The sequence below is a fragment of the Stenella coeruleoalba genome (assembly GCF_951394435.1).
Source record: "Stenella coeruleoalba genome assembly, chromosome: 18".
Classification (NCBI taxonomy): Eukaryota; Metazoa; Chordata; class Mammalia; order Artiodactyla; family Delphinidae; genus Stenella; species Stenella coeruleoalba.
Window position 1 is genome coordinate 56,282,205 of NC_137164.1, and position 144,179 is coordinate 56,426,383.

Consider the following 144,179-nt stretch of genomic DNA (forward strand, 5'->3'; position numbering starts at 1 on the left):
CCAACAAAATGGACAACCTGGAATAAATGGACAAATTTTTAGAAAAGCACAAACTTCCAAGACTGAACCAGGAAGAAATTAAAAAAAAACAACAGACCAATCACAAGCACTGAAAATGAAAATGTGATTAAAATTTTTCCAACAAACAAAAACCAAGGACCAAATGGCTTCACAGGTGAATTCTATCAAATATTTAGAGAAGCACTAGCACCTCTCCTTCTCAAACTCTTCCAAACTGCAGCAGAGGGAGAAACACTCCCAAACTCATTCTATTAGGCCACCATCACCTTGATATCAAAACCAAAGATGTCATAACAAAACAAAACCAGAGTCCAATATCACTGATGAACAGAGATGTAAAAAACCTCAAGAAAACACTAGGAAACAGGATCCAACAGCACATTAAAAGTATCATACACCATGATCAACTGGGGTTTATCCCAGGAATGCAAGGACTCTTCAATACACACAAATGAATCAATGTGATACACCATATTAACAAACTGAAGGATAAAAACCATATGATAATCTCAATAGATGCAGAAAAAGCTTTCAACAATATTCAACACCCATTTATGATAAAAACTCTCCAGAAAGTAGGCCTAGAGGGAACCTACCTCAACATAATAAAGGCCATATATGACAAACACACAGCCAACATCGTCCTCAATGGTGAAAAACTCAAAAAGTTTCCTCTAAGATCAGGAACAAGACAAGGTCGCCCACTCTTACCACTATTATTCAACATAGTTTTGGAAGTTTTAGCCACAGCAATCAGCAAAGAAAAAGAAATAAAAGGAATCCAAATCGGAAAGGAAGAAGTAAAGCTGTCACTGTTTGCAGATGGCATGATATTATACATAGAGAATCCTAAAGATGCTACTGGAAAACTCCTAGAGCTAATCAATGAATTTGGTAAAGTAGCAGGACACAAAATTAATGCACAGAAATCTCTTGCATTCTTGTATACTAATGATGAAAAATCTGAAAGAGAAATTAAGGAAACATTCCCATTTACAATTGCAACAAAAAGAAAAAAATACCTAGGAATAAACCTACCTAAGGAGACAAAAGACCTGTATGTAGAAAATTATAAGACACTGATGAAAGAAATTAAAGATGATACAAATAGATGGAGACATATACCATGTTCTTGCATTGGAAGAATCAACATTGTGAAAATGACTCTACTACCCAAAGCAATCTACAGATTCAGTGCAATCCCTATCAAACTACCAATGGCATTTTTCACAGAACTAGAACAAAAAATTGCACAATGTATGGAAACACAAAGACCCTGAATAGCCAAAGCAATCTTTAGAAAGAAAACAAAGCTGGAGCAATCAGACTCCCTGACCTCAGACTATACTACAAACCTGCAGTAATCAAGACAATATGGTACTGGCACAAAAACAGAATTATAGATCGATAGAACAGGATAGAAAATCCAGAGATAATCACACACACATATGGTCACCTTATCTTTGATAAAGGAGGCAAGAATATACAATAGAGAAAGGAGAGCCTCTTCAATAAGTGGTGCTGGGAAAACTGGACAGCTACATGTAAAAGAATGAAATTAGAACACACCCTAACACCATACACAAAAATAAACTCCTAATGGGTTAAAAACCAGACTTTTGACCACACATGTAAGGCTAGACACTATAAAACTCTTAGAGGAAAACATAGGCAGAGGCTTCTCTGGTGACACAGTGGTTGAGAGTCCACCTGCCGATGCAGGGGACGTAGGTTCGTGCCCCGGTCTGGGAAGATCCCACATGCCACAGAGTGGCTGGACCTGTGAGCCATGGCTGCTGAGCCTGCGCGTCCAGAGCCTGTGCTCCGCAATGGGAGAGGCCACAACAGTGAGTGGCCTGCATACCAAAAACATAGGCAGAACACTCTATGGTATAAATCACAGCAAGATCCTTTTGACCCACCTCCTAGAGAAATGGAAATAAAAACAAAAATAAACAAATGGGACCTAACGAAACAAAAGCTTATGCACAGCAAAGGATACCATAAACAAGATGAAAAGACAACCCTCAGAATGGGAGAAAATATTTGCAAATGAAGCAACTGACAAAGGATTAATCTCCAACATATACAAGCATCTCATGCAGCTCAATATCAAAAAGCAAACAACCCAATCCAAAAATGGGCAAAAGATCTAAATAGACATTTCTCCAGAGAAGATATACAGATTGCCAATAAACACATGAAAGAATGGTCAACATCACAAATCATTAGAGAAATGCAAATCAAAAGTACAATGAGGTATCACCTCACCCTGGTCAGAATGGCCATCTTTAAAAAAGTCTACGAACAATAAATGCTGGAGAGGATGTGGAGAAAAGGGAACCCTCTTGCACTGTCGGTGGGAATGTAAATTGATACAGCCACTATGGAGAACGGTATGGAGGTTCCTTACAAAAGTAAAAATAGAACTACCATAGGACCCAGCAATCCCACTTCTGAGCATATACCATGAGGAAACCATAATTCAAGAAGAGTCATGTACCACAATGTTTATTACAGCTCTATTTACAATAGCCAGGACATGGAAGCAACCTAAGTGTCCATCGACAGATGAATGGATAAAGATGTGGTACATATATACAATGGAATATTACTCAGCCATAAAAAGAAATGAAATTGAGTTATTTGTAGTGAGGTGGATGGACCTAGAGTCTGTCATACAGAGTGAAGTAAGCCAGAAAGAGAAAAAGAAATACCATATACTAACACATGTATATGGAATCTAAAAAAAAAGAAAAAGGCTCTGAAGAACCTAGGGTCAGTACAGGAATAAAGACTCAGACATAGAGAATGGACTTGAGGGCACAGGGAGTGGGAAGGGTAAGCTGGGACAAAGTGAGAGAGTGGCATGGACATATATACACTACCAAATGTAAAATAGATAGCTAGTGGGAAGCAGCCTCATAGCACAGGGAGATCAGCTCAGTGCTTTGTGACCACCTAGAGGGGTAGGATAGGGAGGGTGGGAGGGAGATGCAGGAGGGAGGAGATATGGGGATATATGTATATGTATAGTTGATTTACTATGTTATACAGCAGAAACGAACACACCACTGTAAAGCAATTATACTCCATTAAAGATGTTAAAAGTTTTAAAAACAGATGATAAAACCACAATTCAAGTAATATTTTAGAATAAATAATTTGATGCCACAATACAAGGAAGATTGTTGATACAGAAGCTAGTTAGAAAGCTGTAACACTCACGAAGGGCAAAGGTGCAAGCTAGCAAGGGCTTGTGCTAATGTGTTTCTGTGTCAATGGAAATTAAGGTATGAATATCAAAAAGAAAGCCTCATCGGGTTTGTGAAATTAAAAGATACTGGTTCAAAGCTATTAGAAATCCTAAAGCAGTCTCAGATATTTAAATCTTGCTGATGAAGAACAGCTGTGGTCATATTAACAACAGTAGAGGGCTTCCCTGGTGGCGCAGTAGTTGAGAGTCTGCCTGCCGATGCCTGGACAAGGGTTCGTGTCCTGGTCCGGGAGGATCCCACATGCCGCGGAGCGGCTGGGCCCGTGAGCCATGGCCGCTGAGCCTGTGCGTCCGGAGCCTGTGCTCTGCAACGGGAGAGGCCACAGCAGTGAGAGGCCCGCGTACACCCCCCCAAAAAAACAAAAGAAATGAAATTGAGTTATTTGTAGTGAGGTTGATGGACCTAGAGTCTGTCATACAGAGTGAAGTAAGTCAGAAAGAGAAAAATAAATACCACATGCTAACACATATATATGGAATATATATATATATAAAAGGTCATGAAGAACCTAGAGGCAGGACGGGAATAAAGACGCAGACGTAGAGAATGGATTTGAGGACAGGAGGCGGGGGGAGGGTAAGCTGGGACAAAGTGAGATAGTGGCATTGACATATATACACTACCAAATGTAAAATAGATAGCTAGTGGGAAGTAGCCGCATAGCACAGGGAGATCAGCTCGGTGCTTTGTAACCACCTAGAGGGGTGGGACAGGAGAGTGGGTAGGAGACGCAAGAAGGAGGGGATATGGGGATATATGTATATGTATGGCTGGTTCACTTTGTTATACAGCAGAAACTAACACAACATTGTAAAGCAATTATACTCCAATAAAGATGTTAAACAAAAAACATTGGGGGAAATTCTGAGACCATCAAGTCAAACATAAAAACTTATTTCATGTACTGACATTTTAAATTTATTATTCCTACAATTCATTACTTCATATTTCTGAGGTTTGTGTTTCATGACCTTGGATTCCAAAGAGCTTCATCACCTCATTTTACCTTAAAAATGTAACATTATACAATAGGCTTCAAATATCTTCAAAGTTAATTTTTTTAAATTAATTTCAGTGAGAAATATAGCACATGTATAGGACATAGGTATTTTTGTATTGACATATGTTTAATGCAGAGTTTGTTTTACCTGCCCTGGGAGAGTGTTTAGTTCAGTTTTGTTTCATTTTAGTCTTTACCAAATTACCCTGGAGTATGTATAGTAGGAAAATGTAAAACTAAGCGTGCATACATTAAAGTACCCAAATTATGCTGATGTATAATCAATTTAAACTGATAAATAGGTACTTTCTGTAAATGGATTATACCTTTAAGTCTTTCCACCTATTAACAGGCAATTTGCATTTCTCCTAATGAAACCCCTCTTGGATTCTCTCTTCTCTTCCAGACGACTGAAATGTGTACAAGATAATTAGAAAGAAAGTGTCTAAAATTAAATACCTGCCAGGACATTTAGGTAACCCAAATGAGTTACATACGCAAGTGGAGATTGCTTGAATCAGAGAAAACCTGCCTCTGCTAAAAGGGGGATGCAATATTCAGCTCCAGATGAGTTTTGCCTTTTGAAAATGCAGTACAGAGGGTGCCAACTATTTCAGATTTTCAAAGGAAACCTGAAATCTGGAGTGACCTATATGCTTCATTATACTGCTCAATACTGTCAAAGGAACTCACTGCTTGAAATAAAATATATGGCGTGTGTGGCACTCCTTTCTCTCCATAATGGCCTTTTTGATGAGCTTAAGTGCTTTATATTCTATCCAAATAAATTGGGTTAAATATTTGCATGTTCTAAGATAGTACAGAACTCTCTTACCTATTCCACTTAGTCCCTTTGGAACCTCTCTAACTGCAAATTTCACAAACAGTATTTTCATATTGTATAACATCTTCTTAGTGTATCCGTCCTTTGCCGAAACTGAGGCCAGCTTAAAGACACATGCATTTATTCAATGTGTATATATTATCCTTATGTTCCCCAAATATGTCCGATCATGAGAGTCACGTGTAGCTTATTAAAAATCTTTATTCAAAGGGCCCCCGGATTGATTCAGTTGGTCTAAAACAGGCTTGGCAAACTACAGCTTTCCAGCTAAATCCAGAACACAACCTGTTTTTGTAGATAAAGTTCTATTGAAACACAACCACTTTTATCTTCCCTATTGTCTGTGATTGCTTTTCTGTTACAATGGCAACGCGAAGAATTTGCAAAATAAGTCATGTGGTCCACAGTGTAGATGATGTTTATTATCTGGCACTTTACAGAAAATGTTTGCTGACCCCTGGTCTAGAGCAAAATCTAGGAACCTGTGTATCTTATGAAGGCTCTTTATAAGTGACTCTTATAATGGGACTAGTTTGGCTCTTCCTATTTATTTTGTATGCCAAGTCATTTATCACAGTGCTTTGCAAACAGTAAGTTGCTGTTGAATAACATGAGATAGATCAAATTTCAAAACGTTTATCCAATCAATGACTCCTTTTTAAGAAACTGGTCCCCACCCCATGAACTTCTAAGAGAATTCTATTAAAATGTTCTAGAATCCGTACATTTACTCATATCATTCACATGAAATAAAAACTTTATTATTTAATTATCTAGTTTTATTTATTTTCTATTTATACCGAGTTTTTATTATATGAGGAACAATGGTAGGGCATGGACAACTGCCCTATATATATAAATGCAAAAAGGCACAATGGCAAATTTTTATACATAGCTCCAAGTTTCAGTCATAGGCTTTAAAGTAACTTTTTGTTGTTGTTGTCACACAAGAAAACAAGTGATTGTAGGGAAAAGGTGGATAAGTAAGCATATTCAAATTCTGAAAGAAGATATTTTAAAACCATCATACTCTTAAATGTAATTATAAAGAAAAATATAGAATATAAAATTGAGACAACCTCTTAGTATTCATTTTAAACTCCCATTCAGTAAAAGGCATAGTATCTATTATCTTTATTTTTTAATTATTTTGTAATTGATTTGTCAATATCTTTACTAAAGTATGATTTCAGAAACATTTGTATCAGTTTCATTCAACTTTCCTTCCACACAGCAACAGAATAATAATAATTGCTAGCATGTATAAAGTCCATACTATGTGCCTGGCACTTTTATAGATGTTTCTCTTGAAACAGTACATTTATTATTAAGAATATGTCTACTAGATAGATTTTGTTATTATTCTTATTTTACACATATGGTAATTGAAGCTTAGAAAAATTATATTACTTGCCCAGAGTCTTAGCAATTAAGTTTGAATTAAGGAAATTTGACTTCAGAATGTGAGTTCTATAAGTTTTCCCTGAATGATAAACCTCCTGTTGAATCATTCTGCATCTTTAATCAGACTACAACCTAGATCTGCTCTTAATAGTATCTATAAATTCTATTTTCTGGACTGTCTTTATTGTTGCCCCTACGTGCAGAGTTAAAATGACTGATTCTTGAGTAGGCTTCACTAGAACACTAGTGTCTAAGTCCCCCAGATCTTTATGAGCTTAGCAGAGGAAGCTAATTTCCATAGAGTCCATAATTAAATGATTAAGAGAAATTATTTTATACATGCAATTACAAGAAGTTAATGGCTATTATAGGTATCTGCATATCTGTAGAAGATTTTTATGGTATTTACGTTCAACATCTCTGCACTAACCTTAGTTTGGGAACCCTTCATCCAGACACATAACACAGGAAAAGCCATCATTATGACATGATTTGGGTCCTCAGGCTACAATTAATTAGCTTAGATGTGAATGTCAGACAAAAGCTAAACCATTTAAACCTCTATTACATTTATGCTTTAGAATCTCAATAACTGAATAAGAATCTTTCTCTTAGTTAAAGACTTCATATATAAAATGTGGTTGCTGATGGTGGCCAAATTTTCTTATTTGAAGAGAGAGTATAAAATGCATCGTTGGTGAGGGAGATAGAAAGTGAAAGAGAGAGAGAGAGAAAGAGGGAGAGGGAGAGAGAAGGAGGGAGAGAGGGGGGAGGGAGAGAGAGGGAGAAAGAGAGAGAGAGAGAGGGAGGGAGAAGGACAGAGGGAGAGAGAGAGAAAGGGAGAGAGTGAGAAAGGGAGAGAGACAGAGGGAGAGAGAGAGGGAGTGGGATAGAGAGAGGGAGAGAGAGAGACTGAGAGAGTGGGAGAGAGAGAGAGAGAGAGAGGAAGAGAAGGAGAGGGGAGGGAAGGGGAGGGGAGAGGATCTAGCTATCTCTAAGGGCACGCGTTTGTGGTTTGTTTGTGTTGAGGCCCTTTACAATGTGCAACTTAATTATTCCTTGAGTTATCCAACTTCCTTACAAAGAATCCCAATGAATATAATAGTAGACTAACAATTAGAATTCAAGTTTCTATCTTTTACTCCCTGAAAGGAACCATCTCCTTGAAAGAAACAACAAAGAATTCTGTTGGTGCAGATTTGAAGAAAGAGTTCCTCTGAGCATTAGTCTTTAGTCCTCTGTCCAAGAAAGACAGAGTCCTTCCTGCTCCATAACTTCCCCTCCTAATCATGGGGGAAGAGTGGATGGGAGGAATAGAGTGGGAGTTTGGGACTGACACGTACACACTGCTATATTTAAAATAGATAGCCAACAAGGACCTACTGTATAGTACAGGGAACTCTGATACTCTGTAATAACCTTAATTGGAAAAGAATGTGAAAAATAATAGGTACATGTATATGTACAACTGAATCACTTTGCTATATACCTGAAACTATCACAACATTGTTAATCACCTATATTCCAATATAAACTAAAAATTAAAAAAAAATACATTGTACATCTGCTTTAATCATTAAAGAGAAGGATGCACTGACCGGGAGTAAAGAACGTCCATGTTAAAAATAAAGATTAGGGGCTTCCCTGGTGGCGCAGTGGTTGAGAGTCTGCCTGCCGATGCAGGGGACACGGGTTCGTGCCCCCATCTAGGAGGATCCCACATGCCGCGGAGCGGCTGGGCCCGTGAGCCATGGCCGCTGAGCCTGCGCGTCCAGAGCCTGTACTCCGCAACGGGAGAGGCCACAGCAGTGAGGGGTCCACATACCGAAAAAATAAAATAAAATAAAGATGAAATGCCTCCCTTCCTCGGATGCCAATGCTAGTATTCCTTCGACAGTAAGACTCCCTTTCCAGGTGCCAAGGCCATACTGACTCGCTGTGTTCATGCTGATTTGCATTTTTGGGTTTTTTTGGAAGCTTGAAGGAATGTATCCCTAACTGGTTTGATGTTCTTTGTTCTGACAGGACATAATACTGTGCTGAAAACCATGCTCTTCCAGAGCAGTTCTTCAGAGTTATCTGAGAGGCTATCCCCTGAGCTATAGTCCTCAGTTTGACTCAAATAACACTTTTCTATTCATATATATATATACACATATATGTATATGAACATTCTCCTTCCTCATGAGGAAAGTTATTTCACTTCACCAAATTCTTCAATGTCCTTTTTAATTTTTCCTATGAAGAAGTCGTATTTTAATTATGACATTATTAAAATAAACTCCCTAATCCCTCCTTTCATCCACTGAAAAGAAAAATATAGATAAGAAGACCCCAAACCAGTCAGTCTCTAGTGATATACCAGTTGTAACTTTTGGAACCAACTCAAACTATGTGATGTTTAAACAAGATCTTTTACGACAATCCTTGATTAACCATAGAAAGTCTTAGAATTAAGTGGCTAAATATCTCCATAGGAATCTGTCCTTCACCATCTCCTAGGTTAGATAAAGTTTGTCTCTGCCCACTCAATTTGTTGTTGTTTTTTTATACAGTTTTTTTTTAACATCTTTATTGGAGTATAATTTCTTTACAATGGTGTGTTAGTTTCTGCTGTATAACAAAGTGAACCAGTTATACATATACATATAACCCCATATCTCCTCCCTCTTGCGTCTCCCTCCCACCCTCCATATCCCACCCCTCTAGGTGGACACAAAGCACCGAGCTGATCTCCCTGTGCTATGCGGCTGCTTCTCACTAGCTATCTATTTTACGTTTGGTAGTGTATATATGTCCATGCCACTCTCTCACTTTGTCCCAGCTTACAATTCCCCCTCCCCATGTCCTCAAGTCCATTCTCTAGTACGTCTGCATCTTTATTCCCGTCTTGCCCCTAAGTTCTTCATGACAATTTTTTTTTTTTTAGATTCCATATATATGTGTTAGCATATGGTATTTGTTCTTCTCTGTCTGTCTTTTTTCACTCTGTATGACAGACTCTAGGTCCATCCACCTTACTACAAATAACTCAATTTCATTTCTCTTTATGGTTGAGTAATATTCCATTGTATATATGTGCCACATCTTCTTTATCCATTTATCCGTTGATGGACACTTAGGTTGTTTCCATGTCCTGGTTATTGTAAATAGACCTGCAATGAACATTTTGGAACATGACTCTATTTGAATTATGGTTTTCTCAGGGTATATGCTCAGTAGTGGGATTGCTGGGTCATATGGTAGTTCTATTTTTAGTTTTTTAAGGAACCTCCATATTGTTCTCCATAGTGGCTGTATCAATTTACATTCCCACCAACAGTGCAAGAGGGTTCCCTTTTCTCCACATCCTCTCCAGCACTTATTGTTCATAGATTTTTGATGACGGCCATTCTAACTGGTGTTGAGATGATATCTCACTGTACTTTTGATTTGCATTTCTCTAGTGATTAAGGACGTTGAGAATTCTTTCATGTGTCTGTAGGCAATCTGTATATCTTCATTGGAGAAATGTCTATTTAGGTCTTCTGCCCATTTTTGGATTGGGTTTTGTTTGTTTTTTTTTTTGATATTGAGCTGCATGAGCTGCTTCTAAATTTTGGAGATTAATCCTTAGTCAGTTGCTTCATTTGCAAATATTTTCTCCCATTCTGAGGGCTGTCTTTTCATCTTGTTTTTGGTTTCCTTTGCTGTGCAAAAGCTTTTACGTTTCATTGGGTCCCATTTGTTTATTTTTGTTTTTATTTCCATTTCTATAGGTGGGAGGTCAAAAAGGAACTGGCTGTGATTTATGTCATAGAGTGTTCTTCCTATCTTTTCCTCTAAGAGTTTTATGGTGTCTGGCCTTACATTTAAGTTTTTAATCCATTTTGAGTTTATTTTTGTGTATGGTGTTACGGAGTGTTCTAATTTCATTCTTTTACATGCAGCTGTCCAGTTTTCCCAGCACCACTTATTGAAAAGGCTGTCTTTTCTCCATTGTATATTCTTGCCTCCTTTATCAAAGATAAGGTGACCATATGTGTGTGGGTTTATCTCTGGGATTTCTATCCTGTTCCATTGATCTATATTTCTGTTTTTGTGCCAGTACCATACTGCCTTGATTACTGTAGCTTTGTAGTATAGTATGAAGTCAGGGAGCCTGATTCCTCCAGCTCCATTTTTCTCTCTCAAGATTGCTTTGGCTATTCGGGGTCTTTTGTGTTTTCATACAAATTGTGAAATTTTTTGTTCTAGTTCTCTGAAAAATGCCATTGGTAGTTTGATAGGGATTGCATTGAATCGGTAGATTGCTTTGGGTAGTAGAGTCATTTTCAAAATGTTGATTCCTCCAATCCAAGAACATGGTATATCTCTCCATCTATTTATATCATCTTTAATTTCTTTCATCAGTGTCTTATAATTTTCTGCATACAGGTCTTTTGTCTCCTTAGGTAAGTTTATTCCTAGATATTTTATTCTTTTTGTTGCAGTGATAAATGGGAGTGTTTTCTTAATTTCACTTTCTGATTTTTCATCATCGGTGTACAGGAATGCAAGAGATTTCTGTGCATTAATTTTGTATCCTGCTACTTTACCAAATTCATTGGTTAATTCTAGTAGTTTCCTGGTAGCATCTTTAGGATTCTCTATGTATAGTATCATGCCATCTGCAAACAGTGACTGCTTTACTTCTTCTTTTCTGATTTGGATTCCTTTTATTTCCTTTTCTTCTCTGATTGCTGTGGCTAAAACTTCCAAAACTATGTTGACTAAGAGTGGTGAGAGTGGGCACCCTTGTCTTGTCCCTGATCTTAGTGGAAATGGTTTCAGTTTTTCACCATTGAGGATGATGTTGGCTGTGGGTTTGTCATATATGGCCTTTATTATGTTGAGGAAAGTTCCCTCTATGCCTACTTTCTGGAGGGTTTTTATCATAAATGGGTGTTGATTTTTTTCAAAAGCTTTCTCTGCATCTATTGACATGATCATATGGTTCTTCCCCTTCAATTTGTTAATATGGTGTATCACGTTGATTGATTTGCATATATTGAAGAATCCTTGCATTCCTGGGATAAACCCTACTTGATCATGGTGTATGATCCTTTTAATGTGCTGTTGGATTCTGTTTGCTAGTATTTTGTTGAGGATTTATGCATCTATGTTCATCAGTGATATTGGCTTGTAGTTTTCTTTCTTTGTGACATCTTTTTTCTGGTTTTGGCATCAGAGTGATGGTGGCCTCGTAGAATGAGTTTGGGCGTGTTCCTCCCTCTGATATACTTTGGAAGAGTTTGAGAAGGATAGGCGTTAGCTCTTCTCTAAATGTTTGATAGAATTCACCTGTGAAGCCATCTGGTCCTGGGCTTTTGTTTGTTGGAAAATTTTTAATCACAGTTTCAATTTCAGTGCTTGTGATTGGTCTGTTCATATTTTCTATTTCTTCCTGGTTCAGTCTCGGAAGGTTGTGCATTTCTAAGAATTTCTCCATTTCTTCCAGGTTGTCCATTTTATTGACATATAGTTGCTTGTAGTAATCTCTCATGGTCCTTTGTAATTCTGCAGTGTCAGTTGTTACTTCTCGTTTTTCATTTCTATTTCTATTGATTTGAGTCTTCTCCCTTTCTTTCTTGATCAGTCTGGCTAATGGTTTATCAATTTTTTTTATCTTCTCAAAGAACCAGCTTTTAGTTTTATTGATCTTTGCTATCGTTTCCTTCATTTCTTTTTCATTTATTTCTGATCTGTCTTTATGATTTCTTTCCTTCTGCTAACTTTGTGGGTTTATTGTTTTTCTTTCTCTAATTGCTTTAGGTGTAAGGTTAGGTCGTTTATTTGAGATGTTTCTTGTTTCTTAAGGTAGGCTTGTATTGCTATAAGCTTCCCTCTTAGAACTGCTTTTGCTGCAGTCCATAGGTTTTGGGTCATCGTGTTTTCATTGTGTTTGTTTCTATGTATTTTTAGATTTTCTCTTTGATTTCTTCAGTGATCTCTTTGTTGTTAAGTAGTGTGTTGTTTGGCCTCTATGTGTTTGTATTTCTTATAGATTTTTTTCCTTTAATTGATATCTAGTTTCATAGCCTTGTGGTAGGAAAAGATACTTGATATGATTTGAATTTTCTTAAATTTACCAAGACTTGATTTGTGACCCAAGATATGATCTATCCTGGAGAATGTTCCATGAACACTTGAGAAGAATGTGTATTCTGTTGTTTTTGGACAGAATGTGCTATAAATATCCATTAAGTCCATCTTGTTTAATGTATCATTTAAAGCTTGTGTTTCCTTATTTATTTTCATTTTGGATGATTTGTCTGTTGGTGAAAGTGGGGTGTTAAAGTCCCCTAGTATGATTCTGTTACTGTTGATTTCCCCTTTTATGACTGTTAGCATTTGCCTTATGTATTGAGGTGCTCCCATGTTGGGTGCATAAATATTTACAATTGTTATATCTTCTTGGATTGATCTCTTGATCATTATGTAGTGTCCTTCTTTGTCTCTTGTAATAGTTTTTGTTTTAAAGTCTATTTTGTCTGATATGAGAATTGCTACTCCAAGTTTGTTTTGATTTCCATTTGCATGGAATATCTTTTTCCATCCCCTCACTTTCAGTCTGTATGTGTCCCTAGGTCTGAAGTGGGTCTCCTGTAGACAGCATATATATGGATCTTGTTTTTGTATCCATTCAGCCAATCTATGTTTTTTGGTTGGAGCATTTAATCCATTTACATTTAAGTTAATTATAGATATGTGTGTTCCTATTACCATTTTCTTAATTGTTTTCTGTTTGTTATTGTAGGTCTTTTCCTTTTCTTGTGTTTCCTGCCTAGAGAAGTTCCTTTAGCATTTGTTTTAAAGCTGGTTTGGTGGTGCTGAATTCTCTCAGCTTTTGCTTGTCTGTAAAGGTTTTAATTTCTCCATCAAATCTGAATGGGATCCTTGCTGGTTAGAGTAATCTTGGTTATAGATTTTTCTCTTTCATCACTTTAAATATGTCCTGCCACTCCCTTTTGGCTTGTAGAGCTTCTGCTGAAAGATCAGCTGTTAACCTTATGGGGATTCCCTTATGTGTTACTTATTGTTTTTCCCTTGCTGTGTTTAATATTTGTTCGTTGTTTATAATTTTTGATAGTTTGATTAATGTGTGTCTTGTCGTGTTTCTCCTTGGATTTATTCTGTATGGGACTCTCTGTGCTTCCTGGACTTGAGTAACTATTTCCTTTCCCATATTAGGGAAGTTTTCAACTATAATCTCTTCAAATATTTTCTCAGACCCTTTCTTTTTCTCTTCTTCTTCTGGAACCCCTATTAATTGAATGTTGGTGCGTTTAATGTTGTCCCAGAGGTCTCTGAGACTGTTGTCAATTCTTTTCATTCTTTTTTCTTTATTCTGCTCTGCAGTAGTTATTTCTACTCTTTTATCTTCCAGGTCACTTATCTGTTCTTCTGCCTCAGTTATTCTGCTATTGATCCCTTCTAGAGAATTTTTAATTTCATTTATTGTGTTGTTCATCACTGTTTGTTTGCTCTTTAGTTCCTGTAGGTCCTCATTAAACTTTTTTTTGTATTTTTTCCATTCTATTTCCAAGATTTTGGATTATCTTTACTATCATTATTCTGAATCCTTTTTCAGGTAGACTGCCTATTTCCTCTTCATTTGTTAGGTCTGGTGGGTTTTTGCCTTGCTCCTTCATCTGCTGTGTGTTTCTCTGTCTTCTCATTCTGCTTAACTTACTGTGTTTGGGGTCTCCTTTTCACAGGTTGCAGATTCGTATTTCCCGTTGTTTTTGGTGTCTGTCCCCAGTGGCTAAGGTTGGTTCAGTGGGTTGTTAAGGCTTCTTGGTGGAGGGGACTAGTGCCTGTGTTCTGGTAGATGAGGCTGGATCTTGTCTTTCTGGTGGGCAGGTCCACATCTGGTGGTGTGTTTTGGGGTGTCTGTAGCCTTATTTGGATTTTAGGCAGCCTCTCTGCTAATGGATGGGGTTGTGTTCCTGTTTTGCTAGTTGTTTGGCATAGGGTGTCCAGCAATGTAGCTTGCTGGTCGTTGAGTGTAGCTGGGTCTTGGTGTTGAGATGGAGATCTCTGGGAAATTTTTGCCTTTTGATATTATATGGAGCTGGGAGGTGTCTTGTGGACCAGTGTCCTGAACTTGGCTCTCCCACCTCAGTGGCACAGCCCTGACGCCTGGTTGGAGCACCAATAGCCTGTCCTCCACATGGCTCAGAATAAAAGGGAGGAAAAATAAGAAAGAAAGAAGATAAAACAAAGTAAAATAAATTTATTAAAAAATAATTATTAAGAAGAAAAAAATTTTAAGTAAAAAAAAAAATACGGACAGACAGAATCCTAGGAAAAATGGTAAAAGCAAAGCTATACAGACAAAATTACACACAGAAGCATACACACTCACTAAAAGAGAAAAAGGAAAAGAATATATATATATATATATATATATATATATATATATATATATATATATATATATCATTGCTCCCAAATTCCACCTCCTCAATTTGGGATGATTCATTGTCTATTCAGGTCTTCCACAGATGCAGCGTACATCAAGTTGTTGGTGGAGATTTAATCCGCTGCTCCTGAGGCTGCTGGGAGAAATTTCCCTTTCTCTTCTTTGTTTGCACAGCTCCTGGGTTTCAGTTTTGGATTTGGCCCTGCCTGTGTGTGTAAGTTGCTTGAGGGCGTCTGTTCTTCGCTCAGACAGGATGGGGTTAAAGGAGCAGCTGCTGCGGGGGCTCTGGCTCACTCAGGCCGGAGGGGAGGGAGGGGAACGGAATGCAGCAAAAGTGGGCGGAGGCAGAGGCCTTCGTGACGTTGCACCAGCGTGAGGCGCGGCGTGTGTTTTCCCGGGGAAGTTGTCCGTGGAACATGGGACCCTGGCAGTGGCGGGCTGCACAGGCTCCCCGGAAAGGGGGTGTGGATAGTGACCTGTGCTTGCACACAGGCTTCTTGGTGGCGGCAGCAGCAGCCTTAGCGTCTCATGCCTGTCTCTGTGGTCCGCGCTGATAGCCGCGGCTCACGCCCGTCTCTGGAGCTCCTTTAAGCAGCGCTCTTAATCCCCTCTCCTCACGCACCAGGAAACAAAGAGGCAAGAAAAAGTCTCTTGCCTCTTCGGCAGCTCCAGACTTTTTCCCGGACTCCCTCCCGGCTAGCCGTGCCGCACTAGCCCCCTACAGGCTGTATTTATGCCGCCAACCCCTTTCCTCTTCCTGCGCTCCGACCGAAGCCTGAGCCTCAGCTCCCAAGCCCCGCCCACCCCGGCCGGTGAGCAGATAAGCCTCTCGGGCTGGTAAGTACTGGTCGGCACCGACCCTCTGTGAGGGAATCTCTCCGCTTTGCCCTCCGCACCCCTGTTGCTGTGCTCTCCTACGCGGCTCCGAAGCTTCTCCCCCGCTCCTCCACCCGCAGTCTCCGCCCGCGAAGGGTCTTCCTAGCGTGTGGAAACGTTTCCTCCGTCACAGCTCCCTCCCACTGGTGCAGGTCTCGTCCCTATCCTTTTGCCTCTGTTTATTCTTTTTTCTTTTGCCCTACCCAGGTACGTGGGGAGTTTCTTGACTTTTGGGAGGTCTGAGGTCTTCTGCCAGCGTTCAGTGGGTGTTCTGTAGGAGCTTTTCCACATGTAGATGTATTTGTGGGGAGGAAGGTGATCTCCCCGTCTTCCTCTTCCGCCATCTTGAAGCTCCTCCTCCTGTCCACTCAATTTTTAAGGCACTTCTTTTTTCAAAAACTGATAATCAACTCCTATTGTTATCCCAGGGCAGCATATTTTAGGTGGCAATCTCTCCCGCAGTGGAAGGGATTCCAAGAATAAATGTCTAACACTTACTTAGCATTTACTATATGCCAAGAACTGTACTGTGCTATCACTGTCTTTAATTCTCACACAACCTTAGTGACCCATCATCTCCTTGCTTGTTTGGCCTCAACTCCTCAAAATTTTCACCTTGTTTATTTCTAGTGCAAAACATTGGAATTCTTGTGAATTCTAGAATGTACAGTCTGCTTGTGGCCTTGGCACTTCTGTTCTCTCTACTGGAAGTTCTTACATCAGATTTCAGTCCGTATATCACTGTATAAAATGATGCCCCCTCTAACTGTACATACTTCCCCCACAATTACCTTTCCTTATGTTTCAGCCTAATATTAATTACGTATAGTAATGTATTATAAATGCAATTTCATTTGTTTATTATCAGGCTCGTTATTTCACTCACTTGAATGGAAGCACCAAGAAAGAAGGGATAGGTTTACGAATCTCTTCTAAGTCCCTAACCAAGAAAAGAAACTTGAGACATACTAAGCATTCTTAAATAATATTGAATGAATAAACTAACACTTCTTTGAGATGACCGTATTTGCGGTAACCATTGTACAGATGAGGAAATTGTGCTGTTGAGGAGAGGTTAATTTTTTAATTTTATGTAGCAAGTGAGTGGCAGAACTGGTCTGACACTTACAAAGTTCCTATTTGTAATTACTCCTTACTCTTGGCTGTGGGTTTACCCATTACCCTAAGGCAATAAACAGAGTTTGAATGGGCCGGGAAGATGTTTTTTACACTTGTAGAGAAGTGTGTGAGAGAAGGACAGTGCTTACTCCCATGTCATCATCCTGTTTTCCCTAGTATCATAATTTGTTAAATTGTCCCTAATGTATCTTCTAGTTCTTAGAATATTAATTTACTTTAAAATATTCCAGCATGTATTGATATGACTTATAATTACGTGTATGCTTTTCAGGTTAAACTATAACCCAGTTGCTGATGACAGTCTAATCGAGGATGCATAATCAGTGGTGGATTGCTGGCAATATATTTAAATGTTCACATTCCAGAGGCAGCCACTATAAGAGGCTCTGTAACTGGTGTCTGTCAGCATCTATTTACTAAGTCAAAACATGTTTTTATAGGGGAAAATAGCAGCCTTTATCTAGTATGATGGATATTATAGATATTGGGAACATTAAAAGTATCTAAAGATGTGGGTGGGCTAATATATAAAATAATATATATTTTTATTATTTATTTGTTTTGTTGCACCGGGTCTTAGTTGTGGCATGTGAACTCCCGGCCCCCTGCATTTGGAGCATGGAGTCTTAAGCCCTGCACCACCAGGGAAGTTCCTGGCTAATATATTTTAAAGATTCCCCTCCCAGGTCACCCCTAGGGATGACCCCCCAGGCTAAATTCCTGACAGTTCCTTGACCATTATGGACTTGAAGCTTTTGGTCCTGATGCTGGCTATAATGATTACATAATCCAACCTCTGGCCTATTGTCTACTGTGACCTTGGTTAAACTTTCCAGGAAAGATAGAGGTGGAAAGAGACATGGAAGTGACTCAAGCCTATAGACTAGGTAGTGTAATATTTTGCATGCTAATAAATGTTCATTGAATATCTCTGTCATGACAGAATTTGTTCTGAGACTAGCTTTTATTATAAATTCAAAGCTATGGGCCTAGTAGCAAAGTCTCATCAAACACAAAATATTTTCAGTGGCTACAATTATCTACCCCAAAAATTCAGAGTTCCACATGACATAAATGGTTTACATTAGTTCAAAATGACAAAACATCCTCAATGCAACATATATTTCAAGTGATGCTCCAAATCCTAAACAATTTGCACTTATTTCTGAGGTCTTAGAAATTAAAGCGATACTAAAGTGATCAGGAAACTTAGCCCAAATTATGTCATTATAGCTACTCATTGCTTTTCTGCTTATCTTTAATGTTTGATAATTTTTCATATTTTAAAAATCATTTCAGAACAGGTCATCCATAAATAGGACTACTAATAATGTGAAAATCTTATACTTAATCAGTATCTTCATTAGGGTAATATGCTATTACTTAATTTTCTGGATTCTTGAAAATTACTCTGTTGATACCCTCAAGTTTTTGCAGTACATACTAGCAAAGAAAAGGTTAATTGTAACTGAAAATTCAACTTTCTTTTAATAACATAGTATTCAAAACTATAAAATTTAACAAATTTAGAATAATTAACTATACTTATATTTAGAGTAATTTATTTATGTATTTATTTAATTGAAGTTGATGTACACTATTATATTAATTACAGGTGTACAATATAGTGAGTCACAATTTTTAAAGGTTATATTTAATTTTAACTACTCAGTTACTCAAAACTAAACTTTTTACATTTGTGTAAATTAAACTATTTACAATTTATCTTCCAAAGATAACTGGAAATGACAAGACATTTGAAACTACACAAGCAATGAGATTAGTACATTTTTGCTGCATTATCATCTACACGCTTGTTTTTAACTCTTTAACCAAAGAAAGTTAAGAAATAACAATAAAGACAATGTTAGATGGATTCTTAACATTTGCCTATTTTATGAATGCTACTTTCTCTGATAAAAATTGGGCTATTGTTTCCTAAATAACAAAATGTATGAGATTTGATACCAGATTAATTTAATTTGGGGCTTTATTCTTTTCTTCAAATGATAAATTCATATTTTCTTGCCTAATGAAATTTATTGCCAAGTTCTTGTATGACTGTATCTGCACATACATATGACTGCTCAGAGTTTCTAGTTTTTTTTTTTACAAATTCCAAAATGTCAGGATTTATTGATCACATGGTTGGAATAAAATTGTTTTGTAAAATGTAAGCAAATATTTATATATTAAAGAAAAAATTATGAAGCTCTTTCATTTTCTCAGTGCCCAAATATACTGTCAGACAAAACAGTAAGAATACAAGAAACTAGTACAACTGCATTTCTTCTCTCAAGTACTAAAAATAAACTGCATATTATGGTGCCATACTATCATGCTTATCGTATAGTTAAGCCCAAGATAAAACAGAAACACATAAGAAGGCTCTTGTAGTCTACACTCCGACTGGAAAAAATTTTTAAAGGGAAAAACAAACTAAACAAATCTTACGCACCCTTTTAAATCTAGACATAGACAAACCCAAGTTTACTTGCAAAACATCATGTATAAATTTTGAATTTAGAGGAAAAGTTATCTTCTTGACTCATCTGCATAATTTTTTAAAGCAAAATAGATGACGGGGGTGGCAGTACATTAAAAGTTTATTTCTGTCTTTTTCAACTTAACTGTTCATCAAAGGATATTACTAGAACATCCAGAAATATTACCCAAGGAAACAAATATCTCAAACGTGTTTGCTTAGGCTCCTCAGGGTATGACAGTTAATAAAAGTTGCGATTGCCAGAGCTTAGTGTTTTATTATATAAAAGCCTCTTTACCCATTCCTTTGGGTCAGTTTTATAATGATGAACTGAGCTTTTTCTTAGAAGCTAGATTGTCAAGTGGAGTTGGGTTAATTTAGATTATGTGAAAAGAAGCAGGTACTAGTAAATGGGATATAAAATGCTTAATGGATTCCAGAAATGAAGTCAGGCTATAGAAGGAAAAGAAGTGAGATCGAGAAGAACAAGAATTAAAGTAGACTGCAGGTGATTTATCCAGCCTTTTGGGTCAAGGTGGCCTGCATTCAGGTAAATTACGTCAGTGCATAGCACAAGATGTACCTTTGATATGTGCTTCTTCTTAATACTTCTTCATCTTAAAGATGATTTTAAAGTATAATTTAAAGATGATGCAAAGCAAACTAGAAACATGACACCTTAAATTATTGTTATATCTAAGGTGGAGATGAGGATCCTGAGGAATAAATTTAATCATCAAAGCAACATCAATTATATATTTCAAGGTATGCTGGGGCAGTTTTGATTGGGCTGTTAGGTTTTCTTCCTTCTTTTAGTTTTCTCAAAGATAAATGAGTTCAAAGGCAACACTACAGATTAGCATACTTTTGATAGAATTAGACTATGGTTAATTTGAGTCTAACTTAAAAGGTATGCCTGTTTAGATGTTAGAGTCAAGTGGTGGAGTAAAGCAACATTTAGATCGTCAGTGACAGCAGTTTAAATTATGCAAATGACTACAACCTGGCAGCTGACAGAAAAAAAAGGAGATAATGTAATATCTGGACACAAACTTGCAGCTGAGAATAAACCTACTCAGTTCAGGTTAATGGACTCTGGGACCTGCATCCACATGTTTCTTTGCCAGCTCTTAGAAGTTCTTCAGCATCCCTGTAGTGTGGATGTAAATCTGAAGATCCCTAAAGTAAACAATATCTCTTCTGCTTAGAAAACAATTGTGAAAGTGGTAAGGAATAGTACGTCAAAATATTTACAGGCTTGAAACTACCTAAGGGAGCATGTGGTCCTATCCTTTTAGAGAGAAATTCAGCAAGGTTAAATGATTTAACCCAGGTCACACACCTAGTTTGTGGCTCCATATGAATAAGAAGAGTGTCTTCATTCTTTTGCCTTTATCATGATGCTAATAGATATGGTGACCATATGTCATATTTATTAGAAACTTGAAGATGTAGCCATGATGATGACATAGGAATAATTAACTATACTTATACTGTCAGACAAAACAGTAAGGGAGGGAGGAAAGAGAAGCATTATTTAATTTTTTTTCTGCAACACAGAAATAGAAAAACTGAAATAATGCTTATTCTGTGTATATATTAATTTGTTTACAGATTCTAAGCAGCCTTTCCAGCATCTTCTGTTCCCTAAATCTTTTTTTCCCCCTTCACAGACACATTCTAAGCACATACTGTAGGAACTAGGACCATTTATAAACATAAAAGATGATTAAATTTACCTGTAAAAATAATTGAAAGTTCAATTGCAAATGTATATTTCTTTTTGCAAAAATATTCTTTTAAACAAATCTGTGGAATTGATGAAATTACTCTGTAAAGGTATATAAAGAGGATCCAGGAGGGGTATCAATTTTAAAATAAATGAGAATAAATAAGAAAAAATTAAAAGAAAATTAAGTTGTACATGTGAGCAGAAAGATAAACAATTACAGAGGAGTGCAAGGGAGTGGAAACTAAAGGAGGATGGTATTTCAAGGAAGAGAGCATAGTCAACATTTTCAGATGAGATACAAAAATGTAGTGAGAATCATAAAGTGTAATGCATTTAATAGCAAAAGAATTGTGCTGTGTTTTTTATTATAATGGTTATTGGAGAAATTAAGGTGATTGGAACCAGATTTGATGTGTTGAGGAATATTTGTGTGGAGGAATTATGATAACAGAGTAAAATTAGTTTCAAAAGATTCACTCATGAAGTGGATGGGAGACAAGTGGCCTAGGTCAAGGAAAGCATGGGTCTGAAGAAATGCATGGTTCCAGAGAGATTTTTCCTGAGTTTGTTCTAAGATAGGTAAACTTGAACACATTTAAATGCTGCCTGAAAGAAAGTGATAGATAGAAAGAAATTAGAGATGTTATAGGGTAGGAATAATTGATAAATCATTGATCCTTTTTGAGATAGTGAATATTGTTGTCAAAAGGATAGCAATCATATGTCAGAAATTGGTCTTGACAAACAGGAACTCACTCCCATTGTGGAGTGTATACAAATAAGGAAATTATTTGTGTAGACTACGAAAGATACAGTGGTTTAAAGGGGAAATGTCAGGCCATTAATGTTAAATAGGCTATATTTTCTCTGTGAAGTAGAAAAGGAGGTTAAGGTTGGGAGTGGTGGGATGATCCCTAGGAAGTCTAAAATTAAAGCAGAAGGGCTTTAAATATTCACTGTACAGGAAGCAGAATGAGTTGACTATGATATATCGAAGGAAAGACAGAAGGCTGGAGAATAAGAATAATGTCACTGAGGGGAAGAACTACACTGTTTTCTGTAGTAGTTCTTAGCAATTAGGGGGATGAGCTAAAAAAGGCAAATGTTTGAACTGATTCCAGATGGGTTTTTCCATGTGCATACAACAGAAAAATTATGGTACGAGGAGTTGAAAATGTTAAAAAGAATTTGGGTAAAAATTGTGGACCATGAACTGAACAGGGAGATAAATGACTGAGAGGGGCCTGGGATGCTTTAAAGTTCTCATCATGAAAAAACAACAACAACTCCCAAACATAATACCAGTAGTAATTCCTCAAAGAAATTTGTTTGCTGTGTACAAGAAGGATCATGTTGCCTGCATCAGCTTAATTTTAGCCACAATCTCTCTCATTTCTAGCCTTTTGATATGTAGTTCTGTTGTTCTGAAGACTCTTATTTCTGTATAAGCATAGCTAAATTTTACTCATCCTTACAAACCCCAACTTTAACATCATTTCTCAGGAACAATTTCCATCACCAAATGGATTAGCTGGAATCCTCTTATTTTGTTCAAACTCTGTATTAAGTTCATTAATAATATTTAAATTCCTAATCAACCCTTTGACATTTTTCCTTATTGATAAATCAGTAAATAGATTTCTTTGCTGAGATACTCTTACTACAATCTTCCAGGTTAGAGTAAGGTGTATATGTTGCAGTAGTTTATTTTATTTTTTAATTAATTGTTATTGGAGTATAGTTGATTTACAATGTTGTGTTAGTTTCTGCTGCAGTAAGATTAATCAGTTATACATATATCCACTCTTTTTTAGATTCTATTCCCATATAGGTCATTTTAACTTGAAAAATTCTTCAATTGATAACAGACAGCGTTACCCAATTAAAGGAAATAATTTACTAACAGTCAACGTTTTCTAATATTCACTTGAGTAACTTTAGTATAATTTATTAACCCTCAGTATATTCATAATATTTTTCAACATTTGTTTTTTTAAAATATAAATCATAAGTTCTGTCAAGACAAGGATCTCATCTAGCTTATATACCAGTTTTGAAAATTGAACCTTTTTACAATGATCTGGAATTCCACTATACCCAGGCTTTTGTTGATAGACTTAAGATTTCAGCTTACTACAAACTTTTTATTCCTTGAGTCAGAGATAAAATTTTAAATGTTAACTTCCCTAAATAACCAAGTTAAAGCACAGATAATAACATTCCTTCAAAAATTTCTTGTTGAAAAACTTGACAAAAGAAAGTGGCAGGCAAAAGGGATATGGAGACCAGCAGATGGCTGAGGACATTATGTTAAGATTTACTATAGAATGAGCATGAGAAATGAGAACTTGTTTTATTAGTATGGTTCAGTAAAGAAAATTATGAAGCACTCTAGCAACTCAAAAAAGCAAAACAAATATGTACTGAATCATTATCTTATTGTTCATGAAGTTGGGGACAGCTGCTAATCCTAACTCATGTAGGAGAAATGAGTAACATAAAATATATATATTAAAATAGAATTAATGTTTACTTATAAATTTCTGTGGTAGTAAACATTTTGCCAGATAGTCAATTAAACCATGTAAGAAATTATTTTATGTTACCAGAGGACATTGCTTCTATTTTTATACTATGACATTCAAAGCAGATACTGTTATTGGAGAATTATTTTTAAAGGCAGTTTAAGAGTTTATTGTAGTTTGACCCATTGCTGCTGTGCCTTCAAAATGAAAAGCACTGAGACTTTTTTTAGGTCATTTCTGATATTAGAAAATGGAAATCATGAATTGTCCCATTTCTAGTCCAATTTTTATAAGAAAATAAGTTACAACTATAAATAAGAATTTGAGCTTTTAGAAATGTAATGGAAGAGATTTTTTTCATTTATTGGACTCTGGAGTCAAAATACATTTTTACTTGACTTTTAGATCCACAGAAAGATTTTTGCCAACCCACTATGTATTTATGAAAAATAAAATTTAAGCTCGTTTATCCAAGCCTTGGAATTACTTTGTTGGCAATTGTTGTTAATATGCAAGCTCTCTTATTAACCTTTTATAAACACAGTTTTTAATAAAAACAGATTTGGTCCCAAATTTGGCCCTGGATATTTGTTTCTTATTAATAAACCAGTAACTATCAGTCTTTCCTAGGCTACTTTTACTACCAACTTCAATATCAGAGTAGAATTTGTATTTTGTTATATTTCATTTTAACCTAAGAAAGTTCTTCAATTAACAGTAGAAAGCTAAATTCAGTTTAAGAAAATCAATTATTAACATCACATATTCTAAAAGCATTTTAAGGAGAGAGTTTAGTGCTGAAATAAGACATTATGTAAAACATGAACTCTTACGGCTAGAAAGAATTGTGAAAAAGAAGAAATTTCAATACTGACAGTGGATGAACTTTTAGATACAGATCTGATATGAAGGTTTTAGGGGTAGGAATGGGTCTAAGATCAATCTTCCTAAGTAGCTTCTCTGAGCTTTTGGTAGTACTTAATATTTTTTTTAAAAGTATTGCTCTGATAGACACACAACTTTTTCCTGGGAAGACAGGACTTATTGGAAAATAATGTTTCTATTTAACTTTCCAGTAGATACTAGTAAGCTTTTAGCTCTTATTTATACTTACTTATTATATCCCATAATGAGAACTAAGCTTAGTGATTCTTACTTGCAAAAAAAAGGCTACTTGTTTTACATGTACAGTATCAAAAATTCAGACCAACTGTCTGTTTGCTCCCCATGCTCTGGCTTTAGCTGCTCTGAATTCTCTTTCCCCTCTGAGTTGTCAAGGCCTTAAAAGCTCCTGTAGGTTCATTCCTAACTTCTGACTTCTGCCTTGCCTGAGATCCACTTCACTTCCACTTTTCATTCTGAATTAGCGCAGCTTCAAAACATATGCTGTGGGTTTTAACTCCATCTGTGTATTATTTCCCACTCACTGCTCGTGTCAGGCTTGACCAGGCCCATCACTCATGTTATTTACTCTGTCAATGACAGCAGGATTTGTGGGCCTCCCTCTTCCTCCTCATGTCAATCTCCTAGAAGCATCTCTAAGAATCATCCTAAAGACATTTCCTCTAATAGATCCTCCTTAGATGATGATGATGATAATGATAACAATATGACATATGAAACAGACATATTACCAAACTTTCATTTTATAATGATATGCTTTGCTGGTAATACTGACATATAAATCAAATTAGATAAATTCATATAAAGCTCATAGAAGCTAGAAGTTAGAAAAAAAATATGTGTAATGACTACACCAAACAAACAAACAAAAACAAAAACATCACTTCTCTTTTCCTTTGGAAATGTTAATGATTTAATCCAATAAATCAAATATGTTTGAAACAGACAATATTAAATGAATTGTAATTCATTTTAATGTGTGAAAGGGGAAATCTTTGAACTTTCATTTGGGAGGTAGCTTTCTACAATTAAGCACCCTCCCAAAGAACAATGCTGTGTGTTTTCAACGACTTAGTCCTTGGTTGTCCAGGAGTGATTCCTGGTGGTAGTAAAATGTGACCAACTTCCCAGACAATTGCCTGATCCTTTTGCTGCAGAGAACCAAAGAATGTAATTATTAACAAAGTCTCTCTTTCTCTCTCTCTCTTTCTTTCTCTCACTTATCACCTCATCCATAGTTTAACTATCCATCTCTGTTCATGGATAACTAATCATATATACATTCACATATATTTATATATCACTGAACATATATATATATATATAAAATATATGTAATTTTAGGATAAAATGAGAGCTTTGTTCTATGAGAAAATATTCAAAATCAAATTAAGTCATTTTCTGTCTTGAGAAAATCAATAATTAAATTTATACCATTACATTAAAGAAGAAATTTGGTTTCTTAGATCCAGTGCCACATTACAATAAAATATATTGGAGTCTCTAAGAGTTTTGTTTTTAAGATAGCTTACAACGCTATTTTCTGTGGAACTGGAAATAGTTTCCTCTTGGTTTAATTTTTCTCAAAAGAGGTGAATTGCAACCCAGAGCCGAAAAATCTACATGCATTTGATATCTACAGTGGGCTCGGCACCTTGTTACATACTCTTAATACCCTTGAAGAGCTTAGAGTTTCTTTGAAAAAGAAGATTGACATACATAAAATAAGGGAAGAAGAATAAATGGGAAGAAACTAAATTTGAATCTTTTGTTGTGATTTATAACATCAACTCAGTTGATAATTGGCCATGGGATTCTGTGCAAGATAATTCACGTGCCTGAGACTCAATTTCCCCAATTACAACACTGAGGATATCAGTTATTCTGAAGTATATGTTAATGCTGAAATTCTGATTCTGAAGAAAGGACAGTAAAATACAGTGTATTATCAACAGCTGGGTCAAATGGGCACAGCTTATGAGAGCTGTTAAAATTTGGAGAACAGAAAGTTTGACATGAATTGTAGAGATGGATTCAGTTGCAGAAATGAAAATGGAAAAGGAATAATTTAGTTAGCAGTTCTAATATTTCTTAAAACCCAGATATTGAATATAATGGGCACATATTTTATTATAGAATCTATTCTCAGCCAGAGTAAACTAAAAATTTTTCTTCTACTTTTTGAGTCTAATAAGAAATAAGGTAAAACAGATTGGCACAGACCTAAGCTTCTGGTGTAACTTCTACTAGTGAAAGTAGTAGAATTAAACAACTCTAAATAAGAAGATAACCTAACAAGAGATATTTACACTGTACACATAGATTCATAAGCTTTAAGACTGTGTACTAACTTCTTGCTCTTTAAATATACATGTATAGATTTATAGACAGAGAAGACTATTGACACAGCAAAATAAGAATACAAAAACATTTTAATGATTATTTCTCCTGATTAGGGAAAATTCACATAGTTCATTACATTTTTGTAGTGTAATAATAATTTTAGACAAAGTATTTTTTTAATTGATACGACTTCCCTTTTGATCACCAGTTCTTTAATCAGTTCTTCCTGTTGTGGTTTTCTTGCATTCGTTATTCAGTCAAATACCTCTGAATATTTTCTAAGTTAACTGCTAGCCCTCTTGCATGGAAAGCCCAGAATTAACCACAATATTACTTCTTAAAATGTCGTATTCTCACATGAAGTAAAATTATATTCGGCTCATAGAATAGTCTTTCCCATCTGGATTTATAGTGACATTGACATTTGGTTAATCCAAAATAGTACATATTATTACAGGAACTGTTAGGCTATATTTCCATTAACCTGTTTTTCTTTGATTGAAGTTTTAATTAGAATTTAGAAACATTATTTTACATCTATTATTATAGAATATTGTTTTCATTTCAGACATCTATTCAAGCCTATTGAAATTATTTTCAAATAAAACTTAAAAAATCTCTCATGCTTGCTCTTCTATATTTGTGTCTTTAAAATATATGGGTCGTTATTCAGTCATTTAAAACAATAAGACTAGTAAAAGAGAAAGGCTAAGGAGAAAGTTCATATTGACACAGACCATCAAAATTATTTATATTTATTTGCTAGCTGACTCTTAATCCATTTTGAAATCCTATCACTGAATCCACAATATAAAATGGCATAGTTATTTTATTAAATGTTTTGTAGAAACCAAACTCAATTATATCTGTAGCATGGCCCTCATCTTGGAACTTAGTAACTCAAGGAAAAACAAAAATAATTCAAGGGGGAAAAAAAAGAGAAAGAAATTGGCAAAATTTGGCATGACTTGAATTATTTTGGCTTTGAACCACTATTCCAATTGCCTATACAACAGATTTTTTGAATGTTGTTGAAAATTATTATTATCATTATTATTAATCCATATTATTTATAGAGTTTAAAATCAACTTTTTGAACTTTTGAAAATACCCACTACTAGTGTTTTGACAATCTTCTAGTCCCTTAATTCCCATCAATATAAAAAAGGCTCCAAGTTCATCTGGGGATATACTTCATTGGGGCCTCTATATTAAACTTCTTTTAAATGCCTGGAAAATCTTGAATTCAATTACTAATTCTGCCCCTACTGGCATCCACCCTTGTTAGCTCACTCCTCCAACCTCACTAAAATGGCATTTCATATTTGAAGTTTTTTGACTCTGAACCTCATTTGAAAGTGATCACCTTATCCTTGGCATACTTTAGCTAAAATTATTGGTATAGATTCCAATTTCTCTATGAAATTTTGTTTTTATTTATTCCATCCACATTTCTTATATTAAATATCAAAACAACAGTTTATTTAAAGTTCTTTTCAGTCAATTACAGTTGTTTCATCACTATCAGTCTGTTTCTGTTATCCATTTTTCTCTTGATTATTGGCCTTGTCATCTTTTGTTCTGCATGCCTAATACATTTTTTATGGAATTCCCCAAAAAATATGTCAGTCAGTAATTTTGCTGAGTCAAGCCTGGGTTGCAAACCTGGTAAGGTTAGGTCAATCTACCTTTCGTTTCTGTAACTTTGGAACTTTGAACACAAAAGAGAAATCCTGAAATATTTATTGCGCTGGAGCGTCCTGAATTTCCAATCTCTCTTCCTTCTTAAGACTGTCAAATAGTCCTCAGTTTCTTTCTTCAGGTTCTTAGCCCCTCCAGTTCTCATTGCCTCAACAGCTCTCTGATACCTTCAAGCATGTAATTCCTGTATATAATCCAGATTTTTTAATGGTTTTTGATGTGGCATAGCTAAACTACCCTATCCAAATCAGAAACAGAAGTTCCTGGACTAAATGATTTTTTATATATTTCTTCCTGACATATTTACATTCTCTCTCTCTCTCTCTTTCTCTTTCTCTGTCTCATCCCTATCTCTGTGTAGATCTATAGATCTAGTTATATACATATGCCATACAGCACTCCATGGAACACTTAATTTTGAGATACATCTAATTAAAGTCTGAAAGATAATCATTGATTTTTATATTAATAATGATTTCTATGCCTTTGAAACTTAGGTATGAACTAATCAATCAAGGCCATGGGAAGATAATTCTTTGGTGGGATATCTGAAATTACCTTCCATAAATTAGCTCATTTCACTCAAGGTAAAATTGTGTGATCTCTTTTCATCTCTTACCATGTTCTTTCACTTATTCAGAATTTTTACAGCATTATATTGTTTTTGTATTTTACTCATAATATTGAATTACTTCTTCCAAACTCGTATAAGGAGCAGTTCTTATAAACTCTTCCTGGTAACTGTCAAATGAAATATCTGTTTCTGATTGGCTTAAAGATCTGGGCAACTAACTGCTAGTGTATTCATCAATGCTAGTACTTGGAAAGTAGCTGATACCAATTCTACTCACAACATCAACAAAACCTAACTGGATTCTTGTCAAGAACATTTTTACCAAGAATCTCCTAGATGAGCGAAAAATAAAAATTTTAATATTTTACAGTTGACCTTTGAACAACCTTTTTTTTTTTTTTTTAACAAGAACAATGCTCCTACCTTTATTATATAACTCAAGAAAGTGCCTCAAATTATGGGTGTATATCAGACCAGGTAGAAAGGAAGGACCCACCATGGCAGGCTATTGAAGAAATAATTTGAAGTAGGTTGGGCTTTGCACTGCCCTTCCCATCAATTTTTTTGTTTGTTTGTTTGGAGTACAGTTGATTTACAAGGTTGTGTTAGTATCTGCTGTATAGCAAAGTGAGTCAGTTATACATACACATATACTCACCCTTTTTAAGATTCTATTCCCATATAGGTCATTATAGAGTATTGAATAGAGTTTCCTATGCCATTCAGTAGGTTCTTATTAGTTATCTACTCTATATATAATAGTGTGTATATGTCAATCCCAATCTCCCAATTTATCCCTCCCCTCCCTTCCCCACTAGTAACCACAAGTTTGTTTTCTACATCTGTGACTCAAGTTCTGTTTTGTAAATAGGTTCTTTTGCACCATTTCTTTAGATTCCACATATAAGCGATATTTGCAAATGAAGCGATTGATGGGACTTCCCTGGTGGTCAAGTGGGGCTCCACGTTCCCAATGCAGGGGGCTCGGGGTTTGATCCCTGGTCGGGAAACTAGACCCCACATGCCGCAATTAAGAGTTCCTATGCTGCAACAAAAAGATCCCGAATGCCACAACGAAGAGCCCACATGCAGCAAAAGAAGATCCTGTGTGCCCCAACTAAGACCTGACGCAGCCAAATAAATAAATAAATAAAGCGATCGGCAAAGGATTAATCACCAAAATATACAAACAGCTCATGCATCTCAATATCACAAAAAACAAACAACCCAATCAAAAAATGGGCAGAAGACCTAGACATTTCTCCAAAGAAGACATACAGATGGCCAAGAGGCACATGAAAAGATGCTCAACATCACTAATCATTAGAGAAATGCAAATCAAAACTACAATGAGGTATCACCTTACACCAGCCAGTATGGCCATCATCAAAAAATCTACAAACAATAAAATGCTGGAGAGGGTATGAAGAAAAGGGAAACCTCCTAGAGTGTTGGTTGAAATGTAATTTGGAGCCACTATGGAGAACAATATGGAGCTTCCTTAAAAAACTAAAAATAGAGTTACCAAATGATCCAGCAATCCCACTCCTGGGCATATATCTGGAGAAAGCCATAACTAGAAAGGCTATGTGCACCCCAGTGTTCATTGCAGCACTATTTATAATAGCCAGGACATGGAAGCAAGCTAAATATCCACTGATGGAAGAATGGATAAAGAAGATGTTGTACATGTATACAATGGAATATTACTCAGCCATAAAAAATGAAATAATGCCATTTGCAGCAATATGGATGGACCTAGAGATTGTCATACTGAGTGAAGTAAGTCAGAGAGAGAAAGACAAATATCATATCCTATGATATCACTTATATGTGGAATCTAAAGAAATTGTACAAATGAACAACCTTTAAATATGGGTTTAACTGTGCAGGTCCACTTTTACACAGAATTTTTTCAATAAATTTATTGGAAAATATTTTGGAGACTTGCAACAATTTGAAAACAACTCACAGATGAACTGCGTAGCATAGAAATATCAAAAAAACTTAAGAAAAAGTTATGTCATGAATGCATAAAATATGTGAGGATATACCTGTAACTTACAAAATATGTTTTAATTGACTGTTATCTGGAAGGCCTTCAGTCAAGGCTATTAGTAGTTAAGTTTTGGGGGAGTCAAAATTATATGGGGCCCCATGTTGTTTAAGTGATAACTGTACCTACCTCTTTCTAACTTTGTTGTTTCATAGGCACAAAAGGACTAGTGTGCTGGAACTTTTTGTTTCAAAACACACAACTCATGATTTTCCCTTACTATATAAACTTAAACTTAAACTCCAACCATCATATATACAATACAACTAGCAGACATTTTTTTTAAGGAAAGGACATTTCCATTAAGTAGGGCACATTAATTTTATTTCCCATATTCTAGAATTTACACTTATAAATTACTGAGGATTATATATTAGCTTAGTCAATCGAGTGTCAGCTAGAATTCACTGATACTATTTCAAAGAAGAACACATGACAGATTAAGCAATACGGGGTATTTGCCATAATTACACATTTGAACAGAGTCTCAAATTTCTTGAATTTTTTATTTCAATGCTAATTTTAGTTTTATTGTCACTGACTATATCCAGGCCTAATATAATGGCTTTTTAAATAAAACATTACATTTTACAACTTCTTAAATGGAGAAAATTGATGGTTTCAGTGGTCAAATGCTATGTGCTCCATTTTATGATAGTATTATTTAGTAAATTACAGCATTAGTTCACTTTATTAAGCAGAATCCCGCTACCCTTAAAACAGCCTGGCCTCACTTCAGATGACATAATTTGACTCAAGAGAATCACCTCTTGCCATGTTGCCTAGTTTCTCTGCCATTAGGAAAGTGTATGATGAATGAAAATATCAATTTGTCAAATGCAGTCTTAAAAAGAAGATGAATAAGTTTAGTGACCAATCATTATAACTGGTTTTCAGTTTAACTACAATGAAATATTTTAGCAAATCATAGTAGAAAATTTAAACTAAAAGTCTCTTTAGCATTTCTTCAGACACTGTTACTTACTAAAATGTGTTTTAGGGGCTTCCCTGGTGGTGCAGTGGTTGAGAGTCCGCCTGCTGATGCAGGGGACACGGGTTCGTGCCCTGGTCCGGGAAGATCCCACATGCCGCGGAGCGGCTAGGCCCGTGAGCCATGGTCGCTGAGCCTGCACGTCCAGAGCCTGTGCTCCGCAACGGGAGAGGCCACAACAGTGAGAGGCCCGTGTACCGCAAAAAAAAAAAAAAAAAAAAAAAAAAATGTGTTTTAGTGAAATGGCTCTGCCTAGGATATCAGTCACATGAATAGTAAAGCAGCCAATTAAATATTTGTTTTAATATTTAGAATTATTTATTGTTTATTAAAATGTTCCTTATTCTAAAAAATTCAGGCAGTTACCTTGAATGATTCACTAGGTGACTAATTGAACAAACAACTGTGAGGTGCATATATCCCAATTCTTCAGAATTTTACTCAGTTGTAGCCCTGGAAATGAATGGCCTTTTATGGTATTTAGAATCTCTGCTTTACATGTTGCTAAAAAAGGAAATTTTTAAAAATTTAGTGCAGGAAAGGCATATTGTTTCAAATACATTATAGACAAGAAAGTGGGTTGTTATTGCCACATTAGAAACTATTGATATAATCGTAATGATTTTTTATTCTTATGATTAGTATATAATGATATAACAGTTTAAAAGACATTCTTAGGAAAAAAGTGCATATCATTGCACAATGAAATTTCAAGCCTTGACAATTCAAATGCATACAAGTGAATCTGTTTCCTTACCACTTAATAATCACAATACTAGTTGAATGAGTTGATAGGCTGTCATTCCAGAGGTAGCAGGAAAGAGAAGTGGTTAAAAGTATGTTTCTTAAATACAATGTGTAGACTTGATGTGTGTGTGTGAATTCTAATAGTCCTTATGCTTCCAAATATTTGTTTTCAAGCAAGAAGAGCACAAAATTTGTGAGAATAAGATAGATAATTTTTTCTATGACTGTAATAATTAGTGATGAGGTAGTAAAATTTTTCAGCCCGATATCTTTTTTCTCTCTCTGGTATTGTAAAAGAAAGCTCAAATAAAACTTGGGCAAGTCAGTCTGAATTTATACATCCAAGAATTTAGAGCCCTATCCTTCAGTTTTTTGACAGTGCTCTACTTAGGTAGACTTACCAAGGAGTTTGAAGTAACAAGTCACTTTATCTTTAGGGTTTGGATTAATTCCATATGAAACTGGTCTGTAAAAATGTCAAAAATCAGTTGCTGTGATTAATGAAAAAAAGCGTTTGAACTGGGCATAATATTTTTAAATGAAATTTATTTCAGAATATTTATTTATTTTTTTAGCATCTTTATTGGAGTATAATTGCTTTACAATGGTGTGTTAGTTTCTGCTTTACAACAAAATGAATCAGTTATATATATACATATATTCCCATATCTCTTCCCTCTTGCGTCTCCCTCCCTCCCACCCTCCCTATCCCACCCCTCCAGGCAGTCACAAAGCACTGAGCTGATCTCCCTGTGCTATGCAGCTGCTTCCCACTAGCTATCTACCTTACGTTTGGTAGTGTATATATGTCCATGCCTCTCTCTCGCTTTGTCACAGCTTACCCTTCCCGCTCCGCATATCCTCAAGTCCATTCTCTAGTAGGTCTGTGTCTTTATTCCTGTCTTACCCCTAGGTTCTTCATGACATTTTTTTTTCTTAAATTCCATATATATGTGTTAGCATACGGTATTTGTCTCTCTCTTTCTGACTTACTTCACTCTGTATGACAGACTCTAGGTCAATTATTCTTTCTTCTTTTTGCAGTTTTTCGTATTATCTCTACCTATTAACATGTGTACATTCTCAGAATTATATATACATATTTATAAGAATTTAAATATATGTAGCTGTCACAGTGGCAGCAGGAAATAGATAACATATACAAAAGGGGGGTAATTAAAGATTTTTCAATAAGGAGAATATTTACAAAAGTGTAGACAAGATAAATAGAAATCAACTGAGAACAGTAAGTTACCTTGATGTAGCAAAAGGAAAAAGCCATTATCACCTCTAGGCCTGAAGATGTAAGATGTCAGTGGTTACCAGACACTGTGATTAACCTGTCTCTCATTATCTGCAATGTATTTATTATTTCCAAGAATTACTTTTGTTTTATTCCTCCTGATAGTGGAATATTTACTTTTTCTTTTCACCAAAATATTAAACAAAAACATTAAGAATTCAGATAACAATATAACATATAAAATTGTGTTGTCTGCAAACTTTCATCTGAGAGGACAATGTTATTTTATAGACTAGTTTTCTTCATTTATTGCAGAGTTAGTTCCATATTCAGCTGAATATATATGACCAAGAAATGAGCAACTATACTTGAGAATACAGAAATAAAAGTTTTAGGATCCACAGAAAAATGAGTAAACACCAGAAAATTTAGCACTATCTCTGCATCGCAGAACTTCCAATCTCAATATAATTAAAAAAATTTTGAAACAATATAAATATCAATTTTCATTTCATGGCAATTATGCTAACTTTTTTCTTAATTATCAGGATTTATGAACAGAAAATTTATTAAAATAAATATTCAATTTTAAAAAACATACCAAAAAGTGGAATCCAAAATAATGTGGAGAAACTATTCAAACTGAGTAAAGCCACACATATAAATATAGTTGAAATGGCAGTACCGTGAATTAGAAATTGTTTTAAAGATGATTGATAAAATCATGAATGGCATTTTCCTTGTCTTGGGATTTCAGAATTGCCTTAAACACTGAAGTCTGTATCTTCCATCAATTTTTTTCTCCTAATGAAAAGAGAAGTTTTGACCCTATTTTACCATTGTGTATTTGGTATACAAGTTTGAAGGAGAGGACAAGAAAAGTAATTTTAGTCTATATCTCTGTATACCAAAGGAAGCCCCAAGACCTGCTAAGGAAGATAGATTTTGAGATGGATGAAGTGACAGGATGGGACTCTTTGTCTCCCTGAGGGAGCATTAAATGTGTTCTATATTTGGGTAGGAAGATAAAACTACATTAGGTAAGGAGAAGGCAGTCTGTGACAAAGGGAACAAGGATAAAAGAAATTCATATGTTATGCAACAATTTATGAGAGTATCTTTTTTCTCAAATCCCTACCAAGAATTCAAGCTCTGAGTCACCTGACAACACAGGTATCTGATCAAGGAAGGGCAGGGTTTCTAAAATACCAAGAGCTCTGAGACTGAGACTTTCGTTGAGTAACTGATATCATGGGGACCCTAAGTAAAGAAAGCTAAATCACGGCTATTATAGGAATAAGCAACATGGTATTTTTCCAAAAGAGACAGTAAAACACCACCAGCAACAGAAAATGATAGTAGGCCCCTGTATCATAATCAGTGTAAACATAAATCAAATGCAGAGGGAGTCTTCTGCTTAGGACAAACAAACCAAAAGGAAGAGTATAGAGCAAGACATCTGACAAACTTTATTGATTCACATGAAGAATAGTTTACTAATTCCTCAGTAAAAGGGAGAAGTATTTGAGTACAATCCTTTCACTGTGTTGTAATTAGTCATATGTGGAAGCTAACTATCAAACAATGGAAGATAAATGATATGGTATTACATGATTATGTCATGAGAGACAAATGCTTGATATTATGAATTCAAAGGACAGAGACATCTTTATAAGTTCTTAAGCTTCAAAGAGAACTCAAGTTTAAAAAAAAGAATCGTGGATACATGGATACATGAAAAAAAGTATGTATTATAAGTATAAAATACTTTTAGGAAACAATGATTAGGTTTTTCTTAATAGCTATCAAGATTTAATATAATGACTCAGCAAAGATATTTCTTTTGACTTGTGTCTAGCACACAAAGAGTTTAGTATGGGACTTTTTGGTTCTCAGAATCAAAAAGACTGGATACAGACTGTTGTGAGTCTTAATAGAATTGACACTGGATACTTGGGACTAATCAAGGGATCCTATTTCCAAAAGGATAGAATAGGGCTGGGTTGGTGTTTCAGTGTCAGCAATTTAGTAGTCTGACAGACTAACCTACAGAAAGAGTGGCTGAAGAAAATGAATGCTTTAATGAAGTTCTTTACATGAAGACCTTTTATTTTAGCTTTCCGGGATAAACACTTTCTTGTTTTATAGGGCCTCTGTGGACTCCATCTAGAAGAGTAAAAACTAGTCATTCAGGCTTAAGCATTTAATGTCAAATTCTACAAGAGCAGCATATGCTGGTGGGAATACCCACTCAGCTAGGAACTATTGAGCTAAAATTAGGTTTGGCCTAAATAAAATATATGAGTCACTATTAAGGAACTGTGGGAAATTTCAATTCAGCCTTATTAAATTCATAATATTTTCCCTATCAAGCTGCTACCCCCACTCAAAGATGGAAATAATCTACTGATTTTCTGTTTTTTCAGAGTCAGTGGATATACTGTGAGATTTAACATGAAACAAAATCTCGACTTGATTCAGACTTCCTCTGCTTCGCTACGGTATGATATTCATTTATTCATTACTCATTATAATAATGAATTCCTACTAGAAAAAATAATTAATTGTTTACTGAGTGTCAACACTGTGAAGTGGGTAAGGATGCAGTGATTTCATGATCTGTTATAGCAGTATGTATTAAGTACCCACTCTAAACTCAGAACTGTTCAAGACCACGGTGATAATGCCATTTATTGAAAAAACAACCTTTCCTTATGTAATTTACATTCTCTGTTCATCAAGAAATTAGTGGCATATTAAGGAAAAGTGACTGATAAAAATTAATACAAAGTAAAAATCCATAAAAGAAGTATTGCATATGTCCAAAAAATAAGACATGAGACTACAAAACAGTTTTCTCTTTAACACACAAGAAAAGGCAACAAAAATGTTTTTTCTATCCTGAAAAAAAAGTAGATAAATGCATACTTTTAATACACGATTAAGCCATTTATTACATGAACACACTTCAAATAGCACTATATAAAATAATATTTTACTATAAAGTTATGGCTTTTTTCTACCATATTTTATGAAGCAATTTTCTTAAACCTTTCATGTGAATCCTAGACATCACTGTCTAGTCATCGTGGCAGCTGCTTTATGAGGCAACCAGCACAGCTTTCTAAAGCACATCATCTTCACTTCTGTCTATTTTCTGAAATATGGCACTTAAAAAACCTTGTATGATGCTGTCACTGGAAATTTTATCCCGAGTCATCACATTAGAAGGACCGTTTTCTCTCTCATGCTTTTTTTCAAATATTCTTGCATTGTATGTTTTACTTGTATAATACCTTTATTTATGACTTTTCAAAAGTGATATTTAAATGGGTTATTTTTGTTCATATCCAACACCAGTAATGGTAAGGTCCTAAATTTATGAATAACTACTGATCTATCATAAAGTGACTTTTTATTCTTTTTTTTAATGAATGCTATTATGTGACCTATTAAAGCATCCAGAGTCAGAAATGATGAAAGTTGTTTCAAAGAAATGTTTCTTCCTCAAATTTTTTTCCCAAAAATAGCAATTGAATAAATAGTAAACTGGAAAAGTATGCTGTGGTATAATAAATTCAAATATAAGATGATTCCTTTTCTCCAGGGCATATTTTAGAGAAAAGTTTTAGCATACTTTTACAGTCTGTATGGTACATGGTGATCAGTCATCTCAGAAATAACTCTCAGTCTGACATGCTTTATAGAGGAGGTGATGCTTGACTTGGGTAGTGAAAAATTAATATGGAAATCCAAGCTGAGGAAAAATGGGCTTAGAGACATGATTGTGCACAATCAGACCACAAACTACAAATCGCTTTGTAAGGAGGGCGCATCAGGTTTCAGGGCAGGGGCTGCAGGGGAGAAGTGGAATGAAACAGGAGGAGGCAACTCAAAGAGGGCTTAATGTGTCATGCAATGTAGCTTTCTCTTCATCCTTGCACAATAGGGAATCCCTGAAGGATTTTATCCCAAGAAGTAACATGACCTGACTGATGTGTGGGAAGGAGAAAGGAGATATTTAAAACTGGAGGCAGAGAATTAACTAGGAGTAGTCCAAGCAAAAGATTATAAGGGGCTGAAATCAGTGTTTGACAGTAGATATAGGGAAGGGAGATGAGAGACTATGGCTATTTGAAGGTATTCCATGGATATTGAGTGATATGATGTGTATCTGAGTAGGGGATATTGAAGTAAAAACTCGAAGGAGTATCTTAACCTCTACTAACTTCGGGGTTTTTTTTTGTTGTTATTGTTGTTTCCTTTGTCATCCATAAAATGGTAATACTAAGGTTGACTTCACAATGTTTAGGGAAAATCAAATAAAACTGAGTCTGTGTATGTTGAAAATTGAACAAAAGTCTTGACACAAGGTAGTTATTCAATGAATGTTCATTTCCAAAAACATTTTACCTTTATTAAGGCCCTTTTTCTATTCTACTTTGTATCACTCTCATTTGACAAAATATTTCTCTCTATTCTGTTGTATAGATGTTTAGAGGGTTCACACTGACTAATGGGTAAATATGCTAATATTGAACTGCTGGATGCATTATGGATTAATGTGTAATGAGATGTGTTGGAGCAAGAGCAATTTATGTAAAGGAAATTACAACTGATGAAGTACAATAATCATTTCCCAGTTTACTCTGATCAAACTTCAGGTTGGGGATGGGGTGTTATTAAGAAAAGTGTGTAACTGGACATAGCTTATTATGTGCTACATCTGCATGGGAGATGAAAATTGTGTTAAATATTTTTCCAAAATAGAAAAAAAGTGTAAAAATATCTATATACCATATTAAAGTACTGTCTCTGATGTAGTTTCTCATACATATACATACCCATAAATGTAGATATATGGTTTAAAATATAGGTGCATGCAGTCATAATTCTAGGCCAGTGCACAATACTAAAAGTTTTCTTAGTTATCGAAAATATCATTTCTACTTTCTCCTTCTAAAGTCTTTATTGTAAGTCTGACTGTTACACTTTGTCATACTCTATTAGTAAACATGTTTGAACTACTAAAGTATTACCACTTTAGAAACCTGAAAGATAACAGAATTTATATTCATTATCTTACTGAAAGTGTTTCTCCTTTTATTTCTAAAACTACTACATTCATTTTTTTTCAGTAAACATTTATTGAGCACCTATTTTATTCCAGTTGCTTTTTTTTGCAAAATAATGTATGCAATAAGTACTTTATAAACATTTTCTCATCTGACTCCAAAACAGCATTATGGGATTCATGGTGTCTTTGCTAACACATGAGGAAGTTAAGAGACAGTGATAAAAAAAAAAAATGAATAAAAGTCACAAAACTGCTACGAGGAGAAGCCCCACTAAGGCTACCTGTTGCACAGAGCCCTGCATGTGTCTAATCCATCTACCTGAATCCAAAGTCTGCATTCTTTTTTTTAACTTTTTAATTTTTTTAAAATTTATTTTTTAACATCTTTATTGGAGTATAATTGCTTTACAATGTTGTGTTAGTTGCTGCTGTATAACAAAGTGAATCAGCTATATATACACATATATCCCCATATCCCCTCCCTCTTGCATTTCCCTCCAACCCTCCATATCCCACCCCTCTAGGTGGTCACAAAGCACTGAGCTGATCTCCTTATGCGATGCAGCTGCTTCCTCCTAGTTATCTGTTTTACATTTGGTAGTGTATATATGTCCATGCCACTCTCTTACTTTGTCCCAGCTTACCCTTCCCCCTCCCCATGTCCTCAAGTCCATTCTCTATGTCTGTGTCTTTATTCCTGTTCTGCCCCTAGGTTCTTCAGAACATTTTCTTTTTTAGAATCCATATATATGTGTTAGCATATGATACTTGTTTTTCTCTTTCTGACTTACTTCACTCTGTATGACAGACTCTAGGTCCATCCACCTCACTACAAATAACTCAATTTCGTTTCTTTTTATGGCTGAGTAATATTCCGTTGTATATATGTGCCACATCTTCTTTATCCATTCATCTATCGATGGACACTTAGGTTGCTTCCATGTCTTGGCTATTGTAAATAGAGCTGCAGTGAACATTGTGGTACATGACTCTTTTTAAATTATGGTTTTCTCAGGGTATATGCCCAGTAGTGGGATTGCTGGCTCGTATGGTAGTTCTATTTTTAGTTTTTTAAGGCACCTCCATACTGTTCTCCATAGTGGCTGTATCAATTTACATTCCCACCAACAGTGCAAGAGGGTTCCCTTTTCTCCACACGCTCTCCAGCATTTATTGTTTGTAGATTTTTTGATGATGGCCATTCTGACTGGTGTGAGGCGATACCTCATTGTGGTTTTGATTTGCATTTCTGTAATGATTAGTGATGTTGAGCATCCTTTCATGTGTCTGTTGGCAGTCTGTATATCTTCTTTGGAGAAACGTCTGTTTAGGTCTTCTGCCCATTTTTGGATTGGGTTGTTTGTTTTATTGATATTGAGCTGCATGAGCTGCTTGTATATTTGGAGATTAATCCTTTGTCAGTTGCTTCATTTACAAATATTTTCTCCCATTCTGAGTGTTGTCTTTTTGTCTTGGTTATGGTTTCCTTTGCTGTGCAAAAACTTTTAAATTGCATTAGGTCCCATTTGTTTATTTTTGTTTTTATTTCCATTTCTCTAGTAGGTGGGTCAAAAAGGATCTTGCTGTGATTTATATCATAGAGTGTTCTGCTTATGTTTTCCTTTAAGAGTTTTATAGTGTCTGGCTTTACATTTAGGTCTTTAATCCATTTGGAGTTTATTTTTGTGTATGGTGTTAGAGAGTGTTCTAATTTCATTCTTTTACATGTAGCTGTCCAGTTTTCCCATCTGCATTCTTAAAGAGCAGTAAATAATATATTAATCCACACCCTCAAAAATGTAGTAGTAATTGTTGTCTATTTAACAGTGATTAATATAGAATTAGCTTTTGTAATCTCTTTTATTGTAAGGAAAGTTGAAAATGAAGTACCATAGTTGTGTCAGAAAGGGGAAAATTTTTCTCCCACTTTCCTTTCTTTGATTCTTTTGGCTACTTGAATAATTAAAATGTCATGAAACAGATTAATAGGAGAAAATCCGGGGCTTCCCTGGTGGCACAGTGGTTGAGAGTCCGCCTGCCGATGCAGGGGACACGAGTTCGTGCCCCGGTCCGGGAAGATCCCACATGCTGCGGAGTGGCTGGGCCCGTGAGCCATGGCCACTGATCCTGTGCGTTCAGAGCCTGTGCTCCGCAACGGGAGAGGCCACAACAGTGAGAGGCCCGTGTACTGAAAAAAAAAAAAAAAACAAAGGAGAAAATCCAATTTTAATTCATATGTATGAGAACCCCACATCCACGAGAGAGCCAAGGACTCCACACACATGAGAGGTTCAGACACGGAAAGGTAAAATGAGGTATATATGCATCCCTGAGCTAAGGAATGGCATAGGGGCCTGATGCTTCCAAGGACAGGAATGTCCTTCATAGGACTATAGGCAGCCGATGTATAGCAGCTGTTTGGTAGTTAGATATTTGTCCTGCCGTATAGATGGTGCTACTTAGATTAAATTTTTCTCTAGTAATAACTCTTTTTTCAGGAAAAATCTTCAATTTACATGCTTCCAGGTAGTTAAGGGTGGGGCAGTTTTTTCTCTTGAGCCCATAGGGTCTCAATTGCCTTCAGCTCAAAATAATCCATATGTCAAAGGGGCATGCACATCTTGGGGAGATGTATTCTGAATCCCTACAGTTATTTGCAAGTTAACTAATAAATTCCCCTTTCCCATTTTTTAAATTAAACCACACTATTTCATTTGAAACCATGTGGAATTATAAATCTAAATAATTCATCATGATTTAACAATCTATAAACTTTTAATGTCTTCTCATTTGCAATTTTAAAAGTTTATATGACTGCACTAAGGATTTTTTGTTTGTTTTACCAATTTATGTTTTTTAACAGATTCAGTTATTGTCTATGATCATTTGCTGACTTAAAAAAAATCCTTGTTTCAAAACTGCAGGAACACTGATTGTCACAATTAATATTTGTCCTACACTGTATTCTTGCATCTGTTCCCACTTTCTATACCACCAGAAGCAGATGTCAAAAACAAAGAAAACTGGTGGCAATCAAAGTTCTACCAATGTTCTTTGCTTGACATCAAATGCCTGACATCTCTGAACATGACCTTGTCATCTATTCAACCACTTTAATTTTACCTCACCCAGAATTATAAAAGTTGTAGTAGGAGCAATGTAGCTGAACTAAGATTACTTTACCTTCTGTTAGCTGGGTCAAATTTATTGTTAAATATAGCTAAATTATATTAGAATAATATTTAACTGTCTTCACCACTCTAACTTTAAAATGAGGTTCCTTATAAGAGCCTTTATTGTAAGATAATTGAGACATCTTTTAAAATTTATTATAAGAGTTGATGATTTTACATTATATAGTGTTCTCCAAAATGTAATGGCATTGCCAGAGAAGTGTAGTTTGTAAACTGGAGAACGGTATTAGGCATAATCTATGCATTCAGAAACATTTCTTAATTGCCTAATGTTTATCAAACTCTAGCAAATGATAAGATATAGTGCCAACCTTATTGTTATTTTTATTTATATATTGTTATATTTATTGTCTGTATCCTCCACTCTGTTATGCACTCCTTGAAGTCAGAGTCACTTTGGTTAATTAGTGTATTATCAAAGCCAAGAACTTCCTGTGTCTGGGGCATAACAGGTATTCAGTATTGTTAAATGTTTGATTTTTTTGAAGAATAGGATTCAAAATGGCCATGCCATCATGGCTTATCCTTCTTTACCACTGTGTCAGAACTAAAGCTTTGTATAACTTAATATTTTCTATCACAATAAAATGACTACGATGGGTAATAAGAGTTGTTCACTAATAGAAAGTGGATAATTGCTAGCCTTCAGGCTTTAAAAGTACTAATTACATTTGCTATATAAGTAAGTACTGTTTCAAGTAGTTAAGTGTGAATGTTAATGTAAGGCAGAGAACTGAAAGTGTTGGGAAAAAATTAAAAGGAATTCTCAAAATACTGATCTTAATTCCAAATTAATTAGTCTCTGAGAGTACGTAACAAACAATGAAACATGTGCATTCAAAATTGGGTCAATAACTATTCTGGTGTTTAATAAAGCCTGATGTTTCCTTTGAAGCATTATAACTGTAATGTGATATAATGTATACAAATAGCAATGAGGTGTCTGAAATTTGGAAAAGAGAAATTAAAAGCAAAACAGCTTTTGAAAGCAAGAAAACAGCTATTCCATTTGTTAGGTAATAATTAAATTTGTGTATATCATTGAATAGAGAAAGTTATTGGCATTGTACTGAAATCAGCATATTTAATTTCCAACTCTAATCAAAGACATACAAAGACTGTAAGTTTATAACACCCAGTAAGTGAAACTACTCTCATAGAAGTATTGGAGGGGTATTTTTTGATCCTTTTGTTCCCAAATTGAGGATTTTCCTAAATCTAATAGCTAGTTACTTTCTAAATTTAAATTTCTTTAGAGAATTTTGAAAAAAGTAGAAATATGACCTATGAATAAGTAAATTTCTTCATGCCCCTGATTACAAGTCTCAAAATTTCTCCATGTTCTACCAAGATATCAAGCAGCAATTCCACTACATGATTACTCATATGTTAACATAAACTCCAAAAATATTAAGCTTGCTATTTTCGTACCATACTGCTACACTATTTGCACATGTTCTTCTCCCCCCACCTCCTTTTTTGGGGGAGGGAATTTCACCAACTACTTGTTTGGATTTTGAATGCCTATGTAACAGTTTCACCCCAGTGCTGTGCAGTAGGAAAAGCTTGCCTGAAATTCTAAGTTGATGGAGCCCTCATCTTTCTCATGTGTTCACACTGCTCTTTGCAAATAGCTCTACTCTATGAGCTCATGGGACAAATGTGTGCTATGAATGCCTTTAATTGCCCCATCCTCACATCCCCTTCTAAGAGATTGTCCACAAACAAGCCTTTTGAGGATTATGATTGTACTAGGTAATTGATCCTGGTGGATCAGTGGACTCAAGGAACCACTGACATATAATCTTACCTCTATCAGGAATATAGGTTACAGTTACTTTATTATAGAGAAGAATATGAACATCATGTTAATGAGGCTAGATCTAACCAATTGCAATTTAAAGTAATAAGACAACAAAAAAACCATGATAAAGGAGAGGAGACAATCTACAAAGATTTGAAAGAAAAGAGCACACCTTTGAAGAGCAAAGTTAAATGTGCTTATAGCATGATATGTCTCCAGCTAAACTGGTAAATTCATGAAGACTATATCTTCATATATTTGCATTTTTACCATTTAATATTGAGCCTGGATGAATACTAAATTCCCATTATATTTTAACATATATCTGGACTAAAAATCAGGGATGAAACTTTGATATAACTACTATCAATAATTCCCATTTACATATTGTAATAAATTAATTTTGTAAAATTCAAAATGATGTGGATCCTATTAATTTAATCTTTATCAGATAATTTGATCATACACAAAAGATCCACTTAAAGAAATTTCAAGAAAAACAATGTAAGTTTACAATAGCTTAAATCATAGTGTCACTGCAAGGAAAAATGTTGAAGTCTGAGTGCCACTGGAAATTTCCTTTCAAGATATTCAAACTAACAGTCTTTGTTAGTATGAATTTTTGTATGCTTTGCTTTCTAATGCAAAAAAGGAAAGCTGCCAACACATTTTTTTCTTGGAAGGAAAACATTAGTGATTCTCTGAAACGTTAGGAAGCAAGCCCAAAGCTACTTGGCTTTACAGTATTTTTCATATTTTTACATTTTGGTTTCAGGAAAATTGTCAGAAAGCATATTACAAATACAGAACAAATAAACAAAAACAAAAAAACCTCTGCATTCAAACAAGACAAACATCATAGTAGCAGAATAATTAAAATCAGAAAACCATGAAGGAAGAAAAATAGCAGTTTAAAATGTCAGCAACATATTGAAGATGAAGAGACATTCACTGAATCATAACTGACATAGCATCTACCAGTTGGGTGTTAGATGCCAATTAGAATGAGCCAATTTCAATGACATAAATCCAGAAAGACTCGGCTATTTTGCACCTATTACCCTGAATTCAAAGGTATGGGACAGACTGAAAATATGTGTATTTTTTGATAGTTTATGTAAGGAGAAAAATTTTTTCCCTCAGGATTTAGAATCAGATGTTTACTTTCTTTGCCTTGAAAGAACTTTGAATAGTAATTGATATCAAGGCTGCAAAGAACAAAGAGCTGAATTTGGGGTCTTAGGATATGCAATTTGGGAGACACAGATTTGGGAAAAACTGGAAGAATGTTCTGGGGAAGAGAAGGAGTCAGGGGCTTATGAGGACAACTGCTAAAGGTTGTTAAAGTTATCTGGCAGAAATTGTGATTGACTCTGATGGAAGTCAGGAAATACTTGTTCTTAAGGAATCACAAGTTATTTTAGAATAGGATGGGATAAGTATCTGGAGTTTCTGCAGCATTGGGCAGATGTTTTGGATGCCTGTGTTAAGATAATCAGTGGTCAAAAGGTCAGATTCCATTCAGGCTGAGGCGTGCATAAGTCTCACTTCCTCAATGGCCTCTTCGGGTCCATTTTAGAGAGCTACTTAGCAATACTGACTCCATTTTGTTTTTCTTTCCCCGAACAAAAGCAAAACAAAAGAGGTTTTTGTTTGGCAAAACAAAACAATGGCACCAGGTAGAGATGATGATGCAAGTGAATGTCATTAACAAAAATAGTGAAAATAGATAAGTAGGGGAGGAAAAATAATTTTACCTCTGTCTAGGTTCTTCTAGGCTGAGACCCCTCTGTAATAAAAAAGGACAGATTAACAGGAGGAAGACAAACAGAAGTTTAAAAACACATATAACTCCTGTATATGTGAGAGATACCCAGGAAAACTGAGTAACTTCCCAAAATAGCCCAGGCCATCACCTTAAATCCCATCTCCAGCTAAAGGCAAAAGAAGATGTTGGGTGTTGCGGGGGAAGCCAGTTATGGGAAGCTATCAGGAAAATCAGAAGGATAAGGTTGTTAGGCAGATTTAGGTCATAGCTTTCACTGATAAGAATTTCTAGAGACTTGGTCATTCTTCTCTTCTTGGTACAGGGAGAAAGACGCTCACAAATGGAGATTTCCCTTAAAACATGTGAATGTCTCTTGAAAAAGGGTAATTCACGCTCAGCTTTCAGAGCTTTTTGTCTGCTGTTTCTTAAAAATAATCAGTTTAAAATAATCATATTTTGGGGTGGCAAATTCAGTCGATAAAAATCGACATATTGAATTGCAATATCCAAAGCTGCTTTCTTCTGCACAGATCATGGATAATTACCACAATTATTATGATCTTACAATAATAGAGAAAAATTATTCTCTAAAAAACAGCTGTGCAAGAAGGGAGAAACTGTAGGCTCATGAAAGCAGGTGACCTGACATAAAAGACAATGCTGTTTACTGGTCGAGGCTGGCTTTAAGTTTGTACAATCAATGCAATTGCAAAAGGCCCTGAGCTCAAAGAGGTTCTGTACTTGGTTACTGCACCATCTTGAAATTCTTGATAATTTTATTTTTTAACTTGTGGTTTGGAAGTGAAATCCAATGGGCCAATGCACAAGTGTACACACAGAGGAGATAGGCCCTATATTCATATCTGATGTTCTTTCAACCTATTTATATATAGCATTTTTGATGCTCCAAGAACACTAAATTCCAGAGGTCCCACAATGTACAATAATTCAGCAAGTTATCTAGTGAGTACAAAATAGGCATGCTACATCTACAACTGAAAAAATGGACATGGGTAGCTCTCCAAGAGGTATATGTTCTGTTAAAACCAAAACTTGCTTCAGATGCAGAAAGAAAGCAATTGCATTCTAAGAAACACAAATCCACCAAGACTTTTCTTAGTCATGCTACTTCCCATGAAAACCAATTAAACTGAAAATGTTTCTCACAGAAAGAGGCAAAGATAGGGCAACTCATATTCTTTTTCCTTTCAGTTCCTCTTTACTAATCAGTAAGCCAAAGTTACAGTGTTGGTAGAATGCACACATATGAATAAATTAAATAAAATGATTTAGTTTTTGCACAGTGCTTTCACTGTTTGTCTAAGAAAGAAATACATATGTGTGTACAGAGTATGAAATACAAGTTGTGTAATTTCAGTGATTCTGCAGATGAGTTAAATTCTCTTATATTTACATTTAAAACTGGAATGATATAAAGATGAACAGTAAACAAATTATTAAATTTAAAATGTTAGTTTTTCTGGGCTTCCCTGGTGGCACAGTGGTTGAGAGTCTGCCTGCCGATGCAGGGGACACGGGTTCGTGCCCCGGTCCGGGAAGATCCCACATGCCGCGGAGCGGCTGGGCCTGTGAGCCATGGCCGCTGAGCCTGCGCTTTCGGAGCCTGAGCTCCGCAACGGGAGAGGCCACAGCAGCGAGAGGCCATCGTACCGCAAAAAAAAAAAAAAAAAAAAAAAAGTTAGTTTTTCTTTATTTAGAAGAAAATTAGATAGCAAATTAAAAACCCCGTGACAAGTCAAGAGACAGACTCTAGAAGAATAGAAAAGCTTTATATTATATTACTCTTATAGCATTTTAAATGCTTTACTGTCAAGGGAACCAACATTTTCATTTTTTCCTGGGAGCTGGAAATTTTGTAGCTGACACTTGCTGGAAAGTATTTTGGAGAGGAAGAAATATTTCTTCTACACTTCTAGGTTCTTCTGGCTGGCTTAAGAATTAAATTGACATGAAATAGATTAACAGGAGAAAATCAAATTTAATTCTGTACATACAGGAATCTCATATAAATGAGAAGTTCAGTGGCATAAAGGTAAAATGAGGTATATAAGCCATCCTGAGCTAAAGAATGGGATAGAGGCCTGGGGTTTTCAAGGACAGGAAGGTCATTCACTGTCTCTAAGAAGAAGAGCAGATGTTTGGCAATTAGATGTTTACCCTGTCATATAGGTAAGGACACATGGGTAAAATTTATCTTTGGTAATAACTCTTTTCTGAAAAAAATCCCCAATTTAAATTCTTTTAAGTAGTTAAGGAAGGGGCAGTAGTTTCTCTTCAACCCACAGGGTCTCGATTGCCTTTAGCTCAAAATAATCTTCATTAAAAGTGGCACACTTTATTCTGAACCTCTGCAGTACAGTTGGATAAAGCAGTAGTAGAATTCTTAGTGTTTCCATTATATTCTTTGAGCCAATGGACCCTTCCTTTAGTAACTTTCCTATAATTACAAAAGTATGCATTAACTTGAAATACTAAGAAATAATAAATGAGTATCTTGTGAAAAAAGAGATGTTCAGTGTATCCTTCCTAAAACATCACCTGATGTTACCAGTATTTTATATTATTTTAGTTTTGACTTCATGGATATAGATGTCTTCCTACAAATTATAAAATGTTTGCTAAAGGCAAATGTATAATTCTGTTACTCAAGCATTGTGAAGATCCAGAGAAAGAGGTGCAATTTACTAAAGAACCAGGAATGCCATTGAACTCATGAAGAGCTCATGAAGGTTGTTTAAAAACGTTATGAATATATGTTTAAAATGAATGTTCAAAATGAATCATTTTTAGAACTAATGCTCTTTTTCTATCCCCCTCTTCTTATCCCATGTAACCAGTCACATTCAGAAACACATGAGTAGTAAAAAAAAATTGGCCTTTATATACCAGAAATCACATATACTTGGACACTCTTTTATTATATATGGAAAGTTACTCAGGGTTTTGCATAACTCTTTTAAAAAAATGGGTGTTCACTCATGAGCGAGTTGTGTCTAGCATTAAATTCCTTTAGGAATGAATAAAATAAATTGGAAAAAATGGCAGCAGAAAAGAATGTGAATATGTTGCAAAAAATACAATAGGAGTGTCTCCATGAAGAAAAACGAAAGAGTAAGAGGTATCTTTTTATGTATCCTTGTGATTCAGGCCAAAGGAAAGGCCAATCGATTTCATTAAAATAAAAATTCCCATTGGAAATATGTGATACCATTAGAGAAGAAATGAATGGTTTCTATTCTCACTCTCCTGAAGGATCTTAGCAACGGCTTATGCTTCACTGCTGGAACACCTTTAATTTTAAAAGGTCTTGGTTTAGAATAAAGTCATGATCTTATAGCATAACTTAGATTTCTGATGATATTTAATAAAAAGAAGAAACATAAAAATATGTAAAAAGTTCCATGAAGATTATAAAGTATATGACAAAGATCTATATACTCTTCCTTAAAAAAGTATTTTTTTTTTCTTGCTTCCAAGTTTCCAGGATTTAATTCAAAGCTAAAGTAAAATATAGTCCAACCTTGCTGGAACATGAAAAATGTTATTAGCCAAGAGATACAGAAAGAAATATTGCTATTAAGTTTATGCAGGATAAAACTAGTCAGGTGATTATGCTTATAACAGATATATTGTGTCTCACTCTTTCTGTAAAATGTTTAGGAAATCCAAGGAAAGAAAAAATATATCTGTGTGTGATAGGTCTCTATTTTTTATAAAATTATGTTTAAAGTTTAAAAAAGTGATTTTTGAAATAGTTTAAAATAGAACTTGACAGTAAGCAAATTTGTTTTTGTCAAACTGATATATGAGACACCTTTCTAAGTAAAGTCAACTAAACTAATATCAAGGTGCCATATCTAGTAAAGTTAATAAGGTTTGACTATCCCGATGAGCTATATAAGATTTAGCAATTTCTAACTGAAAAGAAATAATCCTAATATATGTTTATAAATTCCCCCTGATAAAGTTTATCTTCTATAAATAGAAAAGAATCACAAACTATTGACAATATACTCAGAAAATTTAGTAACAGACATGTCTCTATTAAATGCACAAATTCAAATACTCTTTCACAAACCCTTTTATATAATTACTCTACATATATTCTAGATATTGAATAACATTTAAAATTATTTTATTTATTTTTTACTACAATTTCACATTTTAGCTCTTTTATATCTAAACCAATAATCTTTCTAACGCAATAGATATGTGGATTATAAATGGCAGAGGTTTGTACCTTTAAGGGTATAGCACTCTTGTTTTCATAATTCCGTTCTGAGAGGAGTTATGGTCTACATGGAGGCATCTGGAATAGGGAAAGAAAAGTGTTAAGTAGGGACATCCAGAAAGTTTTCCAACTCTGACATAGTTATTGCCTTATATTGTTATTTACTTTTAAAATAATTGGAATCTACTATTAGATGTTTCAATACTAAGTGCGAAAAATAATGATTTGGTACCAGTTTGAAAATCTCATAGTACTTTTTTTATCAATATTCTGGGTAACTGAGAACTTGCTTTGGCTTATAGGAGTTCAGAAATTTAAAACTTCTAGGTAAATAAAAATCAATGTTCAAAACAATTTTATATGAAGAGATTTTAGTAATAAAATTGATGTGTATCTAATACTGTAGTATATTCAGAAAATAACCTTAGTTATAAGAATTCTATAGGAAATAACTAAATAATAAAATAATACCTCATGAACATTCTTAGGTTTACCATCAGTATTTAATTAACATTAAACTTAACATAATAATTAGAGAAAATTATTTGCATCATTTACAAAAATATGCCCAATCGAAATTGCATTACTCTTTGAAAGTTGTGAGAGAAGTACAAATAACTAAATTGACTACTGTGAATTTAGAAGTTACTACAATTTTAAACATTTATTTAGTCAACGATGTGAATTCTGAAACTAATCCTAACAAAGTATGCACCTTTACTGGGAAATTACCAAATGAGCTAAGAAAATTAGAAAACATTAATGAAAATATAATTTAAGTACTGGGTTCTGGAAACCTGATTTTCATACCTTTCCTTCATAGTTTATGTAAAATAACAGAACCTAATTTGTTTTTCAAAAACATCTATTATATAAGGTGAGACAAGAAAATAACATTTTCCAGGTGTCTTGCAAAAAAAAAAAAAAGCTTAAAATCACTAACTAGAAAAAGATTTACTAGAGGATGAATAACCAGTTTTTCTGAGACAGACACACACGCACACACACACACAGAGACTATGATAAAATATAAGAACTTTGTAAATTGTGGTAAAGCCCACATGTAAGGTTGACATCATACTCCTCTATTTCATTATTTTACATGTTTTAAAGATTTGTGTGTGGGGAAGAGGGGAGGGAGTTATATATTTGTAGGAAGCCACTCAAGCAAAATAATCAGGCTAACAAAAAGCAGGAACTTCACTTGGACCTGAACAAGAAATTTCTCTGGAACTCAAAGTTTTTTGAGCTCCTTAGCTTCCAGTGACTGTTTTGATTTCTTACCAAACATACATAAGCCTTTCGAAATATTTTGTTCTGAATGGAGTTTGCTATGGGATTCCAAAACCTTTGTTCAATTTAGTTCATTAAAATTAATTTTTAAAACTTCCATTAATGCCTACAAAAATCATATTACTGTTGTTGCTGGTAAACTTCAGGAACATACTTCAACACTAGGATAGACTGAAAACATGAGTTAAGGAAGGTTTCAGAAAATGCACAGAGCAGATAAAATATCCACTTAGGGTGATACTAGATACTCAGATACTAAATTCCTGCATGCAAATTCTCTGACACAGTTATTGGACTGCAGTATTACTTACTTGACCACATATAGTGGGCCAGTCAATAATAAAATTAATGCATATAATCTCATGTCAACTCTATTTTATTAATTTGAATTGAAACTAAATGTACATTGGAAATGTTCTTCATCTATAAATATATGAACTAGCTACGGTCATACAGTCACAGGAAGTGGTTTAAAAAAGCTACTGATGTCCGATTTTAGACTTGACATAATAGAAATAATGATGATGATGTAATAAATTTAATAAGATATTATGAGCACATAGTGAGTTTTAAGGGTAAGAGAGAGGGAGGAGAAGAAACAAAAACAAAAGTTCGTATTTAGAAAACAACTGCTGGCTAATAAGTGTAGAAAATGTTGAACTAGAAAATCACCGTTTTGAAATCCCCTGCAATAAATTTAATTTTAGCCGAATCATCTAAATGCTAAACCTTTGGAAGAAATGTTGGAGGGAATGTTATTTACATGATTTTAAGTGTTTCACTCAAGAGATTACTTAGTAATACACAGGGGAAAAAATGAACCTTCAGAATGAAGAGAAGCCTGTTATTCAACCTCTCATGATAAATTAGGTTGATGATAAATTCAACCTAATTTATCAACAGTAAAAACCTGCCATTGGTGCGTGATGAAATGTCCTTGCCACACAAAACTCTTCAACTTGTATGTAGTCATGAGGAAACAATGTGACAAATCCTGACTATGGGATATACTTCAAGATACTTGGTCTGACTTTTGAATAAATTAGTGCTATTTAGAAATAGAAGGCTAGGGGAGTAATCTAGATCAAAAGACATTAAAGAAAAATAACAGTGAATACAATGAGCATATCTTGTTTGGCTTATGCGTTAGAAAAGTAGGATGAGTAAGAAGTGGAGGAAGAGGAGGTGTAGCCGCAGCATTTGTTGCTGTAAAAGGCATATTAAAGCTGCCTTGAGGGCTTTCCTGGTGGTGCAGTGGTTGAGAGTCCGCCTGCCGATGCAGGGGACACGGGTTCGTGCCCCAGTCCAGGAAGATCCCACATGCCGCGGAGCGGCTGGGCCCGTGAGCCATGGCCGCTGAGCCTGCGCGTCCGGAGCCTGTGCTCCGCAACGGGAGAGGCCACAGCAGTGAGAGGCCCGTGTACCGCAAAAAAAAAAAAAAAAAAAAAAGCTGCTTTGAATATATACTCTAAGCTAAATTATTAATATATTCTAGTATCATTGTTAATTTTTTATAGAATTACAGATAATTTTCTCAAATATGATAATGCTACTGTACCTCTGCAGGAAGATAATCTTGTGGTTAGAAAATTCATACTGAGTTATTTATGGTTTAAGTGATATGAATTCTACAACTTCCTTTTAAATTGTATATATGTACATAAATACATATATAGGTAGTAGCTAAATTTTCAGAAAGTAACGGTGTGTGTGTACAAAGACTATAATAAAATATTAAAATTTGGTAAATTTTGTTAAAACATATATATAAGGATGTTGTCATACTGTTCTTTTGAATTATTTGAATGTATGAAATACATTTAAGGTTGATAAAATTTAAAAATATAATTATAATAAAAATAAAATAAATTATAATAAAATATATTATTATATGTATTTGAAATTGAGAACAAAATGTAACCATTGTTTTTTAATCCATTCAACAGTAAGTTACATATCAGCAACTTTGCTACCAGAGTATTTAAAAGTTATATATCAGCAACTTTGCTACCAGAGTATTTAATCTCTGCTTCCTCTATATTTTGTGATATACTCACAAATATATAAAGTCCAATAATTGAGCACTTATATCCCTTTTTAAGTACATTTACTGTGTAACATTTCTGTAGACTTCTTTTAAACAAAGATTTACAAGAGTTGAAGTAGTATATGTTAATCAGAGTTTTTGTATTTTTATAGTATTCAGTTAAACATATAGTTATTTAATATTGTAGATAGCTGGTTCAACTTTCTTAATGACCGTGTTTCTTTCTCTTCATCATTGAAAAGTAAAGAAAAAAGTTGTTAAAATAATACAGAAAGTAATAAAAGATGAAAATCAAAGAATATAGAAAAGAATCTATAGACTCTTGACTATGTATGGTAATATACACATTTTATTTATTATCATAATTGAATAGTGATATAGTCAAAGCCCCAAAAGAATGTACAAAGCTAAGATATGAAAAGGCATTCAAGTGAATGGAATAAGTTATCAGTCAAGAATGACAGATACATGTAGCTATTTTATTTTTTATATGCCATCTTTATACCAAGGAAACAAACACATTTTGTCTTTGTGGGATTATGAGTTTCTTATCTGACAACTCTCCTAGAAAATTTCCCCTGAAGCAAGTCTATCCTTTTTAAAATTTCTGAACCTATTTCCTCTGTGACAATCTCACAGTATGTAATTATCAAGCCCATGCCTGGAAAAGCTAGTAGGCCTTCTCAGTGTTGACTTCCTATTTTAACGCACAACATATTTTCACTTGTTAATCTTGTCTTTTCCACACACTGTTTATAGTCCATTGTTGTAAATAACAATAGAATCTATTTTCTAAGCCATCACTGGATTAATATTTCTAAAATTCCTCTTTGTCATGTCACAATCCTGATTTCAACCTGCACCAACACCTTATTACCTACTGAATAAAAAACAATAGGTTTAAATTCTTAACCTGGTATTCCAAGGGCCTGCACTATTGACTTCTGTTTACAGATATACCTCATCTTTTTCTTTTAAAATTTTAACTCCATCTGCATATTTTCATTTTGTTCTGTCCTCCCCTGTCAACATATTATTGCATGTTTTCACCTGTTTTTGGAAATAGTCATGTCCTCCTCTTGATCTCACTTCTTACTATTTAAAGACCAGCCCATTTTTCTAATTATGTGAAAATTTCTGTAAGCATTCAAAGCCTGAACTCTATGTGTGTTCACTAATACTAATCATTTGGCACATATGGTTTAATTTATTAATACGCATATTATCAGGATGCTCATAATATTATACAACCATATAATATATATATATAAGAATATATAACTATTCTTTAGTTTTATAAGAAAAAAATACCCTTCAATTTTAACCTAAATTCTACCTTGCTTATGAAGTTAGGCATAATCACTCTCCTAAGCCTCTCCTTTCACTTTATAAATATCTCATTTATTGTATCAATTAAAATGTATTATACATATTCCTTCCTGACTATACATTTCCAGGAATAGTGACCATATCTTTTATTAAACATATTCTTTGTTATTTGCATGCTATTGGCACAAAATACATGCTATAAAAAATGTTTTCTGGAAGACTGATCTTTTCTAATCTCCCATTATACAGTATTTTAAAAGCAGGAAAAAATATTCATCATATGGTAATGGTATATATAGTCTAAACTCTTCTACATCATTATAGTGCTTCAAATGAGTTGATTTTTGGTATAGCAATATGGCAGCTAAAATTTTTTTACTTTATAAAGCAGTATGGCTTTAATTATGTCAACTCTTACTTTTCTATTCAGGTTCAGAAGGGCTACCAACAAAAGAAATTTCCATCTGAACACTTTACTAATAACCCTGTCTATATTTATATTCAGACTGAACAATATCCTGCCTAGTAGGAATATATAAACAGCTACAATCATTCTGTAATGAAAAGAAAAATTTTCATTGTATGGTGATACAATCAAATAATCATCCATTTCTATAAATATAAAAGATGAATAATAACCCCATTTCAGGCATAGTCTAAGGCTCACCTCCATTTTGGTTACATTTTTATGCAACAATGCTAGTCTGAGTATATAAATGCATGGAAAGTTGTGGTTATAATCCAATCATTATTTAACTCCTATATATGTATCATAATAATACTTTTAAATTGTAAATTATAGAGTCATGATCTAGATTATGTTAAAATCTAAGATATTTTCTAGTTCTAAATAGACTATTATTTATTAGAAAGAACAAGGGATGCTTCCTTTAGTGTGACAGTATTCAGTTAATCTGTAAGAATTAATGATCTGTCTCAAAGATGTAATTTAAGTATTACAATTATTTGGCTTAATTTATATCCACACATTCAATCATAGACTCCTTGTAAACTCTTATAGGTAATTGCACTGATACTTATCAGAGCATGTCTATTGCAAATTTCATCTTTCTTCTTATTACAGACAGTACTGAGTATCAAGAAAAATTTCACTTAAATGAATGAGTCAATGACTTGACTTTACATTTTAAGCTGTACAATTTTTCTGTTGTAATACTTAGTGACATCAGTGTTATATTTAGAGTAAAAATATTGATCGTGAATATACCTACACAAATGATCCTAACTGTGAAAATTGAATATTAAAACAACTTGCAATGATTATTTTTAATATAATATTTCAAAAAGTATACTTTTTCACTGTAGCTTTTTATTATGTTAATTATATATTTTTGCCTTTTTAAATTTTATTTTTTAAGGATTTTTTTGTTAGAAAAACTTGTTTCTGGCACTGGATTTATTTTAACAAAGAGCATTTAATATAGAAAATTGATTAAATAGGTGTAGAAGGACTTAGAGGATTTATAAAGGAAAAAGGAGATACCAACGTATCATAGAAATAATAAGTGCAGGGAGTGTCTCTCACCCCTAGGCCTGGGGGAAAAAGAGATGTGGTTATCAGAATCTGAAGTTTAGCGGTAGGGACCAAAGAAGTAGAACTCTGCAGAGGAGACATAGTCCAGCTGGAGGTGGTATCTTGGGAGCTCAGAGGAAGAGCCTGTAGAGCTGGAACTCAAACAGTGGAGGAGAAGGGCACAGCCTGGCTGCTGCTGATGCCTTAAAAGAAGCCAGTGAAGCTGGTTCTGTGAATATTGAAAGAATTTGGAAACTGGAACCAACCACTGCTGGAACCAACTGCAGCTGCATGAAAGTAGTTCTTACTATCCAGGTGATGCAGATAGGAAGACTAGGCACCTCTGGTGCTGTCTATTGGTAGAAACTTACAGAAAGCCACTGGGAAGGGAAAGATGTAGTTTGTAGGGTCCCAGTCCCAGAATCATATAGTGTTGATTAGAAGGGCTAGTTTGGAGGTTAGAGACAATAGTTTTACAACCATTATTTCTCAGTGTTAAGAAACATTGAATAGAGAGCTAATTAGTTGCTGTTTTCTATCATGGCAACTATCCAGACTATAGTCTCTTCATTATTTCTACTGTTACTGTAAAAAATAACTGATGACATGATGTTACTCCCTCCTAACCCTTAGTACGTGTTCTTTTAACATATGACAAATGTAAACTCCTTAGCAAGGGGCCTTATTAGACTGTCCCCTGCTTACCACCGTCTTTCTCTTGTACCTTTCTTACCTCAGTTACTGTGTACCAATTGCAGTATCTAAGCCTTCTTTGTTGCTTCAGATGTGAACATTTGCAAAATATTTACCAGGAAAGCTCCTATTCATATTCCTTTTAGGTGAAATGTTACTTCTAAAGAGTGGCTTTTCCTGATCCCTCAATCCATATAGAATCCCCATTGAATTCTGTATATGAATACTCTCATACCCCTGCATATTATATATCATAATTTGTAATTATATATTGATACAGATTATTATATTATGATAAATAAACTAAATTAAAAACTCCACAAGGGCATAATTTGCACCAGTTTTTTTCAATACAGAATACTGACATCTAGAAGAGTGCCTGGTTTATAGTAGATGTTTCTTGTGTATTTTTCTAATAAAATTAATGAAATATTTACTTTTGTAATTGATAAAGTAAGTTCCAAAATATTTGGTGCTTTGTTTTTCTCTCACTTTTGAGATAACACTGGTCAGGTACTTTCTTCTTCCTGTCATGTCATATTTCTTCAAAGTACATTTGAAAACTCTCTGGGGATACAGTTCATTCAATAAAAATTTCCTGACATTTCTGTTTACAATTCCATATTGTGAAGTCTCCCCCTTGTGACTAGGGTCCTCTTTTTGAAAATCTCAATGAGCTGAACATTCACAAAATGTAAAATATAAATTGTTAATGAGCATAAGAGAAAAATTAACATCATTCTTTTATAACTGTCTTATATTAAAGATTCATTACATATTCACATTGATTTTTCTCTATTTAACCTGAAATAAGTCTTTTAACAAAATAATGTTATAAAATGTTAAATATTTCTTTACAGTTTTATCTTTAAGAGGCATAAAACACTAAATTAATGCCTAGAGAACCAGCATTAAAATTTTGACAGTTTTATTTATTAAATATGAATTTAAAATGTTAACAATTTGGTTGTTAAATAAGTGATATATAGAGTTAGTAATACATATTGTAGAACTTTCACATGCCAAAGACCAAATACATTGATCATGAAGATTTTAAAGAGTAAAGTTTCTCACTAAAAATAAGGCAGCACACACAGTATCAAAATCAGATAGAAAGTTCTAAAAAGACTTAAAGGTATCCTTCCCACGAAGAATACTCTTTTGGAGTCACTGATGAAGAGTAACACAAATTGAAGGACTAACAAAAGGTATATCTATAATAGCAAACCTATCCAACAAAGCATGTAGCAAAATAATGCACTTGACTCCCTCTCTGTGTCCAGGAATATTCTGACATTGTAACCTATCTGTTTATGTACAAAACAGTAGTAGTTTTATCCTGCTATTACAATAGTTGGTCAATGCAGTCAGTTGCAGAAACAAGCATTCTTTCCCCAGTGCAGGGCTGACAAAAGCAAGCCCCTCATAAAATCAATGACGCAGTCTTTCAGAAGTTTTGCGGTAGCCTCAATGAAACACAGCTTATACGTACCACTGAAACAGTCTCCAAGGTAGCTTCCTGTCATAGGCAGGTTAACACTGTGGAATGAATGTACTGCCTCAGATCTTTACCTGTTTTACAATTTTGCTAAGTTGAAAGTCAAGAGTGGAGCAGTTTCTCAAAAAGTTAAACATAGAGTTACCATATTGCCCAGCAATTCCCTTCTCAGGTATTTACACAAGAGAATATAAAACCTATGTCCACAAACAAATTAACTTGTTCACTAATATTTATAGTTGCATTATTCATAATAGCCAAAAAGAGAAAACAACCTAAATGTTCATCAAATGATGAATGAACACAATGGGATATCCCCTTGAAATGGATTATTATTCAACAATCAAAAGGGTTGAAGTACTGATACACAGTACAACATGAACTGACCTCAAAAGAAGCCAGACATGAAAAGCCACATATTGTATGATTCCAGTTACATGAAATATTCTAATAGGCCAATTTGTAGAGACAGAAAGAAAATTACCTTGCCAGAAACTGAAGGGAAGGAGAGCTAGAGAATGCCTGCTAATGGATATAGGTTTTCATTTTGGGGTGATGACAGCATTCCGGAATTAGAAAGTGTTGATAGTTGGCCAACTTTGTGAGTTTTCTACAACTCACTGAATTTTGCATTGTAAAAGGGTGAATTGTATGGTATGTGACATATTTCAATAATAAAAATTGTATGAGAGGAAAAAGAGTGGAGGCAAGGCTTCAAATTAGAAGGAAATTAAAATTGTTTCTGTGAAAGATGAGAAGGGCCTGAACTACTATGGGCTGGAGGGGCTGGGTTAGATAGATGTTGAAAGGATTGAGATGTATTTTAAAACAAATATTTCTAGTTGATGTATTGCTATTAATTAGGAATTCCAGTTCTTACTATTTATACTTTCAAATTGTTTTCAAGCTTACTATACCATTTTTCCTTCCAGTAGACTATACATTCCACTAAGAATTAGTCACCAATTGTTTCCTTTGCTGCTTCTTCTGACTGTAATACCTTCAAGCCTATCTCTTAGTATTTTAAGACATAAATTAAATTCAAACTTCTTGAAATATTCCTTTAATATAGACCTCCCCTTCTTCCATCTAGAGGAGACCTCTTCTTTCTCTGTCCTCTCAGGTTTTCTCAGGTACCTATTATCTGGGAGGAAGAAATTTTCCTCTACCTTTTTAGGTTCTTCTGGCTGGTCTAAGAATTAAAATTGACATGAGACAGATGTCAATTTGTCAGGGAAAAAAACAGGAAAAAACCCCAGACAACAGTTTTAAAAACATGTAGACATAGGAGAGACCCAGAAAAACAGTAAACCAAAATGGCCAAAACCCTCACCTTAAATACTATCTTCAGCTAAAGACAAAAAAAGATATTGGGGGTAGTGATCTGGGACTTCAAAAGGGAAGAAAGCAATTCCCATGGAGATGGAAAACCAAATGTTTGGTAAATAAATGTTTGCTGGGTCATGCAGAGACAATGGGACAGTGTGGACTCTGATCTCTAGACCCTGCAGAATTTCCCCCACCAGCAGGCTAGAATAAAAACTAGCCTATATTCTTTGCCGATATCTCTGGTGATAACTCTGATCTGGGAACAGGCCTGCTATCTAAATCGTTTTGGGCAGTTAGAAGGAAGGTCAGAGTTTCTTCTTGAAACTTGCGGGCCTTGATTGTTACAGCTCGAATAATCCACATGGCAAAGAGACATTTTGGGGTGACAAGTTTTGCTTCCCTACACTATGTCATGTCACTGCCTCCCTTGAATTTCAGAATGTATGCACTTGGCTCAGCCCAACCACAGATTATAAACATGTTGGAGCAGGGACTACACATTTTTAAACACCTTCATTCTTAACTCAACAGGACATTCTGGATACATATTTTGAAATTTTATACTGATAAATAAAGCTGGAGGCACTGAAGAATATTTTCTTCTCTTTATAGTCTTTGTTCTTAATATACTGCAGCAGCGTACCACCGATCCTCATTTTTTGGTGGGTTCTGCATTTACAAATCACTTGCTTGCTAAAGTTCATTTGTAACCTCTAGCATACTCAGGGTGCTTCAGTGGTTAACTGAGGTCAAGTTTAGTTTCAAAACACTGGAGCCACCCAGTGGCCACCTTCCCAGCAGAGGCCAAATAAGGAGGTACTCCCCCCTTCTTGTTGTAGCTGGGATGCTGTAAACAAGTGTACTTTTCACGGTCTATTTAGTATACCACGTTTTTCTCATTTTGTGGGTTTTGTTGGTGATTCGCTGCTTAAAATGCCCCCCAAGCAGTGTGAAGAGCTGGTGTTCTTAAGAAGGCTGTTACGGATCATATGGAAACATATGTTAGACAGACTTTATTCATGCATGAGTTATGGTGCTGTTGGTTGTGAGTTCAGGTTATATGAATTAACATTATATATTATATAAGCCATTATTAAACAGAAATACACATTTTAAAATGTTATATAACAGACAGGAAAAAAAAAGTTATATATTTATTGGTCTATGAAAATGTGACCAGAAGCTGGCAGGAGCCTAACTTTATTTCTCCTGTGAGCAATGGTTCAATATTTGCTAGTTCAGCATTGGTGGTGACTTTATAAATATAATACAGTGAATAACAATAATTGTCAATATAAATAATAGATTTGGGGAGACAGTTATCTCTGTGGGTCTCTTATGTTTTTGTACATCTTCTATGCAGAGGTACTGACTTCCTTTTATTCCAGACTTTCTCTTCAAGGATGTTTGTATAACAAACAGCCTTGGAAGACAGAAATAAGGTCTCTTATCTGACCAAAGGGTATGTGTACTTACTGTGAGATGTGGGTTGTCTAAGCTGAATTTTCCTTTCTTTAACATAACTACTATTTCTGCAGTCATCCATCTGGACCCATCTGTGTCACCCCATGAGACTTGGGGGCATTTTTGATGCAGATTCTGTTAGCTATGTCTTGTGAGTAAAGTCTATTGGGTCTGGCCCAAGAGGTGTACATCTTCTGCCAGGGTCCATAAAACTGTGACAGACCAGTGTTCTTTGCTTGAAAGTTGGGTAAAATCTCAAACTTTTCCTAGTTCTTGACAAAAGTGACAAACATTATTATACACACACACACAAACCCACATAGACACCTCATCTCCTTTTAGCTAAAAATCAGAGTATGACAGACACAGTGTCTTATGCTTGAATATAAATCATACATTACGTCTTCCTTATATATTTCTTCCATTTTTATTTAAATATCACTTACTCACCTCTCTTTGTTTGAATTCAGTTTACTTTTTTTTAAAAACAAAATAACCAGCTCTTTTGAATTATGCTCTGCGGCAGCCTCTTCCAGTTTTGGAAAGCCAATTGGGCATATGTCTAGCCACCTCTGCACTTAGTGACATCACACTGGTAGCTTGAAATCAGCCATGGTGGTAGTAGTTACTGGAAACACTGCAAATCAGAGAGGTTTTGTTTTGTTCGTTTTGTTTTATATCTTTCCAGAGAGCTGTTTTAAGGGCATACCATTGTTACTTTTCCTTGAAATATACTACAAATTTAGAAGAAAAACAAAACTTCAAACTTTAATTAGGTAAATTTTATTTACATGTATTTAGTTTTATGAATTTTGAATAATAAATTGCGCATTTTTAAAATTTCAGTCCTCTGAAGACGGCAACTGTTATTTGGAAAAAAAACCCATTTCATTCAAAATTCACATAATCAAATAAATGTGACATTTAAATAATTGAAATTCCTTATGAATTTTTATGTTTGCAACATTTAACTTCTGAAGCTTTATAGTTTAAAACTATATTATGTGATATCCTGTGTATTTGTATTTGAAAAATATATATATATAATACTGCAGACAGCAAATCTTATTTTTTTCTTGTATGTTACAAAGTCTACTTGCATTTCTTTTTTTGCTTCTTTATATTTTCCTTTAATACTTTATAAAATACAAAAAAAATTTTAAATGCCATTAGTCAATAAATTATCTTTACTTTAAAAACACTAGAAACTCACTACATCATTTTACTAACAAACTTTAATAAATCCTTTAAAATTTACATAAAAAGGATAAAATGCGTAACAGAATGAATTCTAAAACATTTGCCAATTATATTTTCTGAATGTTTTTCATCTTATGCAGTTACTTAGCGTATTTAATGCAAAGAATATGTTATTTTATATCCTAGAAGCAGATGTACATTTTTGAAGATGAAAATATAACTTATATTAATACCAGTAGTGAGCTAGTCATTTGAGAAAGAATGCCTTATGCTTGAAGCAGATAAAGTCACTTTCTTTCATAAAGTCAATGCCTTTGGAAGGTGGCCAAGAGTATGACAGCTCTAAAAATGAATATTTGAACCTCTGACAGACTCCATAGTGTCTCAATTCACTAAATAGAACTTCCTGCCCCGAAATGTTTGAACTAGGAGACATTGATCCCCAAAGATAGCTCGTATGTAGATGTATGCTCACTAAAGTTTAGAATAACTGACAAAACAGAAGAGATTAGTTGTTCCACTGAACACAGGTACTTTATAATTAGGCACAAGAGATTAATATAGTTCTAAATCTTAGACTCCCAAAATAAGATGGACCAACATTCAAATTGCCTTTGACTTGTTAAGGATAAATGTCCTTCCCAAGATTAAAGATAAAAGAAAGTTCTCATCTATAATATCAGTGGACACTACTTTAAAAAACTGATTTTCAAACGCAGTCTTTATTCAGAGTATCATGTCAACTAATATAAAATTAACTTATTAGGTCCTATAGAAGAGATTATTGACTGAATCATTTAAAACTTTTTCTTTACAAATTCATTTCTTTACAAATTCATTTGGAGGTATGTTTATTCAGGAGATTCTTTCCAGAAAGGTAAATACATTCCAGCTAGTACAGATGCATCACTGAATGTATGTTCTCTCACTGCCGAGTCCCTCTAGATTATGGCTTCATTTCCTGTCTTGCTCCCCTTATCAGTAAAGCCTTGTGGACCACTGCAATAAAACGTCCTCACAAAAATGGCTAATCTCTAATTGAGACTGATTTCTTGAATTAGTCTAAAAGTTTGAGCAGAAAATAAATGATAGCTGTGAGAGGCTTTTTTAATTCTGTAATCTAGAAAATGCAAGATTAGTGAAGCACGAGGGTTAACTTATCCTAAAAAGGGTCACTGATTCATTTTTATTTCTTATATACTTGCTTTTGGAGGTAATACAGTCTTCTCAATAAATAATAAAGTTAATAATTTAGTAAGAACCCACCATTTGCACTAGGAGAAAAAAATCCAATTCATTCCAGAGTGAAGCCACATTTAGGAAAGGTCAGCTCAGAAGACAGATAAAGCACCTTCCTCATTCCTTGGTTCTTACACTGAATTAGTCTGCTGCCTCCAAGGCAGTATATAAAATGCTACTGGGCCAGTTTTCTTCAATATCTTTCCATTTGTGCTAATAATTTCAACTTTTATCTGTGTTCAAATACATGCTATCACTGGTGCATCTCTCTTTCTCCTTCTGGAGTTGCAGCCATAGGAATTCTTGGAATATAAGTAACATGTCATAAATACGTTTCCCTAGCCCACTCACATATTGCTGACATTTTAAAAATTCATTATATAAATGATTATTTAAATGTTTAATATAAGTATATGCTGTTATAATAGTTAATATTTTTTTAGTCACAAATAGCCAAAAACTACTTCAAAGAGGCTAAAGCATTTTAGAGAAATTATAAGACTTTTTTTCTAGACATAGAAGTGGGGCATGCATCAGACACTGGAATGTAGAACAGGAGACTCAACAGGAATACAGAATTCTGACTCATTTCCTGTACCTCTGTCTCTCATTTTCTCTGTCCTTATTTACTCTCTTTCATTATTTCTATCCTCCATTCCTTCTCCTTATGAAACAGTCCTCTAAACATAAGGTTCTAATGTATTGAGAATGTATGATCAAGAACAAAATTTTAACTGAGGTAGTGTAAAATAGGATACAAATTTTAAGCCAGAAACCTATAGGAATATATATTACTTCATATAAACATTAAAACAAGTTATTTTCTTAATCACAGAAAATTTCATTTAGAAATAGTTATTTCTTTTCATATTTGCAGAAGTGATATTTTTGTTGATTTTATGTAATGTATAAAACTGACATCTAAAAGTTCTACTTTGTCACTCATCAATTCTGTTTCTTAATGCCTAAAAATCAGAAATTGCCTAGTGTAGGTCAGTTGACTAGAGTAATGACGGAATGTGTGCTTTTCTTGTAATAAAAGCATGGTTTTGATATCTTCATGGACCTTTTAGCTCCTGATACAATACCAAAAAAAGATAATGCTATATTTCTTTATCATGGGGGAAATTAAACTAAGAAAATTTGCATGGGGCCACACTATAAAGTAAAACTTAAAACATTTTTATAAATTAGTACATTTTTTATATGTAACATATTAGAAAACCTGTTTTATATTAGCCATCTAACATATTATAGGAAACAAATTATCCAGTTATGAGTAATTAGCACTTTCATTTGGATACAGCTTGAAAAATGCATAATATTCTTTCCTCATAATGAGCTAAATCTTAGACATTATCATGAGTGCCACCAATGTGGCAAGTTTTCATGAGAAAGTCAATGATCTGAAGTGTCAATTCTCTAAAAATATGGCTAAAACAAAATAACACATCAGCCAGCCATTGATTAATATGAATCATTTAAAAGAACAGAAGAAACAAGTACATCACAGTTAAATTCTAAATTAGCAAAAATGTTCCTTCCTGATTTATATATTTTTAACTATTGTTAATTTTCATATAGAATTTCTCTCTTTGCTACATTTATTGAGAAGTGACTAAGCTTAAAACTAAAGTTATAAAAGTTAAAAAAAATGGTTTATTTTCTCATTAAAACCCTAAAAATATTTTCTTTGTGTTCCAATGAAAGTATTTCACATTGGAGGTTAAGGAATTGGTAGTGCATATACAGTGGAAGATGTTCCTGGTAAGTGATTGAAAACTGGAAAAGCCAAAGTGAAATCCAACACATATTTTTAATAAAGGCACTGTTTTTATGCAAACCCTATCACTCAGGATCTTACTGTGTTCTCACTGATACACACAAATAGCCAACAGGTAAATGGTGATCAAACACAATTTTCTTATTGGGCCAGGCAATTGTGCAATAAATGGGAATTATTAAAGCTAAAGTGGGCCATACAGTATGCTGTCTTTCTAATCACAGCTGATTGAAAACAACTAAGTAGCTCTACAGAAAGGACAGCATCCTTCATGGCCCTGAAAAAGTGAGTCCTGCCAGATTTGCTTCTTGCAAAGATGAGCCCCAGACATTTAGGTAAAGAGATAACTGAGGAAGGCAAAAACGACTCTGCAATGCATAAACAATTTCATTTAACACAGTACCATACCCACTGGGAAACGTGTGAATGTTTATTGGACATCATGACTCAGGATTTTGCTCATCACATTGGCTTTTTCCTTAAGGAGCAGTCAGGCTCAGAAGGAGTTGCAAGTCCCTCCCCAGCACTTTCATAGAAAGCAGAATGCCTGTACATCCCACCTCTATAAGTGGTGTCAAAGAATCCCTTTTGCACACATTTTTAAAAATTCCTATAAGCCATCCTTAACTCTTACTTTTTTTTCATAAAATATAGTGCCTTAATTACTACACATGACTCTGTATAAAGAGAAACTATTATCTTAAGTACAATCCCCCCCACCAAAAAAAAAACAAACCTGTTAGAAGAAGAGAAACTTTTGCAAACCTGCCTAGAAGGCACTGATATGTCTACTGGCACAATCAGTAGAGTTGCTGCCTTTTGTTGAAGTTAATCCTAGAACTTGAGGTGTGCTGCTGTTGCCATCAATGAGTGTCCTCATCATGACATTTTCCTCTTGGTGGCAGTTATTGACTGTGAAAGTGGTGGTAGGATTAGGGATCTGGCAGCAAAAGTAGCAGCAACACTCTTGGCAACCTGGTTGTGCACCCTTGTATTTGATTCTTTGTTTTGTTTTATATTTTGAATCAACGCTGAAAGGTCAAAGTAGCACTCATTTTCAACCTTCTAGATTATTCTGAAAGTCAATTTCTAGAATAACATTCCTTTGTACTTTGTTTAATTAAAATAAATCAATAAAAATGAGCACCCAGCATAGTTACAGGAGATAACTGTTGATAAACTGTGAACCTAATGTTGATTATGTGGTCTGCTTGGATGTGAAGTTTGGATAATCTAATCAGAATTAGAAAATGGGACACTAGGATCCCATGGAATGTGGTGATGCACTTTTAGGTGTGCTGCTGGAACCTATTACTGAATAAGATGTAAGACTGCCAAAAGCCTCCTAGCTTTCAATCAACAGAAGATGAGGTTCTCTAGTTGGTCTCTGCTGCAGGGCAAGGAGCATTGCAACTTTGCCTTTGTGACCGCTGGGATTATCTTCCCACAGATCAAGATAATATATGGGGAATGTATCAGCACCAATAGTAGAAAAGCAGTGCATGCACCTAGGTTTTTGGAGCAAATCCATATACACTTCAGACAACAATGCTCACAGAAATAGATCTTGGCTTGCTAACGAGACCTAACAGAGTCTGAATACTTGAACTTGGGACATTCAATGACTATGACTACTAAAATATTTGTCATAAATTGGGTGTTATCTCATTTACATGTTCATAATTTTTCTGGGGCAGCAACACTTATCAAGTGAAAGTTGGAAAAGTGAAGATCAACTTCAACAGGCTCTGAATGAATAAATAATTGTATGAGCAGGTGACTCATTTCCCAATGTATCTCCTCTTGGGTAAACCGCCACCTTTTCCTCTACTCACATTAATGGCCTGTGGGTTATTCACCATATCCAGAGTATTGAATAGCAAAACATTTAGCCTGACTTAAAGGTAATTCTGCATGCTATATTGACACTAGGCAGTAATGGGCTATAGATTGTGGTGCAAGGCAGGGTGGCCAAGGCCCTAAGAATGAGCTTCTATGCCTGATATGCCATCCATATAATAATAGTGGATATTCAGTTACGTTGGACTGTGTCCATAATGGTGTATATGACAATTTACCTTCCCCGAAATAAACACTTATCCTGGGGATGGATTTACTCTCTGCCCACTGTACCTTTGTCAGTAGTACCATTCATGAAATTCCAGAATATCTTCTTAATTACCATCACATGCTATACAATCTTGTTTCTGAACAATAAACTCATTTTACAGAAAAGGAAACTAGACAATGGGATGATCTCATGGGATTATTTGATTTTATCATGCTTCTCATGGCAAAGTAGCAACAAGTCTTCAAATGAATGGATGGACTCCGGAAGACTCAGGGAGCCAGCTGGGAGTTAAAGCTTGCAACTTTGAGATGCTATACCATGAAATTTGGTATATGCATTGATATAATAAGCATTGCTTAGTGCTGTTTCTCCCATTTCCAGAATATACAGGTCCAGAAACTATAGAGTAAAAGTGGGAGTGTTATCTCCCATAACTACAAACTTGCAAAATCTTTACTTTCATCCTCTTCATCTTTAGCCTCTGCTAATTTATACTCAATTTCTAAAGGATAAATGTCTCTACTTGGGGACTTAACAACATTTCCAATAAACTGGACGTTTCCAGACTACCACCTGGCCATTTTTGGGCTTCTTAAAACCCAGAACACACAAGAAATTAAAAAATATATATATTATGTGAACTGGATGATGATTATAAAAGGAAAAAAGGGATGCTGCAACACAGTGTTGGCAAAAAGGTATATGTGTGCACTGACCCTTGGGACAGTTGTCACAGTGATAGGACTGGAACAACATAGGACTGGAGGTAGGACATGGAGGATAGGACTGGAGGAAGGACATGGTGGTTCAGATATTTCAGGAAAAAGGTCGGTGTCATACCTTAGTAAAGAACCTCATCCAGAGGAGTTGCTGAATATGAGCAAAGAAGACATGAAATGGATAATGAGAATGAAAAATACAGCTATAATACATGCAAAGTGATAATAACAAAACTAAAAGTATAAATAATCAAATTATGAATCATAGTAGATGACTTTAACACACCTCTATTTCAATAGCCAAAAAACAAGTATATGAAAATCAGTCTATAGTTGATATACATTAATAAATTAACAAATTGACATACATGAAACATTATATTCAACAATTGCAGAGTACATGTTCTTTTCAAGAACACATGCAATATTTATAAAATTCCAGGTCATACATCATCTCAAACAATTTCGAAAAGATTGAAATTTTTGAGCATATTCTCTGACCATAGTAACATTAACATTGAATAAATAATAAAAAATAAAACTAGAATAATGCCAACAATTTGAAAATTAACACACTTCTAAACAACCCAGTGTTTAAGAGAAGATTATACTAGAAACAAGAAAATATTTTAACTGAGAGGTAAGGAAGATTTGATATATCAAGTCTTGTCAGATATAGTTAAAGCAATGTTTAGGAAAAAAATGTGTAGCCTTAAATGAACATATTAAAAGGAAGACTGACTAAATTTCAATGATTTAAGCTTCCATCATTACAAGCAAGAAAATGAAAAGCAAATCAAACCTAAGGATGTTAAAGAAGAACTATAATAAGGATAACAGAATAACCCAATGATATGGAGAATATGTGCAATAAAGAAAGCCAAATTTAAATGTTGCTATTTTGAAAAGATTAACAACTAGACCTATCATGCTGGGAAAAAAAAGAGAAAACACAAATAACCATTATTAGACAAGAATATATCAATATAGACCATACAGGCATCAAAAGTGTTAGTGAGAGAGTACTGTAAAACTGTATTAAACCAGTAAGTTTGATATGTTGTATAAAATAAACCAATGCTTAAAATTATACGTGTCTTCATATTCATCGGTACTTTCCTTGGTTGTGTCAAGTCTACTGCTGAGCTTACGGAAAGCATTCTTTTTTGTCACTGAGTTTTTATTTTGAAAAATTATTTTTTTTAATTCTTTCTTAAACTTTCCATCTCTCTCTTTGCATCGCTTATCTACTCTTGCGCACTGTCTACATTTTCCATCAGAGCCCTGAATTATAGTAATCATAGCTGTTTAAACTTCTCTAATAATTCTAACATCTTTGTCATGTCTGAGTGTTTCTGATAATTTGTCCTTTCAAACTGTGTGTGTTTTTGTTTTTATTTATTTTTTTGCTTTTTGTGATATTATAATTTTTGTTGTAAGGTAGAAATGTTGTATTGACTATAAGGAATTAAGGTAAATATGCCTTTGGTGTGAGGATTTTTGTTAATCTGGATGGGAGTTCAACTGTGTTTAATGTTTTTATCTCTGCTCTTGACTTTGGACTTCTCATAATTACTTTTCCTTAGAAGATGGCTGTCTTGAAACTCAGCTATAATCCATTGTTCTTATACTGGTGCCCTGTTGATGTGGGGGAAATGTTGGAGGGAATGGAGTGCTCTATAATCTTCCAATTAAATTTTATAACTGACAATATATTATACTAAATAAACCGCATTATTATTATTATTTTGTTGGAAAAAGATGCACAAAATTTAACCATTAAAATAGGGCAGTTTTCAAAACTCACATGTTTCTCTAGCCTAGAAAACACTTGAATTTTTGAAAAGAAGTGCTCACGGTAGTCAGGAAGAATCAGGCAAGACTTTCCAGTGTTACAGGATTTGAAGGATGAACTAATGTAAAACAACTAAAAGGAGGGTATTCTGCATGGTCTGGAAAGGGAATGTATAAGGAATATTGGTTGAACTGTATCTAGTGGGTTCATCTTGGTATACAGGACTCATAAAGGAGAAAATGTAAATGCTCTTTAAAAATATGACATTGGCCATTTGGTGGGAGGTTCAAACACAGGTTAAAGAAATTACACTCTATTTTTCAGGAAGTGCTTATCTTTGAAAATATTTGGGTAAGTGAGTGCCAACATGAAAGGTATGTGTAAAGCAAAATGAACATGTTTGCTTCAAAAGATGTGTTTCTTTGATATTTTCAGACAAGAATACTGGCCTCAGGAAAATCTCATCATGGCAATCAATCTGAAAATGTTAACACATGAAATCTCCCTCAGGAATTTTTAGTTTGCTGTTCTTCCTCTCTGTAAGCTTTGCATTTTAGTTTTTTGGTTAAAAATACATGACCAGCTGTTCCACATTTTCTTTCACAGACTTCTACTTTGATATACCATCTAGTGGGGTCCCCAGACATTTTTCTTGTCCCTAATTTTATTATTCTGATTGCTTAAAGCTTTTACATTCTCCCACACAAGAACTGCCATGGTTTCATTCCTCCTCCCATTGTATTGCTCAAGTCCCATAACTAATTCCTGTTTCCTTCTCTCTACATTCATTAAGGACTCCCCACTCCAGATCTTTTCCGTAATTACCAGGCAGCATAGTGGACAAACTATTTTCTGACTCCATGATTGTATCCTTAGCTTTCTTATCCTTATCCTTTCTTATCCTTAGCTATTGTTTCCTTAGCTTTCCAGAACTGCGTTGTGCTGTGATTATATTTTAAAAGCAATTTCACAAAAATTTCAATAAGTTTTATTACATTTCTCTCCTTGACCATCTAACACTATATTGGTAGGTAAAAAATACAGTTGGCTGGAGGTTTACAATCTGAAAAATATGTGACTTCTAATTGGAGAAATATCTATGTATCTATTATTATTATTCTATCACCAACCCAAGAGCACATAGTGGAGTAAACTCTTTGGTAATATACTGTTTAGAAATTTCTTTATTTTTAGACACTAAAAGAATAGAAAAACAAAACAAAACAACAACAACAAAACACTTCCTTTTTGTGAGGACTTACATACAGCATAAAATTGGTATTTAAACAGATACATTGTTTGTGAAATAGTAGGTTTTAATTAAAGCTTCCTAGTAAGTAAAGTCACATTACGGTATAAAAATTTGTTTTCCAAGGTTAAATTAACTTGTTTTATAAACCTTGCATGATTTCTGCAATACTAATTAAAGTGTAATGAAGTAACATCATCAAAATATGACCAATGTTCTCATTTTAAAAACAACTTACAGAAGTTCCATTTCATGAATGGCATTAGCAAATTGTCTGTAGAATTTACGTAGTGTGTATGCATTAGGACTTAATGAGAAATATTTACATGAGATTTAAACATTGCTTTTTGTTAAAATCATATTTAAATTCTGAATCAATTTGGACTATGGCTGTTATCTATTTTTTCCCTAAAAATAGCTGCAATAAGAGAACAGTTTTTTTTGATCTCCTAGAGAATCAGTTTACATCCTCTTATATAAAATACTGAATTCTGTGCAAAGATCCAATCATTACCCACCTACTCTGCTTGAGGGGAAGGAAGCTGCATTAAGCTAGCTGACTCCAGATTCGAAAACACTGAGCTATAATTTTAAAATGGAAAAAAAAATGATAAATGACCCATGATTCTGGAATAAAATATAAAGCATCTAATCTTTTAAGTGTTACTAGTAGAATTTGTTTCTTTTTTCATTATGTTTTTGTCCACCGGAATATTAAGAATAACCTCATTGCTCAAAAAAACTACTCTCCCACAGTTAGTAGATGTTGCCATTATTATTTCCTTCCAAGATACTCATATTTTCTTTAAAAGCTTGATAAATTGTATCTATTTTTTAAAAAAGAAAAATAAATAAGCTGGTGTCAGTTTTTTTAGTTGTGATGATCTTTAGTTTAGTTCACTCTTCTGACACTCATTTAAATCAGGGGTCCCCAATCCCCAGGCCGAGAAACGGTACTGGTCCTCCTCGGCCTTTTAGGAACCAGGACGCACAGCAGGAGCTGAGTGGCAGGCAAGCCAGTGAAGCTTCATCTGCCGCTGAAGCTCCCCACCACTAGCATTACTGCCTGAGCGATCCCTCCACCCCTATGGAAAAATTGTCTTCCACGAAACCAGTACCTGGCGCCAAAAAGGTTGGAAGTATTTAAGCTGGGAGTGATCACAATTCCATATAACATGTACATTTTTTTTTTTTTTTTTTTTTTTTTTGCGGTACGCAGGCCTCTCACTGTTGTGGCCTCTCCCGTTGCGGAGCACAGGCTCCGGACCCGCAGGCTCAGCGGCCATGGCTAACGGGCCCAGCTGCTCCGCGGCATGTGGGATCTTTCCCGTACCGGGGCACAAACCTTGTCCCCTGCATCGGCAGGGGGACTCTCACCACTATGCCACCAGGGAAGCCCCATGTAAATTTAATTAAGTAAGGAAAATGTACATGTGTGGCATGCAGATTTGCTATATAATTTGAAATGGAATCTTTCTGTTCCATATATGTATTAATTAGCTAAAGAAAAGAGAATCAGAAACATCTTTTCTAAAGTGTATCTCATGAAAAAAATTCCAAAAGTTGCTTTTCAGAACAAGGTTCATGGATCATTATCTTGAGAAATGTTGTACTTCATTATCCTCTATGAGGGTCAGAGTCATTTTAGAACACATAAGACTTTGGAAAATGTTCTTTAGCTTTTTAACTATGAATTTTTCAAATTTTTTCACCATGAAATAAGTTTCACAAAATATCTCAAACATCTTAGGCATTGCTGCTCACACGGAGATCTACTCTGTGGCCATGATGTCTAATGAATGTGTGGTAATGTCAGGGTAACAGTAGAATTCCCTTATTATACGTATGAGAAAAAATAACTACCAAAAATTAAAACGGCTTGTTTGAGCTTAGAAGCATAATCACCACAAAGATTCTGCTTCTGGTTCAAATTCCACTGCTAGTTCAGGAAAGTGAGTTTTATATTACTTGTTTAAAATGATAGTGAAAATCACTCTACCTATTTTGCATTCATTTGATCAACTAATTTGCTACTTTATAGATCTATGTTATTAATGAGTATTTAGACATGATCCTTACATATTCTGTAGATATCTAACTTATTTTTAAACAACAAAAAAGCAAATATGTAATTTAATATTGAAAGATAGAGATAACTTGATATAGACTTTTAAAAAATCTTTGTTTAGCCTCAGAATGAACATGATGGCATTCTCATGTTAAGTGTGTAACAAACATTAACTAGGTCACCAAATGGATTTTTAACTCATTCTACCTTAATACGTTATCATTTTGACTCAGTGCTGCATACCTCAACCACCCAGAAATTCTTAAAACAAGGTTCATAACTTCAAAGCATGATTTTGTTTAGATTTCTGGATCCTATTTAGAGAGAGAATGCTCTGAAATTCAGTTTTATGCATTTTAATATAGGGATAATATGTCCCTTGCAGTTTGTAATGAAGCTTAAATCAAGTAATGTATGTGAAACACTAGGTTTATGCCCCAGAAACGGTGTCTATTATCATAATAATGAAATTTCAGAACTAAAATACTTTTATTGCCACCTAATTCAGTCCTTTCATTTTACAGATGTGGAAACAATATTAAGAAGCCAGCGTGGTTAAGATTACAAAGCAAATGCATGATTCCCTTTCCTGATTTTCAGTTCTTTGTGATTTCTTCACGGTTGTGCCATTTGTTTGCTCATAGTTCTTAATCCTCCTTCCACATACCCTTTGAATCTCTATGGAAAACTCATGGAGATCAAATAGAAAAATCTCGAATGATGGAATTGTAGATACAACAAGATATATATTTGGCTATCCCATAACTCTCTAAACATCTCAAAATTAAAAATTGCGTGAGCTATTCAAAAGTTCAGCAGTGCAAATATATAATTACTTTCTATAAACTGGAATAATCTTATTAAGCATTCTCCATTATCTTTCTACAACAACACACCCATGATACAGTCTTTTAAGGTAGTGATTTGTGTGTGTGGTGGGGGGCAGGGAATCGGGAACAATGATGTTTGGGATAATGGAGGAAAGAAAGAGTATATACTTAATGCTTTATCAGGTTCAGAGGATGACGAAAGCATGCAGTTTTAATTAGTCATATGGGCTTCTGCCTACTTTCCCTCTTGGATATGGTGATAGTTGTTTTGCTTTTTTATAATTAGGTCAAGGGAATCATTATATCAATGAATGCATGATGCTAAGAAGAGAAAAAAAATTCTGATACTTTCTTTAGGTGACCCCTGCTAGTCTTTAAATAATTTTATAAATTAATTTAAATTTACCTATGGATATTTAGCTATACCCTTTGTATTATTTATTTTAGTGGTTGCTCAAGAAATTATAATATACATTCTTAACTTCTCCCAATCTATAATACTTATAGCTATTTTATACTACTTTACATAAAAGGCAGAAAACCTGCAATCATTTTAAGTCCATTGAACTGCTACCTTTATGCTACAGTTGTCATTCTGAATTTTATTATTATTAACCTACAAAACATTACTTTTTCTTTTAAATGGTCATATATATTTTAACAAAATTAAATGTAAGACAAAATAGTCTTTACCTAAATATTTACCACTTATCACCTGTTCAATTTTTCTTTAAAATCTAAATTTTCATCTGCTCTCATTCAGCTCAATAAAGCTTTATTCAACGTATTTTATAGTGTAGGTCTACTGGTGACAGATTATCTTACGGTGTTTTGTTTTGTTTGCTTTTTGCTTGTTTGTTTGTTTTAGCTGAAAAGACTTTATTTACTTTGTATTTTTTAGGATGTTTTTACTGGATATAGCATTCAGGGTTAACAGTAGGTTTTTACCTTCAGGACTTTAAAAGTGTTTCAAGTTTTCTGGCTGCCAAAGTTTCTGATGAGAAATCCATGGTAATAAAAATCACTGTTCTTCTGTTGAAAATGCCAAGTTTTTTTAATCACTTTCGAGATAATCTCATTATTTTCTTTTTAGCACTTTGCCTATAGTGTTCCTAACCATGGTCTATTTTGTATTTTTTCTGTTAGAAATTAACTGAAATTCTTAAATCTGTAAAATTATGTCTTATGCTATGTTGGGGATGTTCAGCTATTATTTCTTTTAATTTTTTCTTTGCCCTTGTTTCCCCTTAACTCTCTCTGGATTTCCAATTACATATATATTAGATTTTTGCTATTGTTAAAATGTCCCTAGGTCTCAGGCCCATTTTTTTTTTCAATCTTTTTCTTTCTATTATTCACATTGAGTAATTTCTCTTGATTTATCTCAAGTTCACTGACACTTTCATCTTTCATCATCATTCTGTTATGAGGCCATCTGATAAATATGTGTTTTTTGTTCTAGATTTTTCATCTTTTTGTTTTTTTAGATTTGAACTATCATATATAATATGTGATATATTTAATATCAAATATATATAATATTTGATATTTCTTCTTTTAGATATTAGATTTCTATTTGTTCTTCCTTATGGGTGTAGTTCCATTTACCCCACTGTGCTTGGTTATAATAACTGCTTAAAAGTCCAAATTTAATAATTCTGACATCTAGGTCACATTGTGGTTGTCTTATACTGATTGTCTTTTCATTTGAGAATGGGCCAGTTTTTTTTTTTCCCTCATATTTTGTATGTTGAGTAATTTTTGTTTGCATTCTAAACATTGTAATTGTTCTCTTGTAGAGGATATGGGTTCTGTATTACTCCTCTAAATGTTCTTGATGTTTTTATGTGGTGATTGCAAATTTCAGAAGTCTAAGAATTTATGAGGAGTTTGAGGTATGAGCAGCTTGGGGTTCTATTTTTATTCTAATTACCTTAGCTTTAAAGTTTATTTTTGAGGCTGAGTTTGATATGGAGATTAACCTGGCATTTTTATTCTGGACTATAAGATAATTTACGTGCTTTGTAATTGAAAAATATAAAATTTTCAGTTTATTCAATTTTGAGTCGATTTCTTTAGCAGGCAAGGTATTATATATCTCTAACATGCAATGTGGATTCGATAAATTTTCTCTTCATCATCAATTTTTATTCCCTAGGAGAAAAGCGTAAGGTATTTTAACAGAAAGTTATGTAGTCTTAATTAGAGTATACTCGGTGCTGCTTATGTTTCATAGCAGGGCTAGGTAGATCCTGGAAATATAAAGCACGTTAGGATACATTCACCGACAACCAGGGAATTTAGAAGAGACACATGAAAATTCATTAAAGCTATTCAATTGAATGGGCTACAACAGACAAGTGGGAGGCTGTGACTAAACTATATTCATGACCCATACACTTTGTTTTCACTAAATGAAATAAGTATTACTTATTTGGGCAGTAAAGATATCTAATGTCTAGTAATCATATCTTTAGTCATATCCCTTACACTCTTGGTGAAAATTAAGTCATATCACAGGTAGTAAGTAGTATATCAGTGGAGAAAGGCTTGAACTTCTGTCAAAATATCAAGATTCTAATCCTTTCTTACCTGAATTTTGGCTTTATGATTTGGGGAAAGCTACTTGATATTTCTGTGCTTCTGCTATTCTCATTAATACTACTTAGGATAATAAAGTATGACTATTTTGCCATCTAACATTCCTGGAAAAAAGTTCTTCAGTATACATTAACTATTAATATGTATATTCATAGCTTGATTTTGTGAAGTACTCATTTAGTTTAGTGTACCTCTTATGAAAAACTAAAGTTCAATAATAATAGAAGTTTATTAATATTGTTCTACAGTTTCTTTGAATTTTGCAACGTATTATAAAGGTAAATTGAAAATGAGTTTACAAGATTTTCAATAACAACATCAATATTTAAGTGTATCCTCCTATATTTTGACCCTCTTTACTTCTTTCATTTGTAAATTTAGAAAGTATTGATTAATAGAAAGTATTGCTTAAAATTACAAGATCTAGATTATGTCACTTTACTCTATTGAGTGTACAATGAATATGAAATAATTGTTATGAAAATGTCCATCATAGTAACCATACAAAAATATTATTTTAATTGTTGGATTTTTTAAAAGAAATATATACATAGATGACATGTATGGTAATGTTTTAAAGACAATGATATTTTGCTTTTTGTCTAAATTTGTATTTTTTATCTGTGTCTATGGTGTATCTTTCAATAATTTATTATTGCCTAGGCAATTCAGCTACTTGTGAAAATGGATCAGATATATGAATTTTCTAAAATTTAAGTTTGGTCTGTTTTCCCTTCAAATGTGTTTCTTAAAATGCAGATTTAATCAAAGTATACAAACGCCTTCGTACCCAATTTTAAAGAAAATAGATTTGGGGCTAATGGATTATAGTAAAATTTCAACAATATTTCCTAACAAGATGAAATATAAATAAAATATAAAATCCACCCAAATTGGTTTCTCTGCCTCTCTTTACAATTCTAAATCATTTCAGTGACAACCGGTCAGCCAAACTTGTAATCTTGGTAACCACTTTTAAATTTTCCTTTTTCTTTACTTCCCACAATAAGTCCTATAATTCTACTTCAAAAAAGTAGTTCATATATTCAAATAGGATATACATAAACAAATTATTGCAATAGACCCTCTTAGGTATTATAACTTAAATACGTGTTTGTAGGTATATATAATATACGTAATGTTATATATATATATATATTACATATATTATATATCTTATATATACCTACACACACATATAAAGATATAGTGACACACTATGGTTGACGTAAAGATACAATAATAAGCAAACGTAAAATGACCAGTTAGAAACGGAAGTATGGTCAAAGATGGCAGAACAGAGGGATGATCAGTAGATGCATCCTAGATATAGAAGTTCATTCCAGTTTGAGGGGATATCAGCATGTTAAAAGGCCTGGGGTCATGAAATAGCATGTTTCCTTTAGTTACTTCTATACAGTTTGCTATGACAAGCAGAAGGGTTAACAACAGGCTAGGATTTTGAAATGATAGGAAGGAGAAAGTCCTATTGGTCCTGTAAAGGTGTATGAGATGAAGAGTTACTGAAAGGTCAGGACAATTAAGTAATATGCTTCTATCAGATTCTTAAAGTATTATGATCAGAGAGTATATGGCAGGATAGAAGGAATTTTTTTTATAATAGGAAGAAGACAGTTTAGAAGAAACTATTGCTTTAGCCTGAGTGGGAAAAGATGTATGTACACAGTAACAGTGCCGATTCAGAAAAGGTAACAAATGTGAGAACAATTAGGTTGTAGCATTGACAGAATATAATCAGTAAATTCAATGCAGTGTGGAAGTTAAATGAAAGGCCATGTTTAACATTAGAATTCTTTTCACTGTGTTATTAATAAAAAGTATAGGAGAATAGCAAGATGCTGTTGAGGAAAACATGAGTGTATATTTTTTATTAGATTGAATTGAGGAGGTATGTCAGTCAGTATAGTGTAAGTGTAAAGTGCAGAGTTTATGGTAAAATAGCTATTGGATTGATTTTAAAAAATCAAAAATCTTCTACTGTGTCATTTTGGACAAGTTACTGGATTTTTTCTCTGTGCCAAAGTTCCAACCAATGTAAAACGGGACAATAATATTACCTACTAATTAGATGGTTGTGAGGGTTAATCATATATTATAAAAAAGGTGGTATTTAGAATAGCACTAGGCCCACAGGAAGCATTGTTCAGTGTTGAATATTATTATTCTCTGTCAAAGGTAAATTCTAATAACCACCTCAATGAGTGCATAATGTTTTGAAGCTGCCATATTCCCCAACATATATTTTGTACAAATGGTATCTGTAATTCACTACTGTTAGTGGCAAAATAATTAGATGGAGATGTAGTTTTCTATGCATCTATAAGAAGATCCATGCTGGAGTACAGATTTGATATTCTGTAGGTGGTTGTTAGAGAAAAACGTGCCTGGATTAAATCACTCTGAATAAGAAAAGATGTAGATCAAAGGTAGAGTCCTGAATAAACACCAAATTTTTAAAGAAAACACAGAGAGAATGTATTTGGTGAAGATAACTAGCTATTGGAAAATTTGCATAGTACATATCCGATATGTTACTTATGCTGTGGGGCTGGGGCATGGACATTTTGCAGTGAAATACAGGGCTGGACCCTGGTATGGGGGAGGGGAGGACAACTCACAACAGCTCACACAGTTTTTTATGATTACGTTTGTCACAATCTAGCAATTTCAGAGCTTATTGATGGAGAAAAGATTGAAAACTTGATACTACACTTAGGATGGAATTGCTATAAACATGGTGGGAAAACTGATACAAGTTTTGCCCACTTACAAGTCAATTAAACATGTTTGGATGATACCCAGAAAAACAGATCAAGACCACAGTGAAAAGGGTGTATTTAGGAAAACTTTGGTGGAAGAAAGCTTGTTGAAGAAGAAAGTATTTTGACTGTGGTGGCAGAAAGCATGAGTAGAGACAAAGACTGAGTACAGGGAAGTGAAGATGGAGCTGTAACAGACTGGTGCTAGAGATTGTTCTAAATTTACAAAAATAATGGTTAATAAAAGATAGCTAAAAACCAGACCCTGCAACCACTCTTCTAAATAAAAGAGAAAAAAATACAGTGTTCTTAAAAGGATCATAAGAAAGAATATCAGAGAAAAGCACTTGGCTCTGAGAGGCTTTCTGTCTTCCTCTTTACTTTGAATCACATAATCCTGTAGTAGTAAATTTGAAAGCCAGAACTTTTATTTTTCAAAGTACTATCAGTAGGAATTGTCTGTATTCAAAATGTCAAGGTTAAAAAGTGAAAGTTTTATAACCTTTGATTTTGTAACAGCTTAAGAATTGTTCAGTGTCTGTTTATTTTCAGGAAGGACAGGGAGGTGTAACTGAGATTTTACTTCATTTAATCCTTGGTTCCAAATAGTTATTTGACTGCCAAGAAAATGAGCTCATTTTTCTTCCTCATGACTTGTGCTTTCCTCTACTTTTCTCTGGGAACATTCTAAAGGAAGGAACCCTTTTTTTTAAATTTTTGCTAATAGGCATCAGTGCATATTTTGCCTGTACCAATAAAGCAAATGTTAAGAGAGAAAACTTTGAGTTTAGCAGTAATAGAAAATAATTACTAAAAATTTCTAGAGGTTATCTGTGGACTCACAGAAAGTCCTTTCTTATGGAGACTTTGGCAGTTTATATAGGATCAGCACTTTTTATTTATTTATTTGATATGAAGTGGTTGCCATGTACAGTTATAATTGCAAAGCAAAACAGAAATCATTCCTCTGAACATCCAAATAAGACAGGTAATGAGTAAACAAAAGATGATTCACAGGATTTCACTCCATCTTATAGAAATAGTGTTTATTTTAGACAAAGATTATAGAAATTAAATTTAGTATAAATTTGAGGAAAATATTTGGAGCTTAGGTTAGAATAAAAATCATGTGCCCAAGATTGAGGTCCATATTATCTCAGGGTACACAAAGATACTAAAAATTATTTACTTACTATTCCAGTGCATGTGTCCTAATACTTTCCCTCTGATTTTGAAGATAATTTTTAAACACTATATTTAATATATTTGACTTTGTTGCTCATGTATCTTCCACTTGTGGATGTATGTGTGTGTGTATAATGTACTCTCTTTTTTTTAAAGATTAACAAAACGGTAATAATTCTTAAGAAATGGTTTATTTGGAGGTTGGTTTTTATTTTTTATTTGTTTTAAATTTTGAAGCTATGCACATTTACATCAGGGACTATCCCACTGATGATTTTTCTGAAGGAGGCTACATTGTGATACAAATTAGGTCCTAATATTTCATGTTATTGAACGAAAATCCTGGATGAATGTATACCTGGAATGATTGCCATGAAAAATGTTAGAAATTAAGTCACTACACATTGAAGGTTTTTATTTTCAAAATTATGCAGTTTTCTGAATGGATCTTTATATTCTCAGAATATGACCATCACTATAATTAGTTATATGGAACAACAAACATTATGAAAAGCCTAACTGTCACACCATTTATAAAGCAAACATGAAAGTGATGTGAGGTATGTCAACATACAAAGAACAGATGGTGACTGAGTGCCAAAATTTGAACTGATCCTTTTCAGTTGATTATGCATAATTTAATACATCAGTCAATGGAGGCCTTCAATAGAAAATAGAAAACTTGTGGGAGGTAATTGGAAACGAACCTTTTAGAGCCAATATTTATAATAAGTTGACTACAGCACATTAAGCAAAAAATACTATGGAATGGCTTTTCTGTATTTTGATTTATAGTTTGAAATTCTGAACTTTTTTTCTTTCCCAAAGTGACCTAGAATTCAAAGAATATTAGATGATTTTTATTCCTTTTGATGAAAGTTAGCTTTTTGAGATTGAAGTATTTCTGTAGTAATCAAATACATAGATATACATTTTAAACAGTCAAAAGCATAATTGAGGTTTTCAAAAAGGATACAAAATCTTTATTGGTGAAAATATTGATAGGTGTGTTTGAAGTGAAAACTTGCGGGAAGCTGTAGACACGGATGATCATTCCTTTATGAATAACTATTTTTTGTTTCAAGTAATGCAGTCCAAATGATTTTAAAGTTAAGTAAGTGAGATCTGTGGACATTATAGCAAATGTAGTGGTTTTTTAAAGATCGAATTTAGAAAAGTACTTTAGATTTTTTAAAATTAAACTTATCTGCTCCATTTATTGCTTTGTCATACTGGTAGATATTTGCTACATAGCTTTAATCCTTTAACTAGGTTAATTCTACTATAAAGATAGTGTGATAAAATAGTGATATATAAGTTTATCACTTATAAACTGCTTTTGAAGATGTTTTTGTGCATTCTATTTTATCGTATAAGATACAGGTATACAGCGTTATAGTTCAACCCATGTATACAATGCAGATTGCTCATCTGTTTTTGAAGATTTTGAAACAGGAAAGAACAAGAGACTGCAATTTGAGCACTTCACTTAGTAAGCCAGTTAAGCAGTTATCCCATAATTACTTTAAAATATTGAATTAAAAATTTAATACTATAGAAAAATGCTCTATTATCCTTATTAGATGAAGCAATTAGCTAAATGCAGCACAACGTTGCAGTGTGAAGAGCTTGCATATATGCAGGGAAAACCTAGAAAGAAGAAACTATTGAAAGCAGGGAACATTTGAATCCCTCCCCCATCCCAGATATCCTCTAAGTGTTTGTAGCTGGTGCCCCAGAATGTGGTAGCTCTGTCATTGCTCAAGAGTACCTGGAAACCTCACTGAATATCAAAGGGTTGTAAATAACAGTACAAAACAATGATAAATTTCCTTTGCTCTGGCCCATGCATGTTATATCTTAGCTGCTCGTCATCTTTCTAATGTCTACTAGTTAATTAAAGTATAGACCTTCAATTAGTGCCTATAACATGTAAATAAAAATAATTAGCCTCCTCTGCTCCCTCAAATCCATACAGATGCTAAATATAAAAATGGACAACAATAATGAAGAGTATGAGTTCACATGGACAACCTTTAGAAGTGGGAGATATTGAAATTTGGGGATTCATTGTAGAAAATGATTTGAACAATATGAAATTCAGATGCAAACACTGCACACAGTATATTAAGGTTTTACTCTTATTTCAACAAAAACATAAAATAAAATATGTCATTTCATATTTATTGTAAACCATTACATTAAAAGAATCAAAAGTGATAAAGTCAAATCAGAGATTGAAAAGCAAGAGACAAAGAGTATGGGACTTTCACTGTCTTATATATTCTTTCCACTTTTCTGTAGCTTCAGAACTGCTGCTAGAAAATAGAACAAATGCTAGCTAAGCAGAGAGAAAGGCGGAGGATAGCAAAGAGTTAGCCAGCCTTCCTCTTCTTTCCTTTTTTCATTTTTTCCTATTTTGTCACTAAGCCAGAAGAAAAGCCAGAACAGAAGGCTTAGTGTGGGTTGTGCTTTGGAAATTTTGATGGCAAACATATAAAGTACATGTTCTTATGAGTTTCCAGAAAAATTAATCCTTTATTATAGTCATCTAAGGGTGGCACAAATAATTAAAATAAACTGACAACATTGAGTCTTCTAGGGTGTATTTGAAATCATGGACAATCAACATTTAAAGAACATCTTAATCTCTTTGGAGTAGCATAGTACATAGTTTCCTATTTAGGGTTAAATATATCATATGATAGAAAAGAATTTACTGGTGATATATGTTTGGTTAAATATGTATTGACTATCCTCTTAAAAATTCAAAACTGTCCTATAAAAATTGCTGAGAAAACTTTATAATTAAGAAAATTGCTTAAATGTGTTTTAGTTATTAATTCACATATATCCCAGACTATTTTTCTTTCTTCACTCAGTTAGCTATTACAATCTCAGGAAGATTCAGTTGTGAATTTCAAGTAAAAATATTTATGATTAGTTTGCTTTTGTAGATGTATAATTTGGTTATGACATATTGTTGTACTAACTGTATGTCTGTGTGGACCCCTTGCTCCAGGAGATTGAAAGGTGTTATAAGAAAGCTCTACACTCTCAATAATTTTTTTTCTGCTCTCCAATATTAAAGGGAAAATGTTTAACAATAATCAAAATTTGACTGTAATTATTTCTGTTGAATAATAAGTATCATAGGATAGTACTAGGATAATAATTGGGTGGGAGTGTTTTCTCTATGAGATGATTCTCTTCAGTGAGTACACAAGCCACATATCCTTGTTATATCAAAAGGTATTTATATCATACTTGCCTTAATTATATATATTTGCCTGATTAAAGGAAGCTCGCTATTGCAAACATTAAAGTCACATAAAATCTGGCTTCTCCCTTAGGGGAAGCTATTTAGTACTTGGTATTGCAATTTCCATGGCTGCCTTGTCTACTTTTTCTGTGGACCACACCTATAAGGGAAAAGTATGTCGTAATCATAGGTCACATTTTGTGTGTGACATAATATCCTAGGCTCCCTAAAAACGTCAAAAATTTATTCTGCAAATCACACCGCTTTTTGATAATTGCTATTAATCTGTCTTTTAAGAAGTTACTAAAATTATTGCCATTTTTCATAGGGGGAAACTGAGGTTTAGAAGTCAAATAATTTGTCAAGTTATACACAACTAGCAAGCTGTTGACTTGGAATTTGAATCAGACTTCTAAATTCAGAGCCTTTATTCATTATATTAATATATTATTTCATTATGTCATATCTTATTAAGACTATTTTGTTAGTTAGAAAATTAGAGAATTAAATGAGAAAAACCTAATAGAAAATAGGGTTTCTACTTGAGTAAGTGATAAAAAAGATGTTTGAAATGGTAATACATTTTTTGAGCTGAGGAGAATTTTGAGATAATAAGATTTAATTTCTTTGATTAAGAAAGAGAAACTTATAACAAGAGAGTATGTATGACTTTCTCACAATCACACAATAACACATGTACTAGAACTGATAAATAAATTAGAACTGATGTCAACTGACCTCTATCAGCCATGGAATAAAGAGGAACTATTCTCTTCTTAGATGTATAGCCACTCAGTATTTTACCTTCTCTGCTGGAGCATTGGTAACGCTTGTTGTGAAAATGCCATAAACACTGCTTTGAATCTGGCTTCTAATATGTATTATAAAGATATTTAATAAAAGTGAAAGGGTACAAGAGGATAAGAATCAAGAATGAGACAATATATGCAGATAGAGACCCAAACACCAACATCTTCTCCTCCATAATTTTATGGCAAGCTTGGTCTTTTTATTGACGGAAGCAGTGTATGTTGTAGAATATGGTCACACTGCCTAATGGTTCATATATTTATTTATATGTACTTCTCATTGTGGCTGGTTTCTTTGTTGGAAACTGAAAGTAGAGCTGACACTCATTTCCTAATGAAGGCCTTTCTGTAGCCTTCATATGCAGAGGAGTACATTAAAATGAATTCCTCATATTTTACAAAATAAGAATTGGACATGCCAAATGATCAAATGAAAAATAAAGTCCTGCAAATGTGAGAAAATAATTTAGGATAGAGATTGGTAAGTTTTATCAGGAGAAACACATTATTTTTAAGATCTTATACAAGAAGGGATCAATCAGATCAAAAAAGAATATAGGAGAGAACATGCTTAGCTAGTGATGGATTCTAGGTTAAGTTTACACATTCTGTGTTTTCACTCAGGAGAATTAAAGAACCTTGTCAGAATGGTGTAGGGCAGTGTAAGTCCCTTATATCATTCTTCAGGCTCTCTCTTCCTCTTAAGTAACAAACTGGAGGCTGCATGGTGGCTGGTGAAGCTTTCTGGAGTCACTGATTTTCTGTATGCATCAGAATAGCTCTTAAATATTGCAGGATCCTTGGACAGATGTACATAAGCAAGAAACAGACTTCTGTGGTGTTAAGTGGATAAGAATAGTGTTCTTTGTTATTATGTCATTGTTTACCACATGCTAACACAGTGAACTTAGCCAAACCTTTTAATTGCCTAACAAAAGTTAATGAAAATCAATAAGATGCTAACCTAGACATGGACAAATGTCTATAGTGTCTTTCAGAAGGGGTTAGCTTCATGGTTGAAAATAGGAGCACTGTATTGGTTTACTGCTGCCTTACCTGGTACTAGATTATACTTCCCATGTAGGCCAAAGCAGAAACTGAGTTTCACTGATGTTGCAACACTCTGAATATAGAGTAACAGAATTCTGAGTCCAATTCCCAATATCCAGAAGGAGCTGATCTTAAGCTGATCCCTGTATCTTCCGGTGAAAATCGAAATCACTGCCTAGATTAAGAAGGATACCCAGGGCTTTCCTGGTGGCACAGTGGTTGAGAGTCCGCCTGCCGAGGCAGGGGACGCGGGTTCGTGCCCCGGTCCGGGAGGATCCCACGTGCCACGGAGCGGCTGGGCCCATGAGCCATGGCCGCTGAGCCTGCGTGTCCGGAGCCTGTGCTTCGCGGCGGGAGAGGCCACAGCAGTGAGAGGCCCACGTACGGCAAAAAAAAAAAAAAAAAAAAAAGGAAAGAAATCCCTGAGTGATGCAGTGGTAACCATGGCTGAAGAACAACATTGTGAAAAAGGAAATATATTATATCAAAAAGAACAGGGAATTCCCTGGGGTCCAGTGGTTTGGACTTGGTGCTTTCAGTGCCTTGGGCCGAGGTTCAATCCCTGGTCGGGGAACTAAGATCCCATAAACTGCGAGGCCTGGCCAAAAAATAAATAAGTAAAAATAAAAAATAAAATAAATTAAAAAAAGAACAGAAGCCCAGAACAGCAGAGTTATGTCATACCAATCACCAAGTTGATGAGCCCAGCACAGACAATTGACCTAACTCTGGCAGCAGTGACATTCTAAGTAGTCAATGTTCAATCTCATCATGGCCTAAATACCAGTATTCTACCTTCAGACACAGCAAATGGCGTGAAATCTCTGGTCATTGCAAGACTTTGGGTCACTTTTAGAATTTCAGTTTTTTATTGTGTCTAATATGAATATCTCATGTTGATTTCTTTGTCTTTTATTAAAACTTCCATTTGAAATATTGAGGTCAGCTTGCTTTCAAGTAGGAAATAGGCATGAACCGTTTTGACAATGCACAGGTTATTTAAGGGCTCTCAAGACAATAGCAAGATAGATTTCCTGAAAGGCAATATGGATATTTAGCAGCATGAGGAGGCTTCACATAAAGACTAAAATGTATATATGCTGAAAAGGGAGAAAAATGGTGCAGGGAGAGCACTAATCATAAGTCCCTCTAGGTTTAGTTGCTGATTGGGTTTCCAAAAATGTTATTCTTTTTAAGAAGACAACATGCATCTAAACTTCAAATGCTACAAGGTGTTTTCTGAGTTATTTATAGACAATGAAATGCCTTTTCTAAAAGGAGAGGCCTACAGCATAGACAAGATACTTGGGAAGTCTCAGAGGAAAATGATGATATAACCTTTCTGCCAATAATAATGATAGTAGCAGTTATCATTATTAAAGAAAATTATTAAAATATAAAAAAGTTTATTTTCTATTTTAATCACCCAAATAGATAGTGATAAAAAAGTTTGGAATAAAATGCCAAAATATAAATAATGATTATCAGAAAGAAAAATTTGAGTGATTTATTATCTGAATTTTTGCATTCTCTATTATCCCCCTTTTTTATAGGTATGCATTTATTATTTTGCCAATCATATAAAGTAGAACAAAAGTTTTTATAAAATTAAAGAAAAAAATACACTAGGACTGTAAAAATACAAAGTGCTTTGGCAAGATTAGACACCAATAATGTCAGAACAGATGGATCTAGACAATGTCATCATGTTATTTATTGTTTGGGAATAAACACATGTTATTTATCATCTGGGAATAAACGGTAAGATATACAGCTATGCCTGTGGAATCAGACCTTGACAATCTGCACTCATCTACCTTCCCCTTCATATGTCTGTTTATTTTCAGGTTACCAAATAATGTTTCAAACTTAGTCACTACTGATGACCAGGCCACCTGCTATGTCCTTGACTAGTTTATAATGCTTTCAGTTCTTTATAAACCTCTTTCCTTCAGCTGCCTATGTTACTGCCAGATTCCTAAGACATTTCCTCAAGAATCACCATGCAGTGATGTGCACTAGTAAACGCACAACCTTAGGAATGCTTTATGTTAGCAGTCTGCCTTGAAGATATTCTAGGTCATGTATTATCCACTATCAGGAAGATCCAGTCAAGATGGGGAGCTGAAAATTCTCAGCTAAAATTGATCATGAAAGTGTATTAGTTGAGCAAAATGCCAATCAAATGATGTGCTCAGAGATGAAGCAGAGAAGCTAATGAGGCAAATGAGCACATCTTTGGCACGCTAACAAACGGCATATTGTCCTGTGGCTTCCAGCTAATATTTTCTACTTAAAATCAAATTCTCAAACAGTTCTTCAGTTGTGATACACTGAGAGCCCAGTGGCAACGGAGTCACACTCATTACAATCCAGCTTTATGGGGCTAGTCTGCAAGACAGGGTGACTGACAGGAAGCCAAACCACATACCTACTGATGAGTTGAAGCAGGGTGATCACAAGCAAGTCAGGTAGAGAAAACATCACAAGACCCCATTATTTGGCAAGTTGAAGCACTGTGAAACATTGCTGATGGCTGAGAAGTGACAGCAGGGAAAGAGAAACAAACCGAAAAAAAAAAAACTATAGTAGCACATAAGCTACTGAATAGGGAAAGCTCGATTTGTGCAAAAATGTCATGTAGTCCTTGGGGCAGAAGCAAAACTCTGCACAATGACAGGTCCTGCAAGCAGTGGTCATAGCTGGACACTAACAAACAGTTGGTAAATATTCTCCATGCATTGCTGTGCAAGTAAGAAGTTTCCTTTCATCCAAGCACTTGGGGAAACATTGACAATGAATCTTTTGAAAGATAGCCCTCCAACAATGTTATTATCTTTTGCTGAGTCACATAGCTTAGCAGTGAATTACAGAGTAATCACTTACATTGTAAATTACGGTTTATTTAGTATAATAACTAAATTGCAATTATGCACAATTAGTGAGATTTAACACCTTTAATTGTTGAAATATGTAAATAGAATTCATTCATTTTCTGTCCAGGTGTACTGCTATGAGACTTCTCAGAACATAAAATTTCATAGCTGTAAAATTGTTGAAAGTAAAATGAAAAAAAGGAGAAAAGAACCTTTCACATATCTGTGGTGACACTACTCTGTTTTTCCTTCACTGAGATCCACACACAGATTCAGAAACAACACATCTCTGTCCCTGGAAACATTTTAACTATTTTCTCCTAGTTGCTGCAATGGCCAGGAGGACACCCTTGATTCACTGACACATTTAGGAAGCAGAATGGACAGGCTTACTATATAGCAGGAGCTGGGGCAGGAAGAAAAGGAAGAGTTTAGAAAAACTTAAAGATTTGGTGCTTGGGCAGATGTTTAGATGGTGAATCCACATATAGGTGCAGGGTGACTGTAATATACCATTTCAAACTGACCGTAACAGTAGCCTCTTCCTCCCCAACCCTAGCCTGCTATTACCTTGAACATGAATACTGCATATTCAAAACAATATTTGCTAGAACTCTGTAGGACCTATAACGGCTATAGGATGCTACTATGTGTTGCATAAAAATCTCTTTCAGCAGTCTGAAATGATTGTGAAAACCCAGGTTATACAAATTTAAGTACTTTACATAGGATATCTCAAAGACTTTCTATGTTAATGTGCACTATGTATTGCCAGGGAACGAATATGGGATACAACACCTTGATGTGTCCAAAACTTATTTGATTGCAGAACTCCCCTATGGTACTTTTTACAAACTAAAATTTCAGTGAAACAGGCTTCAATCAATCACTTCCTGTCTTATAATTTAGAATTTGCACTGATCTGAATATGTGCGTCTTTTTCTAGACTACATGTTCTTTGAGGAGATGAGTGGGATATTGCCCATCTCTATATTACTGGGGTATAACACAGTTCTTCCTCATAGCAGGAACTCAGTAAATGTTTATCAAATGATGATAATTGTGTTGCAGTAATTCTAAAGCTACTGTCAAATATTACAGAATAGATGTAATGCTAATTTTTGCCAGTCTCTGTTGATTTGGGCATAATTTGATAAACCTTGGAAACAACAGCAACAGAGGCAATTAGTAGAACGTTATATACCTCCTAGAAGCCTTGATTATTGGCTTTTCTCTATACACACCACTTAAGAAAATGTGTCTAGATTTGCTATCTCTAAATATGGTTGATCATACATTGTCAAAAGACACATGCTCTCCTGCATAGAGTTGCTAAATAAATCACAGAATGTCCAGTGTGGTAGATACCCATGGAGTGACCTCAAATGAGACAAATTCTTGTGTAATCCCCTCCTCTTGAATGTAGGCCAAACCTGTGACATGTTTCTACCCAATAGAATATGGTGAAGGTGATGGGCTATCATTCTGTTACACTATAGGACTTGTGACCTAAAGAAGTTATAGGATGATATATGAATATTTTTTAAGATGCTAAATGTGTGATAATTTGCTACATAGCATGGAAAATTGATATACCCATTTAAATTTAAGTTTCAGAAAAAGTGAATTTAAAAAAAAGTGTAAGTATGCCCACATAATATTTGGGAGATACTTATACTAAAATAAATATTTGTTTCTTTGAAATTTTAATTCACTGGGTTTGCTAAATCTATTTATTTATTGCTAAATCTGACAACCCTACTCCTTGGAAGTTCTCGCAATCTTTACCTGTTCCCTAAACCTCTAGGTGAGTCACTAGTACTTTCCATATAAAAGTTTAGCTTGAAAAGTGTGGTTAAGTCTCACAAAAATGATTCTGAGAGGAAAATTGGGGCCACAAAATAAGCAATGTTTAAATTTGTATAGCGTAGAAAGCCCATTTTGGTTAATAACTTCTATCGTAGCCTCACCCACACGTACAAATAATTCAAAGAATGTTGTCACCTTTAAGCACACACATTCAGGCACATGCACTGACAACCAATAAAACATATTCCTGAATCCACATACTATTCAATAGCTTAGTTTTATCTGTTTAAAGAATGGTTTATTGAACTTCCCTTTTAACCAAAACCAGAACAATCAAAATATTTTAAAAGTCTATTTATGTTTAATTTCTAGATTTCTCTTCACCTCACAAGAATCTAGATAAACTAGTTGTAATCAACACCAGATTTTTGGATGTAATCCTAACTTCTCTAAATATACTGTTTCAGGTCTTTAGAAGTTGTTAGAATTTCCCTAAATTGAGGCTATTGTGTTTAAATATAGATGGCCTTTAAATAATATAGTTTTAAGTGAAAAGGGCCTAGGTTTTGATGTAAGCAGGATTCTGGTTTTAATCTCCATTTGACCATTTATTAACTCTTTGCCTCTGGGTAAGACATTCAGCATTTCTGAGATCTCAAATTTCTTATCTGACATGTACCTGGCAGGGTTAAATTATACTTAGTGACAATTATAATTTAATTATAAGCATCTTAAACATATTGATTTATTTTTTACATCAACCGCTTTTTACAAATGAGGAACATGAGTCTCCATGTTATCAATTAACTTACACAAAATCATACAATAAATATGTCCACATCTGGGTTGCAATTCAATCTCATGTCCTACAGCTTTTGCTAAATAAAGTTTACTTTCCATATATTCACTTCAAGAGTTTACATCAACTGTCTTTCAGTAGAACTCTCATTATTAGAAAGAAAAAACCAAATGGAGCAAAGCATGGTAGCCATGAAAAATGTTCATGATCTTGTATTCTGTGTCATACGCTTTCACCTGTATCATCTATTCTTACTTTCACAAAATGCTGAGTCAAGTGGGGAAGATATTATTAGCTTTATTTTCAGAAGAAATTGAAAACTGGAAAGGTTAAGTAACATGTGAGTTCAACTGGTTCTTAAACCTACAGCCCTATACAAATTCTTCTTTCTGCTTTATTTCATCTCAATTACATATGTTTAAAGCATCTCAATTGAGGGACCTTATCATTATAAATTTCCTTTCTTTGTATGCGGCAGCTTAAGAGGAAGAAAGTAAAGACAAAGATTACACACACCCAAATTCTGGTCCATAAAGTTTTACTGATTAATAAGAATTCATGGACAGAGTAAAAAGGGCTAGCTTTGCTTCTCTACATCCTTACCCCAAATAACACAGCAACTATCATTTTTCCTCTTCTACTCTGCATTCAAGCATTGAGAGGGGAAGGAGCTTCAAGAAAAAAGTAGCTTATCTCCTATACTTCACCAGGGAATGAGTTGTGATCTTGGTTTGTTTTGTTCTTTCCTTCTTTGTAGCATGACTAAGAGATCTTAGATATCCGGTGTCACAGAGGAAGTGAAAAGGGAGCCAGGGAAGGACTTTCATTTTAGGAACATCAAGTCATCATCTCAATGTGAAGGTTTGACTCCAAAGAAGCAGTACTTTTTTTGTTTTCAGGTATGTGAGAGCAAATCTTTATCCATATTCTCACTCATAGGGATTCCCATTCATATCCCACACTTACTATTTTCAAAAAGTATGATAAAATTAGCTTATTCTTACAGACAGAGTTTGCTTATTTTCCAGATTAGACTAGAGTTCACATCAGTTTAGAGGATTGGATCACCTCTTCCTTAATAAGGGTTTATTGAAAATCTCTAATCTATTTGGGTAGCTCACTCTTTGATGTGTAAATTGTTCCGAAGTTACTAAGACTGAAAAGAGGTTTGCTTTACCAAGTGTAACCTTTCCATTCATACACAGTAATGAATGCACATGGACTCTCATTTAAATGTCATTGTCACTCGGATGTTCCCATGAGATAGGCAAAAGTAGCTCACAATAAGTGAAACCACTTCAGCCAATAAATAACTGTAAAGCCATGTTACTTTGGAAAAAAGTGAGTTTTTGATTGGCTTTTGGTTTTGTTTTTATGCTTTGGGATTTTTTTTTCGTTTGTATTATATCCTTTAATCATATACATCTGAAAGAAAGGAGGTATAGATTTCAAATGTCATAAAATTAATTTAAAATGCAAAACAATAAAACTTCTGCCCAAATCATTATTGTGATTAATTTAAACATAGGAATTGCTTCATTTAAATTTTGGTTAATTCAATACAATAGTTTATCAGACGTGTCTTGATTTTGGACCTGCCCAGAAATAATTAGAAAGGATTTTAAAATGGTTAACAAAGCTGAATATAAAAATATTAACAATTTTTTTTGTTATGAGTCATAATATTTCAACATTCAGCTTTTTAAAAATGTCATTAATAATCATTAGTTTCTGGAGAGATGACCTAAACTGGGCAACACGAAATTTACTGGCTTTTAGTTCACATGTCTTTTTTATTTTTAATATCCATCTTCATTGAGTTTTAAGTCATATTTCCTTTAGTACTTAAGACTTCCTTCAAACTTTTATATAATTCAATTACAAGGAGTAATGATATTATATTCCACAGTGTGACAAACAACCATGTTTAAAGGTTATTTATTTTTTTTCATAAGGACCAAGGGTACTATAGAATGGGAGTTTATTATTAATATAATTGCTTAAATAAATTATTCCTCAGGTCAAGTTATTCTATTTGACAAGTGGAATATAAACTTTGCATGATAATCATGTATTTTGCCAGTGCAAAAGTCAGAGTCATCTTCCAATCACAATGGCTATGAATATTTCAATTTTTTTAATTGTAAAGATTTGTCAAATATAGGTAGTTTAACTTTTTTATTTCAGATTTTATTAAAAATATGATTTAAAAGTTCTACTAAACGTTTAAATCAAGCATAATTCAGCTCACTTACTTCTCTAGGAAATAAGCAAGTGACCCTAAATCTTCCGAGAAAAGCTGTTTCCCTTTATTTTAGTTCTTTTTAAAAAGGACATGTTATTTTGTTACATGTTGCTTATTATGAGCCAGTAATTTTAGAAATATTAACATGTTTAATCCAAGTAACAATGCTGAGTAGGTACCATGAGTAACCTATCTTGCAACTAAGGAAATTGCATCACAGAAAGATTAGATGACTTGCCCTCAAGAGGTGCACATGCAACTTTAAGACAGAGCCCGATGGGGTGTTAATTGGGAATGGAGATTAAAGAAGTTTATTCTCTAGAATATTCTACTCCAGTATTTCTGAAATTTCATTCTAGATCTGTTACTAAGAGGTTACAACATGCATGTGTGAATACATTCACACACACACACACACACACACACACACACACACACACACACCCTTTGATTTAATCATTTTGAAAACACTTTTTGGGGTATGTCCCTATTATTTGACCAGGGCTCTGTTTCTTTCACATAACACCAAGTAATGTTTAAGGAGACACTGATATTCACTTCAGTGGAGTGTAGCTGAAGCAATACCACTTAGCACCATTGTCCTAGTATCCCTGTAGCATACAGTGGTCTTCCAGTTTGTAAATGGGAACCCAAGTGTCAGGCTACATCTAGACTTATGGGTAGCAAATTTATACTAGGTGGGATTAAAACTCTTCTTTCCCTGCTTCTGAAATGACCTTGCTTAGCACCCTTCTATGGGGAATTAAGCTGATACCATTCTAAATATTCTCTCAGCAATTTTCTGCAGCTGTACCACTGGATTTTCATTGTTTGTCCAAATAAACAGAATCAAAATATTACTTTTTGAAATTTAATTTGTTATTCAATCAGCAAAGATACAGAAATGTCAAAAGAGGTGATTTTTAAAAAAAATTCTGTTTATTCTGGAACACATCTGTAAAACACAACCATACTATCAGGGATGAAGGGCTTCCCCAGAACAGAGGCAATTCTGTACCTTATATGGTACAGAAGTGAGTGTCAGCCTGAATTCTATAATTGGACTACCTTTCATCATATTTTGATAATGTGCCCCAAACTCTCTTCATTTATGCTGCATATGTTTTCTCTACTAAGTATAAAGTATTGTTCACCAGTCAAGAGTAAATGAAGTTTCAATATTTTCTTTATGTGTAATGGAGATGTTTGCTTCAGAATTTATCATGTGATATTTACATATAAGAGATGACTTTGCAAGACTAGCAGAATTTGTCATAAAACCATCATAACCGTCACAACAGCAATAATGCAGAATTGCATTTTTGTAACTCACTAGCCTGAATGTGGGTAGCACACTACATTTTATTAGTGATGACACTCCTTAACAGTTCATTTTATCTAATGAGACCATCTGCCAATTCCTTGCTAAGCATTCACTTCTGCAGTAAGTGTTAAAAATAGTACTTAAAATGCCATTTCCTTTCTGCTGTGCACAGCTTGTTCCATTAAAGCTAGGGAATTTCAGAGGTTTGACCTATTTCAGAAAATTATTCTCTATCTTAAGCTCTTTGATTGTACCCCTCTTTAGATTCACATCAGACTGATTCTGGATAGAGCTTAGTGATCTTTGACATCAACAGAATAATCTTTGGTGTGATGAAATAAAGTTCTATTGACTAAATTACAGGCAATTATATTTAGACCTTTGACCTAATTAATGACCTTGAGATCAAGCAAGGCAATCAAGTCAATAGAACTTCCTTTTGATCATATCATGCATTTCTCTATGAACTGAAAATTTTACAGTGGACTAATTGGTGGTATATTGACTTATCCCAAAATTGAGACGTAAAAGTACATTAAAATATTTTACAAATGTTTTATCATTAAAAAGAACAGAATAAAAAGTACAACATATAAGTTATATGAGATGAATTTTATGTAAAGTCATTAAAATAACCACATATCTTTGTATTAGGAGGTGAGTTAATTTAGTTTGCTGTTTTCATCTTCGTTAGGTTTCAAATTCCTTCTAACTCCTGGCTAATTTATGTCCTTAAACAAGACAAGAAATTTAAATATGTATTATAGAAATCATACTTTCTCTAAAGTTGTCATTATTTTAGAGTAAATTTTATAAGTCATTTGCAGAAGGTTTGGAGCAAAACTTGTTTTTTTTCCTCAGTGCTAGTCTCCTTTTTTACCAACTCAAGATGAGAAGACAAAATTAGAGTTTAGGTCAAAGTAACAGATTACCAAACAAAAAATATTTTCTTATTTACCATAGGAGAAAAACCAAGCTAAGATAAAACAGGCCAATAATTTGAAATGAAGCTATCATTGTGAATGTGAAGATATTGGCACCAAATTAATGTACATTTTTAAAATGTTTGTCTGTTTTTGGTATGGTGAAAAGTCTTTTCTAATACCAGAATAGAATTTCTGTCCAACTCTTTATTTGTTCCATTCATGGTAATTACTACTGAAAAATATTTCATTCATTCAAGAAACTAAATCTGTAAGCAGTGAGCAATAAAGGTTGCCAAGGATTTTAGGCTAAGATCCAATATATATTTAACTGGAATTTTTAGAAACTCCTGGAAACTAGGCCATTCTCATATTATGTATATTAACAATGGTTTCCCATTGAGGATCCTAGAATAAGATTGTTCCCATGAGTTACACTTAAAAATGTTTCCCACATGCAAGGTTTATATAACTTTTCAAACAATAACAACAAAAAAAGAAAAGAAACATAAATAACATCATTCTGAAAGGAACTTTGATAAATGTGGATGTGTTGATGATTGTTTTCATTTCTGATATAGGCAACTTAGATAAAAAACTTAGAAATATTAGCAATAAGATTTGGAATCAGATTCTCTTAGTAATTATTTTTCACAAAAGAGTTTGCAAGTAACCACAATCATGTAATATTTAGTATATTGACTCTATAGCTCTTTAGGAACAGTCTTTGCTATTTTAGCTTCACTATAGATTTATCTAAATTGTTTCTTACTACTGTCCAACATAAAATTGGTTAGTATAGTTTCTATTGTTATATTATTTTTATATCTAGCTATATATTTTGTTTATATTTACATACATAGTTATTTTATTAGTCTTATAATTTTATTTTTATAAGGTCTATGGTTTTGTGCAATTTAGATCTTTTAAAAATGTTTTCTTATTTGTGTGTGTTTATGTTTCTACTTTTTAAATTAGAGCTTTAATTTAACTCCTCCAATTTCTGTATCACATACATCTATATCAATATCTATGCTATCTGGAGACTATCATGTAATTTATTTATTTCACCTGTTAACTAAAACATTGTATTTTTATCTAAGTCTTTCTTACATATGTGATGCTTTTAAACCCAAAGAATTAATTCAAGTACACAGTCAATTACCAAAAAAAAAAAAAAAAAAAAAATTTAAGACTTCAGATTTGTGAGAATGGAACTTTTTGAAAACATTAATATTTATAAATAATTATGTGCTGGGCACTATATAATTATTGCTATTTATTGTTAATTAATTTTTCAAAAATAATTATTGAGTCCCTTCATTTTCTGAATAGTAAGTATACTTAGCAGTACACAAATATACAAAACCTATGGGCTCATAGGATTCATATTCAAATGAGGAATTTTGAAAAATCACTTACACTCACTAAGCCTCCGTTTCCAAACTTTAAGATAACAATTCATATCAATTCACGGGGTTGTACTATATATACATGTGTATAATATATACACGCTGGTTTTTTTAATGTTTGTTTTCATTCAACAGATTTTATTGAACAAATACAATTTGCATGGCACTCTTGTAGGTGCTAGCAATAGAACAGTAAGAGAAACGCAGTGATAGGTGCTATAATAGAAGGAAAGATTCATTAATAGGAGGGCAAAGAGCAGGAACAACTAATTTCATCTGAGGAAGGATGGGATGCAGGTAATGCCGTGGGAGCTTTTGCACAAGAGTTGATATCTGAACTGACAGCTGAACTATGACTAATAAGAGTCAGCCAGATAAGTGAGATGAGGTAAAGAAGGAGGCAGCTTCCAGGTAGTTACCTCATTTACTGTGAAAAATAGCCCAATGACTTTTAGGTTAATTTCTCTCTTTGTTATCAGACCACATTTTGTCGTGTGAGAACTCTAAAGCTCAAAGAATATAAAATATATACTTGTTCACCTGGCTATTGAGAGAGCCTGAATTGAACCTGCACTGACTCTAAAGTGGAAAATATTCCTTCCATTATGCCACCGTGATGGAATGTATAATAGAGACTAAATATATATTCGATATTTTACTTGAAAAACTTAGAATAATGAACCAACTCTAGAACACTGAAACTTCTTAGACATATTTAATTTAAAATGTTGTGCGTGACAATCAAATTAATATTTCTATATGTGAAGTGATAGACAGGACTATTTAAAGGTTTATGTATTTTACAGTATTCACCCAGAAACAGCATATCACTTAATCCTATCTGATCAATGAAATTATATAAATATGGAGTCCATGCAGACATACAGCAGGCTAACTAACTAAGCAACTGCATACAAATTTCTCCAAGAAGAAACCATTTTTGTTGCTATTTTTTCTACCCTAGAAGAATCCTTTAGGTTTCTTGTCTTTGAAAAGGTAAGACCCATAGAAGAATTATAATATGACCAATGATCAGGAATACCTCCAAAATTCACAGAATACGTCAATATATGTCAATACAAACAATATACCAGTGCAGCTTTCAAAGAAGAATGTTTCTGTTTTGCCTTAAGCTGTTGTTCTATGAAAATAGAGAAAGTAATCAAAAATGTTAGTAAAATATCAAGTAGTAAAACCTTATTCTGAATATAGTAATGCTGGACTTTTTTATTGGACATTCAGCTTTAGTCTTTGAAAATATTTTATTAAATGTTTTATTATTATTTTATTTAAATGTTTGCCTTTAAAATATATGCTTGTAATCCATAATATATTAAACTGCAAGATTACATGGAACAATTTTCATACAAATAAATTAATGGCTAAATTAAACTTTGCCTTAGGCCTGAAATAAATTTTTCATTACACCACATGTAAAAAACAAAGAAAGAAAAAGAGAGAGAAGGGAAAACACCACTCCTTATTTTTTTCCAAGAGCATTTCTTTTTGCTCTCTTTGTTTATTTTGCTGTTGATAAAGGGACCAAATCTGATTATTAAGATAGATCATCTGAAAGGACTTCTAAAATTTTTGCTGTAAAGGATACCAGTTTTCGAATGAGTATGATAAATTTTAACGTCCCCTCTATTTCCCTGCAATATCTAATTCACTTCTTATTTCTCTACAATTCTATGATTGTAATCCCTAGCCAGAATGTCTGTGTTAGACTACAAAATATGGTTATGCAGAATAAGAACAGAAAAGACTATAAAATTCCAATTCTAATTAATATTAAAAATCATATATTTTTTTTTCATGAAATAATTTGTCTGCATGTGGGTTAGGGTACTTGAATATATTATTCTACATGGAACGATTGATTTAAAGTAGTCATAGAATAACATGACTCTGATGAGTGAGAATAGTAAATAATTATCAGCAATTATGTTCCTAAAATGTCACCAATTTCCAGATCACCCAAATTCTATTGTGATGGGCAGAATTCTAAGGTGGACCCCAAGATTCCTGCCTTTTGGTATACTACTCACCCTGTATAATCTTTCCTCTTTAGTGTAAGTAGGACATGTAAGTATGATGGGATGCCACTTTTTTTGTTTTGAATTTCAAAATTGTATTAAATATCATCACAATTCTAACAATTAGAGATTAATTAAATAGGAAATAATTTTGAATCTTAAATAGTAGTCCACGTTTACTTAGAGGAGGATGAGGAGGTAGATTGAATTTTTTTTTCCTACCCCCCTGCGGATTTGCCCCCTTGGTGTCCATACATTTGTTCTTTACATCTGTGTCTCAACTTCTGCCCTGCAAACCAGTTCATCTGTACCATTTTTCTAGGTTCCGCATACATGCGTTAATATACAGTATTTGTTTTTCTCTTTCTGACTTACTTCACTCTGTATTACACTCTCTACATCCATCCACGTCTCAACAAATGACCCAATTTTGTTCCTTTTTCTGGCTGAGTAATATTCCATTGTATATATGTACCACATGCTCTTTACCCAGTCTTCTGTTGATGGGCATTTAGGTTGCTTCCATGACCTGGCTATTGTAAATAGTGCTGCAGTGAACATTGGGGTGCATGTGTCTTTTTGAATGACGGTTTTCTCTGGGTATATGCCCAGTAGTGCGATTGCTGGGTCATATGGTAATTCTATTTTTAGGTTTTTAAGGAACCTCCATACTGTTGTCCATAGTGGCTGTATCAATTTACATTCCCACCAACAGTGCAAGAGGGTTCCCTTTTCTCCACACCCTCTCCAGCATTTGTTGTTTGTAGATTTTCTGATGATGCCCATTCTAACTGCTGTGAGGTGATACCTCATTGTAGTTTTGATTTGCATTTCTCTAATAATTAGTGATGTTGAGCAGTTTTTCATGTGCCTCTTGGCCATCTGTATATCTTCTTTGGAGAAATGTCTATTTAGGTCTTCTGCCCATTTTTGGATTGGGTTGTTTGTTTTTTGATTATTGAGCTGCATGAGCTGTTTATATATTTTGGAGATTAATCTTTTGTCCGTTGATTGGTTTGCAAATATTTTCTCCCATTCTGAGGGTTGTCTTTTCATCTTGTTTATGGTTTCCTTTGCTGTGCAAAAGCTTTGAAGTTTCATTAGGTCCCATTTGTTTATTTTTGTTTTTATTTCCATTACTCTAGGAGGTGGATCAAAAAAGATCTTGCTGTGATTTATGTCAAAGAATGTTCTTCCCATGTTTTCCTCTAAGAGTTTTATAGTGTCCAGTCTTACATTTAGGTCTTTAATCCATTTTGAGTTTATTTTTGTGTATGGTGTTAGGCAGTGTTCTAATTCCATGCTTTTACATGTAGCTGTCCAGTTTTCCCAGCACCACTTATTGAAGACACTGTCTTTTCTCCATTATATATCTTTACCTCCTTTGTCATAGATTAGTTGACCATAGGTGCGTGGGTTTATCTCTGGGCTTTCTATCCTGTTCCATTGATCTATGTTTCTGTTATTGTGCCAGTACCATATTGTCTTGATTACTGTAGCTTTGTACTATAGTCTGAAGTCTGGGAGTCTGATTCCTCCAGCTCCTTTTTTTTCCCTCAAGACTGCTTTGGCTATTCAGGGTCTTTTGTGTCTCCATACAAACTTTAACATTTTTTGTTCTAATTCCATAAAAATGCCATGGGTAATTTGATAGGGATTGCATTGAATCTGTAGATTGCTTTGGGTGGTATAGTCATTTTCACAATATTGATTCATCCAGTACAGGAACATGGTAGATCTCTCCATCTGTTGGTATCATCTTTAATTTCTTTCATCAGTATCTTATAGTTTTCTGCATACAGGTCTTTTGTCTCCCTAGGTAGGTTTATTCCTAGGTAGGTTTATTCCTAGGTATTCTATTCTTTTTGTTGCAATGGTAAATATGAGTGTTTCCTTAATTTCTCTTTCATATTTTTCATCATTAGTGCATAGGAATGCAAGAGATTTCTGTGCATTAATTTTGTATCCTGAAACTTTACCAAATTCATTGATTAGCTCTAGTAGTTTTCTGGTGGCATCTTTAGGATTCTCTACATATAGTATCATGTCATCTGCAAACAGTGACAGTATTACTTCTTCTTTTCCAATTTGTATTCCTTTTATTTCTTTTTCTCTGATTGCTGTGGCTAGGACTTCCAAAATTATGTTGAATAATAGTGGTGAGAGTGGACATCCTTGTCTTGTTCCTGATCTTAGAGGAAATGCTTTCAGTTTTTCACCGTTGAGGATGATGTTTGCTGTGGGTTTGTCATATATGGCCTTTATTATGTTGAGGTAGTTTCCCTCTATGCCCACTTTCTGGAGATTTTTATCATAAATGGGTGTTGAATTTTGTCAAAAGCTTTTTCTGCATCTATTGAGATGATCATATGGTGTTTCTTCTTCAATTTGTTAATATGGTGTATCACATTGATTGATTTGCGTATATTGAAGAATCCTTGCATCCTGGGGATAAATCCCACTTGATCATGGTGTATGATCCTTTTAATGTGGTGTTGGATTCTGTTTGCTAGTATTGTGTTGAAGATTTTTGCATCTATTTTCATCAGTGATATTGGTCTGTAATTTTTTTTTGTAGTATCTTTGTCTGGTTTTGGTATCAGTGTGACGGTGGCCTCATAGAATGAGTTTGGGAGTATTCCTTCCTCTGCAATTTTTTGAAAGAGTTTGAGAAGGATGGGTGATAGCTTTCCTCTAAATGTTTGGTAGAATTCACCTGTGAAGCCATCTGGTCCTGGACTTTTGTTTGTTGGAAGATTTTTAATCACAGTTTCAATTTCATTACTTGTGATTTGTCTGTTCATATTTTCTATTTCTTCCTGGTTCAGTCTTGGAAGGTTATACCTTTCTAACAATTTGTCCATTTCTTCCACGTTGTCCATTTTATTGGCATAGAGTTGCTTGTAGTAGTCTCTTATGATGCTTTGTATTTCTGCGGTGTCTCTTGTAACTTCTCCTTTTTCATTTCTAATTTTATTGATTTGAGTCCTCTCCCTCTTTTTCTTGATGAGTCTGGCTAATGGTTTATCAATTTTGTTTATCTTCTCAAAGAACCAGCTTTTAGTTTTATTGATCTTTGCTATTGTTTTCTTTGTTTCTATTTCATTTATTTCTGCTCTGATCTTGATGATTTCTTTCCTTCTGCTAACTTTGGGTTTTGTTTGTTTTTCTTTATTCTGTTCCGCAGCAGTGAATTCCACCATTCTGTCTTCCAGGTCACTTATCCGTTCTTCTGCCTCAGTTATTCTGTTATTGATTCCTTCTAGTGTAGTTTTCATTTCAGTTATTGTATTGTTCATATCTGTTTGTTTGTTCTTTAATTCTTCTAGGTCTTTGTTGGACATTTCTTGCATCTTCTCAATCTTTGCCCCCATTCTTTTTCCGAGGTCATGGATCATCCTCACTATCAGTCTTCTGAATTCTTTTTCTGGAAGGTTGCCTATCTCCACTTCATTTAGTTGTTTTTCTGGGGTTTTATCTTGTTCCTTCATCTGGTACATAGCCCTCTGCCTTTTCATCTTGTCTGTCTTTCTGTGAATGTGGTTTTTGTTCCACAGGCTGCAGGATTGTAGTTCTTCTTGCTTCTGCTCAGGATGTCACTCTTATGTTAATGTTACAAAGCAAAGGTGAGGGCACTTTGTAGATATAACTTATGTCCCTAACCAATTAACTTTGAATTAAGAAAGGGAGGTTAGACTGAGTTAGCCCAATGAATGAGGAAAAGAATGAAAAGAAGTCAGAAGGGTTTCATGTGAAAGGGATTTTTCTGTTGGCTTTGTGAATTGCCCATAGAGGTGGCCACATGACAAGAACATGAAGGCAGCCTCTAAGATTTAAGAGAGATATCCTGCTCACAGCCAGAAAGGAAACAGGGACGTGAGTCCTACAACTACAACAACACAGAACTAAAGTCCATAATGTCTAGGTCCATCCAAGTTGCTGCAAATAGCATTATTTTCATTCTTTGTTATGGCTGAGTAATATCCCATTGTGTATATATACCACATCTTCTTTGTTCATTCATCTGTCCATGGACACTTAGGTTGCTTCCATGTCTTGGCCATTATAAATAATGCTGCTATGAACATTGGGGTGCAGGTATCTTTTCAAATTATGGTTTTCTCTGGATATATGCCCAGGAGTGGGGTTGTAGGATTATGTGGTAGCTCTATTTTTACTTTTCTAAGGAACCCCCATAGTATTCTCCATAGTGGCTATACCAATTTACACTCTCACCAGCAGTGTAGGAGGGTTCCTTTTTCTCTACACCCTCTCCAGCATTTATTAGTTGTAGACTTTTCAATGATGGCCATTCTGACCAGTGTGAGATGACACCTCATTGTAGTTTCGATTTGCATTTCTCTAGTAATTAGCAATGTTGAGTGTCTTTTCATGTGCTTTTTGGCCATCTGCACGTCTTCTTTGGAGAGACGTCTATTTAGATCTTCTGTCCATATTTTGATTAGGGTTTTTTTTTTTGGATATTGAGCTGTATGAGCTGTTTGTATATTTTGAAGATTAATCCCTTGTCATTTGCATCATTTGCAAATATTTTCTCCCATTCTGTTTGTTGTATTTTTTGTTGTTTTAAGCAGTCACCTTTGCGGTACTTTGTTATACAGCAGTAGGAAACTGATATATCCATTATGGAATATCAGCTACATTATACATATTGTGGTTCCCATCAAAAGAGTGAACGTTCAACTTAAAACAACTGCCTAAAATGTCATTATCAAAATTAACTCCTAGGGATAAATCTGAAATTTTATAAGAAAAAATTCATTTCCAATCTCATGATAAAATAATTAAATATACATAAATTTACTTTTCTTTTCTGCCTTGGTACATTTATTTACTCTAGAAAGTCTTCTGTATCAGTCAGTTTTCAAGGTGAAAAAACCCAAGAAACCTCTCTAGGTTTTTCAAGCAGAAAGGTATTGATTTCAGGGAATTAAGTGCTTGCCCAAATCATCAGGAGGGCTATGGGAGAAAAAGTGAAGTGGCCTCACCATGTTTTAAAATTAGCCAGCAAGATTCAGTTGGTAATGAGATCTATTTATGTGCATTTTGGATCAGAAGAGGAAGCGTAGAAGAAGAAAATTAGCCAGATTAGTTTTTCTGATTCTCTCAAGCCTAGCTGTGTATTTCCATGACATTTATCTCTAGGTTTCTGTGTTTTCCCTAGCATAACACTTATGATCCTATATTGTAGTAACTTACTACTTTCTAAAATTTTATTTGTTTATATTTTTGTTTCAGCATTTCTTTGTAATTCTCGTTAATACAATTGCTAAATAGGCAGTTTATTTCAGTAATAACCAACCCAAAAGCTTCAGATTATTCTTTAACGTATATTAAGTATATTATGAAGTTTGATTATCTTTCCTAGATTTTCTTTTAAGGAATTGAGAAGTGCAAGAATATTTCTAAAGGAATGTCATATGTATTAAAATTCAAGTATTAGGTAGCAGTATGGCTCATGTTTTAATTGTGTATGTATGTGTGTGGTCTCATAGAACCTAAGTTATATCTTTATTTCTTGCATTTAGTAAGTGTATTGCAAGGATTTAAATACAGATCAATGTAACTTCAATGCTACTATCATGCATTGTTTCTTATCTCTGCAAAAACACCAGAACAAAAACCAGCCATTACTCTTCATAACTTATCAAATTAATGACTTTGAACATATAACTAGTTAAGACATTGTCACAAACTTAATCAACAGCATTTATTTTGGGGGTCTGGTCTATGTGTGTTTGATTTCTGTTATTTCTTTAGAAATATTATTTGTTGGTCACGTCTCCATCAAGCCACATTTTTAGAGGGAATTTTCTGTTTTCTAATTTGTTTTAACTAACTGGATGAAGTCTCAATGTCCTGTAGAACACTAGAGGCTTCTTCAGAGATAGCAAACACACGAATATTGGTTTTCTAATGTATCTTTGGAGCCTCTAAGTCCTCAAATTTTAACATTTGGAGCATATAGATTTAAAATCTATTTTTGAGAATTTATATACATAGCACTAATCTAAAGCATAATTCATACTCATAAACAAGGCCAATATTTAGCCAGTATGCTTCAGTGCCCTCACAACTGATGATAAACTCTTTAAATATTTTTTGTGCTGATACCTTTTTCCTTCTACCCTGGTCATACCAGCCTTTGCTAGGAAATTCCCTCTATCTCTTTGTGTTCTAGCAGCTAAAGTGTTAATAGCTGGCCTAGGAGGAAGCCCACAGGACCCTGTCAGAAATGGCCCCAGTACTACCTGGCTGTCCTGACTGTAAAGTACCTCTGATTATGCTCATTTTTTAGTGTGAAAACTGAGGTACTGAGAGGTTAGGCAACTTGCCCAAGAACAGCTGGAATTTATACCCAAGCAAGTTGACCGAGAATTAAACTCTGTAAGCAATACTATATGTTCCTAGGTATTATAATAAGTTAAAAAGGAAGGTGGTACATTTATACTCATATTTTGATAAACAAAATTCTAAGGAACTGTAACGAACTGATACAGACTTATTATATTTGTATTACGTTCTACACTTACGCATATATATCTATATAAGTATTCACATTATATATATTGTTTATATTTCATTTAAAAATAAGAGCTTTCTTTTAACCATATATGCATTTATGTATTATATAGACTTATTGAAGGCATAAAAAATACATAGCTATATTTTGTAAATAAAGAAGATATCAGGAGAAAAAATTGTTTGACTTCCACATGCACAGCTAAGTCAATTTCAGCAGCAATGGTACTTTGTATTTGTTTTCCATGGGAAAACTACAGTGGGGTCGAGGCCCCAACCTGCTACCTCAGTTGGCTTGGTCATTTGTGTATTTGGGGCCTGAGATCTTTGTGTAGCTGCAGGTTAATGATCATTGAGCTAATATAAGTAGGACTGTTGCAGAGGTGACCTTTTCAGTCTCCTACAATTTATGTCATTTGCTGGCAATTGGGAAAGCGGCTACAATAACATCAGCTGCCTGAGAGGCTAGTCACTCTGCCAGACCTCCTGGCCAGACCACAGACATCTCTGGAGATCCTGTGCGAAGAAAAAGCACGCAAGTAGATATGGAAAGGGGTAAAAACAAAGCGTCCTGGAAAAGCTCTTACATTCATAATCAAAAGTAAAAGGACTCTTCAAATCTGTTGGCATAAGGCATTACATAAGGAAATATATTTACATGAGGTTCAGCCAAAAGTAGGGAACTAGGAAAAAAAGAAAACAAAACATTGGAACAGGGATTCCTTTTTCTTCTTTATTTCAAAATTTGTGTAAACAACACTAAAAAGCGTTTGTTCCTGTGCCAGAAGAACAAGGGCATGAATGAATCGGTTGGTCAATATCACCTTGTACAAAATAAGGTGACTTTCTCGGAACAAAATCTCTTAACTAAATAGGCATTGCTTTTGTGATTGACCTCTCCTTCTGAGAGTAAAACTGATAAGCTTATTTTATCCATTTTAATAAAATAGTGCTTTAAAGGAAGTTCTCTTTAAATACTGAGGTCTTTGTCATTTCACTTAGTGATTTTGTATAAGAATAAAAAATAATGTTATACAACAAAGTTTCAACATGGCATCTATCATAAAATATATAAGGCAACCCTGAGTATAAGAAAATCTCCCATGTCCTTTATGAGAGAAACTTGAAGCATTTGGTCAAATCTCTATTTGCTTTTAATATATTATTCAATAATACAGCTTTAAAATTAACTGTTACAGGCAATAATATATTTTATTTTTAGAAGTAGAGCTATTTTCTATTGTTACATTTTATGAAAAAAAGTCACCCAAATTAGTGACATATATATTTTGTTTCATCATCTTCATCATGAATGAGGCTACTTCATGAATTATTTAATAGTTTTTCTGGAGCACATCAGTTCACTCTTATCTAAGTTGTCAGAAGTAAAATACCTGTTTAAATCCATGTGTATGATTTCTGTCACTGGCAACTTCACCCCATGCAACAGGTGCCCATTTTCATAACTACAACTCTCTATTGTGCATCTGTGAACAGCACTTTCCAAGGTGCTTTATAAAGTGATATTCAAGAGTTTTGTTTACCATGGCATCCAGCACAACCATGAAGATTTACCCTCAGGAATTATTAGCCTTGTGTCAAATATCTTTGCCTTCTGTTTACTCACTTCATTCAGTGACCTCTATCATCCTCCAAAACTAGCACTGACTGAGATTATTTTCCTGTCCTACAGGGACAGTACCGTGTAGCCCAAAATAAAGCAGTGGAATGGGTGTCCAATTGTGTGTCAGCAGTAAGCCCACCTAAGAAGGGTCACTAACTGAGCATTGGCAAAACTCTAAATTTTCAAAGACTTCTATTTTATAGATCTAGCCCATGCTAATTTTAGTGAGATGTATCATTTAAGTGAAGAATAAAAATTGATGTGTACACATATATACATGCATACACACAGTTACACATTACTAATTGTATTATTTAATAATATCATTTCATTTCACACTTTCACAGAACCAGTAAATTATGATGAAGGCCACAAAAGTGTGATTAAGTTCAACAGTTTGGATTCAGTTATTGAGTTCCGAACCTTGGCTCTGCTTTCTAACTCTGTTGCTTTAGACAAGTTGCTTAAATACCCTAATTCTTACTTCACTTACCTCTAAATTAGGGCTAATAATGGTGCTGACATGCTAGGACTGATATAGGGTTTTAAGAACTTGACAATATGTTTGTTAGTGATATGACTATTAGTATCAGAAAAACATTTGGCAACCAATTTTCAAAGCAAGTAGACATAATATTTTTATTTTTAATATTCTGTCTATAAAAAACAGAATTGGAACTTTACAAGTGCAAATTAACAGAATAAACCAATAAAAATTATATAAAATGTTAAATTCTGGATCTGAATATATATTTATATATACATATTTATAAATATTTCTTATTTATATACAAATATATGTTTATAAATATGCACATTTTATATGTGTATATATATGATATTCCACTCATCTCTTCATTTCTTATATATATATATGAAATATAGATAAATAAGATTTATAGTTTTAAACACTTCCTATGTAAAGATTTCCTTTTTATATATATGAAAAAAAAGGGAAACACCATATGCATATGTATAGGATGGACTTACTTTTGCTATCATTGAGCTTTCAATTTGACTGTAATTTTTCACACAAAGTGAAAATGCCAAGAATAATTATTTGGTGTCCTACGTACTTCTGTACTTCCATGGCACACATAAATAGTATGGTTCATATTCTTAAAGATCTTATAGTTTATTTGTATATTTTAGAAATACTTAGGCAAATTTCAGTTGCCCATACCTTATGTCTAATACTATGTTTTCCACGTAGAAAACTGCTCCTAAAGAGATCATCTGCCTTTTCCTGTGGTGGAAAATTATTAGGAACACGTGAGTAATAACAAATTCAGTTTTTCAGCATTAGCAAACACCAGCAGCACTTGGTGGGGAGTCTGGCTCCAGGCCAAAATCCTAGGTGTGATCCTTCAGGCCAGACCATAGGCAACTACAAAGGCTCTGTCTGGCAGGTCCCACACCAGGCTTGGTGCACAGCCAGTACACGGACCCCCTGGCTGGCTATGCTCTCATGCATATCCGCATTCTAACTTAGACACCCCTGTTTGGTGGCCTCTCTTAAGCATCTCTGTCAAGACCCCTCCTTATGGGTGGGCCTTGGAGACACTTTTCTCCACTCTGACTCAGACTCAGTACATTTGTACTCCTAACCCTCCCCCCACCCCCTTCCCTTGGCCCCTGAGTCAAAAAAATGTCAAGAACCTTTTGTTTGGGGCCATTCCCTAGGGAAAAATGGAACGTTGAGGGGGCTAGTGCTTTCTCCTATTTATACTGCTTATACTTCACAATAAGTGATTAAAGACTTGACTGTTACTTTCATTTTGACTTGTCTTAATAGACCACTTGACATCTGGCAGCTCAGCACTCTCCCACTCAGCTGAGCAGTTGACAATCAGTGAGGATAGAGGATGAGAAAGAGTTGCTATTCAAAGGTGACAGATCAAAGAATGAGAGAGATTGAATGCAATTTCTTAAAACAAATAACTCAAAAGAAATACAGTGTCTCTGATACCCAACACTATTTTCTTAATTTAACTCGATATACAAGGAACCTGGGTCTGGAATTTCAGAGATATTTCCTATATTTGGTTACCATGGAATTATGCAGACTGATGGTTTGGTTCCGGTATGCTTGTATTTCAGTTAACCAGGGATCAGTGCAAAGCAAAGAATGCTTACATCATCTGTGTCATTTTAGGGCTCATTAGATAGGAAAACATTAACAGGAAAAATAATAGAAAAAATAAAGATTCAAGCAGTAGTATGGTTAGTGCTTGTTTTTCTATAACTGACTCTGCATCGAATCCTTTAAGCACAGCAAACCCTACATGTGGCAGTACCAAAATTTGCTGCACTTAAGTAGTAAGATCTCTCCAGTGAGTGAAGGCATAATTTTAGCACGACTCTACAGAATATGTGAAGTAGATGATGGAAGCCAGAAGATAGACATTATTAGTCTTTTAATTCCTTGGTTACATTCACCAAAGCTGATGGCATTAGACACAGTAAATAGGGAGTAAGAGCTTTGACCCCTCAAGGTTCTTTTAAATCCAGAAGGCATTCCACAACTTTGATGGGCTTGGATTCACAGCAATTTGACAACATGTTCCTTCTCTGATTAAAATTGCTGTAGTTAGCTTGAGAGCAGCAGAGAAAGCTGTCAAATTAATAAGCAAGAAAATGCTGCTTAAAGCAAGATTTTAGAGGCTGCTTCTCACCTCATTTGCCAGCACTACCTCAAAGACCACTTACTTGAACAGTTCTTACATTGAAATACCGAACCTTCCTTGTGTTAATTTTAATTATGAACAGCCCTTAACACTAGACTAAATTCCCAATACTCATCATGATATCTATCACAGCTTCAAGTTGTTTCTGCTACCTCAAATACAGGGCAAACCTACTGCTTATTTGATAGACTAAGATATTTTAAAACCAAATCACCCCCACATCCCACTCCAAAAGAATAGCTTTCATTAACTATTTCATGACTTGAGATTTTTTTTGGAAATAAATATGTCTTGATTCCACTTTAAAGTATGAAACTAAATAAACCCACCCAATGCTGTAACTGAGAAAACTAAAACACCTAATGTCTACATCCAAATGGATTCATTACAATATGGATATAAGAATAATTAGTTAAATTTGAGTGAGGTTTAATAGTAATAAAAAATATCCAAAGTCCAATAACAAATACATTCTTTTAGCAAATGATTTGAAAGGTATTGAATTAGTATTTGTTGAACAGTTCTTAAATAGCCACCACCATCAATGATAGATATGTCACCTCAGAACCAACAGAGATAATTTAATGAATGCAGATGCATGAACTAAAGTCCTGAGATGCTCAACAACTTCACCCAGGTCACACATGTACCTTCTATCAGAACCCGGCTGGCTTCCTCAGCTCATCTGCTCTATTGATCACGCGTATGGCCCCTTGATGTTTGCTGAGCATGTGCAAAGTTACACTTTGTACTGGAAGACTGAAGAAAGTACTCAGGATGAGTTTCCATATTTGTGAAAATTACTAAATGCAGTTAGAATGAGATAAAACGACAAGGTATTATGTTAAAAAGGAAGGAATGGAGAGAGGGAGGGAGGGAGAGAGGAAATGGCAAGATGTAAAGTGGTTTTTTTTTAACATCTTTATTGGAGTATAATTGCTTTACTGTGGTGTGTTAGTTTCTGCTTTATAACAAAGTGAATCAGTTATACATGTATATATGTCCCCATATCTCTTCCCTCTTGCATCTCCCTCCCTCCCACCCTCCCTATCCCACCCCTCTTGATGGTCACAAAGCACCGAGCTGATCTCCCTGTGCTATTCGACTGCTTCCAACTAGCTATTTATTTTATGTTTGGTAGTGTATATATGTCCATGCCACTCACTCACTTTACCCCAGCTTACCTTCCCTCTCCCCGTATCCTCAGGTCCATTCTCTAGTAGGTCTGTGTGTCTTTATTCCCGTCTTGCCCCTAGATTCTTCATGACCATTTGTTTTTTTTTTAGATTCCATATATATGTGTTAGCATATGGTATTTGTTTTTCTCTTTCTGACTTAATTCAGTTTGTATGACAGATTCTAGGTCCATCCACCTCACTACAAGTAACTCATTTCGTTTCTTTTTAGGGCTGAGTAATATTCCATTCTATATATGTGCCACATCTTCTTTATCCATTCATCTGTTGATGGACACTTAGGTTGCTTCCATGTCCTGGTTATTGTAAATAGAGCTGCAATGAACATTTAGGTACATGACTCTTTTGGAATTATGGTTTCCTCAGGGTATATGCCCAGTAGTGGGATTGCTAGATCATATGGTAGATCTATTTGTAGTTTTTTAAGGAACCTCCATACTGTTCTCCATAGTGGCTGTATCAATTTAAATTCCCACCAACAGTGCAAGAGGGTTCCCTTTTCTCCACACCCTTTCCAGCATTTATTGTTTGTAGATTTTTTAATGATGACCATTCTGATGGGTGTGAGATGATATCTCATTGTAGTTTTGATTTGCATTTCTCTAATGATTAATGATGTTGAGCATTCTTTCATGTGTTCCTTGGCAATCTGTATATCTTCTCTGGAGAAATGTCTGTTTAGGTTTTCTGCCCATTTTTGGATTGGATTTTTTTTTTTTTTTTTTTTCATATTGAGCTGCATGAGCTGCTTGTAAATTTTGGAGATTAATCCTTTGGCAGTTGCTTCATTTGCAAATATTTTCTCCCATTCTGAGGGTTGTCTTTTCATCTTGTTTATGGATTCCTTTGCTGTGCAAAAGATTTTAAGTTTCATTAGGTCCCATTTGTTTTCTGTTTTTATTTCCATTACTCTAGGAGGTGGGTCAAAAAGGATCTTGCTGTGATTTATGTCATACAGTGTTTTGCCTATGTTTTCCTCTAAGAGTTTGATAGTGTCTGGCCTTACCTTTAGATCTTTAAACCATCTGGAGTTTATTTTTGTGTATGGTGTTAGGGAGTGTTCTAATTTCATTCTTTTACATGTAGCTGTCCAGTTTTCCCAGCAACACTTATTGAAGAGGCTGTCTTTTCTCCACTGTATATTCTTGCCTCCTTTATCAAAGATAAGGTGACCATATGTGCATGGGTTTATCTCTGGGCTTTCTATCCTGTCCCATTGATATATATTTCTGTTTTTGTGCAGGTACCGTACTGTCTTGATTACTGTAGCTTTCTGGTATAGTATGAAGTCAGGGAGCCTGATTCCTCCAGCTCTGTTTTTCTTTCTCAAGAATGCTTTGGCTATTCGGGGTCTTTTGTGTTTCCATACAAATTGTGAAATTTTTTGTTCTAGTTCTGTGAAAAATGCCATTGATAGTTTGATAGGGATTGCATTGAATCTGTAGATTGCTTTGGGTAGTATAGTCATTTTCACAATGTTGATTCTTCCAAACCAAGAACATGGTATATCTCTCCATCTATTTGTATCATCTTTAATTTCTTTCATCAGTGTCTTATAATTTTCTGCATACAGGTCTTTAGTCTCCTTAGGTAGGTTTATTCCTAGATATTTTATTCTTTTTCTCACAATGGTAAATGAGAGGGTTTCCTTAATTTCACTTTCAGGTATTTCATCATTAGTGTATAGGAATGCAAGAGATTTCTGTGTGTTAATTTTGTATCCTGCTACTTTACCGAATTCATTGATTAACTCTTAGTTTTCCGGTAGCATCTTTAGGATTCTCTATGTATAGCATCATGTCATCTGCAAACAGTGACTGCTTTACTTCTTCTTTTCCGATTTGGATGCCTTTTATTTCTTATTCTTCTCTGATTGCTGTGGCTAAAACTTCCAAAACTATGTTGAATAATAGTGGTGAAAGTGGGCAACCTTGTCTTGTTCCTGATCTTAGTGGAAATGCTTTCAGTTATTCACCATTGAGGACGATGTTGGCTGTGGGTTTGTCATATATGGCCTTTATTATGTTGAGGAAAGTTCCCTCTATGCCTACTTTCTGGAGGGTTTTTGTCATAAATGGGTGTTGAATTTTGTTGAAAGCTTTCTCTGCATATATTGAGATGATCATATGGTTTTTCTCCTTCAGTTGGTTAATATGGTGTATCACATTGATTGATTTGTATATATTGAAGAATGCTTGCAAACCTTGGATAAACCCCACTTGATCATGGTGTATGATCCTTTTAATGTGCTGTGGGATTCTGTTTGCTCTTATTTTGTTGAGGATTTTTGCATCTATGTTCATCAGTGATATTGGCCTGTAGTTTTCTTTCTTTGTGACATCTTTGTCTGGTTTTGGTATCAGAGTGATGGTGGTCTTGTAGAATGAGTTTGGGACTGTTCCTCCCTCTGCTATATTTTCAAAGAGTTTGAGAAGGATAGGTGTTAGCTCTTCTCTAATGTTTGGTAGAATTCACCTGTGAAGCCATCTGGTCTTGAGCTTTTGTTTGTTGGAAGATTTTTAATCACAGTTTCAATTTCAGTGCTTGTGACTGGTCTGTTCATATTTTCTATTTCTTCCTGGTTCAGTCTCGGAAGGTTGTGCATTTCTAAGAGTTTGTCCATTTCTTCCAGGTTGTCCATTTTATTGGCATATAGTTGCTTGTAGTAATGTCTCGTGATCCTTTGTATTTCTGCAGTGTCACTTGTTACTTCTCCGTTTTCATTTCTAATTCTGTTGATTTGAGTCTTTTCCCTTTTTTTCTTGATGAGTCTGACTAATGGTTTATCAATTTTGTTTATCTTCTCAAAGAACCAGCTTTTAGTTTTATTGATCTTTCCTATCTTTTCCTTCATTTCTTTTTCATTTATTTCTGACCTGAGCTTTATGATTTCTTTCCTTCCACTACCTTTGGGTTTTTTTTGTTCTTCTTTCTCTAATTGCTTTAAGTGTAACGTTAGGTTGTTTATTTGAGATTCTTCTTGTTTCTTAAGGTAGGATTGTATTGCTATAAACTTCCCTCTTAGAACTGCTTTTGCTACATCCCATAGGTTTTGGATCGTCGTGTTTTCATTGTCATTTGTTTCTAGGTATTTTTTGATTTCCTCTTTGATTTCTTCAGTGATCTCTTGGTTATGAAGTAGTGTATTGTTTAGCCTCCATGTGTTTGTATTTTTTACAGAGTTTTTCCTGTAATTGATATCTAGTCTCATAGGGTTGTGCTCAGAAAAGATACTTGATACGATTTCAATTTTTAAAAATTTTCCAAGGCTTGATTTGTGACCCAAGATATGATCTGTCCTGGAGAGTGTTCCATGAGCACTTGAGAAGAAATTGTATTCTGTTGTTTTTGGATGGAATGTGCTATAAATATCAATTAAGTCCATCTTGTTTAATGTATAATTTAAAGCTTGTGTTCCCTTATTTATTTTCATCTTGGATGATCTCTCCATTGGTGAAAGTAGGGTGTTAAAGTCCCCTAGTATGATTGTGTTACTGTCGATTTCCCCTTTTATGGCTGTTAGCATTTGCCTTATGTATTGAGGTGCTCTTATGTTGGGTGCATAAATATTTACAATTGTTATGTCTTCTTCTTGGATTGATCCCGTGATCACTATGTAGTGTCCTTCTTTGTCTCTTGTAATAGTCTTTGTTTTAAAGTCTATTTTGTCTGATATGAGAATTGCTACTCCAGCTTTCTTTTGGTTTCCATTTGCATGGAATATCTTTTTCCATCCCCTCAGTTTCAGTCTGTATGTGTCCCTAGGTCTGAAGTGGGTCTCTTGTAGACAGCATATATACGGGTCTTGTGTTTGTATGCATTCACCCAGTCTATGTGTTTTGGTTGGAGCATTTAACCACTTACATTTAAGGTAATTATCGATATGTATGTTCTTATTACCATTTTCTTAATTGTTTTGGGTTTGTTATTGTAGGTGTTTTCCTTCTCTTTTGTTTCCTGCCTAGGTAAGTTCCTTTAGCATTTGTTGTAAAGCTGGTTTGGTGGTGCTGAATTCTCTTAGCTTTTGCTTGTCTGTAAAGGTTTTAATTTCTCCATCAAATCTGAATGAGATCCTTGCTGGGTAAAGTAATCTTGTAGGTTTTTCTCCTTTATCACTTTAACTATGTCCTGCTTCTCCCTTCTGGCTTGCAGAGTTTCTGCTGAAAGATCAGCTGTTAACCTTATGTGGATTCCCTTGTGTCTTATTTGTTGTTTTCCTTTGCTACTTTTAAGATTTTTTCTTTGTATTTAATTTTTGAGAGTTTGATTTATGTGTCTTGGCATGTTTCTCCTTGGATTTATCCTGTATGGGACTCTCTGTGCTTCCTGGACTTGATTAACTATTTCCTTTCCATATTAGGGAAGTTTTCAACTATAATCTCTTCAAATATTTTCTCAATCCCTTTCTTTTTCTCTTCTTCTTCTGGAACCCCTATAATTTGAATGTTGGTGCGTTTAATGCTGTCCCAGAGGTCTCTGAGACTGTCCTTAATTCTTTTCATTCTTTTTTTTTTTATTCTGCTCTGCAGTAGTTATTTCCACTATTTTATCTTCCAGGTCACTTATCCATTCTTGTGCCTCAGTTATTCAGCTATTGATCCCTTCTAGAGAATTTTTAATTTCATTTATTTTGTTGTTCATCATTGTTTGTTTGCTCTTTAGTTCTTCTAGGTCCTTGTTAAACGTTTCTTTTATTTTCTCCATTCTATTTGCAAGATTTTGGATCATCTTTACTATCATTATTCTGAATTCTTTTTCAGGTAGACTGCCTATTTCTTCTTCATTTGTTAGGTCTGGTGGGTTTTTGCCTTGCTCCTTCATCTGCTGTGTGTTTGTCTTCTCATTTTGCTTAACTTACTGTGTTTGGGGTCTCCTTTTCTCAGGTTGCAGGTTCGTATTTCCCGTTTTTGTTGTCTGTCCTCAGTGGCTAAAGTTGGTTCAGTGGGTTGCATAGGCTTCCTGGTGGAAGGGACTACTGCCTGTGTTCCGGTGGATGCAGCTGGATCTTGTCTTTCTGGTGGGCAGGTCCACGTCTGGTGGTGTGTTTTGGGGTGTCTGTACCTTATTATGATTTTAGGCAGCCTCTCTGCTAATGAATGGGGTTGTGTTCCTGTGTTGCTAGCTATTTGGCATAGGGTGTCCAGCACTGTAGCTTTCTGGTCGTTCAGTGGAGCTGGGTCTTGGTGTTGAGATGGAGATCTCTGGGTGATTTTCACAGTTTGGTATTACATGGAGCTGGGAGGTCTCTTGTGGACCAGTGTCCTGAACTTGGTTCTTCCACCTCAGAGGCACAGCGCTGATGCCTCACTAGAGCACCAAGAGCCTGTCATCCACACGGCTCAGAATAAAAGGGAGATAAAAAAGAAAGAAAGAAGAAGATGAAGTAAAATAAAGGTAAAATAAAATAAAGTTATTAAAATAAAAAATTATTTAAAAGATTTTTTAAAGTAATAAAAAAAGGAAAGAAGAGAGCAACCGAACCAAAAAAGAAATCCACCAATGATAATAAGTGCTAAAAAACTATACTAAAAAAACCCCCAAAAAACAAACAAACAAAAAAACCGGACAGAGAGAACCCTAGAACAAGTGGTAAAAACAAAGCTATATAGACAAACTACACACAAGAAGCATACACATACACCTTCACAAAAAGAGAAAAAGGGGAAGAAATATATATATATATCGTTGTTCCCAAAGTCCACTTTCTCTGTTTTGGGATGATTCGTTGTCTGTTCATGTATTCCACAGATGCAGGGTACATCAAGTTGATTGTGGAGATTTAATCCACTGTTCCTGAGGCTGCTGGGAGAAATTTCCCTTTCTCTTCTCTGTTCGCACAGCTCTCGGGGTGCAGCTTTGGATTTGGACCCGCCTCTGCTTGTAGGTTGCCTGAGGACATCTGTTCTTCGCTCAGACAGGACGGGGTTAAAGGATCAGCTGCTTCGGGGGCTCTGGCTCACTCAGGCTCGGGAGAGGGAGGGGTACGGATGTGGGGCGAGCCTGCGGCAGCAGAGGCCAGCATGACGTTGCACCAGCGTGAGGCGCGCTGTGCGTTCTCCCGGGGAAGTTGTCCCTGGATCCCGGGACCCTGGCGGTGGCGGGCTGCACAGGCTCCCAGTAGGGGAGGTGTGGGCAGTGACCTGTGCTCGCACACAGGCTTCTTGGTGGCGGCAGCAGCAGCCTTAGTGTCTCATGCCCGTCTCTGGGGTCTGCGCTAATAGCCACGGCTCGCGCCTGTCTCTGGAGCTCCTTTAAGCAGCGCTCTTAATCCCCTCTCCTCACGCACCAGGAAACAAAGAGGCAAGAAAAAGTCTCTTGCCTCTTCGGCAGGTCCAGACTTTTTCCCGGACTCCCTCCCTGCTAGCTGTGGCGCACTAACCCCCTTCAGGCTGTGTTCACGCTGTCAACCCCAGTCCTCTCCCTGCGCTCCGACCGAAGCCCGAGCCTCAGCTCCCAGCCCTGCCCACCCCGGCGGTTGAGCAGACAAACCTCTCGGGCTGGTGAGTGCTGGTCGGCACTGATCCTCTGTGCGGAAATCTCTCCGCTTTGCCCTCCGCACCCCTGTTGCTGTGGTCTCCTCCACGGCTCTGAACCTTCCTCCCTCTGCCCCCCGCAGTCTCCGCCCACAAAGGGGCTTCCTAGTGTGTGGAAACCTTTCCTCCTTCACATCTCCCTCCCACTGGTGCAGGTCCCGTCCCTATTCTTTTGTCTGTTTTTTTCTTTTTTCTTTTGCCCTACCCAGGTACGTGGGGAGTTTCTTACCTTTTGGGAGGTCTGAGGTCTTCTGCCAGCATTCAGTAGGTGTTCTGTAGGGGTTGTTGCACGTGTAGATGTATTTCTGATGTATTTGTGGGAGGAAGGTGATCTCCTTGTCTTACTCTTCCGCCATGTTGAAGCTCCTCCAGTTTTTTTTTGTTTTGTTGTTGCTGTTGGGTGGCCTTGGTAAGTTACTTAAACTTTCTTTAAATTTACAAATCTGAAAATGGCATTTTGAATAGAACCTCCTTTGTTGGCTATTGCAAGATGAGAAAAAAAGATGTTTATAAAGCATTTAACACAGAAATTTACAGAATATAAGCTTAATATGTGCTAACTCTTATCACTATTAGGTAAGGAAACAAATCTTACATTCTAAAAAGCATAGTAACAACCACAGTAACAATGGTAATAACAATGACAGTAGCACTAATCACTTCAGGTTACATGAACTAACTTAATCACCTCAAGTATCTTGGCATATTATTATCCACATTTAACGGTAGAGAACATTACAGTACAGAGAGATTAAGTAACTTGTTTAACAAGTCTCCAGCACTAAGTGACAGAGAGCCAAAAGGCTGGTCCTTGTGGGTCATTTGACCTGTGCATATACTGCGCACTTACTAACCGTGTTCATGCAGCTGTAATGAGTACACCTGCGCTGCTTAGTCACTGTGCATTTTCCGTAGGTAGCGTGACACGATGTTTCTATTGTGATATTAAAAACTAACCAGAGCACAGATGTTAGGTCCAGGTGAAGTGGCTAGCTAAAAAGATAGTTTTTACTTTTACAGCAAGTAATTGTGTTGGAATTTCACAGTGATAGGGTTGGGAGTTCTCAGGGATATGCTTAGAGCTCCCTGCAGCCTAGCAGGATCTCCCCTAGACACAATTAATGCCGTTGGCACCAATACCGGCACTTCCAGCATGAGTGAGCACTGGGGCTTGCTGACTGTCCACTCCCAGCCTGGCACATTCTGCCCTGACATTGCTTCCTTTAAGCTTATTGTAAAAAAAAATTCCCGGTCTTCCCTGGTGGCGCAGTGGTTGAGAGTCCGCCTGCCGATGCAGGGGACATGGGTTTGTGCCCCGGTCCGGGAAGATCCCACATGCTGCAGAGCGGCTGGGCCCGTGAGCCATGGCCGCTGAGCCTGCACGTCAGGAGCCTGTGCTCCGCAACGGGAGAGGCCACAACAGTGAGAGGCCCGCGTACCGCAAAAAAAAAAAAAAAAAAAAAATTCCCCACCTAAGAAGCAGAGCGCTCATTTTTCACCAGCATCTGTCCCAGTGCTCTACTTTATTGGACACAAAACATAAGCGTTAGTAAAAATGACCTCCTGCCTTACGTTTTAAAAGGCTAACGGGGAATAAGCCTTCTCTATACATAATGGCTGGCAATCCACTGCACCTGTTCGCTGCCGAGCATGGGGCCCTATGAGTCCCCAGTCTGCAGTCTGACGGGTGCAGGTCTAGGGGATAGCTTGCACCAGCCAAGAAGCGCAAGATACAGGAATGGAGGGGACTTCTTGGAAGAAATATGTTACATTTTACTTCAATTCACTGGACAGGTGGGGGCAGAGATAACTTAATGGAAAGCAGAAGGAGAGAAGCTGCCTGAGGCAGCTTGCACATTCTGAAAGCACTTGGAATCATAGCAGAGGAAGACTTGATTGATTTAATTACTACTCAAGTGTAAAGAGTTTGGAGCCCACAGGCATACTCCAAGCATGCACACGTTCAGCCTGTTAGGTGAAATTTATGCTATTGAGAAAGAACAAAGCTGGATGGGTGAAAGAATCTGGAGAGGAGTGTCCCCTGAAGAGGAGATCCCTATTTTTCTAGCCCTATCTCTCTATGAAAATACTGAATGCTATGGTGGTAACAGAGCTCGTTTATTTTCTTCCTTTTCACTACCAGAGGATGGGGCAAGGCATTTCATCAAGCAGCAGATGCCTGGTGACTGTGTTTTCCCAGATAATCATAAGTAATGGTTCACACAGTATGGTACTTACTCTGTCCCAGACACTGTTCTAAAATGCATACTAACCCTTACTGCAGACCCGTAGTTAAGGTGGGTACTATTTTGATCCATATTTTTGAGAATTACATATATCTGGAGAGTAGTAGATCCAGGATTGGAGCCCAGGAAGATGCTTTAAAGGTCATGCTCCTAGCTACTTGGATGATATACTGCCCCTAAATTGTAGCATGACTAGTAATGAAGAAAAATGGAGTGTGTTAAATAATGACCGTGAGGTAGTACATCGTCAAAAAGCTCTATTTCACTCTAGATGTCTCTAGAATGACAGCAATTAAGAACAATATTTTCAAACCTAACGAATGGTGGGTCACAACTGATTTGACTCAGTGAAGTTGAATTCCACCAGATTGTATCTCTGGCAGAATTAGTCCTCAGCCTGTCTGGATGGCAGGTTGGGGCTTACAAAATATGATTGAATAAGGAAGTACCCTGTGCCCTTGCTATAAAGTGTTAAGAGTCCCAGGGTGGAAGTAACCATCATTAAATAATGATGCCTGAGAAAATATGTAATCTAGATGGATTTGCTATGAGATGGGGTGCCATCTCTTGGGAGGAGAGTTCACGTTTTCTAGTTTTGGATGTTTTTAGAAGTAAACAGTTAACTTCATGAGGATTTATTATTGGTAGAGGCTCCACCTCATTGGAAAATCCTGATAGACATATAGTATGGAAACTCCAGCCACCGTGACATAGTGAGTTAACATCATATTAAATATTGCTGCCTGGGTGAGAGAGGCAAGTTGGTTGCAAGGGGAGAAATATCAATGTAGCTCAAAAGGTAGGTCAATAATGCCTAAATTGACAGAGAATTTTAACCAATGATGGCTATAGGTATGGTTAGAAATTATGGGGAAGAAATAGCTGATGTCATATGTTGGTGAGACTTGTTTCATTAATAATGAAGAGGTGAACAAAGCTTTAGAGGCTTACTAGATACTAGAAAACAAACTGATATTAATACTAGTTATTATTAGTCAATATTAACTAATTTCTTGGTGAAAAAAATCCCAAATGGGTAAAGCAAGAAACATCTGTGACAGATTGTGTTCCCTAGGAAGAAGACTCTGAGTGGAGATTAGTGTGTAGGAATTTTATTGCGAAGGAAGCCGACCTGGGGAGGGGAAATATTGGGCTGTGGCAAGGTCATAGTAAGGATCTCACTGGGATTCACGGGGGTAGTTATGAAGTTGGCATGGCCCTTCAGAGTTGTCCCACACTGAGGAGAGGCAAATGGGGCTTTGAAGCCTTATATAGTGATATAGTAATAATGCACTATTTCTGGGTGTGAGCTTCCATAGGAAGGGAACATTCCATGAAGTGAAGTAACTCTCAGAAACTGAGGCAGTTCCCTTCAGTTCTCAGCAGACATCTGAACAACATAGCACAGCATCCACAGCAACATCGTAGTTTTGAACGAATCATGACAGGAGTGCGAGTCAAGGCTCAAATATATATAGTTGGGGCCCTTCCCTGGCATCCAGGTTTTGAGGGCTGATCAGTCTCTGCATGAGTGTTTGTGTGTGGTAAAAATAAATGTGCTTCAACGAAAGGGAAGACAGTTACCAGGTAAGCATGTTTCAACCTTTGGGAAAGACACAGTGGAGTCTCCTGGAGCTGCCAAGTTCTGACAGATAGTTTCAAGCAGTATCATATACTAGATGTGTGTTAAAGAGGCTTCAACTTTACCAAAATAAATGCCCTATAATAAATCTTTATATAATAATCTCTGGATGACACATGGTGAATTATTATCATTAAAGCAGTTGCTCCCATCATCAATTTAGTGCTAGACCTGGCCAGCAATGGTAGTCAAAAGTTCCCAACCTCTTGTGAGCTGCATGGAGTAACTGAGCTAGAGAATCAGCATTCTCTCAGTAAATGTATATTGCGGGAACAATTTGCACAGACCAAGGAAAGATCACGGTATACCTCACCATGTCTCTCTAAGAGTGCCTCGAGTTGCCTTAGTATTACTGTAAAATTGTGTGTGTGTGTGTGTGTGTGTTGGATGAGAGAGGTACTGAGAGAATGCCACAGTGCCTCATCCCCTCCAGTATTGCACTGCAGTGGTGGCATTCTGCCGTGGGTCTCACTAGAGATGAGGATTTGCAACGAGCCTTAGTCTATAAAATGGGGTTCTCCAAAGCAGGCATAGTGCTGAATATTGAAGGAACTATCTCTGCAACCTTGTGATAGAAAAATTAAAACCAAGAAGCAAGCTCTGGGTGTGGTAGAAACCCATCCTGGCAGCATTGTGATGGGGAAGTCAATACTGAGAAAATTCAGAGCCTCCTTGAAAATGGTGAAATGTATTTACTGAGTCAAAATTTGTTGAAATCATCTTATCAGCATGGAGCAAGAGAATTAAACACTTCATCAGTCCATAATAGAGCTCATACTCTTTGTATCGGGACATTCCTGTGGAACCTTTATAAAGTTATTTTAAATGCAACAAAGGAACCACAGAAAGCCAAGATCCTAGAGTGCACTAAAGAAGCCTGAGAAGTATAATACTTAAGAACTGATAGTATCATTGTCCCAGCTAGTCCCATCCAAACTGAAAAGAGCCTGTGCAGACTTTAATTAGGGGAGCCAGCACTAGCCTCTTTTGGTTCTAATCCATATTCTTATACTCACCAGTGATATAGAATATTTGAGGGAAAAAAAGCAAAACTGTTTACATGCTACTGTGTCCTGGAGGCTACTGAAATACACATGCGGGAACGTTATCTCATATAGAAGCCAGAACTACACACATAAGCATACCGCAGAGGTATTGAGAATTCAGTTCCACACTGCTGCAAACAAAACAAATATTACAATAAAGCGAGCCACACACATTTTTTGGTTTCCCAGTGCACATAGACGTTATGTTTATACTATACTGGAATTCCAAAAAGCAGGTGGAGAACTGTCCTTTGGTGAGTGAATCCATTTAATAGGTTAGGAGATTTATTCTATTTCTATCCAAAGCTCCTGGCTTCACAATACAGATTCATAAATGAATCACTTTTTATAATATTTATTTATTTTTGGCTGCGTTCGGTCTTCGTTGTGGAGCATGGGCTCAGTAGTTGCAGTGCTCAGGCTTACTTGCCCCGAGGCATGTGGGATCTCAGTTCCCCAACCAGGGATTGAACCCATGTCCCCTGCATTGGAAGGTGGATTCTTAACCACTGGACCACCAGGGAATTCCCCATAAGGGCATCACTTTTTGATGGACCATTCTTCCAAGCCCATTACGATTCCCACGAGCAAAATGATGTATAAGAAATGTATAGAATGACCCATAACCCAAATGATAACCAGCGACCAAGGAAATAATTTTATAGCCAAAGTCATGAGGGGCTAGGCAAAATTAAGCAATGAGTCTTGGACTTCTCATTTACCTAATCAGCTCTGAAACATGAACTAGATGCCCATACCTATCCTCATTATATAGCTAGCTAAAAGAGTCAACATAACCAACCAATCTAAAATAATCTAGAAGAGGAAGAATGTCTAATATTTCTTCAGTGATGGCCATAAGCGTGCAGGAATCAGCAGGGTGTTTATTGCACACACACTCCCTGGAGCACAAGCAGAATACCCTCATTCCTGTAGTCACCACAGTGTAGGTAATAGATTAGAAGTTGTCTCACGCTACAGATGTCCTCAATTCATGCTAATACTATAGTGCAATTTAAATACCAGTAATTTCCCCTACTAAAGTGATATTACTGAATATTGGTGATATGACAATAGGTTTATCAAATATTCCCTTTTATTGGAAAAGGGATGTCAGCAGTGGCACTTGTTCTGCCCCCCATCCTTCCACAGGACATATCTCTGTAGCTCATCAGAAATGACTAGAGCTACTGAACTAGTTGGGATCCACATAGTGTAGGGTACTATGTCCAAAAACTATTATGTGCTAGCTCTCTGGAAATAAGAGAATGGAAAATGAAAAGTCTGATTTTTAATATTTTCACCACTATAAAAATTATTGGTAGCATCATCACAAGAAATCAGGTAGCTCTTCAACAGGGAGTTGATAGAATTTATGAAATTGTAATACTAACTCCCTCGTTCTTCAAGTTATTTATTAAAGTTTGAAGGATTTATACACTCTGTGAAATACATCATGTTCTGTGTCCATTAATCAGTCAGGGGGTTTGCAAAAAGTACTTTAACAGTGCCAGGTTCTTTTAGTCTCAGTCCCTTAAAATAGGGCAATTGGAATTGGAGGTGGCTCAAAAATAGTTCCAATTGATGTTTAAAGATGCAAGGAGTACACTGTTTACACTACCTTGCAGTATTAAGTTGTAGTAGCATGTTTTTTAACTAGGTAGAAAGAACTACTACCTGTATCATCTTGTTCTTGGTTATTAAGTTTGGTCAGAAAACAGGAGATCACCACTGAAGTCCACAACCAGTGTTTAGAATGGGACAAGCCCTGGACAGCCCGGCCAGGCTCCATATGTCCTAGGTCTTGTAACTGCATATCCACATACAGATTATAATTTTATATTTGAATCGTACCCATGCATGCATGATACTTATTCTTCATTATAAAACATGAGAACAATGCAGTAAATTGAAGCTGATAAGAAAAAGGAAGGAATTTTACCCAAAACCTGGATTGAGATGGTAAGGCTTGCTAATGGTAGATGCACCATGACATAAATGGAAGAGTTTCTGTAATACCCTACTCAGGGTTTAGGCTGCAGAATACCAATGTCACTTGCCTGAGGATCTCTTAAGAGAATGTAGGGAGATTCAGAGCGATCCTCTCACTGAATAACCCCGGCAAGGTGTATAGTGGATTCCTTTGCTAATAATATGTCTTTTTAGCTATTGAAGCAAAATTTTACTTTTATAAGATTTATGTGTCCAAGAAACTCATTCTCTCCAAGCCTGCAGGCAGAGATTTGTGTGTCTATTTTAAGAAGTTAAAAACCTTGTCACATTTATATTGTAGACTCCAAAGCATTATATTACATATATTTCTTTCTCCAAAGCCTGAGCTTTCAACCATTATAGTTTACTGCTACAAGCACCTCAAATTAAATATATCACAGTTACATTACTTAAACGGTCACAAAACATGTTTCTTTCAATGCATTTCTTACAATTTTAAATGATGCCACTTTTTACCAAAGCCATTAGTAAACTGAATGCATTTCAGTGTTGATCATGTCCTCTGTCTCTTCACCACATTAATTAAGGACTATATCCCATTAATTATACCTCATAATAATACTTGAATCTGTTTTTCTTTTTATATTCCACTTCTACTACTAATTTAATCACATCCTACTTTGACTGGGGGACTTATATAAATAATTTCCCCATCTATAGCATTGCCCTCTAAAATTAATCCTTGGCATTGTGGCCATAAAGTCTTTCTAGATCATTACTGTGATCAAATTACTTTCCCTTATAGTTGTTTCTCACAGCTGAAACGATAATAGACAAATACTTTAATTAGTACACAAGATCTTTTATGGATTCTTCTTTACTTTTCAAAATTATGTCCAATGACTATCCGTATCATGCTCCTTCCTAGGTAGTACCAACTATTTACAATTGCCAGCATTAGTCACACTATTTTATTCTTTTATGACCTTGCTATTATTTCCTTAACCTGGATTGTTTCCCTGCTGAGTAACATATACTTATCTTTCAAAACATTCTACACTTTCCGCCTACACTGACTTCCAGTGATCATTCTTTTTGATTAAGCACTGCAGTCTCAGGAACAAACATAATGACTGTTATTTAGTAGCAACTCAATAAATATTTATGGAGTAAATAAACAAATAGAAGGATGGATGATGAAACTTATCCATATTTAACTCAGGCACCATATATAGCCCTATGTTGGGGGCAGCTTCTAAGTTTGCTCCAATAAGACCCCCACTTTCTGGTGTTCATGAATAGAATATGGAAGGAATAGTTATATCACCTCTAATATTGTTTCAAAATGACTGGGACATCTGCCTTTGGTGCTGTCTTTTGCTCTCTTTGGGATCACCTGTTCCTAGGGAAGCCATTGCCATGTCCTGAGGCAGCCCTATGGACACACAGCTTGTACAGCAAGCCACGCCAATGACCACGCAAGCTGAGCCTTTGATGAGACCATAGGTTTGGCTGATGTTGTGATGCAACTTTATGAGAGATCTTAAATCAGAGGCATGCAGTTAAGCTGCAACTGGATTCCTAATCCACAGAAACTGGAAGATAATAAAAGTTGTTGTTTTAAGATGCTACAATTTAGGATCATTCAGTATATAGCAGTCAATAAATAGCATGTTATACTTCAGATATATGTGCTAAATATACTTTAGATGTTAAAACAAAAGGAAAAAACTCATTGAAGAATATTAGTGGGGCTTCCCTGGTGGCGCAGTGGTTGGGAGTCCGCCTGCCGATGCAGGGGACGCCGTTTCGTTGCCCCGGCCCGGGAGGATCCCACATGCCGCGGAGCCGCTGGGCCCGTGAGCCATGGCTGCTGAGCCTGCGCGTCCGGAGCCTGTGCTCCGCAACGGAAGAGGCCACAGCAGTGAGAGGCCCGTGTACCGCAAAAAAAAAAAAAAAAAAAGAATATTAGTAAACTAATATTTTGTTGTTAATTTTTTAAAACTTAAAATGTTCATGAAGTTAAACCACGTAGACTTGTGATTTTAGTTTTTACTTTAAAGAGTTTTAATATTAGAAAAGAATAGGGAAATCTCATATATGAACAACCTAAATATGTGTAGAGTTGTGAAGAAGGAGATGATCCATGTGAAATAATGTTGCTTTTTAAATTTTCTTGATGTTTTCATGGTCTAAGTAGATGATTGTGTACTTGAAGCCCACTATCTAAATTTGGATCTCAAATTTATTTTAGTAAACTGGTATCTTTAAAAAAAATAGAACTCCTGAATTTATATGCCTCTTGGTTCTTCAGACACTATCTGTTTTTCAGCAGGTGCTACCATTTATTTAACCACATGCCATTGTTTCTAGAATGAACATTCTGTCACATTATAATAATTCTGAAATGCGATGCATCTTAAGGTTGATGGCATTGTTCTGATGCTGTTGGGCAGCATCCATTTTGACATGGCTCTACAGATTGGTTAGAATCCCAAGAGGCCTGATGGGACAAATGCAACTCCTCAGTGTTTAACTCAACAAAACTGATTAAGGATACTTGAGGAAACAATAGGAGCCTGGTTGTCATGTGAAAACCTGCTTAAACTTTCTAGAAAGGTCAAAGATGTGATGGCATCAAGATTTGTAGAACTGGTGGCAGTGGCTTGAATGAAAATCTCAGAGACCAGTGTCTCAGAGACCAGTGTCACCATTTTAAGAAATGCTCCATTACCAATATTCTTAATATATAGAAGATATCATGCAAAAAATTGTAGGCATGGGCAGCTCCAAGCTGAGAAAAAATGGAAAGACCCTAAGTGGGAAGGTGTTTTAGGAATCGTTATCTACTATCATTTATTAATATTTTTTTGCATACCTCGGAGATATTGTTGGTTTGGTTATAGACCACCACAATAAAGTGAATATTACAATAATGCAAGCCACACAACTATTTTGGTTTCCTAATACATGTAAATGTTATGTTTACTCTATATTAAGTGTGTAATAGCATTATGTCTAAAAAATAATATACATTAGCTTAATTAAAAATGCTTTACTGATAGAAGATGCTAACAACTATCTGAAGCCTTCAGTGAATTGTAACCTTTTATTGGTGGAGGGTCTTGACTTGATGCTGATGGCTGCTGACTGATCAGGGCGATGGCTGCTGAAGGTTGGGTGGTTGTAGCGAATTCTTAAAATAAGACAACAGTGAAGTTTGCTGCATCAATTGACTCTTCCTTTCATGAAAGATTTCTGTGTAGCATGCCATACTGTTTGATGGCATTTTACCCGTAGTAGAACTTCTTTCAAAACTGAAGTCAATCTGCTCAAGTCCTGCTGCTGCTTTAACAACTAAGTTTATGTCATATTCTAAATCTTTTGTGGTTATTTCAACAATCTTCACAGCACCTTCACCAGCAATAGAAACCATTCAAGAAACCACTTTTATTGGTCATGCATAAGAAGCAACTCCTCATCTGTTAAAGTTTTATCATGGGATTTGCAGTAATTCAGTCACATCTTCAGGCTCCACTTCTAATTCTAGTTCTCTTGCTATTTTCACCACAACTGCAGTTACTTGCTTCACTGAAGTCTTATACCCTTCAAAGTCACCCATGAGGACTGGAATAAATTTCTTCCAATCTCCTGTGAATGTTGATATTTTGACATCTTCCCATGAACGAGGAATATTCTTAGTGGCATGTAGAGTGGCGAATCCTTTCCAGAAGGTTTTCAATTGACTTTGCCCAGATCCATCAGAGAAGTCACTATCTATAGCAGCTATAGCTTTACAAAATGTATTTCCTAAATAATGACTTGAAATTACTCTTTGATCTAGGGGCTACAGAATGGATGCTATGTTAGCAGGCATGAAAACATTAATCTTCTTGTACATTTCTGTCAGAGCTCTTGGGTGGTCAGGTGCATTGTCAATGAGTGTTATTATGAAAGGAATCTCTTTTTCCTGAGAATTAAGTCTCAATGATGGGCTTAAAATATTCAGTAATTGTTTTACAAATTCTTTGTAAACAAATATACTGTCATCAAGGTTTTGTTGTTCCATTTATAGAGCAAGGGCAGAGTAGGTTTAGCATATTTCTTAATGGATTTTCTAAATGGTAAATAAGCACTGGCTTCAACTTCAAGTCACCAGCTGCATTAACCCCTAAAAAGAGAGCCATCCTTTGAAGCTTTGAAGCCAGGCATTGTCTTCTCCTCTCTAGTTATGAAAGTCCTAGATGGCACCTTCTTCCAATAAAAGGCTGTTTTGTCTACATTGAAAATCTGTTGTTTAATGTAGGCACCTTCATTAATGATCTTACCTAGATCTTCCGGATAACTTGCTGCAGCTTCTACATCAGCATTTTCTGCTTTACTTTGTACTTTTATGTTATGGAGATTGTTTCTTTCCTTAAACCTCATAATCCATCCTCTGCTAGCTTCAAACTCTTCTTCTGTAGCTCCCTCACTTCTCTCAAACTTCACAGAATTGAAGAGAGTTAGGCCCTTGCTCTGAATTAGGCTTTGGATTAAGGGAATGTAGTGGCTGTTTTGAACTTCTATCCAGACCGCCAAAACTTTCTCCATATCAGCAATAAAGCTGTTTTGCTTTCTTAACATTTGTGTGTTCACTGAAGTAACACTTTTAACTTCCTTCAAAACTTTTATTTTGCATTCACAACTTGGTTAATTTTTTTGTGCAAGAGGCCTAGCTTTTGGCCTACCTTGGCTTTTGACATGCTTTCTTCACTAAGCTTAATTATTTCTAGCTTTTGGTTTAAAATGAGAGACATGAGCTCTTCCTTTCATTTGAACAATTAGAAGCCATTGTAGGATTATTAATTGGCCTAATTTCTATATTGTTATGTGTCTCAGGAAATAGGGAGGCCTGAGGAGGGGTAGACAAAGCCCTGACCAGTTGATGGAGCAGTCTGAATATGCACAACATTTGTCTATTAAGTTCATCATTTTTTAAGGGTACAGTTTGTGTCCCCAAAACAATTGCAATAGTAACATCAAAGATCACTGATCACAGATCACCATAACAAATATAATAATAACGATAAAGTGATATAATATTGTGAGAATGAACCAAATGTGACACAGAGACATGAAGTGAGCAAACACTCTTAGAAAACTGGTGCCCATAGAACTGATCAAGGCAGGGTTGCCACAAAACTTTAATTTGTAGAAAATGCCATATCTGTGAAGCACAATAAAAAGAAGTGCAATAAAACAAGGTATGCCTATATATGAACAATATTTTTAATAAAGATCTGTTTAAATTTGGCTTAAGAGTTTTTTTTTAATGAGTGTAATGTAAGTACAGCCAGCCTTTTGTATCCATGAGGGATTGGGTACAGGAAATTGGAACTGAAATCTGTGGATGCTCAGGTCCCTTAGAGTTGGCCCTCGGCATCCTCAAGTTTTGCAGCCATGGATATGGAGGGCCAGCTGTATATGTATTGAAAAAAAATCTGAGTACAAGTGGACTTGCACAGTTCATATCCATGTTGTTCAAGGATCAACTGTTTTCTAGAATCAGTGGTCCCCAACCCTTTTGGCACCAGGGACCGGTTTTGTGGAAGACAATTTTTCCACAGACGGGGTGTGGGGGGATGGCTCAGGCGGTAATGCGAGGGATGGGGAGCGATGGGGAGCAATGGGGAGTGTCAGATGAAGCTTTGCTGGCTCTCCCACCGCTCAGCTCCTGCTGTGCGGCCCGGTTCCGAACAGGCCATGGACTGGGCTGGGGAAGCCTGTTCTAAATGATATAAGTATTTTATTACAGTTTAATTAGCAGCATGTCTTTTCCATACAAAGAATTTGTAAAAAACAATTACTGAATATTTTAAACCCACTGTTGAGACCTACTTCCATAGTGTAACATAAAATAATGATGTGTTTTATAGCAAAAGAGACATATATGATGTATAGTTTATAAATTGATACTTCACAGATTGATATTTTCTTGCATGTCTTTTGAAGGTTTTGTGTTTGGTCTAAAATGTATATATATTAACAAAACAAAATAACAAATCATCTAAGAGCCATATATGCATTTAAAAATTACTTAGCAAAATTATGTATCTATCTTTAACAATGGTGTAAAACCAAAATAAATATTAAAAATTTCCTTGTAAGATTTATCTTCTGAATCTTCCTATAACATTTGTGGTAAATGAGCAGTCTCTCATGCAGAGGAGAGAGACTAAATTTAAACGTTCTATTCTTTCATGTTTCAGTAGCACCTAAGGAGCTAATTTAAGTCTGTTTAATGTAGGTAGCATGGATGGGGTCTCCCTGACTGGCAAAGAGAACATTTTGAATATTCCTGAGAGTTCAGCCAATGGAAAATAATACACTTCATGTTTACTCATGAACAAACCACTCTGTTAATAGCCTAAGAAGAGTGAATTTAAACTAGGATACAAATAAATGCTTGCTGAATAAAATGAAATTAAGAAAAAAATAAAATGAGATCCCAGAGCTGCAATGAGTTTGGTAGATGGAGGAAATTGAACACGAGTGTTTGGCGTTTGGGTTTGAACAAGAAGCTGTAGTTGTATTTCAGGGTTGTGGTCTTTTTTGAACTTCTGACTTATAAAATTCCCAGAAGACACATGATGTTAGTCAATAACAAGGAAACACAAATAATTTAGAACTTACTATTTTGGAACAGTATGGAGGTTCCTTAAAAAATGAAATATAGAATTACCATATGGCACAGCAATCCCACTACTGGGCATATACCCAGAGAAAACCATAATTCAAAAAGACACATGCACTCCAGTGTTCATTGCAAAACTATTTACAATAGCCAGGACATGGAAGCAACCTAAATGTCCATCGACAGACGAATGGATAAAGAAGATGTGGTACATATATACAATGGAATATTACTTAGCCATTAAAAAGGAATGAAACTGGGTCACTTGTAGAGACGTGGATGGACCTAGAGACTGTCATACAGAGTGAAGTAAGTCAGAAAGAGAAAAATATCGTATATTAATGCATATATGTGGAATCTAGAAAAATGGTACAGATCAACCAGTTTGCAAGGCAGAAATAGAGACACAGACATAGAGAACAAACGTATGGACACCAAGGGAGGAAAGTGGTGGGGGGCGGGGGTGGAATGAATTGGGAGATTAGGATTGACATGTATACACTGATATGTATAAAATATATAACTAATAAGAACCTGCTGTATAAAATAAATTAAATTAAAAAATATAAAAAGAACTTGTTGTTTTGAAGTTCATTTTCTGAGGTTTCCCACATTGGGAAAGATAAAAAAAAGTTATTTTAAATTACTTTTGTGTGTGTGTGCTCCCCAGTACATCTGTTTTGCTATAAAAATCCTAAGTTCTGCTGGAAACTATTGAAAAATGTAAAATATAGTTTTGGAATTTGCTTGGGAAAAATATAGAACCCAGCACTAATAAACAGATAAAATATTACCATGACTTTCTTTAGAACAGCAGGGATTTTTGTAACCATTATAGCTTCTGCTACTGTTTTGACCCCCAAGGATTGAAGATCCAAATACTAACTGTTAGTGAGCTCTGTCAGTTCTGGAGAGAACTTTGGAGAAAGAAAAGAGGTTCACAACCATGGGAGGGAGGTAGAAGGAGGGGGTGGAGGGTGGCAGCGGGGAGGGTTGGATGTGTTGCTGCCTTTTAATGGAGGCTTGACTGCTAACTCCAGAGGTTAGCTGATATTCTAGGCTGTCATTAATGAGTGGACAGAAAAAAATAAGAAAGCAGAATTGTGTAAAGCACTGTGGCTGGTTAGGATATAAATATAACAATGAAATGCTCACCTACCATCGGTCGAAATTTAAAAATAGAATATTTACTATTAATTGATTTGTAAACCTTGTTATATTTATCATAGTAATAGATGAATTCAGTATCATATCAAAAGCATAGAACCCCTTACATTGAACCACTTATGTTGTCTCCTGTTTCTTTCTTCTCCATCCTTAATCCCTGTCCTACATGTTATTTTTTCAAAGTTTTTATTTCTATATTTTTTTGATATTTAGCTTTATTACCCTAGACATTATGCATATGGTTCTACTCTTGGATTAACAAATACAGATAACTTTTGATTACCCAATATGAAATGTGCAAATTTAGCTGGATTGTACATCTTCTCTTCCATGTTTCCTTTCCCAGTATCTGATATTTATATTGTTTTGAGGTCTGTCATTGACTGGTTCTCTAACTTGACTTAATATACTTAAACCTCAATTAAGTTTCCCATCTTTTTAGTCTCCAATATGTAAGATGACGATATTAACGTCCCTATTTTTTCAATTTTTCTCCCCATTCCATTCCTCCTTTCAGCTCTATCTTTAACAATTACTGACATTTAGCTATAATTATTAATAGTTATATTGTGCAATACAACAAAATCTTCTGTACTTTGTTTATAGTTTTAATTTAAAAGTTAAAAAAGTAAACTGTCTTTGTGTTATTATTACCATATAAATATGTTTTTTAATACTGAGCTAAGTTTTGTATCATATTATTAATTTCCTTCTCTGTAAGTCTAACACAGGATCTCTTGGTTTATACTGAGCACTAAAGTTTAATTATTTCCCCTACAGCCATTCACTCACTTTATTTTCTTTTATTTTTTTAAATACTGACATATTTTCATTCACTTCATAGTTTGATCATACCTTTCTTGTTCTTTTTTTTTTTTCCTGCATTTTCTGATGTCATTTGTTCTGTTATATCCTGCATCCTCCTTTTCCCATACTTTCATCCATACTTTCTTTCCTATCAAGTCTCTTTCCTTCCTGGAAAAATCCTTCCCTCAGTCCTTTCTGCAAAGGCTGGATTTCCATTTGTTACTCCTCTGGATTCAATAACAGTTTTGCAGTTTTCTTAGATCTCCTACTTTCTCTTCCCCACTTTCCTGATATATAAAGAAATTTCTTAAGAGAATTCTATGGGGGGTAAACATTCTGAAACATGCCCGTCTGAGCAGTCTTTATTCTGCAGGCACACAGTGACATTTACTGCAGTCTACTTTGTTCTAAGTCATTTTCCTCAGATCATCCAAGGAGGTACTCAATTGTCTCTTGCATCTATGATTGCTGACATCAAGTCCAATGTCAGTCTAATTCTTATCCTTTTGTACTTTTTTTCAATTTCTAGAAGCATTCAAGTAGTTATATCTCTAAGTAGTCATTTTTCATCAGTTTTTGTCTCTGAACAATTTTAAGATTTTATTTTTTTCCCATTCTACAAAATTACCAACATTGTTTCTTTCATTATTTTCTATGTTCCACATTTTTACCTCTCTTTTGGACTTGTATTAGATAAATCCTAGAGCTCTTCAATTATTTTTTACATGTCTTTTCCCTCATTTTTTCTCTTTTTATCATTTTGTTCCATAATCTTAGAGATTTCTTGATTTTCATTGTACAAAATTTCATTTTGTTTTGTTGTTATTATATTTAAACATACTTAATGCTTTAACATTTAAGAGTTCAGTCTTGATCCCTGATTATTCTGTTTCTGTAACATTTTTCTTTGCTTACTAGCTAAAGTTTCTTCACAAAGTTCTCTAGGTATATCAATTATAGAGATTTATTTTAATCTTGTGTTTTTTAGTTAAACATATTACAATTAGCTTGTTATCCTCCTGGTCCTTTTTCTTGTTTTTTCATTTTGGTTACATTTTCCCCATGTTGCTGGCTCCCTGTAAATTCTTGGTGGTCCTTGATTTACTTGGGACACATAATAGGTAGTGCCTGAGACATATAATGTCTGCAGCTTGGATGGGTTTCATCTGATAATATGGAGGATTGTTTTATCAGTGGGAAATTTGACTACAGGCTTTTTGGGAACAAGAGAGAGAGGTCTGGCAGTGAGGTCGTCTGTTTTAAAATCTGTGGCAGAATCATCCAGAGGAAAAGTAGTTCTCTCTGAATAGTGTATCTATGTTCCCTAGAAGAGAATAATATGAATTATGTCTTGGGGGTAAATAATAGCTGACAGCTTCTCTGGCACAGATGGACTGGAAGTGACCAACCAAGGCTTTATTTCATTTTTGTTTTTTGCTTTGTTTTGTTTTTAACAGCTGCAATAAGGTATAATTGACACGTCATATGTGGTACATATTTAAAGTTAATATGTGCTATTTGGTAGGTTTTTACACATGTATACACCAGTGTAAAAAACACCACAATCAAGATACTGAATGTGGGCTTCCCTGGTGGCACAGTGGTTGAGAGTCCGCCTGCCGATGCAGGGGACACGGGTTCATGCCCCAGTTCCGGAAGATCCCACATGCCGCGGAGCGGCTGGGCCCGTGAGCCATGGCCGCTGAGCCTGCGCGTCTGGAGCCTGTGCTCCGCAACGGGAGAGGCCACAACAGTGAGAGTCCTGCGTACCGCAAAAAAACAAAACAAAACAAACAACAACAACAACAAAAAGATACTGAATGTATTCCTCACTCCTGAAAGTTTTCTGCAAAAATTATCTTATGACAGTCTGTGTAATCCCTCCTGCCTCTCCCTACCAAGCAACCACTGACTTGTTTTCTGTCACTATATTTTGAGTTTTCTACAATTTTACATATTGGAATCACACTGTGCTATTTTTTTGGTTGGGCTTCTTTCACTCAAAGTAATTACTTTGAGAGTTCTGCATAGGATATGTCTTTTATCAGACATGTGATTTGCCAAAATATTCTCCTGGTCAGTGGCTTAATGTCCTTGAAACTTAATTATCATTTTTAAAAATTTATGATTATGCTTTTGCAAACCAATGTTTATAAACAACCTCCCCACCTTTTGAACTTCAGGTTTTAGCTTTGTCCTTGGCAATACCTGCTGTCAAGGAGGCCTGGACACTTCCAATCCCAATTAATAGATCAGTTTCTATCTTTTGTTCAGCTTTCTCTAAATATATTAGAGGGCTATGGCTTGTTCATAATCAAGCAATCAAGCTACTTCCATACTTTTCAAATTTCTGATATTTGTTGAAACACTCTATTTACTGGTATAAGCTCCCTTTTTTCCCCATCCCCACCCCATATATTTGCTTTTAAGAAAGTGTATTGTTTTGTTCTCCTTTAACTTACACTTCCTTTGTATTCCTTTGCATTTGCAGCACAAAAATAGCCAAAGATAATAAGAAATGAATAGGTGTGCCTGTGTTCTAATAAAACTTTATTTACAAAAATAAGGGGAGGCAATTTTTTTGTTTTTTTGTCCAGGAACTTTCCAGAAGACCCATGAACTCTTAAATAGCAAGTATTGTAGGATATATTGAATCCTAACGTTCAATTATCCTCTTGTATCAAACATAGCCTTACTGTGTCTCTAAATCTCAAACTATTAAATCATGATATACTGTAATCCCAACCAAGCATTGAAAACCACACTTAAAACTGACATCCAAATCTCATAACTATCTTAATGTTGACCTCTCCTGCTGGAACAGTATTAATACAAGAAAATGTTTTTCCTTACTGCTGAAAACAAATTCAGTTTGGTCTTACAAACAGAAAGTTTTGAGATTATTATGAGAAGCAAGCATTTGATGTTTGCCTTCTGCTAGCTTATCCCTTACTTCTCTATGCTTTCTTTCTTTTCTTCTGGAGTACACGTCTGCCCTATCTCTTTGTGAATACCATAGGTCCTTCAAGGTGTCATTCAAATCCTCTCTTCACCATGGGTCTGTCCCTTCTACTCCTTGGTGAAAAGTCATTTCTCTAAGACTTGGGATACCCATGACTATATATATATATATATATATATATATAGTCTCATATAAATTCCATGGGGAAAAAAAGATACATGGAATTTAAAGTCAGGAAGATCTGGGTTTGAATGTTGGCCCCGCCACCTATGAATGCTTCTTACCTTCCTTCAGCCAATTTTCCTCTTTTATACAATTACATCATTACAATCCACTTTATATGATTGCTTTAAGAGCTAAAAGATATAGTGAGGTTAACTAAATTTTGTTTTTTACATATAGTGTTTCAAATGTTGTGACAGAAAATTTTGAGATAATTTGTTTGCATCCCTAAAGTTTACGTTTCTACAGGTGCTAAACACATATGGGATATTTCTCAACAAAACTTATTGTATTTAATCCTTTCTAATTTACTGTTATATTTAATTTTGGATCCCCTAGTCGTCATTATGCTTCATATACTAGTGTTATCCCCAGAACCAACTTTGTGTTATGCACATCCTCTATTCTGTATAATAATCCCTTGAAACAGGAAGGTATCTTAATTATTTAACAAGTATGTGAATGTATTTTCCTAAGCTGCCTGATAGCAAAATTCACTTAAATTATTTTTCTAAGCCTAGAAGGTAACTGATGACAAAAATATAAGCATGTACAAAGCACAAAAGTTCACCATTTGAAACTCTTCTATGTCTCATACATTTGCAAACTTAAAATCTTATGTCTGCCAAAGGGACAGAAATAAGGTATTTTCTGAACCATAGTAAGAAAGGCTTTTTTTGTGTGTGTGTGTGTGATTTTTCAGGCTTTATTTATTATTCATTTTTTTTTGGCTGTGTTGGGTCTTCATTGCTGCACGCGGGCTTTCTCTAGTTGCGGCGAGTGGTGGGCTGCTCTTTGTTGCAGTGCGAGGGCTTCTGATTGCAGTGGCTTCTCTTGTTGTGGAGAACAGGCTCTAGGTGCATGGGCTTCGGTAGTTATGGCTCATGGGCTCTAGGGCACAGGCTCAGCAGTTGTGGCTCGCGGGCTTAGTTGCTCCATGGCATGTGGGATCCTCCTGGACCAGGGCTCGAACCCGTGTCCCCTGCACTGGCAGGCGGATTCTTAACCACTGTGCCACCAGAGAAGTCCGTAAGAAAGGCTTTACATGGTTGTCTTTCTGAAAACCAATTAGAGATATAAAAATTGATATCCAGAAAAACAAAAAAAACTAATAGCAGGCATATTTAGATTTGCCATGTTCTTTTGCTATAGACTTTAATGCTAATAATATCAAATAGACGTTTGCAGTGGGACACAGCAACTTGCTTTCAAATCTTTCAGTTTGCAATGTATTTGTGTCATCATTGAATTTGTTCACTTTTTCTGTTTGCAGTGCTTGAATCAAATATTATCATGGCTCAAGCACATAAGCAGTGATAGTGTTTAGCTGAAGAGGGTAACCTCACAACTAGTCCATCTAAACTTACAGAAGTTAGTAGATGGATCCTCAAGAGACAAAAAGAAAAATAGAACAGATTATAAATTATAAGGGCCAAAACTTGTGTGCACATTCTTATGGGAATTTAATTTCTCTTAGAGCAGATTGGAAATTTCTTTCAAATTACCTTTTCTGTAACAAATATCATTTTTACCAGGGAAAAGAAATGTTTAGTTCTGATGACCATGAAACCAACACACATACTAATTTCAAGTTCAGATAGCAGAGTAAAAGGGTGAGATTCAAGTGTAGAAGTCAAGTCTATTTCTGTGCTTAAGTCATAATAGTACTCAGGAGATGGAGTTCTTTAGACAAACAACACTTTCCTTTATGATACAATAAAGAGACTTGTTTTGTTTTAATAAGTTAGACTTTCTATTTAGTGTTTCAAAATAACTATTTTTCTGTGCAATTGTTTCCCCAGCTCTGCTTCTTCTCGAGGCTAATGATGTTGTTACAGAACACCATACCCTAGGATCATTTTACTTTTTAACATTCACCTTTCAAGTGTTTATGTCCTTCATAAGAAGTGTGATTCCTCTCCTCCCATTATTTAAAAAAACATTGAATCTGAAGTTAAATCTAAAAGATAAACTTATCATATGAAGTTACATGTGTTTATATCCTTTATACTGTAGCTCCCACCTTTCCATCAAGGAAGAAGAAGGGTATAGTATGATGTAGTTGGAGAATTATAGACTTAAGAAACTTGATATTTAAAATTATAATGGGCACTGACCAAGAGATTCTAAATGTTCCCTCCTCCTGGAGAGGTAAAAGAGGGGGAGGAGATTAGAGGGAGGGAGAAGGAAAGAGAAAGAGAGAGAGCTGTTGTATAAAATGAAATCAGTGAAAACACCTTATAAATTACATAAATTTTAAACTTGCTTACTCTCCCTATGGTGAATGTCTTGTATCTCCCAGTGCCTGTGTTTGATAAACCACCTTGATTTGGATATATATTTTTGAGTGAATGGAGAGATAGGCACAAATAATTGAATCACGGAACCTGACTAGAGAGACAAGATTGGCAAAGAGAAATGAGGAAAAGAGATTGGGCTTTCAACCTGGGAATTACTTGCCTCTATAAGATTACTAAGTAAAAAAATGTCATAAGTAAAATATCAATATTTTTTTGAGTACTTTCACAAGTGGCCCTACATCTTTTAGCTGTGTCTTAAACACCGTGGGTAAAAATCACCATCAACATCATCATCATCATCGGATATGCTTTTTACGCTAGCCTAAGAAAACACTGATTTTAGAAATTGTAGGTTAAAAATTTAAATATATTTAGAGTTAAACTAATTTTTTTTTTTGAAATGTACATTTATACAGTAACTTTTTTTTTTTTTTCTGGTACACGGGCCTCTCACTGTTGTGGTCTCTCCAGTTGAGGAGCACAGGCTCTGGACGCGCAGGCTCAGCGGCCATGGCTCACGGGCCCAGCCGCTCCGTGGCCTGTGGGATCTTCCCGGACTGGGGCACGAACCCCTGTCCCCTGCATCGGCAGGCGGACTCTCAACCACTGCACCACCAGGGAAGCCCTATACAGTAACTTTTTAAGACATAAGATTTGATAGTCATTCTCCTTTCCTGGTGAGTCAGAATATTATAAAACAGGAAGCTAGGCTAATCAAACTGTCAAACAAAATGAGACACCAAGACAAGAATGGACAAGAGAGGTGGTTCCTTGCTCAATAGCAAGCTAAAACTAGCAGAAGCCTGTTCTTTAACTAAGAAAACAATTGGAAAAAATCTTCCCTAAGGGTAGGATGTAAAACAATGCAGCTCAGAAATAAGTACTAAAAGTTTTGAAAATTGGAAGGTTCTTATTAGTGACTGCAATTGTTTGGTTTGTTTATTCATCCATGAATTCCATCATTTTGGTGCAAAAAAAGAATGAAAGTTGGAGAGAGATTGGATGAAATTTTCCCTTTTCTGTATAAAATATCTCTAAAGATTAACTTTTGGGATTTCAATTTATGTTGCTTACTTTAATACAACACACATTTATAGAACTATGTATTTTATGTTAATTGAAATTTAAGGACTTAAGCAGAGAGTGCCTCATGTCATGGAATTTTGATCTAAGGGCTTTTGATCTAAGCTTCCACCATTATTTATATACTGAAAGATGTTTTTCATTTATTATAAGATTACATAGGGAGGGAAAATACTATGTATATATTAAGCACTATATGTTCTTCCATATTAAAGGAGTGTTGGGAAACCAGCTTCTGTAGAGATTGACAGCTGGCTGTTGAATACTGAACAATTAACAACATTGTTCTTGCATTTAAAGTGGATCCCTTTCCCTTTAGCAGCAAGGAAGAAGTAGAAAGGAACCTTACATTTCAAAATTTGAACTTTTAAAATGCTGTTCTCCATAGATCTAGCTAATCAAACTTGTGAACTACCACTTAAAAATAGTTATAATAAAAATAAATTATGAGATTTTTGAAAAAAGACATAAATTTTAAAATAAAACAGCTTTAATACTAATTGACGTAAGAGGGAAAGTTTAGGTGAAATGATACACTAAAATAAATTTAATCATTTTTCATAGTAAGATTTACTTAATAAAAAAACACATTATAATGTGTTACTGTGTGAAAAATGTTGCATATTTTCCCCTATAACACAGTTTTTCATATAATTAACTTAATAATATTGTACCTAAGCCTAATAAGAAACTAAAAAAAAAAAAAAATGGTGTGTCTAGGAATTTCCTTTTGCTTTGTTAATCTCTTTTTAAACTACATTTTGCTCATGTGTTGAATTGACTCAATTCACAATTACCAAGACTGGGATATCAAAACTCTTTGCTTGATATCTTCAGGAACACAGGAGTTTTGAGAATATCACATAGATTAAGTAAAGCAGACACGCTTTCTACTCTGAGAATTTTAATTAGCAAATTACCTACTTGGTCAGTCTTCCCTTAATATCAGATACTAGTCTTTTATTTACCTATAAAAGTATGCTGTAGCATATTCTTTAAACCTTTGAAGGAATAAAAAAAAATATTTCAGTAGTTCTGATGTTTTTTCCAGTACAATATGAACTCAGCTCTGATTTGCATATCTCTGCGAGCATCAGCTAACAGGTAAGTTTTAAAGACCTTTAAGAAGTTTATTTTTGATTATTTTACTCAATTCCTTCATTTCTTTAAAGGCGTATCCTAAAAAGTTTGGAAATAAAGTAACGTATTAAGACAGAGTACCAAAATAGTGAATGATACAAGCGTTTATACTTGCGTTAATTTGTGTATTCTGGACCAGTCCTTTGGAGACCTTTAGTGTGCATATAAATCACCTGGGATTCTTGTTAAAGTACAGTTTTTGAATCAGGAAGTCTGGGATAAGGCCTAGAGATTGTGTGTTTCTAGCAGTCTCCCGAATGATGCTATAATGCTACTGCTGCTGGCCCTTGAGCACACTTGAGGTATTAAGGGAATCTACCACAAGTGTTGTAAATGCTATAGCTACCTTTTTAAAAGAAGGGAAGAAAGTCAGAAGTAAGTCCTCAGTGTTGAGAAAAATGGTAAAAGACCTTGAAATGAGCACATACAGAAGTAGATTACTGGATATTCTGCTTAGCTCAATAGTCTGGGTTATCTGATTCCACAGGGTATGCAATGTTCACTGTCTTTGAGATATATTACAAGACTACAAGTCATAGAGAATTGACAACAATACAGATAACTCCTGATGAAGGAAATTGACTTTGTCTTGTATATTTGCAATTGATTATTGCCTTTTGAATTTATATTTGTATTAACAAATTCATTTTAGGCTCTGTAGTCATTTTATATTTGAGTGAGAGTCATAATCTTTCTTTTTAAAAATTGTCTTTGAATTTAATGACAGGCTTCATTTAAGTGTTAGAATTCAAACTGAGCCCGATTATATAGGTAAGAAATATTTAGGTCAAAAGGATGTTAGGAAGAATGTATTCTAGGAGAAGGGAAAACATGAGAGAAATGATGGGAAATGATATGATGCATTTATGAGCAGGAAGGTAAGTTTGGTTGGTAGTGGGGTTTAGTGTGTGTGAAGAGCTAGGTATTCAAACGGGCACTTCACCTGAATGCAGTATTTAAAGAGAATTTGTCAGAAATAGAGGTTAAAAGAAGAGATTAAAATGAGGTTAAGGGCTTCCCTGGTGGCGCAGTGGTTGAGAGTCCGCCTGCCGATGCGGGGGACGCGGGTTCGTGCCCTGGTCCGGGAGGATCCCACGTGCCGCGGAGCGATTGGGCCCGTGAGCCATGGCTGCTGGGCCTTCGCATCCGGAGCCTGTGCTCCGCGACGGGAGAGGCCACGGCAGTGAGAGGCCCGCGTACCGAAAAATAAAAAAAAGGTTAAAAAACATCAGAAATTCCTAGTAATTATAATAATTTTTGGCATAATGATGGACATTTTAGCTGAAAGTTGACAATATCCAATGAATGACTATAGAAAAGAATAAGAGGAAAACCAGCCAAAACGACCATAGCTATTTTTAGAAAATTTTTACGTTAAAATCATTTCAAACTTACGGAAATGCAGCAAGATTAGTACAGAGAGCTCTCATGTGACCAGACTCACCATTTTTATTTTATATTTTGCCACATTTGGGTTTTTTTCCTCTTTCTCCCCCTCTTTATGTGTGTTTGTGCCTGTGTATGTTTGTGTGTGTGTATGTGTGTGTTTATCTATTATCTCTCTGTGTCCTTTTCTCTCTCGCTCATATATTTTCTTAATCTCTTTAGAGTTGGTCTCAGTGTCATAATTCCTACAGTTTTGAAGTAGACTTTTTAAAGTTAGCTATTCTCTAAGAAAAAAATTATAAATATTTTTAAAATTAAATTGAAAAGACTAAACGATCGCAAGAGAAGCTGTTTTCATCAATGGCGGTTTTAGTTAACAAATACAACATAGTATTTAACTTAAAATTAATCCTTTACACCATGATATGTCACCTGAATTTTTGGACAAAACACTGATGAGACATCTTTTTTCTTTCCTGGATACTATAACAGCTGTATATTTTTCTAAGTGCGTTAATTTAGGATTCCCAGCATCAAAACACAGATTGCTTTGCCCACAAAGTTTCCCTCATTTTTTATTGAAGGTCAGATGTCACCAAATTGGCTCAAGGGACTTATCTGGCTTGTTGTCTCTTTTTGTAAAATCACACCAGTGGATGAAGAATGGCATCTCTATTTGTAAAATCATCGAAAAATTAGAGAATAGTATTTTGTGACGTGAAAAATATATACAGTTCAAATGTCAATGTCCATAAATAAATTTTTATTGGAAACCAGCCATAACATCCCCTTCTGTACCACCTGTGGCCGCTTGGCACTACAATGGCACAGCTGAGTAGTTGTCACAGAGGTTTTTCCCACAAAGCCTAAAATACTTAGTATCTATCCTTTTAAAGAAAAAAGATGGTCAACACTTACTCAAGACCATATGAGGTGATCTTCCTCTTTCTTTAACTGTGAAGTGGTTGACAGTGGTGATGGTGGTGCCCAAATATGTTTGTTCTAGTTCCCGGTTCTGTGAGGCTGCTTCTCTGTAGTCTCTCAGTGCAGCATCACATGTTGTATGACAAACTATGAAGTGTGGAAAAGAACTGCTCCTCACAACAATTCTCCCCCATCCTTTAGGAATTGAATGGCCTATGCCTTCTATACAATTCTGTCCCGATTATATTTTGTTCAAGTCCAAATTTTCCCAGATGAACAAAAAATACTCAGATGGAAAATGGCCAAAATATCTTAACTGTAAGACTGGGTTCTCAGAGGGTCACATGGCCCATTTCACCCTGCAGATTTTTCATTCATTGGGAACA

General features: G+C 35.0%; 1 long non-coding RNA gene across 1 annotated transcript; it reads left to right on the forward strand.

The window, feature by feature from the left end:
- The first annotated feature begins 15,417 nt into the window (after positions 1-15,417).
- LOC307176646 lies at positions 15,418-92,523 on the forward strand. Its single transcript, XR_013824854.1, has 3 exons — positions 15,418-15,830; positions 36,736-36,810; positions 92,474-92,523. It is a non-coding gene; the product is annotated as an uncharacterized lncRNA (long non-coding RNA).
- The last annotated feature ends 51,656 nt before the right edge of the window (positions 92,524-144,179 follow it).